This window comes from Notolepis coatsorum (genome assembly GCF_963971535.1).
Source record: "Notolepis coatsorum genome assembly, chromosome: 18".
Classification (NCBI taxonomy): domain Eukaryota; kingdom Metazoa; phylum Chordata; class Actinopteri; order Aulopiformes; family Paralepididae; genus Notolepis; species Notolepis coatsorum.
This window is the reverse complement of record NC_140182.1, coordinates 87,014,357-87,158,535: the sequence shown is the minus strand read 5'-3', so window position 1 is coordinate 87,158,535 and position 144,179 is coordinate 87,014,357. Positions and strand designations below refer to the sequence as shown.

The following is a 144,179-nucleotide window of genomic DNA, read 5'->3' as shown; positions in this document are numbered from 1 at the left end:
TTGCAAAAAAAAAAAAACTTTTTTTTATGACAGTATTTATATATTTGTATATACTGTAACTGTATAACTGTAACACTGTATATTATAAGTTTATCCTGCTCAAAGCACGTCACCATTTTAATATTGTGTGTATTGAGCCGTACTGTATTGTAGCCATTCTCCAATCTGTTAAATAAAGTTTTCATTCATTCATTACACTACTGTATGTACACAAGCATACGTGTAAAACCGAGTAGATTTTCGAGTGATGACAGACTGTCACAGACTGATTGAATGACAGGTGAAACAACTAATTGTATTCACCTCCCGTCTCCCGCCCTTCCCACGCGCCACGAACCACTGAGCTACTGTGATACAGTGCTTGCGCAGTCAGTCGATTTGAGCTAGTAGTCAGACTTTGCTAGCACAGAATGTCTCACTCGCAGAAAAGAAAAATATCAGATTTATTTTCTAAACGTCCCGCCGGTCCCAGTGACAGTCCCACTAAATCTGATAAACGTCAGAGAGAGACAGAGACGACAGGTTCAGCCTCAGCATCAGGTATTGAAGAGTTAACTGAGTCTGTTCCCCTATACCCCCCCTCGGGCGCCAGGGGCTTCCTCTGAGGGGTGATGCAAATAGGGATGGGGTGTTATGGCAGCTAATGATGGAAAGAGTGCGCACCGAGTCTGATCCCGAGTTGAAGAATTGGCTCCAAAAGAGAGACAACTGGATGTCCAACAACATCCAAAACGAAATCTTACAGCTGCTTGCCCATGATATTCAGCGACAATTTTTTTTGTTACAAAGACTTAATTTCCTGCATTCTGGTGCAGGCATTTTTTTTATTTGTACCCTTTAAATGCCAGTGTTTGTGATGGCATCACAACTTATTGTTAAAAAACAGGCTAGCATATATATGATTAGCAACAACACAGATTTTTATGGATTTTCAGTTTTTTGTAATTGATAAATACAATATTTTATTCAACTTCAGCCCTGATCATAACACCACATATTCATTTTATAATTCTAACCCTTTAAATGCCAGTGTGTGTGATGGCATATATTTGCAATATATCAAATGCAAAGTACATTTTTCTGGGGGGGATTATTACAGGCTAGCATGTGTCAATGATTAGCAGTTTTTCGTAAGGATCCCGCCTCCACCAATCACATGCGGCTCCCTTTGTGTGTGTGTGAGAGCAAGAGAGAGAGAGAGAGATAGTTCTCCAACTTGTGTGAGTTGCAGTGATCTCCTGGTTGTTCCCCACCTAGGTTATCTAACTATTGCGCTGGTGCAAATAGAAACACTGGCCTGGCCTGCTTCTAAGTTCAGTGGCCTGACCGCAAAAAAGAAAAAAAAAAAAAAAAAAATCATCTGGCGACCCCCCAGCACCCCCTGCCGTTTTATAGTTCCCGCGTGCCTGGCGGAGATGGAGCAATAAATACATGTAGTGAGCATATTATGCATACATGGTGACAGTAGAATCATAGTATATAAGAAAATTGTGAAATAGAGTAATAGATAGAACTACTGCAAGCGTATGGATACAGGATGAGATACAAGACAATAGCTCAGGGCCGTATGCCCCATGGGGGCAGGAGGAGTCACTCAGAAGGTTCAGCACTGCAGGCCAGACAGAAGACGGTATGAAGCTGTTCCATGGGACCGGTTGAGACAGAGACAGAGGTTAAATAGACATCCTAACTAAACTAGACAGATCACCTGGTCCCCGACCAGGTGAGATCAGGGTAGGTTGAAGGAGAGAGAGAAAAGATGGGTCGTAAGCAGGGATTTAAAAGCTTCGACAGAGCAGGCGCCCCTGACGACGGCAGGTCATTTGTTACACAGGTAGGGAGCACGGTAGACAAAGGCTCTGTGGCCGGCGGATTTCTTTTTAACCCTAGGAATCGATAGAAGCCCCGCATTTTGTGAGCGCAGAGCACGAGCGGGCAAGTATCGAGAGATGAGATCGGATAGATAGAGCGGTGCAAGCCCATTTAAAGTAGTAGGAGTAGCACTTTGAAGTCAGATCGGGCTTGAATAGGAAGCCAGTGTAGGGCGGACAAAACTGGTGTGATGTGATCAAATTTTCTAGTTTTAGTTAGTATCCGTGCAGCCGCATTTTGCACAAGTTGAAGATTTTTGATGCTTGAATTAGGTAGGCCTGAAAAAAGTGCATTACAATAGTCTAGACGTGATGAGACAAAAGCATGAATTAGGGTTTCAGCATCAGCCAGAGTAAAAATGGGGTGAATTTTTGCGATATTACGAAGATGGAAGAAGGCAATTTTGGTAAAAAATAATTATATGTGCATTAAATGAGAGGGAGGAATAAAAAATTACTCCGAGGTTTTTTATGGTGGAGCTCTGGGATACATCACAAGTATCAAAGTTGAGGGAGATGTCCTGAAACAGGCCTCTGTGGTTTGGGGGGCCAACAATTAACATCTCAGTTTTATCTGCATTAAGGAGTAGAACATCCACTTTTTCCACTTTGTACATATATTCTCTCATTCAGGTAACTTATAGTGAATGAAATAGTCAAATTAAACTGTTCACCATTTTTCTGGGGATCCCCTGGAACCTCCCATGGACCCCTTGTTGAGAACCACTAAAGTACAACTTAAGTTTGGTAAACATCTCACTTTTTATTGTATTTATTTATTTATGTATTTATTTATTCATTATTATGATTATTATTATTATTTATCTTTTTAAGTGTTCTTAGATTACACTAAACATACTAAACATGTGCTTTGAATTAGCACATAAAGCACATAAGAAGTACCAAAAAATACATTGCTAGTATACTCACAGAAGAGTAGGCTACATTATGGGTAGAAATACACTTTTTAACACACTACATACCAAAAATATACTTTCATACAGAAAGATTTTAGTTTTTCTAATCTCTAACTAATCTTTGACTTGGGGTGTCATTTAGTGTAGAAACGTTCCATGTCATCGTTGGTTTGGAAGTGATGGCATGCAGCATCATTGATGGGATGTAATTTGACGTACACAGTGGTCAGCGTGTTGTAAGATGTTTTGCGACCGCTGGGAATTGTTGCCACATACAGTTCTGCGAATGCTGCCAGATGTTGCATCATATGGAAATATTTTGCATCATATCGAATTTTACGTCACACACCACCACACCCATGTTGCCGAATTCTAAATGAAAAATCTCTTCAAGGAACTTGAATTTGGTTACATTACACATAGCTTGTAGTGCGCAATATTTGTTATTTGATGACATTATACATGTTTGATCCCTGGAGGGATTTTTTTCTTATGCAGATGAAGACACACATATACACACAATCTGCCTTTCTTATCATGTATCTATCTGTATGGTCTTCTCTTGATCCAGTTTTATCAGTCATGGCCCCAAGCAGGAACCAAGCACTCACTACAAACTGCCCTACACTACACTATGTCTTTTTGGTATATTTTATATATATATATATATATTGAACTTTTAAAAATGTTCTCTTTTGATCTCTTCTTGTATCTCTTGCTGTGCTGTTCTGTGTCAACTAAGTAATTTCCCCTCAGAAATAAAGTCCTTCTTATCGTATCTTATATCTGCTCAACCCCACACTACAGTATGGTAATTATCTGTCCACCACAGCATTACAGTACGGTAAGTATCTGTCCACCACAGCATTACAGTACGGTAAGTATCTGTCCACCACAGCATTACAGTACGGTAAGTATCTGTCCACCACAGCATTACAGTACGGTAAGTATCTGTCCACCACAGCATTACAGTACGGTAAGTATCTGTCCACCACAGCATTACAGTACGGTAAGTATCTGTCCACCACAGCATTACAGTACGGTAAGTATCTGTCCACCACATCATTACAGTACGGTAAGTATCTGTCCACCAAAGTACTACAGTATGGTAAATGGGTCTCATTCACCAACGGACTTAAGACAAAAGATCAAACAAGATTTTTTCCTAGCTCCACTTAAGACATTTTCGGGCCGATTTTGGGATTCACCAACGGTCCCTTCTCCTGGATTTGGTCTTAACTAAGAGCAGGATTTAGGAGCGCTGAAGAGCAGTGGTAAGTGGGACAGACCGGTGTGCGCCATGTTCTTAAGGGCTCTATTTGGGAGGAATCATGGTGATTGCGTTCATGTCAACTCTAGACATCCATGGAATTAAATAATCATAATAATAATAATAATAATAAATATGACAATATTTGTATGATAAAACATTTAGTTTTACATTTACAGTCATGCCTCAAGAGGCATCGTGATGTCCGAAAATAAATAAAAACACTACACCAACACGGCAAATGACAATGGATAAATAAATAAGAAAGCTAATCACGTGGATATAGCTAGTGGAATAGATGTTCTTGCGCGCTCCTGGCCACCTGTTCAGTGCACGCACGCACACACACACACACACACGCGCACACACACACACACACACACACACACACACGCACACGCGCACACACACACACACACACACACACACACACACACACACACGTGTGTAATGAATGAACAGTAGGCTTATATTATTCGAATTACTTGTTTCATTAGGAGATAGTAGATACTGTATGCGCTGCCCTATAGTAGTAAGTACAGTATTTACAGTACACATCTTAGCGTGACATCTTAAGGCCGCCACAGAGTCGGGCGTACTGTGAGCGAACCGGACTCTCCGCGGCATGTCCGCAATCGTTTGAGGTTTCATAGTCAAGTGTACCACCGCTTACCAATTTCCTACATTGCTCATGCCAGTTTACTACATTTAATGCAGGTCGATGTCAACCAACACGCTGAGCCGCCTTTTGTGTGACACCAGTCCGCTCACGCCCGACTTTAAGATGTCAGGCTAAGATGTGTACTGTACTGTACTGTACTGTACTGTACTGTACTGTACTGTAATATAACTACAGTATGACTACTATAGGGCAGCTCAGTATCTGTGATCTCCTAATAAAACAAGTCATTAGAATAATATAAGCCTACTGTTCATTCATTACGCACGTAGACTATACAGTATGCGCGCACACGTGATTCGTTGGATAGGGCACACCATACGTATGCCTGACCACCGCCTGCCCCGCCAAGTCCTCTATGGCCAACTGAGAGGAGCAAAGCGGGCTGCTGGAGGCCAAAAGAGACGCTTTAAGGACTACACCAGGGACCTCCTAAAGTGTGCAAACATCACGCAGCTTGAAACTCTGGCACTCGACAGATCAGCCTGGCAAGTCACTTGTGCCACTGCAGTTTCCCCAAATACACCAAACGAACCAAGACCGAAGATCTGAGAGGCGCACGCAACGACACCAGCGGGCGGCTGGCATCCCCCAGGTATCTGGCTTCCCTTGCGCCATCTGTGGACGGGTGTGCGGCTCAAGGATCGGACTCAACGCCCACGAGAAGTGGCACCAGCGGCAGCGTCGCTAACGATCATTTGGGGGTTCGCAGCTGTGATCATTTGGCACGTTAGGACAACCTCTCCACAAGTTTGTGAATCCGGAGGTAATTGTCATCGGCTTTCTCTTACGACCTTCCAAGGAGATTGTCGTAAGAGAAATCTTAAGACAATGTTGGTGAATGAGGTCCAATATCTGTCCAACACAGTACTACAGTATGGTAGTTCAGTACTTTAAAACCACCTCCATTGTGTCTGTGCTGAAATAGGACCCGCGCCTGCAGGGGTCCTACTAATCACCCCAAAGTATCAGAAAATACCCCAAAATACCCCAAAATACCCCAAAGTATACCCCAAAATACCAGAAAATACCCCAAAATACCCCAAAGTATACCCCAAAATACCCCCAAAGTACCAGAAAATACCCCAAAATACCCCAAAATACCAGAAAATACCCCAAAGTATACCCCAAAATACCAGAAAATACCCCAAAATACCCCAAAGTATACCCCAAAATACCAGAAAATACCCCAAAGTATACCCCAAAATACCAGAAAATACCCCAAAATATACCCCAAAATACCAGGAAATACCCCAAAGTATACCCCAAAATACCAGAAAATACCCCAAAATACCCCCAAAGTACCAGAAAATACCCCAAAATACCCCAATATCCCAGAAAATACCAGAAAATACCCCAAAATACCCCAAAGTACCCCAAATTACCGCAAAGTATACCCCAAAGTACCAGAAAATACCCCAAAGTATACCCCAAAGTACCAGAAAATACCCCAAAGTACCCCAAAATACCCCAAAATACCCCAAAGTATACCCCAAAGTACCAGAAAATACCAGAAAATACCCCAAAATAGCCCAAAGTATACCCCAAAGTACCAGAAAATACCCCCAAATACCCCCAAAGTACCCTAAAATACCCCAAAGTATACCCCAAAATACCCCAAAGTACCCCACAGTACCCCAAAATACCCCAAAGTACCCCAACATATCCCAAAATACCCCAAAGTGCCTGGAAATAATACCACAAAGTACCACAAAATACCTAAAATGAAAAACTAAAATGTGCACATTTTGTGTAATAGTGTGTAATAGTGTAATAGTGTAATAGTGTGTAATAGTGTAATAGTGTGCTAGTGTAATAGTGTAATAGTGTGTAATAGTGTAATAGTATAATAGTGTGCTAGTGTGTAATAGTGTAATGGTGTAATAGTGTAATAGTGTGTAATAGTGTAATAGTGTGTAATAGTGTAATAGTGTAATAGTGTAATAGTGTGCTAGTGTAATAGTGTGTAATAGTGTGTAATAGTGTGCTAGTGTGCTAGTGTAATAGTGTAATAGTGTGTAATAGTGTGTAATAGTGTAATAGTGTAGTGTGTAATAGTGTAATAGTGTGCTAGTGTAATAGTGTGTAATAGTGTATAATAGTGTAATAGTGTAATAGTGTGTAATAGTGTAATAGTGTGCTAGTGTAATAGTGTGTAATAGTGTGTAATAGTGTGCTAGTGTAATAGTGTGCTATTGTAATAGTGTAATAGTGTGTAATAGTGTAATAGTGTGCTACTGTAATAGTGTGTAATAGTGTAATAGTGTGTAATAGTGCAATAGTGTGTAATAGTGTAATAGTGTGTAATAGTGTAATTTTGTGTAATAGTGTGTAATAGTGTGTAATAGTGTAATAGTGTGTAATAGTGTAATAGTGTAATAGTGTGTAATAGTGTAATAGACACTATTACACACTATTACACACTATTACACTATTACACACTATTACACTATTATACTAGCACACTATTACACTATTACACACTATTACACTATTACACTAACACACTATTACACTATTACACACTATTACACTATTACACTAGCACACTATTACACTATTACAAGTTTCTTTAATAGTTGTCATACAGAAGTACAGAATACTTTCATACAAAATGCTTCTTACTGTTACGCTCCAGAGACTGTGCTAGACAAGATAGTATCAAATAACATAGTATAGCATGTAATTTTAGAAGAAAAAAATGAGGTCACAGTGTTCGGTATAGACATATGTACAATGTTCTGAGTTACCATATAATATACAATACTATGCAGTGTACTAATGTACAGTACTATATAGTGCAAAGCAGAAATGGGATGAGGTACAATTTAGGTACAATTTACAGTAAGGTGTACGAGTTGTAGTGCAATCCTTTATCAATAAATATAAAGTGTGGGGAGTGGGTGCTACAGTGTGTTTGTTTAAAGTGGGTGTGTGCTATAAAGTGTGTGGAGTGGGTGCTACAGTGTGTTTGTTTAAAGTGAGTGTGTGCGTGTGGATGTGTGTGCTATGTGCGTTTGGTGGTTGTTGTTGTGTAGTGTTCATTCATTGTTCGTTTAGCAGCCTGATGGCCTGGGGATAGAAGCTTCTTCTGAGTCTTTCTGTGCTCGCCTTGAGACTCCGGTATCGCTTGCCTGACCGCAGCAGTTCAAAGAGGCAGTTGTTCGGGTGACTGGAGTCTTTAATGATTCTCTTCGCCTTGCCCTTGCAACGCTTGTTGTAAATGTTCTGGAGGGTGGGGAGCCCCCCTCCAATTGTGCGTTCGGCTGAACGTGTCACTCTTTGTAGTCTGCTTCGGTCTTGTGCAGTGCTATTCCCAAACCAGGAGGTGATGTTGCCGGTCAAGATGCTCTCTATTGTACATGAGTAGAAGTTCTTAAGGATCTTCTGACTGACTTGGAACTTCCTTAGGCGCCTGAGGAAGTAGAGGCGTTGTCGTGCCTTCTTCACAACACTGTCAATGTGTGTGGTCCATGTCAAATCCTCGGATATGTAGGCTCCGAGGTACTTAAAGCTGTTGACTCTCTCAACCGGTGCCCCGTCGATGCTGAGGGGGCTGTAGTCCTTGACCCCCGACCTCCTGAAGTCCACAATCATCTCCTTTGTTTTGCTGACGTTCAGGGAGAGGCTGTTTTCCTGGCACCATCCCGCCAGGACCTTGACCTCTTCCAGGTAGGCCCTCTCGTCGTTGGCAGAGATCAGGCCCACCACCACTGTGTCGTCAGCAAATTTGATGATTGTATTGCTACTCCGCTGAGCCACACAGTCGTGTGTGTACAGGGAGTAGAGGAGGGGACTCAGAACACAGCCCTGGGGGGCCCCTATGTTGAGGGTGATGGATGAGGAGGTGCAGTTGCCTGCTCTCACCACCTGGGGTCTGCCAGTCAGGAAGTCCAAGACCCACTGGCAGAGGTCATAGTTCAAGCCCAGGTCCCTGAGCTTGGCTATGAGTATGGAGGGGACTATGGTATTGAATGCCGAGCTGTAGTCGATGAATAGCATTCTCACATAGTTCCCCTGCCTCTTGTCCAGGTGTGATGCTGCTGTGTGCAGCACATGGGCTATGGCGTCCTCCGTGGACCTGTTGGGGCGGTATGCAAATTGCAGGGGGTCCATGTTGATGGGGAGGGAGGAGCAGATGTAGCCCTTTACTAGCTTCTCAAAGCACTTCATGGCTATGGAGGTGAGAGCTACAGGGCGGTAGTCGTTGAGGCAAGCAGGCTTGGATTTTTACACTATTACACACTATTACACTATTACACACTATTTTGGGGTACTTTGGGGTACTTTGGGGTATTTTCTGGTATTTTGGGGTATTTTGGAGTATTTTCTGGTATTTTGGGGTATACTTTGGGGTATTTTGGGGTATTTACACTATTATACTATTACACACTATTACACTATTACACTATTACACACTATTACACTATTACACACTATTACACTATTACACTATTACACTAGCACACTATTACACTATTACACACTATTACACACTAATACACACAATTACACTATTACACACTATTACACTATTACACTTACACACTATTACACTATTACACTAGCACACTATTACACTATTACACACTATTACACTATTACACTATTACACACTATTACACACTATTACACTATTACACACTAGTACACTATTACAGTGGTTCCCAAAGTCGGGGTCGCGACCCAAAGGTGGGCCGCGAGCAGCCACTGGTGGGCCGCGAGACGATTTAAAAAAAAATACAAAAAAATAAAAAAAATAAAAAAAAATATTTTTTTTATTTTTTATTTTTTTATTTTTTATTTTTTTATTTTTATTTTTTTTTCAGGCCACTGAACTTAGAAGCAGGCCAGGACAGTGTTTCTAGTTGTATTCTAAAATTCTATTATATTGTATTCTAAAATGTGACTATATGGTTTTATATTAACTTAATAAATAAACAAAAACGAAAAATCTACTTATTTCAACGAACATTTCAAACTAAATAACAGATTATGCACATAAAACGCTGAAAACAACCAAAGCAACAATAGTATTTTAATGAGGCTATTAATATCATTATTATTTTGCAACAAGTTAGCCCTTTCATAAATAGCACATATAAATGAATAACTAACTTGAACTAACTTAATAGGATTGAAGTGATATTTGGCTTAAAAAATCGGTCGCCTGGCAAAAAAAAAAAAAAAAAAAGCCAGACGATGTGCATTGGGCCGCGGCTCTCTGACGCCTTATTTTCTGGGCCCTGGCCTGAAAAGTTTGGGAACCCCTGCACTATTACACTATTACACACTAGCACACTATTACACTATTACACTAGCACACTATTACACACTATTACACTATTACACTAGCACACTATTACACTATTACACACTATTACACTATTACACACTATTACACTATTACACTATTACACACTATTACATGGGACATGTTCCAAGGCAGCGCCAGTGACGTCAGCGAGCTCGCAGACACAGTGGTGAGCTATATAACAACAATAGCTGATAGTATCGTCCTCACGAAAAAGGTGCAGGTTTTCCCAAACCAGAAACCGTGGGTGGACAGTACTATTAGAGCAGCTCTGAACTCTCGCACCACCGCTTACAACCTGGGTAGAGAGTCAGGAAACATGGAGGAGTATAAGGCTTCAGTCTATACTCTACGCAAGGCTGTTAAACTTGCTAAGAGGACATATGCTGACAAACTGGAGACACAAATGGCACAAAACGACACAAGAGGATTATGGCAGGGACTGAAGACAATAACTGACTACAAAGTCAGCGCCCCCTCAATGGGGAGCGACGCCGCCTCCCTCGCGGACAAGCTCAACTCTTTCTACGCCCGGTTTGTGTAGACAATGGCGCTGCTGGCTCTCCGGCTAGTGACGTCACTGGCGCGCCGGCTGTTGTGGAGGGGGGGGGGGGCAACCGCGGGGGGGCGGGGACGCTCTCTCGTTGTCGGAACACAGTGTGAGAAGAGCATTTATGCAGGTGAACACCAGGAAGGCTGCTGGCCCAGATGGTATAACAGGACGCATACTTAAGTCCTGTGCCAACCAGCTGGCCCCGGTGTTCACTGCCATATTTAATCAATCCCTGGCGGAGTCAGTGGTCCCTGCCTGCTTCAAGATGTCTACCATCATCCCTGTACCGAAGAAACCCTCCCCAACATGTCCAAATGACTACAGACCGGTGGCACTCACCTCTGTGGTCATGAAATGTTTCGAGAGGCTGGTCAAGGACCACATTTGTGCCTCCCTCCCCAGTGATATGGACCCTATGCAATTTGCATACAGGACAAACAGGTCCACTGACGACGCGGTCTCCCAGGTACTGCACAGCACCCTCTCTCACCTTGACCGTCAGAAGGGGGGCTTGTTCATTGACTACAGCTCAGCGTTCAACACCATAGTCCCCACCAGACTGGTGGACAAGCTGATCGAGCTGGGTCTGAGCTCTGCCCTGAGCGCCTGGGTATTGGACTTTCTGAGTGAAAGACCCCAGGCGGTCAGGGTGGGGGGTCAGACCTCCAACACCATCACCCTGAGCATCGGGTCCCCCCAGGGCTGTGTTCTGAGCCCCCTGCTGTACTCACTCTACACACACGATTGTGTGGCCAAGTTCAGCTCCAACTCCATAGTGAAGTTCGCAGACGACACGGTGGTGGTGGGGCTGATCTCGGACAACGACGAGAAGGCCTACCGGGAGGAGGTCGAGGTACTGGAACGCTGGTGCCAGGACAACAGCCTGCTCCTGAACATTGGTAAAACCAAGGAGCTGATCGTGGATTATAGGAGAGGACAGCAGGAGACACACACACCACTGAGGATAAACGGGGCTACCGTGGACAGGGTGAGCAGCTTTAAGTACCTGGGGGTCCACATCTCAGAGGATCTGACATTGTCAACACACATAGACACAGTAGTAAAGAAGGCGAAACAGCGCCTCTACCACCTGAGACAGTTAAGGAAGTTCAGAGTATCGGGGAAGATACTCCAGTCCTTCTACTTAGGAGCTGTAGAGAGCATCTTGACCGGAAACATCACTGCCTGGTATGGAAACAGCACGGCACAGGACAAGAAGGCCCTACAGAGAGTGGTGCGCTCAGCCGAGCGTACCACGGGTATTGCACTACCTCCCCTGCAGGTTCTTTACAACAAGAGGTGCAAATCCAGAGCCTGCAGAATAATGAAAGACCCCCACCACCCCAATAACAGCCTGTTTCAGCTGCTGAGGTCAGGCAGACGCCTGCGAACCCCAGCTACTAGGACAGAGATGCTTAGGCTCAGCTTCTTCCCCCAGGCCATCAGAGTCTTGAACAATGAACATTGAGTACCACAGAACACTGAACTATCCACACATAAGCACACATGAGCACACACACGACACGCACGCTGTGCACGCTCACACACTAGCAGCCACTTTGCCACTTTAACATGAGCGGGCACACACCCATGCTGCACACACCCACACTTATTGCCAAAAGGAAAGGCCACTTTAAACTAGTATTAGCAACAGTAACAGTGTATTGCACTACCAAAGCTACCTAGCATGTCCTATATACTCTGTAAATAACTATGTACAAATGCCGAGATGTCACACCATGTTGCCTGTTACCTGTTATTGCACAATGTTTTTTGTATTGGATTCTATTATATGTTGTACCACTGTATTGCACATCGTTGCGGGCAAGACCACCCGCATTTCATTGTATACTCGTATGCCGTGACAAATAAAACTCTTGACTTGACTTGACTATTACACTATTACACACTATTACACTATTACACTATTACACACTAGCACACTATTACACTATTACACACTATTACACACTATTACACTATTACACTAGCACACTATTACACTATTACACACTTACACTATTACACACTAGCACACTATTACACTAGCACACTATTACACACTATTACACTATTACACTATTACACACTATTACACTATTACACACTATTACACACTATTACAGTATTACAGTATTACACTATTACACACTATTACACTATTACACTAGCATAATAGTGTTCAAGTTCAAGTTAAAGAACTTGAACTTGAACTTGAACACTATTACACTATTACACACTCAGGGCTCAGGGGTAGAGCGGGTCGTCCAATGATCGAAGGGTTGGTGGTTCGAATCCCGCTCAAGCCCATGTCCATCCCACTGCCGTTGTGTCCTTGGGCAAGACACTTAACCTACTTGCCTCGTATGAATGTGTATGCATGTGAATGAATGTTGGTGGTGGTCGGAGGGGCCGTAGGCGTTGATTATTCGCCACGCTTCCGTGAGTCTGCCTCAGGGCAGCTCTGGCTGCAATTGTAGCTTACCACCACCGGTATGACTGTGTATGAACGAATAATGGACTCTGTGAAGCGCTCTGGGTCAGTGAAGAGCGCTATATAAATCCAAGTCATTATTATTATTATTATTACACTATTACACACTATTACACTATTACATTAGCACACTATTACACTATTACACACTATTACACTATTACACTAGCACACCATTACACTATTACACACTATTACACTATTACACACTATTACACTAGCACACTAATACACTATTACACACTATTACACACTATTACACTATTACACAATATTACACTATTACACACTATTACACTATTACACTAGCACACTATTACACTATTACACACTATTACACACTATTACACTATTACACACTAGTACACTATTACACTATTACACACTAGCACACTATTACACTATTACACTATTACACTAGCACACTATTACACACTATTACACACTATTACACTATTACACTAGCACACTATTACACTATTACACACTATTACACACTATTACACACTATTACACTATTACACACTAGCACACTATTACACTATTACACTATTACACTATTACACTATTACACACTATTACACTATTACACACTATTACACTAGCACACTATTACACTATTACACACTATTACACTATTACACACTATTACACTATTACACTATTACACTAGCACACTATTACACACTATTACACACTATTACACACTATTACACTATTACACACTATTACACACTATTACACACTATTACAGTATTACACTATTACACAATATTACACTATTACACTATTACACACTATTACACTATTACACAAAATGTGCACATTTTAGTTTTTCATTTTAGGTACTTTGTGGTATATTTCCAGGCACTTTGGGGTATTTTGGGATATGTTGGGGTACTTTGTGGTATTTTGGGGTACTGTGGGGTATTTTGGGGTATACTTTGGGGTACTTTGGGGTATTTTGGGGTACTTTGGGGTATTTTGGGGTATTTTGGGGTATTTTGTGGTATTTTCTGGTATTTTCTGGTACTTTGGGGTATACTTTGGGGTATTTTAGGGTATTTTGGGGTATTTTCTGGTACTTTGGGGTATACTTTGCGGTATTTTTGGGGTATTTTCTGGTATTTTGGGGTATACTTTGGGGTATTTTGGGGGTATTTTGGGGTATTTTCTGGTACTTTGGGGTATACTTTGGGGTATTTTAGGGTATTTTGGGGTATTTTCTGGTACTTTGGGTAATACTTTGCGGTATCTTGGGGTACTTTGGGGTATTTTGGGGTATTTTCTGGTATTTTGGGGTATTTTCTGGTATTTTGGGGTATACTTTGGGGTATTTTGGGGTATTTTCTGGTACTTTGGGGTGATTAGTAGGACCCCTCTGGGGTCAGCCTTAATGACTTCCGCCCCGTTGCACACACCCCCATCGTCATGAAGTGCTTCAAGAGGCTGGTCCTGGCTCATCTCAAATCTGGCCTCTCACCCTCACTGGATACCAATTTGCCTATGGTGAGAACAGGACCACAGAGGAACCCCATCTCCTCAGCACTACACTCTGCCCTCTCCCACCTGGATGACAGCAACATGAGAGAATCCTGAATACTTTAGCTCAGCATTCAACACCATCATCCCCTCCAAATTTGGTGAATCTCATGTAAACCAAGGACCTCGATATCAACCCCTCTGTCTGCAGCTGGATACTTGACTTCCTAACCAATAGACCCCAGTATATTAGGTATATTAGGTCTAACCTCCTCCATCCTCACGCTGAACACCGGTGTCCCACAGGGCTGTGTACTGAGCCCTCTCCTCTACCCACAACTGCACTCCTGTACATCAGGATCGAATACCATTATCAGGTTTGCAGTTGACATAACGGTGGTGGATCTCATCAAAAACAATGATGAATCGGCCTACAGCACCTGGCGGCATGGTGCATCAACAAGAACCTGGCCCTCAATACCAAGGAAACCAAGGAGCTCATTGTGGACTTCAGAAAGACCAAAGCAGGCATGCTGCACGCCTTCATCCGTATCAATGGGACAGAGGTTGAGTGCGTCTCGACTTCAAAATCCTAGGTTTCCACATCTCCAAGGACCTCTCTTGAGCCCTCAACACCTCGACACTGGTCAAGAAAGCTCACTAGTGTCTCTTCTTCCTAAGGAGACTGACGAAAGCCCATCTGTCTCCTTAGATTTTGGTGAACTTCCACCCACCACCATCACTACCACCACCAAGTATCTGTCCACCACAGTACGGTATGGTGTGTCTATCTGCTCCAAACAGATGTTGCCGATTGAGGCCCTGCATCTATTTCTCAGCCAAACACATGTGAATTAGGCATTCCTGGCTAGATTAGCCCAGGTACCACCGACTGGTCACAAGACAAGAAAGAGAAAAAGGAGAGGGAGAGGGAGAGGGAGAGGGAGAGGGAGAGGGAGAGGGAAAGGGAGAGAGAGAGAGAGAGAGAGAGAGAGAGAGAGAGAGAGAGAGAGAGAGAGAGAGAGAGAGAGAGAGAGAGAGAGAAGAGAGAGAGAGAGAGAGAGAGAGAGAGAGAGAGAGAGAGAGAGAGAGAGTGCACAGCCCACTTGTTTTTACATCTCACACTGCGTGCTTGAGCAGATTTGCCTTGATAAAAGATAAAGGCCCTTTGATAGGCTGCAGGTGCACTCTTTAATGAGCATTACTATCCTCCTCCGCCTGCCCCCCCCCTCCTGTCAAAAACCAAACGCACATCTGCACATCTGTCATTTGATGCTCTGCAGCATCTCTATAACCGCTCCTCCCCCTCCTTCCTTCCTACCACTCATCCCTAGACACACACACACACTTCACACGCACTAGCCCCGCATTGTGTCAGCAGTCACAGCTAGATCAATATATTTACTATCCGATCAAATACTTTTCAACAAAACGTGACTGGTTGAACTGAAATCAAGCTGTCCCCAAAATGTGCAAACCCCACCCGTGTAGGCACTCCAGTCAGGCTGCAACAAAATGCTGACAGAAATGGGGAGTCCAGTTGCATTTTGACCTATGTTAGGAGCAGAAGAGGGAGAGAGAGAGAGAGAGAGAGAGAGAGAGAGAGAGAGCGAGAGAGAGAGAGAGAGAGAGAGAGAGAGAGAGAGAGAGAGAGAGAGAGAGAGAGAGAGAGAGAGAGAGAGAGAGAGAGAGAGAGAGAGAGAGAGAGAGAGAGAGAGAGAGAGAGAGAGAGAGAGAGAGAGAGAGAGAGAGAGAGAGAGAGAGCGAGAGAGAGAGAGAGAGAGCTGATGCTGGGTGTTTGTTTGTGGGCACTCGCTCTCCCCTCGTCCAGGGCTCAGGGTGCCAGGGGAATAGCCTGGTGACGTGGGTTGTGGCCAGGGCAGGAAACATGGGGAGGAACTTGTGGCTTTATATTAAGTGCAGGGGGCGGTTAACAGGAAAAGATAACCTGTTTCTGTTGATATAGCAAGGAAGTGTGAGTTCAGACCGTCTTGGCACGCCGCACGCTCGCAGACAGAGAAGAACGGAGCAACGACGCATTCCACATTTCTGATTGACTGGCTTACTGGAATTTCCTTGGGGTTCATGGCACTCTTGTTTGGTGGTTGTGATGGAGTTATGATTAAAGAAAACAAGCAAAGAGAACTGCTATTAGAGCCAATCCTGTAGTAACAGAAAAGGTGTTTGTGTTGCAGTGCAAGTCAAGAAACTATTGCATCATATTGTTCAGTGTTGTCTTATCTATGTGACTTCTGGAAAGACCGACTTATTATTTATGGTCAGTTTGAAGATAATTATAGCCAGGTGATTGTACACATTAGTTGTAACGAGTCACTGTTGATAATAGTAGTGAGAGCTACAACTGTGACCTTGTGACCTTTCATGATGAGGATGAGCAACTTGAGGGGAAATGACGTCAAGGCATTGTGAAAATAGTCTGTTTCTAAACCGGGACCGTCTTGTCGTAAGAGGGTGACTGGTCATGAGTCAGAGGTGTGGCTCCACACGGGTTCTGTCTCTCACAACCTCAAAAGCATATTTTTAATTGATCTGTTGCATTGAGCCGATTCTTTCCAGGTCATTGTTGCATGTTATGTTGTGTAATTATTACCAAGTGGTGGAAGCTGCATAACTGTCCTATGCACAAGGAAATAGCTAAATCCCCCATTGCACTTATGACTAAAGGTAGGCTATAGTTTTATATTATAATTTGTTTATACCATAAGCAGTGTATGAAGAATAATAATTCAAGATATTGTGTTATTTTTTAAAAAATGTTCACATTATTGGCAAACTTCTGGTAACCCTGTCATTATTGTTGGACATGTGAAACCAAATATGGCACAAATCTAGACATTTTGTCATTTGTAAAAATAAATAAATAAATATATATATATAATAAAATAAAGATAAAAACGTGCAGTACTTTTAAAGAAATATTTTTTATTTACTGTCATTTATTTATTTATGTTTCTTTATTTATTTATTTTACAATGTAACAAAATATAATAATATTTGTATATAGAAATACAAGACAATTTTCAATTAATAAAATACACACTATTGAGAGCTACTTTAGTAGTAACCATTAATGTACATGAATAAGACTGAAAGCCCCAGTTTACTACACCTCCTACATCCATCCAATCATCCAGCCAGCCAGCCAGTTAACCATCCAGCCAGCCATCCAGCCAGACAGCCAGTCAACCATCCACCCAGCCAGCAGCCATCTATCCAGACAGACAGACAGACATACAGCTGGTCAACCATCAGGCCAGACAGCCGGTCAACCATCCAGCCAGACAAACAGTAGCAAGCAAGCCACCCAGTCAACAGCCAGCCAGTCAACCAACCAGCCAGTGAGCCTGTCAGTCAGTCAATCAATCAATCAGTCAGTTAGTTAACCAGCCAGGCTAGCCAGTCAACCAGCCATTCAGTCAGTTAGTCGCTGAGTCAACCAGTCAGACACCCAGTTAGTCAGTCAGTCAGCCAGTCCAGTGTTTGGACAGGGGTGGAGGCTCCTAGACGGGCCCTTTGTCTGAGCCGAGAAGCCCCAGACACAACAGTAGCCGGCCCTGGCCCCTCACAATGGCCCTACATACAAAGGCCCACACACTGGACAATGGGCCGGGCTCCAAGTGAGGGTGGACAGCAGAGCTGAGGTTACCCACCTGCACACTTCACGACCCCCCACCCCTTTAAAGAGCTACTGCAGGTGGCTTCCTGTTGTCGAGGTCGGCTGGGGAGGGAGTGATGAGGTGCCATGCAGTGTGAATATTAGTTGGAGAATTAGCATGGATGACATGGTATAAAAGCCCTCAGAATGGTGCACTTGGTCAAATCTGTCATAAATTCGAAGGTCATATGAGCAGGGATTAGGGCAGAATTCTGCAGTGTATATATATATATATTTTTTTTTATATAAGAAAACTTGTATGGAGAAATTACTAAATGATACAGATTATTCAAAGAAAATTACATTGTAAATTTCTTTAAAAATTACATTCAAACATAGCTTAGTTTTACAGCCCCAAATCCACATTTGGACTTTTTATTTTATTGTTATTTTTAAACAAAAGTGGGCTTGAGCACACACACACACACACACACACACACACACACACACACACACACACACACACAGGATCAAATCAATACAATTTGACATGTATGAAATTGGATAACTATAGCATTATTTCAAATCATTTCCAGAAATCATACATTTCTTAAGGATAAGGACAGAGAAATGTAGAAACATACAATGGTAAATACTCTGCCTATATCCTGTCATTATCAAATACACTAAGCCTGGATAAATGTTTTTGGAAATACATTTATGTAATTTAGAGTGAAATTTTATTAAATACATGTAAATCTAAATACCTGATTGTTGCTGTGAATATTCATAATATGGGGGGGGGGGTACGAAACACTCTCTCCCTCACCCACACACACAAATTAAGTCAAATATAAGAAAAGTTCTAATATTTTACCTTTGAGAGTATTTTGTGCTCGCTACTTTCTCCTGTGAAAACTATGTGCATGATAACCCAATTTCAAAAGTGCAGCCATACGAATGTTACTGGCTGCAACAAGTGGTCTGCTTTCAGCACTCAATCTGATTGGATAGACGAAATGTCAATCATCAGCCGGCTCAAAAATGCATATCGTCTCACTGCACTGCCCCTATGACAGCGAGGAAAAAGTTTTTCATTCAAAACAAATAAGAGGCTGATGCAATTGAAAGGATTAAATGGAAGTATCCATGTGTATGTCATGGTAAGGTTTTTGTAATACAATTCATTCTAAAAGTGTCAGTCAGATGTATAATGAAGGAAATGCTGTAGTACATGTGTATAGGTGTGCTGAGGTGAGAGTGGGTATTCATTCCACACCAAGTCCAAACATGATCCACAAATCAGATTTAGATTTAATTTTCTTTTTTAATTGATTGCAACATATTTTATAACCACACATTACAAAAATGCACATCAAATTATTTTATTTTTTTTATCAGGCTCAGTTTGCAATCTTATTGATAAGGAAAAAAAACTACCAAAAATATGCTTTTACAAAATAAGACAATTATAATAATGTAAATGCCACTTTGGATAACCATGATCAAAACCCATTTTATTCTACATAAAAAAAAACTTGACATAAATAAGTTAGTATAATTTCTCAGTGTTTTTACAGAGTTATGTACATAGGTACATTTCAAAGATTTACACAAATACACAGGCAGGGTGTGACTGCTGCTCCAAGATGAGCTGTCCTTTTCTTCATGCATGTTGCTGTCTTTGCATATAGCCCATATCTAATGCAAATTAACGGGACGCTTTTGGATGCGCATTTGCATCCTCAGCAGGCTAAGAACATATTGATTAATAAAAAATAAAAAAGGAGAAATTATATATATATATACTATATATATATAGTTTATCACAAAGGAACACAATGTGAAGTCAAAAAAGGCGCAGACAGTGCTGACAACCATTCTGAAGCAACCATGTATTTGGCATTGTAGGACATTCAACCCATTATAGGAAAGCCTCCTCTTGAAAAGCACAAGGCTCGCCCAGACATCTGAGATAACAGTCGAGAAAGAGGATGACTTATAAAACGCTACCTGTGCAGTTTGTATGATCTTTGTCCTTCAGTGAGTACCTCCCAACTCGAAAGGGAACAAACACACCGTTTTAAACGTGGCTGAGGTGTGTGGGAGAACTTAGAGAGAAAACCAGAATATCTAAATTGACGCCAATGCGTCTTTCTGGGAAAATAAATATTGGGCAAATTTAGAAATACTTTTTTTTTTTACGATCAACATATTTATTTTATTGTTGTTGTTGTTGCACCAATTTCCTGGGGTGAAAGAAACCTCAACACAAGAACCCACACTTTGTGACACTGAAATGACAAAAATTATAATAAAATAATAATATAATAAAAGTAAGCTACATCTGTACCGTTCTTCACCACAGAGCTGTGAGGGTGACCTTGTGAAGATACAACTTTGAGGAACTGGATAAGTCGTGATTTTTTTTTCTTTTCTTTTTAAATGTAGCAGATTCTAATAGGAATATGCTTAAAGTCACAATTCCTTAATTAAAAAAAACAAAAAACAAAAAGAAAACAGCATTTTGGAAACATTTATCAAACTACAATGCAATTCTTCAAGTCAAATCAAATTCACGTTTTTTTTTTCTTTTTTTTTTTAAACATAAAAGATTTGTTTTCAAATCAATGTTTTTATGTGCTACATATGGAGAGAAAATATAATATATTATACACAGGTAGTAAAAAAAAATGAGCAAAAAAGGAAATCCAACCTAATTGCACACTGCTACATGGACTGCTTTTAGAGGCAGTAACTTTAATTGAGTGCCACAACTTAGTGTTTCTATTCAGTGCTTGAACAGAGTCCCCTCTCAAAGACTCAGGGGAGTTGATATGTTTCTGATGCTGCGTAGTTCCTCTTCAAAATCACCCAACACTGAGGTTTCCCCATGAAAACGGGAAATAGATCTTCGGCTCTGTAAAACAAACCAGATGGAATAGATTATGAGATTACATTTTGGACATTGTGCAAGTTGACTTAAAAAAAATATATAATAATTAAGTCACACAACTTAAAAAAAAACGTTTGCTTGAGAATGTACCGAATGGTGAAGGCAATTCAGTATACATGGAAAGAAAAAAACAAAGTTCTCTATAGCCTAGAATATCGATTCCCTATAGTTCTCCAATGCATCTGCAAAAAGGCAAGCTGGACTAACTCACAACAGCCAAACTGCAGGCCTTAAGGCTACCCAGTTTAAGCCGTTTCCAAACTAATATTCACCAAGCATAACACTACTTTATTTCAAGAATAAAACACGTATTGACAGGGTTTCTCGGCTGCTACTATACTATAGTAACTATAGTCCTATTGAGCAGAATAGACAGATGTTCAGACAGGGCCTTCTCTGCAGTGTGCAGGCAGCATTAGACCAGCCCCTTCTCCCTCGCGTGAGGGCAGTGGCTGCTGACGTGTTACTATAGTGTTGTTCAGAGGACTTGTTTACAGTTTCGTCGGAAACTCAACCTCGCCGTGGCAGAGAGGTTGTAGTAAAATGTCGCATATGTGTAAAACCTCTCAACTTTAACCCCTTCGGCCACCGTGCACTGTGCGTAAAAAAAAAATAAAACCAATTGATTATGTATGCATTTCTTGCACAATATTGATCGATTATGTTCTCTCGAATATGCATTTCTAAAAGCGCGGAGATCATATTATCCGCGCTTATAGAAATGCATATTCGTGAGAGAACATAAATCAACATTGTGCAAGAAATGCATAAAGAGAGAACATAAATCAATCGATATGCGCTCTTCGACTAGTATGGAAAGTAGACCGCTCCGTAACATAGTCGTACCCATATAAAGTGCATTGTCTGTCGAAGCCTCGCATTTAGTTTTAACACGTCCATTCAAACTATGCACCGTTCTATTTGACATGGAGATCCTATTTAAATATTACTCACAAATGGCTCTATAGAGAGACAGACAATATCGACTGTGTTGAGTGTGCATGCAAATTGTCATTATTATGCCCGACTTTACAGGCAACAGCTGGAAGGAAAATAACTAAACCGATTTTGGGTCATGATGTCCCGTTTCCTTCCATGTGAAAAAAAAATCATATAAACCGTAAGTTTCGAATGGTATAGAACGAACATACACAAACATAAAAACGAACACATAAAAAAAAAACACCGTTTGGGGCTTTGTAGCCTCAGGTTTTTAACCCTTACCTCGCTGCTCCTCACGTCTGCCGCCGGGGACTGGACTTTCGGGGGGTTCGCTCCGCGGAGTGTGTGGTGCTCGAGCTGGTCGGGCAGCGACCCTCCTCCGAACTGGAGGTGTGTGACCTCTTGTGTTGTTGGGCCGAGGGGGGCTCTGCGGGGAGAGGGCACAGCAGCGGGCAGTTAGACATAAAGAGAAGAAAACAAGAAATAAAGTGGGACCGTCAAAAAACAAACCGTGCGAGTCTCTACGGAGAGAGAGTCGTGTTTCATGTCTTAATAATAGTTTCATAAGCAGGCATGCAAAAAAAAATATATAAAAAAAAAAAAAATGTACCGCAGCCTATAGTGACAACAACAACAAACAACGCCACTCTTGGACGGTGGATTTGTGGCATGATGTGTCCGACTTTCTACAAATAATAATCGTCGACTCGCGTACACAATAATAATATCTAATATGATAATATCCAGAAAGGGCTTGGTGTAGTACCGTGGCACGCAGGTCTCTTCCTCGGCCCGGTGCACTGCTCCCGGCACGTCTCCACGGGAGTCGGCTCTTCGCCGCCGCTGCTCACCACGACACAACTATGATTCCCGTTTAGATCCACATTGTTGTTGTTGTTATTCCCAGACGACGGGCAGACGCCCTTCTTGCCCTCCCGCTCCCGCTGCTGCCGGCTGTAGAAATCGGGAACGTCTCTACAATCCACCAGCTCCCACTGCAGCCTCCCGGTCAGCGGCGAGTGGTTGTGGAAGTCGAAGTTCCACCTCTGGGACGCGCTCCCGTCCATCTGCAGCAGATGTCCCTTTAACTCCCTCCTTAACTCTTCGTGGTCCACGGAGCCGAACAGCGCCCTGCAGGCGGACGGCTTCGGGGGCAGCAGCTCCGACACCCGGGCGGCGTCCCCCGGCCCCCCGCCCCGCTCCAGCGTCGGACTCCCACTCGACAGGCGAACGTTTGACATTTTCCAAAAGAATCAAAAGAGAAAAAGAGCTCAGAAAGAACGCGTATCTCCTCCTCCTCCTCGCTCGGCGAGATGATCGGAAACCAGCTCAACACGAACTGCTCCTCAACACGAATGCGTGCATGCCGCCCTGCATGGGTCTGCAGAGGAACGGTACGCGACGAAATGGCAATGAGAGTCAAAGTAGTAGTGTCCGCGGATCATCGAAACAAAACAACGCGGTAACTGTGAGGCCACTCGTGTCAATTATTTCGTCCCGTAGTAGGCGAGGGGAGAAATTGCAGACAAACCGTTTTCAGGACCCAATATGGCGATTGAGAGATGTACTCGGGTTTGAGCAAAACGGAGGCTGACTGGGGTAAAAATGATTGACACGGAAAGCTATTTAACAGAGAAGGGCACTCATTGGTTAAAGAGCGTAGGCCCGCCTACTTTTCTTAAGGTGATCTCGCTACATTGTAACAGTTTTGAGATTTTGCAACATCGCAGCAGTCGGAAATGACACATTGTTGAACATTTACTGTAACAAACTTTGATGAAACCAAAAGTAACTTCACTGCTTTAGAGTGTACAGTAAAACAAAAAAAATCATTATTATGAGGCTGTTGCTTTTGCTCCGAATTAAAGGCTTGTTTTGCGAAGACATAGCCCACTAAAATAAAGGCCCACTATACAGAACTGTAACCTGAGATACTGGTTTAAAAAAAATGCATAGCTTGTTATTCCGATCTTAACAGAAAGTGTACATAATAACATGCAATTGTTTTCAAACATTTAAAAGAAAACTCCAAAAGTATGAAAATGTGCTCAAATATACCACCTTAAAGGGTTTGACACTTCTGAAATGCATAAGCTAACCTAAGGTGTGGGCCATCTGCTTGAGTAGGTACAACCGCTTAGTCAAAACTATTTAACCGTTAAAAAAAAGAAAATAAATGGCAACAAAATAAAATTACATTTGGGTAAATATGTTATCAATATTTCGGTGGCTGTATTTCGACCCATTCTATAGCCTAGATTAACTAAATAGGGGTAAGTCAAGGTCACCACCTCACACACTAATAGGGTAAACTAAGACATATGTAATTAAAGTATAAATATAACCCACAATCTATAAGTCTTAGATTACATAAATATAATGTATATAAAATGTGGTCACAGTTATGTCTCACTCACTCTCATATATATATATATATGTGTGTGTGTGTGTGTGTGTGTGTATAGCTCAAATACATTCATTCCTTATTTTCTGGTTAATTTTTCCCAACTTTGTGGGAGAACATGACCATTTTCAGACAGATGTTGTGCTGCACTGCTCATCACATTTCAACCAAACACCTACCTGTTAGCAAAGGATAAATAATGCAATTTCATTTGAATGTGAGTGACTATTAAACTCCTGGCTGTAGCCATGTCTTCACACCAGCAGCTTTCTGTTCCACCCTTGTGATGAAAAGGACAAGACTGACCCCTAATGGTTACTTTGGAAAACTGCAGTTTCACTAAAACATTACCATGGCACTAAAACCACTGGAGGTAGTACAAAACCAGTGAACCATATTCATTCCATCACATATATTTTTAATACCATACCTTCAGATCACAGTGAGTAATAACATCCATACACCAGTATCTGAATATATATATATATATACATATACACACACACAACATCCACAGGTCAAGGATGCAGACTATACCAATAATCCATTATGTCCCAAGATGTCCCGTGTCCATCAGTGTCCCCTCACTGGTCGCGACAGGGTGGAGCTGCCCTTCCTTCACCAGTAAACCAGCCCCTCGTTCTCCAGGAGGTGCAGCCTGGTTCTCCAGGAGGTGCAGCCTCATTCTCCGGGAGGTGCAGCCTCAGAGTCGGAGCCACTTGATGATGTGGAAGTTCTTCTTGCCGACCCTGAGCAGCGTCAGGCCGTTGGAGAGGATATGGAGTCCTGGCGTCAGCACCTGCTCCGGCGTGTCCATCTGAGTGTGGTTGACCCACAGCGCTCCCTCAGACACCATGCGATACCTGCACAGACACGGTGACACGACAAGGATGACGTGTTGCAGGCTGGGAATAGATTCCCTCTACTTAATCAGACATAAGACGTATCATCATGTTCTGTGTCTTGAGAGGTCAGCCCTGAACCCCCCCCCCCCCCCCCCCCGGATAAGGTTACCTGGAGAGCAGACGTCTAGTCAACTGCAGACGCTGTTTCCTCATCTATTTCAACAACTTTCCTTGAGATGGGCCTCTACTACAGTTGAGAATAGTTGAAGAAATAGCGTCTGCAGTTCACTAGAGGTTTGCTCTCCCGCTGAGCTCTTGAGACACAGAACAGCCGAGCTCTACGAGACACAGAACAGCCGAGCTCTACGAGACACAGAACAGCAGAGCTCTACGAGACACAGAACAGCCGAGCTCTACGAGACACAGAACAGCCGAGCTCTACGAGACACAGAACAGCCGAGCTCTACGAGACACAGAACAGCCGAGCTCTACGAGACAGAACAGCAGAGCTCTACGAGACACAGAACAGCAGAGCTCTACGAGACACAGAACAGCAGAGCTCTACGAGACACAGAACAGCAGAGCTCTACGAGACACAGACAGCAGAGCTCTACGAGACACAGAACAGCCGAGCTCTACGAGACACAGAACAGCAGAGCTCTACGAGACACAGAACAGCAGAGCTCTACGAGACACAGAACAGCAGAGCTCTACGAGACAGACAGCAGAGCTCTACGAGACACAGAACAGCAGAGCTCTACGAGACACAGAACAGCAGAGCTCTACGAGACACAGAACAGCAGAGCTCTACGAGACACAGACAGCAGAGCTCTACGAGACACAGAACAGCAGAGGTCTACGAGACACAGAACAGCAGAGCTCTACGAGACACAGAACAGCAGAGCTCTACGAGACACAGACAGCAGAGCTCTACGAGACACAGAACAGCAGAGCTCTACGAGACACAGACAGCAGAGCTCTACGAGACACAGAACAGCAGAGCTCTACGAGACACAGACAGCAGAGCTCTACGAGACACAGAACAGCAGAGTTATGTCTGATTATCACATGTCCTTCTCACAACAGAATGACAGGATTCAGGTTCAAAATCAGCTAAATGTCCCTTTAACCCTTTAATCGCCAAGGACGCCGTAACACGTCATTCCCCGCCATGCTTAATCTGCCAATGACGCCGTAACACATCATTGAGATCAATATTTCAAAAATCTGTGATGGCAATCATATTTCTCCCGCGGAGACTTGAGATCTACTGTTGATCCCCTCTCAACTCTCCAACGGTTCAAGAGTGCCAGCTGGTGGCCCATCGGCGGATCGCCCAAACAGCAAACCGGAAACGGAAACTGGTGCTCATCCAAATTCGGTCCGACCACTCGCTATAGCTCCCGGGACTCGAGCTCGACACAATGGATAGCGATCGGTTACCAATAACTCGATAAACAACATGATTTGGACGTATATACTATTATACAACCAGGAGATGTATCGCATATTTCAACATCCCATAATAGCAATCTTTTTGCTCCACGCTCATCGCCCAACGGCCCGAGGAGACTGGGGTAAGTTTCAGCGTTTATTTTTACCGTGTTCGATACAAACTGCTCTGATGATCATATCACCCACACTACATGAATCATCTAACGTTGGCCACGGAATTATAAACGACCCCCCCCACCCCATCCGGTCAACATCAGATGATAAGTAGTAACTTCTAGAAGCACGTACATTTGAAATTTTTTATCAGGCGCCGATCGCTATCAAACTGTATTTGATCATCAATATAATGCATTTAGGGCTATAAATCACGTTCTGCAGAATGCTGCAGAAAACGATAAAAACATATTTATACTTTAGACCGTATTTTAGTATGAATATGTGAATGAAAAAGTCGAACGTTGCTACATCCTAAACGATAAATAATTGACGTTGAATGGGCCATAGTAATGTCAATTTAGCAATACAATTTAAAAAGTTATAGCCCTGCAAAGAAGGGGAACTTCTCCATAGACAAATAGAGCTGGCAGAGGATGGTATAAGGATGTACATAAGCGTGGCAGAGAAAGGGTTAAAAGAGAAATTCTGGCATTAATGGAGTTTTTATTTATTCATCTCCAGTAGCTACAAATTACTTTCAGTCTATCTGACACCTTTAGTTCCATGACTTCCATCCAGTGCCACGTCAGAAGTTTTGAATTTAAAGTTTATCGACCTAAAAGCTCCCAGTGCTCCCAAAATGTAACTACTAACAAACACCAGAGACACACCATTTATCATTGTGACAACCGTGTCATCCATCTCGTGTTTAACACTCCCTCAGGATCATTTTCAAAAAAAGAAAGAAAAGAAACGGACATAGGGTGTCAGAAAACTCACTTCCCGCTTCCTCTGTCCACACTAACAACTTCCTTGTGAGCGAGGAGGGACAACATGATATAAATTATTTCCTTAAAAAAAACTATGGCATATCTATTATCTATGGTTAGCGCTTGATTTCTTTTCCACTCAAGATCTGTCGATGAAATCAACTAATGGATTAATGGATAAATCCTACGACTATTAGTTGACTAAGAATTTCTTTAGTCGAGGACCGCACTGGTAAAAACAAACTGAAGTCACCAAACGCCATTTTCTATTGGATTTCTAGAAATGCAGTACTTTTTTTTTTTTATTGTTTTGCCATCAAAAGGAGTAGCAACATATGCACAAAAACTCTTGACAAATACATGTCTGAAAGGGCTAAAAATGCTAATGAGGTGAGGAAAAGACCATCACTCTGGCATTTTGTTCTCCTCTTTCCAACAGTGTATACAAATTCTAAATACATCTGTGGGTTAATGCTACTGCAAAGATAAGACCTGCATACATGTCTTTCATTTGAGGAATTCTATTCTTCATAATGCTTGTACCTTGGGCCTGTAATAGCGGTGGATCTTTTAACCCTTTCACTGCCACACGACAGAAGGTTAAATGCGGAGCTAATGATGCTAATGATGGAGCATCGCCGTCGGTTGTGTGATAGTAAAGGGCTAACCTTCTGTATTGTCGCAGTGAAAGGGTTATCCGGCTGTCGTGTGGCAGTGAAAGGGTTAAAGGTTGATATAATAATGATAGTTTGGATCAGGAAACGGCAGATAGCCTAATTTCTTTCGACACCGACTGGTTTGGGTCTGATTCTGCATGTGACTATAAACCAGCCAGGCTGTAAAGAGGGGTCTGGTGTGGTTCTATTGAGCCCATTTTCATTCAAATATCTTGAGGTGAGAAGTCAAGGGACCCCTTTCAAAATGGCCACACCCATGGCATTTCCCTCCCCATCGAATCTAAACTAGCTTAGAATAGATAGTAAACTAGCATGACATGGCTGGTTGTACCTTTGGATTGGTGCTCTTCAAAGATGAATAAATCAAACGGCAGGATATCACCAACATAAACGGACGACATTGATCGTTTTTAAAAACGTCCTATCGGCATAGATCTGAACGCGTGATTGATTGATTGATTGAAAACTTTATTAACAGATTGCAGAATGGGTACAGTACAGCTCAATACACACAATTGTTAAGGGGTGCAGACCAGAGAAAGACTTTCGTCTTGTTTACATCAGGGTCCCCCATTTTCAATTCATCAGGAATGTCAGCAATGAGAAAGTGAGGCTCCCATTGTTTGCCGTGGTCACTCAGAAGTAGGAATGGAGGGGTGAAGAAGTGTCTCTAGCCTCACCCTTTGGGCCCCTGGGGGATGGCGTTGGCCATGCGGCAGGCGTCCAGCAGGGTGGTCCCTGGCTCCAGCAGCAGCTCGTTGAAGGGAGCCTCTCTGAAGAGCTCCTGCAGCTCCTCGTCACTCATCTGCTCCAAGGCCTGCACGTTACTGTGGTACAGTGCATTGGTGCATCTATAGAAACACAAACAATCACATTATCAGTTGAATATGTGTGGCAATTCTAGGTGTAGGGGTGGCAGAATAAAACAGACCGACGAGTGGCGTTTCCCAAAATAATACTTTTCCTTTATTTTCCAATCAAACATTTCATGGTTCGCCTCACGCTCTCTCCGACTTCAATTTAGACCGTCTGCCGGGCGGCTTTTCCGCTTGCCGGTCTGTCTCCTTGCCCCTGATATGAGAGAGTGAGAGGGTGTCCTTGGGCCCTATTTTGTTCACCCTCCTCAACACGCGCACCGCGTCGTGATGTGCCAATTGGTCTTGATGGCCTTCTAGTGACAGGTGCGTCTGGAAGCGGACGGCCAAATATGGGCAGCGCCTAGCCATTGGGCCGTTACATAGCGTCCTTCAATCACCAAGCCCAGTGGTGGCTTGGGGTTGCCACATATTGCATAAGCAAATCTCTCTCTTCCTACCCCTCTCTATCTACCCCTCTACCTCTCTACCTCCCTCTACCTCCCTCTCTCTCCACCTACCTACCTACCTTTTGGCACTCTCCAGGCCCTCCTTGCCATGGACCAGTTTAGTGACTTCAGCCGCCAGGCGTTTCTGGGCATGTCGTTTGCCTGGCTCCTCCTTCTGCTGCTCCATCACCTTCTTCACCTCCTCCAGAGGCAGGAAGGTGAACAGCTTCAGGTACCTGCAGCACCACAGCACACACACCACATCAACCTCCAACCACAGAACAGCCAGAGCCTAGGATAACAGCATTTAGAAGGGCTGGGAGGTGTCCAGAATATTAAACAACCAGTACAATGATGTTAATTCAGTCAGGAAATGCTTATTGTGGAATCATGTGAATGTCAGGAGTGTCATTCTTTCAGCTCCAGATGCATCGTTTGATCTGTTATAACAGTTTCAGTAGTGCACCCTCTGAGCACAGCCAACTCTCAGTATGTTGAGGGGGCGTGGCCTTCTGTTCATTGAAGGGAGGTGTCAAGTTAGTATCATAATACATGAAGCTTTCAAATGTAAACACATTCGTGAGCCCATGTGGTTGCTATGAGAGTTTAACATTGCTGTGCTAGCAGGTGATATATAAATGGGTCAGTTGCTGTGGATGTTTTTGAACCACTAAAATTAACTAAATTGTAGCAAACTAAGTTTCATTACTTTGTTTGTGGACTAGCTAGCTGATATAATTTTACAACTACTGACAATTTACAGTCCGACTGATTGGTTGGTAACCAGAGTATATTACGCAATGTTTTCAGGGAAGTAGATAGGATATCTGACATGGTTTGATACTGTTGATATCCAGGGGGATGGAGATCAAAGGGCTTTAGTCATAATTTTTACAACAACATGTTGGTCAATTTTACAACATACCTTCTGTTAAAAAAATGCAATGAGATTGAAAAACACGATTTACATTGTACTGAATTTTACGTTATGCCATCATGAAATTAATAAAAAAAATTGTACTTTGCAGCAGTATTATAAAGATTCTGGAAAACTCTCTTCTTAAATATACCACATTGAATGAAAAAGCACCATGACAACTGTATTATAAAAGAAAATCAAAAATGTAATTTGCACTAGCAAACCAATACTGTCACATTTGACCCACATTAGATGATTGGTATAACGCTGCCCACGGAATTATAAACGCCCCCTAGCCCATCCGGTCAACATCAGATGACGTGTAGTAACTTCTAGAAGTACGTCTAGTTGGAATTTTTTATATCGCGCTGATTGCCATAAAACTGTATTGCATCATCAATATAATGTATTTGGGGCTATAGATCACGTTCTGGAGAAAGCTGCAGAAAGAGATGAAAACATACTTATACATTAGACCATACTTTACTATGAATATGTGAATGAAAAAGTTTAACGTTGCTACACAATGAACAATACATATAGGACTTTGAATGGGCCCTAATAATGGCAATGTAGCAATAGAATTTAAAAAGTTATAGCCCTGCAAAGAAGGGGACTTTCTCTATAGACAAATAGAGCCGGCAACCGACGGTTGATAATGAATTTAACCCATGGCAGCCAAAGTGTTAAAAAAGGGAAAATAAAAAACATTTGTCCATGTAATTTATTATCATGTCTCATGTCTCAGCCTGTATTTATCTCAGCATGTCTGTTTCTACTGAGGTGGCCAAACTGAGGTGGCCAAATCTATTTGTGACCGGAAGGGTCAGTGCAGCTGTTGCTAAGAACCACAAGCCCCACGGGCCCAAGAACTGATGAGGTGACGATTTTGGCTGACCAGGCAGCATTATCAGGATCTACAATAATGTATAATATCTATGAATCAATCCATTCATCATTTGTAAGAATGTATAGACAAATATCTACAAATATGTGTACCATTAAAATGTGTTATTATTATATGGTATCAAAACAAGCAAATGCCTAGGTGTTACCATGACTCCTTCTGAAACCACCAGGAGACAGACGTAATTCTAGATCCTTGCCATTTCAACTGTTTACCTTATATAGGCATTTGTTAAAGCCCTGAACCTTGCTGCTAATTTTGAAGAAAGCCACCTCATTCGCTCAGAACACCAACCAGAAAACTATAAAATGACAATGTGATGGGGGCCACGGGACACACTTCTGCTGTACCCCAAAAGTTAAGTTTGTTTGTGTTTGTGTAAATACTCTGTAATATTGAATATTCACTCTAATAAATATTTGATTGCTAACACCCTCTCCTCATCTTTCAAGGTCAATAAAAGAACGCTTTAACAATATCACATGCCAAATGACACTAGTTATTTGGTAATGCTTTTACTAGCTAGCTACTAGGGTACATTTGAAAGTAAGAAATGTAACGTAATTCTAAAGAAACGTCCTTGTAAATTCGCTCAATGCTGGTTGATTTTAGCAGCAGGACATGAGATGAGACTCATAGGCTTCTGTGTCAAGTAGTCAGCTTAGGCTACTTAACCTATGGGTCGGGACAGTAAGTCATGGGCCCGATTCTAGTGGGTCCCCCATACCGAGTATCAGTATGCCGTAATGAGCCTGTGTCCCACTAGATTTGGTCAGTTAGGGTCCTGGGCTGCTTAGGTGATGTGCCTTCAGAACCCATATTTAGAGTGTGTGTACTGATCGTGTGCCGTTAGCTAGCGTCAAGCTCAACCCACCACTCCACATGGCTGTCAAGCTGCCTGAGGAAGAACTGGTACAGCTCAAATGGAGAAGTCTTGTCTCTGTTGAGCCACACCGCATTGCCCGCCGTCTTCCCCAGCTTGTCCCCCATGGAGCTGGTCACCAAGGGGATGGTTAGGCCATACACCTCCTCTCCACTCATTCTGTTAGAAGGGGAAAAATGTATTAGTGATATTATGTGTTAGACTAAAATGGTAAATGGTGCCATTTTTATCCAAAGCGCTTTACAATTTGTTCCTCACATTTTTACACATTCACACACCAACTGCGGAGGCAACGATGCAAGGTGCCAACCTGCTCATCGGGAGCAGTTAGGGGTTAAGTGTCATGCTCAAGGACACTTCGACACCCTGCCCGGGAGGAGCGGGAATCGAACCGGGAACCTCCAGGTTACCAGGCGACTGCTTTACCTCCCTTTTCAAAGGTACTCACAGTTGCACGAGGGTTTTGGACAGAGAAACGCAATGGTTTCAAAGCTCGGTGTTGCTAATAAACATTTAAAATAATTTGTATAAACTGGTCAACAATGCTCAAAACAGCTTTAGATAGATAGATATCACAGCGCAGGCGCATCAGGCACCCAATGCTAGAAATAAAGCTGTGTTGACCAGTTTATAAAAATAATTTAAAATGTGTATGAGCAACGCCGAGCTTTCAAACCATTGCGTTTCTCTGTCCAAAACCCCTGCGATGTCTGCGATACTTGTACAACAAGCGTTTCGCGGAGGACCAGTTCTTCAGAGTTAATTATAGGATTTTCCTATGGAGGAATAAGGGACTGTGTATTCACCCGCCCAACCCTGTTGAATGAATGAATGAAAACTTTATTTAACAGATTGCAGAATGAATGGGTACAATACAGTACGGCTCAATACATACAATTGTTAAGGGGATGCAGACCAGAGAAAGACTTTCGTCTTGTTTACATCAGGGTCCCCCATTTTCAATTCATAGTGACATTTATGACATACAACATATACGACATGACATTTATGGCATAGGGACATACACATTGGCGTGCATCAGTCACGAAAGGGGCTATGCAGCATTGGTCTGCAATATACAATAGATCTACGCTATTTCCTGATTGAGCAAATAGCATGTGTTAATCAACTGCAACAAACTGGATATACATTGCTGTCAAGTTTGTTAAGTATCTATTTCACAATATTGCATGCCAGTGCACAAGGTGGGTCTTATTATATGGAGAGAGGCATTTACTTGTGAATGAAGTCATGGCCAGACATCAAGTTGCCTAGCTGGTCAGTGCCTCCAAGCTGAATCTTGCAGCCATAGATTTGGTTTAAGTGGTAGAAGTCATACGCTTGGAAGACTTGGTAGCAGAACTCTGTCAAGCTCATGCCATCTGAGCTCTTCATCCTGGACTGAACACTGTGCCTGCTGAGCATGGTGCCCATCCTGAAGTGCCTGCCAGCCTCGGACAGAAACGCCACCACATTCCGGTCCTTGTACCAAGACAGATTGTTCAGTACACTCAGACCGCCGAGCTTTTTTGAACCGTCGTGAAAGTTCAATTCGTGGTTGGTGAAAATCCGTTGGATACTCTCCCTGATGCCGTTTGTATTTTCCACAATAATGTCTTTGGAGAGCCTTTCCCTCTCGCTCGTTTTCCCACTGGGGTCGCCGATCTGCGCCGTCGCCCCTCCGAGCACAGCGAGGACGTCGTGCCCCGCACCTCGGAAGTGCAGAAGGCCGATGATAGCGAGCAGGTTCCCCACGTGAAGGCTGTCCGCCGTGGGGTCGAACCCACAGTAGACCGTCTGACAGCCGGCCTGCAACAACCGAGGGAGTTGGTCTTGTGCTGCTTTTTCGGGGAAGGCGTCCTTCAGAATGCCTCGTTTGTTCAGAGAGAATAGCAGCCCGCTGTGTGTAATAGCAGGAGAGCAATGGAATCGAGATCTAAAGGTAAACCAATTGTGTGGTTTATTTCGAAGAACGCATGATCCATGCCGCGATGCATAACTGCAATTCCTTGCCATGGACGCCGCCATGTTGGACAATGTGACAAGACAAGAGGGAGGAGCATACTGCAGCATTGTGGAGGAGGAAAAAGAAAAGACGGCAGCGTGCATAACTTAAAGGAGTACAGCACCATCTAGTGGTGTATACCATATAGCATGGTAGAAAATGAGAATGTGGAATGAATGAATGAATGAATGAATGAATGAATGAATGAATGAATGAATGAATGAATGAATGATGAATGAAAACTTTATTTAACCGATTGCAGAATGGGTACAATACAGTACGGCTCAATACACACAATTGTTAAGGGGATGCAGACCAGAGAAAGACGTTTGTCTTGTTTACATCAGGGTCCCCCATTTTCAATTCATATTGACATTTATGACATACTCAACATACATGACATTTATGGCATAGGGACATATAGGTATTTAGTACTGATACATTTGTGACGGTATTCAAATATACAGTACTGTTACTCATAGATCCTGACAGAGTATATACATATGATGGGGAGGGGACTGTACATTAGGAGGGGGTGGGTGGGTGGGAGAGAAATATACATATATACGGCGGGGAGGGAATATATACATGCGGTGGGGAGGAGACTGTCTATTAGGAGGGGGTGGGGGGTTTGGACATTTACGGTGGCCAGTTTAGAATTGCAGCCTCCCGTAGGTGCTCTTTAAGAGCGGTTTTGAATGTGGGTAGGGATTCACATTCCTTTACAGCTTTGGGTAGGGCGTTCCACATTGATGTGGCATAATTGCGAAACGTGTTTAGTCCCTTGTTTGAGCCGAATCTGGGTTTAACATGATTTGTTGAGCTTCCTCTGGTGTTGTGGTCGTGGTATTCACTGACCTTTGGGAAGTATTTTGACATGTACATGGGTACCTTTATTCGTGTAGTGTATCTTGTAGACCAGGCCCATTGCAAGTTGCTGTACTCTGTCGTCTACTCTAAGCCATCCTAGGTTGTCAAAGTGTGCAGGGGTGAGGTGGGTTCTAGGGGTAAGGTCAAGTAGTAGTCTGACTAGTTTGTTTTGTGATGTTTGTAATCTTGTTTTTAGCGCCTTTGAGGTGCTTTGGTACCATGAGCGAGGTGCAAGCATAGTCGTAGTACCCTTGAATGAGTGCTCCTGCCAGAGTCTTCAGGGTGTTCTTGTTTACCAGAGAGGAGATCCGGTACAAGAATCTAGTTCGTTGGTTGACTTTTTTTTATTACATTGGATGCCATTTTGTCACAGGAAAGATTTGTCTCTAGGATGGAACCCAGGTAGGTAATTTCATCTTTCCTTGTGACAATATTGTCACCCACTGTAACTGAGAAGCCGTCGGTCTTGCTGAGTTTGTTATTTGAACCGAAGAGAATGGACTCTGTTTTGCCCATGTGTAATGATAGTTTGTTATCAGCGAGCCATATGCAGATTTTGCCTAGTTCCGAGCTGAGGTTTTTTTCAACCTGCAACTTGTTCTTGTCAGAGACCAGCAGGGCTAAGTCGTCCGCAAACAGGAACAAGTTGACGACATGTCATTTGCATAAATTAGGAACAGTAGCGGTCCTAGTATGCTTCCTTGTGGAACACCACAGCTCACTGTGAGGGGGGGGATAGAGTACCGTTTACCTCCACCATCTGTTCTCTCCCCTCCAGGTAGGATTGCATCCAGCTCACTGATAAACTATCAAAACCAATTGCTTTTAGCTTGTCAATCAGAATAGAGTGATTGACAGTGTCGATCATTGCGCCGCCCCTCTTTGCGCCGCCCCTCTTTGCGCCGCCCCTGTGCCTCAAATAGATTCACTATCAGCTCTATCTTCAATCTTTCAAAATGTTCAGTTGCCAATGCTATCGCTATCAGCTCTATTTTTAATCTTTCAAAATGTTCAGTTGCTATTGCATGCACTCATCTGTGTTTCACTACACACTTGAGTGCATGCTTACCAACTGTTAGTCTGCAACACTACTATCACCGACATCTAAGAAGGGAGATCCCCCCTTGAATGGCCCTTCTAAGGTTTCTCTCCTCCACACTGCCTGTGGAGCATTTTTCCCTATTGTTAGGTTTTAGTGAGTTTTTCCTTACCTTCGCGTGGGGTATGTCTGGGAGTGCTTGCATTCTTTCATTTATTTGCATTTATTTTAAATTTGTTGGACCTTATGGTGTTCTTGTTCTGTTCTTGACTTATTGTTATGTTTTCTTCTTGACTTCCGATGATTTGATTTGATTTGAAGGCCTTTTGTAGGTCCAGCATGACCATGCCGCAGTATTTGCCCGCGTCCACCTGTACCCATGTTTTATTCATCTTGTGCATTCTTCATCCAAATCTGTTTTTCGGTCTAGTTAGTAGAAATTAAAATGTACTTTATACTTGGCATGACAATTGTGACTTATACATATGTATTTCCCCTTATGAATATGAATACATATAGGAGAACTACATGCATTTTTTGAGAGTGGAATAGTGCCTATGTATATGGTCAAATATAATAAAAGATAATGTGTGGAAATTAAATTGAAATCATCATATAACTCAATGTCTGAAATGTTGTGAAACTGTTGCACAAGAATACAGTTGATTGATTGAAAACTTTATTAACAGATTGCAGAATGGGTACAATACAGTACGGCTCAATACACACAATTGTTAAGGGGATGCAGACCAAAGAAAGCCTTTCGTCTGGTTTACATCAGGGTCCCCCATTTTCAATTCATCATAACATATATGACATACACGACATACAGATAGACAGTAGTACTGCTACACCTACATCCATACATTTATGACATACCAGATTTACAAATACAGTACTGTTTGTGATACAAAAAAGAGTCTAAAAAAGAGAGTATATACATTTGACGTAGAAACTGTACATTGGAGGTGGGTTGGGTAGGCGGGGTGGGGGAAACTGTACAACTGTGCAAGCAAAACTGTACATTGGAATATCGACAAAACCTTACTTGGTCCCAAGAAGAGGGTCTCGTGTATTATTGGGTTAGAAGAACATTTACTGTACATTTACAGGGGCCAGTTCACAGTTGTAATTTGCCTGAAGACCAGTAGATGGCGATCACCAGCTAAACATGTAGACTGAATGAATGAATGAAAACTTTATTTAACAGATTGCAGAATGGGTATAATACAGTACGGCTCAATACACACAATTGTTAAGGGGATGCAGACCAGAGAAAGACGTTTGTCTTGTTTACATCAGGGTCCCCCATTTTCAATTCATAGTTACATTTATGACATACACAACATACATGACATTTATGGCATAGGGACATACATGACATACAGGTATATAGTACTGTTACATTTGTGACATGATATGCAAATATACAGTACTGTTACCCATAGACCCTGACAGAGAGTATATACACTGCATGGTACCTACTCGACTCTACTCTACTCTTTTCGGTTTCCATTGCCGAAATTTGCATTTGGTACCTGGTACCGGGTACTTTTTTAGTACCTGCTTTCTCGAGGTTCCAAGCGGGTAGAAGTGGTACCAAAAAAGTGACGTGAAACACTAAAGACTACTGATTGGTCAGAAGAGAGAAGCGTCACACGTTGGAGCGTCTGCACAAAACACAAACACCGCCATCTTTATCCTCGCGTAGCATTCATTTGTTTGCAGCAGGTACAAGTGCAATAAACAAAAAATTATACATTGATTCACTGTGTTTTCTGCCTCATTTATTGATGAAACAAAACCAACATCAACACAATTTACCACCAAGAGCGGAGAGTTTAGTCTCACAAAAATATCGCTGATTTGTTAGCTTACGTGCTAATGTGATTGCGTTTTACCATTATAATAGTTAGCATTGTGGCTAGCGTACATAGCGTGCAAAGATCAATATAACTCGCTATTGATTTTTTGTACTAGTAACGTTAATGCTAGTAGAATAGACAACGTGAGGTAATCATCATCATCCATTTTAAACCGGCTATTACCTAATGCTAACGTTAGTAGAATAGACACGAGAGGTAATGCTAACGTTAGTAGAATAGACACGAGAAGTAACATTTAACGCTAGTAGAATAGACACAAGAGGTAATGCTAACGTTAGTAGAATAGACACGAGAGGTAACGTTAACGTTAGTAGAATAGACACGAGAGGTAACGTTAACGCTAGTAGAATAGACACAAGAGGTAACGTTAACGTTAGTAGAATAGACATGAGAGGTAATGCTAACGTTAGTAGAATAGACACGAGAGGTAACGTTAACGCTAGTAGAATAGACACAAGAGGTAACGTTAACGTTAGTAGAATAGACACGAGAGGTAATGTTAACATTAGTAGAATAGACACGAGAGGTAACGTTAACGCTAGTAGAATAGACACAAGAGGTAACGTTAGCGTTAGCAGAATAGCCACAACGAGAGTCTGGTTAATGTTGTTATTGATTGATTGATTGAAAACTGTGTTTACTCTGGCTTGCTCCAAACCCTCACAGACATAGCTATATGCTCACGGAGCTCTCATGCTGTACGCCAGCGGCCCCGCCTCCCCACACGGAGACAAACTGAGTACTACCTGCAGTGGAAAACGAACAAAGTACCAGATACCTAAAGCGAGTAGAGTACAGTAGGGTAGAGTCGAGTAGGTACTATGCAATGGAAAATAATTAAGCTATTAGATATTTTTTAGCCTGGGTCACACAACAAGAGTAGTAATAATAGTTTGTGATATATTTAAATTAGCCTGGGTCACATCACAAGAGTATAGTAATGTTTGTGATGTATTTAAATTAGCCTCGGTCACAGACAACTAAGAGTATAGTAATATGTTTGTGATATATTTCAATTAGCCTGGGTCACATGACAAGAGCATAGTACTATGTGTATGATGTATTTAAATTAGCCTGGGTCACATGACAAGAGTATAGTAATATATTTGTTATATATTTAAATTAGCCCGGGTCACATGACAAGAGTATAGAAATATGTGTGTGATATATTTCAATTAGCCTGGGTCATATGACAAGAGTATAGTAATATGTTTGTGATATATTTCAATTAGCCTGGGTCACATGACAAGAGCATAGTAATATATTTATGATGTATTTCAATTAGCCTGGGTCACATGACAAGAGTATAGTAATATGTTTGTGATATATTTCAATTAGCCTGGGTCACATGACAAGAGTATAGTAATATGTTTGTGATATATTTCAATTAGCCTGGGTCATATGACAAGAGTATAGTAATATGTTTGTGATATATTTCAATTAGCCTGGGTCATATGACAAGAGTATAGTAATATGTTTATGATGTAATTTCAATTAGCCTGGGTCACATGGTGACAGTAGTATATATGTTTAGGATATACTGTATTTCAATAAGCTTGGATCCGGAGTTCCGGTTCCGGGTCGAGGATGTGAAGTCGCACTCTGCTACGCTGCTACTCCCCTTTTTTTATATTTAACTTTAAAAGCCTCTTTTTATACTCTCAACTCGGTTAAACCTTTATGTATACATCACCTTAGGTTTCCTACTAACTATATTGACTGAAAGAACCACAATGAAGAAAACAACGAGAAGTGAATCAAAGAAAGACGACATTCCCACTGATATGATCGCCATTGCTAAGCTAATTGAAGAGCTCAGGCAATCCTTATCAGACGGTGTACAATCCTTAACCAACCAGGCAAACGACTTGACCAAAGAATTCAGAGTGTCAGCTACCTCTATCGAAACCAAACTCGACAGCCTCTGGGCTGCGGTTGGTGAACATGCCGGGCGTCTGACCTCTGTGGAAGCCGGCTTGAATACAGATACGTTCTGCTAACCACACAGACGGCATACGTCATCATCTGAGGTTCATATGCTGTTGACCTACTAGGTCGATAAAAAAAAATAAGACGCACTGTTGTACAGCGCCTCTTACGTTTAGACGTTAGTTGTTCAAAACATTACCCGTCTATATAATTTGTTCCTCAACGTTATATAGACAGGTCATGTTTTGTAAACTAACGTTATGTTTAGAATGGAATGAATACATGGGTCGGGAAAGATAGTTAGCTCAAAGCTATTCCGGCCAGTTTATCAACTTCCTGTCATTTAGAAATATGATTTTATAGTGAAAATCATTACCAAAACGTCCGGAAAAACCTCACAGGAGCATTATAGACCGTCATACAAATGTACAAATGCTATAAGGTGGCAAGAAATGCACTATAAACAATACTTTATGCATCGGCAAAGATAGTTAGCTCAAAGCTATTAAGGCTAATGCTGGCTAACAACAGAGGCTAGCGCAAGAAACGACGCCGCAAAGTATTGTTTATAGTGCATTTCTTGCCACCTTATAGCATCTGTACATTTGTATGACAGTCTATAATGCTCCCGTTAGGTTTTTCCGGACGTTTTGGTAATGATTTTCACTATAAAATCATATTTCTAAATGCCAGGAAGTTGATAAACAGGCCGGAATAGCTTTGAGCTAACGGATCTTTGCCGATGCATTCCATTCTAAACGTAACGTTAGTTGTTCAAAACATTACCCGTCTATATAATTTGTTCCTCAACGTTATATAGACGGGTCATGTTTTGTAAACTAACGTTATGTTTAGAATGGAATGAATACATAGGTCGGGAAAGATAGTTAGCTCAAAGCTAATCCGGCCTGTTTAACCACTAGCCTCTGTTAGCTAATGCTGGCTGAGCAAGGAAACTAACAGTAAACATTTTTACATGAAATACAGCCCAAAAACCCTGCTGACAAACGTTTGCTTATTAAATACATTCTATACTATAATAATACAAACGTTTCATTGCCTCTCTGTGACGACAAATAAGGGGAGAAAAGTAGCTAAAACCAATGTATTTGGATGGGACAGGAAGTGCCATTGGCAACCGGAAGTCAGCCGGAAGTGGCTACATTCAGATTGTGCAAGTGGAGAATTACACTAATATTCTGTAACCTCTACTCTATGTGAATCATAGGAAACAACAGACTTCACAGCGGAACATCGCCCTCCTCCGGCCTGGTGGACGCACTGCACACGTATTATAACCCCCCCCCTTCTTTTGCAATAATTCCAATTCTAGGCCTTTTTTTTCTTCTTCTTGTTTAAACTTAGCCATGCTCTTAAGTGAATTTACTCAACTTTTTGAGGCATTTTATCTCTTTTTTTTTCTTTTTTTAAGGGAGTGTGGCAAGCAGCCACTGAGAGAATAATCTACTTATGGTAGGTTTGAGAGTTTTAGACCCTATGGTAATATGCATAGGGTTGTTATGGTTGATATGCTCGATATGGGGATACTGGATAAGTATTTTGAAGGGGGGGAGGGGGGTGGGAATGGGGGATTGTGTTTTTTTGTTTTTTATGTTTGTTTTTATGCTCACGCTCGGATCTCAACAGGACCTTAACAGTTGGATATATATCTATTATGAAGTGCTACTCCAGACGAATTACACACCTGTTTAGACTATGGCTAATTTAAATATCTTGATTTGGAATACAGGGGGTCTTTATATTCATCATAAACGTACAAGCGTATTAACATGAAAAGACAACAGGTTGATGTGGCTCTTTTAAGTGAAACGCATCTTTTAATGGCTGACAATGCAAAGCTGGCGGATAAAGTCTATCAAAACATAAGCTCCTCCTCCTTTGGCACCAAGGCCTGTGGTGTAGCTATAGTAGCTAAACGGAAGTTGAATATTAAATTATTAGACATATGGTCTGATGCAGATGGTCGAGTTACTATTGCCAAGATAGATTACTTTAACAGGAAAATTGCTTTGGTAGCGGCTTAGGCCCCTAATGTTTATGACGCTAACTTCTATGCTTCACTCACTAGAGCGATGCTAGATCTCCATGAGTATTCATTTATAATTGGTACAGATTTTAATGCCATCTGGGATCCCTTGATTGATAAATCTAGTCACACCACAACCTATGACCAGAGACAGGCCTCTACGGCACTACAGGCCTGGTCCAAGGACACAGGAGTAATTGATTTGTGGCGATCGCTCAATCCAACGGCGTGAGATTTTTCCTTTTTCTCAGCAAGACACAAAACCTTTTCTAGAATAGATAATGTTTTTGCATCCCCTAGTGTTGTGAAGGATCAGATTAAACCGAATATATATATTTATTTATGGATATATATTTAATAGTATTTGTATATCGTTTGATATCCCTTGTATATTCCTTGTACATATACACTGAATATCCCTTTAGTCTACTAACAGCCCATAATAGTTTCATTCTCTCATTGGACAAGAACTTGGCGCCAGCAGCCAAGCCCCTTGGTTCAAGTTCAATCGTGCCGACGAACATGTCGTTACTAGCCCCGGTTCCGCGTAGGAATACGTCTGCCGAAATACGAATGGTACTATTTGTTCACAGCGCATATATATATGGCGCAAGTAAAGTAGAACTTTCTTTTAGTCCCTTAGCCCTTAGTTCTTTACCCTCCAACCTAGTGGCAAGACGTTAAGCCTCACCCACGATACACGTGTGGTGCAGTATGGTCAACTTGGCCTCAGAATGGCATTGAGACATCGTGTGGATTAATAGTTGAATTGTCATAGTTTGGCACTATACCGTCGAGTGGGACGTATTTCTATTAAGTTAATAATAGTCTATTATGTATGGTGCATCGTTCGGTTAGAGTTATAAAGTGAGCAGTACCCCCATCGTTTCCTCGCGTTATCTAGAGTCTTAACCAGGCTGGGCAGACCACGTGTGGTGCTTTCATCCGAGGAGTTCTGGGCCAGGACGAGTGGACCTGCACATTGGATTACCTTACCCGGACGACGGCGAGCCCTACACGGCTTGGATTATCTACTTGCTTTGGGTGCTTTGATTATGCCATGGATAACAGCCAACACTGGTAAGTGTTGGAACTACCCCCGAGAGGAGTCCAGGTGAGACGGCGCTCTAACCCGAGTGAGGTCGCCTCACGTCTCTTCGTTGTGGACCGGCAGCTACCGTCTACAAGAGGGCCCAACTGTATTCATCTGTGGACCAAGGTTCTGTGGGCACCGTGTTCAGCACTCTGAATTCTCCCAAGAAATCGTTGGCCAGATGGGATATCGCCGGCGGCTCTCCTAACCCCCCCCCCCCCCCTACTGACTTACAACCAGCAGGACCCCCCTTTAGTATATCCAGCTATAATCATTTAAGTACCATCGCTATAGTTCCCTAAAGAACCAGGTTGTATACTTGCTTCCTGCGTAACCAGAGATTGGACATTCAATGTTGATTTGCCTACGAATACTCATTTGCCTTACAAGTGCATTCAAATCATAAATGTCATTAAGTGAACGTTGTATATACCCTTTGCTATATATTAAATATTCGACTTATACATTTGTGTGGACTTGGTTTCATGGTGGGAAAGTGTTCATCATATCTATATCATGTACTGTGTGGCCAGTAGTTAAAGTACATAAAGCGGTAGTGGTTTAATGATACCATACTTATCAATACAGTCAGGGAATTGTACCCCTCAGTTACACCTAGACTATTTGATAGCTTTGTCGTTGAATTGGGGCCCATTACATTGTCAGACCACAAGTATTTACTTCTAAAGGGTTCACTCAGTAGAATGACATCCCGAGCCCCAAGATGGCGCTTTAACTCGACACTGCTGAAGAACAATGAATTCAACCTGCAATTTAAAGATAAACTCATTGAATACCTGCCGTTTAATGCGGGATCGGTACAAGACCCCAGAATTCTATGGAACTCGGTTAAGGGTTTTATCAGGAGTAACACTACTATCTTTGCCTCCAACCTCCGCAAGAAACGTCTCTCCAAATTGGTAGAACTGGAAGGGCTTCACTCCTCGTTGTTCTCCTCTTTACAACGCAACTACTCGTGTCGACTGGAGTTTCAAATTAAAATGTTGAAAAATGAGATTAACTCCATTTTAAGACAACAATCTGAATTTCAAATACACAGAATGGTATTTGATGGTTACCACCGACCCCAAAAAAATCAACAAGACTTTTCGTACGTTTTATTCTATCCTGTACGAGTCAGAAATGATCTTCGATCATAATAAGCTGGAGGAATTCCTTGATCAAATTAACTTACCACAACTCTCAGAGGAAGACGCTAAACGGTTAGATGCACCTATTACACTAGAGGAACTTAGGGAGGCTATTTCTGACTTGCAAAGTGGTAAGGCCCCTGGCTGGGACGGTATTCCGCCCGAACTGTACCTCTCATGCTGGGATGTAATTGGACCCCTATTACTTGATATGATTTTACACTCAGTCAAAGAGGGAAACTTTTCCAGGGATGTCAATATGGCACTCATATCTGTCCTACTTAAGAAAGATAAGGACCCCACCGAATGTGGCAGTTATAGACCCTTAATCCTCCTTGGAACCGATCTCAAGCTGTATGCTAAGGTCCTAGCCATCCGACTTCAAAAGCATATGACATCTCTAGTTCACCCTGATCAGACAGGCTTCATAAGAGGCCGCCTGATCACGGATAATATTAGACGGTTACTGCATGTGATAGATGCCAGCAAGGATGCCGCGCCCCCTATGGCTGTCTTATCCTTAGACGCGATGAAGGCCTTTGACAGATTGGAATGGTCTTATTTATGGGCAGTACTTAGAAGGATGGGGTTAGGTGAAGGGTTCATTCATATGATCAAAGTACTATATACAGGTCCATCGGCCATGATTTTAACAGGTCAACTCTGCTCTCCACTCTTCCCTGTGTCGCGCTCGTCTAGACATGGTTGTCCTCTTAGTCCCGGACTATTTGATCTATCCCTTGAACCTTTAGCACAGTACATAAGACAATCCCAGTCCATAGCACCGATCTCAATTAAGGGCACACAGCATCACATCAGCTTATATGCAGATGATGTAATCTTGTTCATGCAAAACCCCGCCACCTCCCTACCCCATCTTCTCAAAGTAATAGATGATTTTGGCAATCTATCGGGATAGATAGATTTAAGATAAACTGGCCAAAATCTGCCTTCCTTCCACTTAATGTGACTGCAAAGGCTACCATCCTCCCAGCAAATATACCGATGGTAGAACACTTTAAATGTCTTGGAATTGAAATATTCCCCACTATAAGCCAAACGGTGAAGTATAATTATTCCGGATTGTGAGACAGGATCACAGATGACTTCAGCAGGTGGTCAAAATAAAAAAAACTAATTACAGGCCAGAGCGTCAATAGTTAAGATGAATGTTTTGCCCAGAATTAACTTAATCAGCTCCATGTTGCCGTTACCCCCCCTGCTGGTTACTGGCAAAAACTACAGTCTGCTGCATATCAATTTATTTGGAACAGCAAACGCCCACGATTAAAAAGATCCACTGCACAGAGAAATAAAACTGATGGGGGTTTAGCCTTTCCAGACTTAAATATTACTTTAAAGCATTCTCTTTAAGACCACTGATCACCTGGTTTGATTCTCAAGCAGCGGTATCCTGGATACCATTAGAGGAGAACATAGTGGCACCACATAGACTGCAGGATATAGTGTACACCAACATATCAATTAAGCAATGCAACTTAAGATTTGGCCCTCTTATTACACATGTGATCCGGATATGGCGTGACACACAGAAAACGTGTACTAACCACCATAAATGGCACAGGCATTCCCCCCTATTTAATAACAATTTACTCCTTATTGAACAACATACCCTGATTGGGAAAAGAAAGGCATACACACATTGGGGGATATCTTCGATGACTATGGTCTCCGCAGTTTTCGAGATATATCCAACAAATTTGACCTCACCAGTTCCACTTTTTTCTTCTATTTACAAATAAGAGCAGCTTTGAAGGCTCACGGAGTCCCATTAGATGTTCCACTTGAGCACCACAGGTTTCACAAATTCCTTTATGACAAGGAGACGTCGTCCACTTACTTACGTCCTCATATAAGGTCCTTCTCCTAGACTCGGTTTGGGGGAAGGATATCCCAAACCTGGAAGTAGATTTTGATTGGGATGCAGTCTGGGAAAATGTTCGGCTATCATCACGCAACCCAGATCACCAACAGATTAATCTTAACTTTGTTCATAGGACTTACCTGACCCCTAGACGATTGTACCTAATGGGTCTCAGACCTGACTCTCGATGCTCCTTGTGTTCAAACGATGCTATTGGTACATATATGCATATGTATTGGGAATGCCCTCCTGTTAAGACTTTCTGGGAAAATATCACCACTCAATTATCAGAATTCTTATCTCTGACCATACCGACATTGCCTTCTGTACTGTTGTTGAATGATGTTTCTGTTATGTTGTACGTACATAGTATTTTGTATGTAAGTAGAGGTGTAGTAATAAGACTCAGGAAGCAGGATTACTCTTTAGCCTTTTAGTTAAGCATAGCAAGGTACGAGCATGGTACAGCAGGGTATCATCATACAGCATTGTGTACTCTTCTTCTGCACTTCCTGTAGGCATAACATCATTCTATTAACTACGCCCCATGTGGAGACTCTTGGGAAGTACAGCTTCAACCTGTAATGTGAGGACACAACAGTTTCTCAGTTATCGACCTCTATACATGTAAAGAGACTCATTTTGGCGGGTCTTACGGCTGCTAAAAAGTTGATAGCGTCACGCTGGATTCAACCGGATAAAATGTGCCGGAAGGTATGGATTCTCACCTATCTCGATGTGATTTATCTAGAGATATCTACTTCACGAATTTTAGGTGTTAATGAAGCCAGCATAGCAGTCTGGGTAGCTGTGGTGGATAAGATAAAGGAACGCATATACATTTGGAATTTTCTGATGTTGAATGAAGTAGTGGATGTATAGCCCAAGTGGGGGTCCTGTGGGGGGGAGGGGTGGGGGGAAGAGCGAGCAAGAGCCCATGTATTGTATTTATTATTTGTATGTCTTTTAGTCTACTTTCATTTATTTTTATTTTTTTTTAAATCTTTTTCCCCCTCCATTTTCCTCAGATTTTCTCCCATCCCAATGTTAGTCGTATGCCAATTCCCAATCCCTTCCTGGTCGCTGCGCACTTACCCCCCACAGTCAGATCATCTGGGAGAGTGGAGGCTATCACGTGCTTCCTCCGACACACGTCCAGCCAATCAACCGCTTCTTTTCACCTGGCAGCGCGGATCCTCCCTGAGAGGGCGTAGCGTGTGGAAGGATCACACTATCCCACTCAGGTCCTATCCGCGCTTAGCAGGCGCCCGACCGAACTGTAGGAGTCGCTGTTTACAACGACCCGGACCCACCCCGCTAGCTTCTCCCACCCTCTAATACAGCCAATTGTATTAGTGTGAACGGCCAGCCAAGCTGGTGACAGGCGAATCCAGCTCACAAATCCAGCTCACAGCTTCGGGGTTGGTGACGAACGCAATCTCCGCTACGCCACCTAACCGCAGTCTACTTTCATTCTGATTTAATTACTGGACTGTCATTATTGTTATTATTATTTCTGTTATTGTCCTGTGATTTATCGTTGATTATTACTGTTACTGTATTGTTTGTCTTGTTTCATGTAAAAAAAGGGAAAATAAAAAACATTTGTTAAAAAAAAAAAAAAAAAGATTGGATCCCCACAACAGTAGATTCAAGATGTACGATTCTTTATTTTAGCCATATGTAAAAAGTACCGGTAGAATTGAATGCTTACTCTCCATTCACTCCCACAGCAGACAAGTTGTTGCCTAATATGTTTGTGATATATTTCAATGGGCCACATGACAACAATAGTTATGTTTCTAATATAGCAAAGTTTAAGAAACCATGACTTACATTGCAAGGTAGGACAGTATGCATCACATTTTCCCAGTCAGAAAGCCGGTAGCCTATTGCTAGTGTTTTGTATACCCAGTGTTTGAAATATCTTTATAGCTTGCTATCAGCAAGGAATTTAAAATGAGAGATTAATCTTTCATTTTATCTACAGCCTACTTTTGTTTCATTACTTGGGGGCAGTTGGGGCATTATGTATATAAAGGTATAAATGGTAGATCACACTTACTCTATTCTCAGTTGTATATTTCAATAAAGATAACATGAGGGCCAATAATCCTTGAGAGGACAATAAACCAGTGATGTCATCGAGGACATTGAATCCTTGTATTGTGTTTATTACAGCACCATTAAATGCTGATTTACATTTTGTACATGAAAAAAATAGCAATACCTTGTCTTATAGAGACAGCTACCATATCATATCATTGAGCTGTAATTAAAGGAACATGCCAACATTATGAGAAATGCGCTTTACCGTCTTCTCCAGAGTCAGACAAGAAGATAGATGCCAATTGACCTGTCTCAAAACCCTGCCCCTTTTCTTGATCCTCCAATCACAACTGTCGCTTACCTCGGACAAACCAAGTTTGTCCGAGGTAAGCGACAGTTGTGATTGGAGGATCAAGAAAAGGGGCAGGGTTTTGAGACAGGTCCATTTCCTCTCTGTGTGTTCAGTATAAAACACAAATGAATGGAAGTGGATGCGGAACAGCTAGCCTAGCTGTTTGCCCAAAACACCTCTCCTGGAGTTTTAAGCTCGGCTAGTGGTCATAATCTGCCTCCATTCATGTGTGCTAAACGATAGGTTATGACTATAACCAAGTTCTGTGAGTAATGGTGACGCTCGGCGTCAGTCTCTGCACTGTACCTGGCCTGTGCACGCGCACTGAATAAAAATTCCACAATGTACCTTTACATCCCAATATTCGTCTGACCATACCTTCATAAGCAGGTGTGTGGCCACCTACTCGCCTCCTTCCCAAGCTTTCACCACAAGGTGAGATCAAGGGCTGCAGCGGCGTCGGACGCCGAGCGTCACCATTACTCACAGAACTTGGTTATAGTCATAACCTATCGTTCTGTGTCGTATGGCTCTCGCTCGGCGTCACTCTCTGCACAAGGGAGGCCGAGCGAGAGCCATCGGCCGACAAATACACCCCGCTGAGGCCCCCCACAACCATCAGATCAGGGAGGACCGAGCCCCCCCGACCCCCCCTAATGGAGGGCACCCCCCCTATTGGAGGTTCCCGGGAGGGCGACGGACCCGACCGTGCGAAGAGGCACTCAAGCAACTCAACGCACAGGGTGAGCAGACCGTGGCCTGACCCCACGACTACACACACGCACAACACGCATGCCACCCGGGAACGAACGGAAGGAACAACCTCGTTACTGCCCCCAGAAATCACGGGGTCAAGAGCAAACCCAACCCCCGTGGCAAGGCCGTAGCAGCGGAGCGCGAAGGAAGACCCAGACCCACCAAAGGGACTGGATCCCCTGGAAAACGGGGGCCCGGAGAGGTCAATGACGCCAGGCATCAAGACCCCACCAGGTGGTCACTTAGTGACACCGCCCCCCACATCGCCAGCGTATTCGGATAAGGCCCCTCTCAAGAGCGGGCCCTTTCCCCCCAATAGCACACCGCCTGGCACACTGACCCTGCAGCACAGGCAGTCAGCATGGCCGTAAGCACAAAAAGGTTTACCAACGGAAGCAGGCAGCGCACCAGGGAAACCAGGCAACAGGCTGTAACCTGAGCCTGGAGCACTGCGGACGAGACAGGCGCCAGAGGGGTCAGCTGAAAACAGCCGCCCCGGCGGAAGGGGCGTATGACACGATTGGCAGACGTCATGAACGTGCAGGGGCACACTCAACCGGGTAACCCGGGAGTTGACTCTGCTCCAACACACCAGAGAACCAACCACCCTGTCGTTACCCTATGCAGTGGTTGGTCCTATAACCCCTCAAGAAAAAACTCCAAAACATACCTGCGGACATACTACCGCAGGACAAGTGTTTCAGTTTCCAACAGGGTTATCCCAGGCCTACGGGTCGACGAAACATTACGGCGATACGGGAAGCACAGGGTCACCCGAGGAGGTCAAAGACCACCCCAACAGGCCCCTCTTCGCCATGCGTGAGAGAAGAGCGAAAATAATGGAGAACCAGCCCCAAGCACACCGTACTTGGTATTCCCAGGCGGTCTCCCAACCAAGTACTAACCAGGACCCACCTGCGTAGCGGCCGAGATCTGACGAGATCGGGCGTGTACAGGTTGGCATGGCCGTAAGCCATTACGACAGTGCGGAGTACAAAATGTACCCAACAAGGGTCTCCATAGCGCCTAACCCTGTGACACCCGGACCGACCTGGCATTTTTTCCCCCTGAAAAAAACCCAAGTCCCTCAGGGTACCAGAACAGCAGATCTGCATCCCCGGCGGACAACGGGTTTAACTGATCCGGACCAGCGTGACCAGAACCAGTCCCGTGCCCTAACCACGCCGACATGCCTACTCCAGGAGAAGGGGCAGATATGCGTGTTGATCTTAAAACATGAAAAGAAGGCGCCACCCAGCCGTTCGGTGCGAACCGCGCCCGGTGGCCCACCCCCAGGGCGTGAGACCCCTCTACATATGTTCAGATCCATTCCGTCATCATCCCCCAGATATGAACGAGAATCCGTCGACAACCAACACAGGTCGTCGGAAGAGGAAAAACCTCCATCCCAGTTGCTTTATAAAAACGCTGTTTTAACCCCAAGCAACCAAAGCGCGCCAGTCAGTCGCCTGATGTTCAACAGAACACCCCGAGCTAGCACTATGCGTGCGTCGGGACACAACCACATCAATAAACAGGCTAGTTAGACCTGTCATTGAATCCCCAAGGCACCCAGGGGAACAACAAGAGGGGTGTGATGCTTCCTAACCCCAACTCTTTTTAATAAAAAAGAAGGAAGCACCCACAGCATGAATCCCAGTCTGCACAGCCGGGAGTAAAAACTATTTATATTTTTACATCCAGTCACCCCTTACTTAGAGGGTTTAGACCGAAATTCCCCAGAAAGCCTTCCCACATGAGTCGTAGCATGAAAAAGACATGGCAACTGCGAGTCACGTGACCAACTGACTCAAGTTACACATAAATCGAGCGTAGCAGACCCGTAAGCCCTACGCTCTAACCCGACACTTTGACACCACAGACCTTACGTAAAGATCTAACTCACGGAAGCCGTCGTCATAGCAACGTACTCGTATGCTATGACGGGGGGAAACCCGGCACACAACTCCTGTTTGTAATAGTAGCCGCGTCAGGACAACCCTTCCCCCCCCCCCCTCCCCAGCCAAGGCATTGAACGGCTTGGCCCTGACTGGACCAACAGGAGATGAGAAAACCCCCTTGACCAATCAAGTGGGAAGGAGGGGTTTATTCGGCACCCCCTCACAAAAACCCTTCCCCCTACACACAATAACAACTGTAGCATATGAGACCTTTGGTAGAATGCTAATGCATAGCGCAAGCTAATACAATGCACGCTACCCACAGACTGTGAACAGGGTTTTACAACAAAACCAAGTCGTATGTGTGTGTGAATCCTACACCCGCATCCCATGTTGTTGATTGATTGATTGATTGAAAAGTTTATTAACAGATTGCAGAATGGGTACAGTACAGTACAGCTCAATACATACAATTGTTAAGAGGATGCAGACCTGAGAAAGACTTTCGTCTTGTTTCCATCAGGGTCCCCCATTTTCAATTCATCATATGACACACACGACATACAGATAGACAGTACTGCTACATCTATACATTTATGACATACCAGATTTTCAAATACAGTACTGTTTGTGATACTAAAAAAATACAGAAAAAGAGTGTATATACATTTGACATAGAAACTGTGCATTGGGGGAGGTTGGGTAGGTGGGGTGGGGCTGTACATTGGAGGTGGGGGGGGGGGACACTGTACATTGGAATACTGACATACATTTGACATAGAAACTGTACATTGGAGGAGGTTGGGTAGGTGGGGTGGGGTTGGGTGGGGCTGTACATTGGAATACTGACAAAGCCATGCTTGGTCTTTATTGTACAACTGGGTTAGGACATTTGTAGGGGCCAGTTTTGAATTGCAGTCTCCCGTAGGTGTTCTTTGAGAGTGTTTTTGAAGGTGGGTAGTGATTCACATTCCTTTACAGCTTTGGGTAGGGCGTTCCACATTGTTGTGGCATAATTGCGAAACGTGTTTAGTCCCTTGTTTGAGCCGAATCTGGGTTTTACATGATTTGTGGAGCTCCCTCTGGTGTTGTGATCGTGGTATTCACTGACCTTTGGGAAGTATTTTGACATGTACATGGGTACCTTGGTCGTGTAGTGTATCTTGTAGACCAGGCCCATTGCAAGTTGCTGTACTCTGTCGTCTACTCTAAGCCATCCTAGGTTGGCAAAGTGTGCAGGGGTGAGGTGGGTTCTAGGAGTCAGGTCAAGCAGTAGTCTGACTAGTTTGTTTTGAGATGTTTGTAATTTGGTTTTTAGTGCCTTTGAGGTGCTTTGGTACCATGAGGTGCAAGCATAGTCGTAGTACCCTTGAATGAGTGCTCCTGCCAGAGTCTTCAGGGTATTCTTGTTTACCAGGGAGGAGATCCGGTACAAGAATCGAGTTTGTTGATTGACTTTTTTTATTACATTGGATGCCATTTTGTCACAGGAAAGATTAGCCTCTAGGATGGAACCCAGGTAGGTAATTTCATCTTTCCTCGTGACAATATTGTCACCCACTGTAACTGAGAAGCCGTCGGTTTTGCTGAGTTTGTTATTTGAACCGAAGAGAATGGACTCTGTTTTGCCCATGTGTAATGATAGTTTGTTGTCGGCGAGCCATATGCAGATTTTGCCTAGTTCCGAGCTGAGGGTTTTTTCAACCTGTAACTTGTTCTTGTCAGAGACCAGCAGGACTGAGTCGTCCGCAAACAGGAACAAGTTGCAGTCACAAGCTGACGACATGTCATTTGCATAAATTAGGAACAGTAGTGGTCCTAGTATGCTTCCTTGTGGAACACCACAGTTCACTGTGAGGGGGGGGGGGGGTAGGGTACCGTTTACCTCCACCATCTGTTCTCTCCCCTCCAGGTAGGATTGTATCCAGCTCACTGATAAACTATCAAAACCAATTGCTTTTAGCTTGTCAATCAGAATGGAGTGATTGACAGTGTCGAAGGCCTTTTGTAGGTCTAGCACAGGGGTCAGGAACCTTTTTGACTGGGAGAGCCATAAAAGCCAAATATTTCTAAATATATTTCATTGAGAGCCATATAGTATTTTTAACGTATAATAAATTAAATATGTCTTACTTTTAATGCGACTTCTGGTGCTGCATGGTTTTGCTGATGGCCTTGTAATCTGGTTCATACGTGGTGAGGTTGAGCTTCATGCAGGCGTTGAGGCTTCCATCAGTTAAACGTGAGCGTAGGTTGGTCTTAATGTTCCTCATATGCGAGAATGACTGCCCACATGCATATGTAGAGCCAAACATGGTCAATACGGCAATACTCACGCTGCATTGTGTGGTATGTCACAGGAAGCTCGTTCCAAGTTTTAAGAATCAGCTGGTCTTGGGCAGCTACGTGGCGTAGTGGGCAAGGCGCTCGCCACGAATGACGGAGACGCTGGGCTTGCCTGTTCGAGCCCAGCGCTCCACATTGCTTTCAGTTTAGCTGGTCGTTCATACTAATACACATTGGCCGTATTACGGGGTGGGAAACTGATGGGTGGGGATCGGGCGTTGTGGACAGCGACTCCGACAGGTCGGTTGGTGCGCCTGCGCAGTAGAATCAGGAAGTGTCGGGGGCAGCGTGAGCCTCCCACGCGTTACTCCTCGCCACAGAGATCGAGCTGCGCAGGTGAAAAGATGCGACTGCTGTTACCTCAAGTACCGGAGGGGACTTGTGCTATGTATGACTTAGTCCACATTGCAGCCGGCTTGTGGGAGGCAAGAAACAGCGTTCGTGACAGGGGAGGGTTGAATTGGATGATACGAAATTGGGATGGGAGAAAATATAGAAAATGGGAGAAAAAGTGGATAAAAAAAAAAGAATCAGCTGGTCTTCAAGTTGAAGATTTTTTATTTCTGTCCACTTGTGTTCCCTCGCCAGCTCTGCTCGCTATATCTTCAGCTACAGATACTATTAGCTGTATCTTCAAAACTAATTTCTGTTTACTTTAAAATGACACAGTATTATTAAGAAATATCACAAGTATTTAAAAAAAATAAATAAATTTTTTTTTTTTTTTTTTTTTTTTTTTTTACTCAAAGATTTCTGGGAGCCATATGCTGTCACCAGAAGAGCCATATATGGCTCGCGAGCCATAGGTTCCCGACCCCTGGTCTAGCATGACCATGCCGCAGTATTTGCCCGCGTCCACCTCTTGTTTGATGTGGTCGTTCAAATAGAGAAGGCATGTGTCAGTGGAGTAGGATGTTCTGAAGCCAGATTGGAATTCGTAGATTAGATTTTTATCCGTAAGGTACTTTTCGACCTGTTCGTATACTATTTTTTCCATGACTTTCGAGATGGATGTAAGGATAGAAACAGGGCGGTAGTTGCCTGGGTCTAATTTGCTGCCCTTTTTGTGCAGGGGTGTTACTCTCGCTATTTTGAAGTCCTTGGGGAAGTGTCCCTGTTTTATGGAGAGGTTTATTATGTGTGTGATGACTGGGGTGATGGCGGCTGCTGAGTCTCTGAGGAATTTGGAGGGGATGTTGTCATGGCCAGTGGCCTTGTTCGGTTGGAGGGTGCTCAGTTTATTGAGTACCTCATCTGTAGTTACCATTTCCAGTTTGAAATCGTCTTTGTGGACGCCTAGGTTCTTGTAGTATGCTACTATGTGTTCTACCCCATACTGCCTTGAGTGGGAGGGTAGTTTGTTTACCAGTGTTGTGGCTATGTTTGTGAAGAAAGTGTTTAAGTAATTGGCTACATCCAGTTTGTCTGTGATGAGCGTGTTGTCCGTCTTTATGTTTATGTTTGAGAACCTGGTTTTAAGTTTTTTACTGCAGCCTAGTTGATTATTGAGTAATTTCCAAAGTTCACATGGTTTATTTTTGTTTTCCTCAGTTTTGTCATTGATGAAATTTTTTTTTGCAGTTTTTATCATGGAGTTTACGTCATTTCTTAGTCTGTTTCTTTCTAGTTTGAGTTCAGTCACGTGGGCTTGGAGTTCACTGCTCGTGCTTTTGGTAAGCTTTGACTGACTTTTATGAAATTCAGAGCATTTTTTGTCTCTGGCTTTCATAGCGGTCAGTATTTCAGTGTGCATCCACGGCTCAGCGCGATTTTTTACCCTGGTGGTTCTTAGGGGGGCCATGTTGTTTAGTATTGTTGAGAATTTGGTTTTGAAGCCAAGCCAGGTTTCTTCAGCCAGTGTACCATTGAGTTCATCTGACCAGTCCAGGCTCTTCAGTTCAAGGTTAAAGGCCTCGCTAGAGTAGGTTTTGAGGTCTCTAGATGTGACCGTTTTGTGACAGCCAGCCTTTTGCTTTAGCTTTTTGCGGGAACAGAATATCATATAATAATCACTTAACCCGCATGCTATAACCCCTTTATTGGAGATCATGGACTTGTCAGAGGTCAGGATGAGGTCAATGGTAGTCTGGGTTGATTCACACACCCTTGTGGGTTGGGTGATTAGCTGGCTGAGTCCGTGCAGATCACAAAGCCTACTGAAGGCCTTGAAGACGGGTGCTGCTTTACGTAGCATGTCCGTGTTCCAGTCCCCAATAAGGATTTTTTCTACGCCCTCCACCCCAGTTAAGCACCCATCAAGTGTGTCATAAAAGCCACTCTGTTCTGGTGGTCTATAGATTGTGCCTATTAGTACTGATTTTGCCCTTTCAAATAAGATTTCAATCCATACAGTTTCAATCTCGTCATGGTTAAGGTCAGTACGGTTGCTGAATTTGGTATCTTTGTGTATATACACACAGACACCACCTCCATACTGGTTCCTATCCCTCCTGACAATTGAATAGTCCTCGATTTCTATCTCTGGATCCTGAACAGATGAGTCAAGTTTTGTTTCTGTGAAACATAATATATTAGCCTTACCGTTTAAAAACAAATGTCTGATTTCAGCCAGTTTGGGTTTCAAGCTGTTTATGTTTAAGTGAAATATGTGAAGTCCATTTGAGTTTGTTATTTCATTAATGTCGTCTAGTTCAAATTGTTTTTCCACTGTGGTGTGTGGTTGATCTTGTGGCGGTAGGTGGGGAGGGGGGGATGGGGTCCTGTGTTCATTGATGTTAGGAGGGGGGGTGGGGATGATCCTTTGTCCTCTGCTGGTGTATTTGGTCGGTGTGAAAGCCCGCGACGTGGGGGGGGGGGGGGGGGCTGGTTGCTGTCCTCAGATGTGTCTGGAGGCCCTCCGTTGTGGGGGAGGGGGGGTGGGTCGGTTAGTCTAGCTGTCCTGGCGGGGCTAGCCGAGTCAACCGGCGGGTCCCTGGTGCTCACGTCCCGCGCTGATATGAGTCCCCTGATTGCAAGCTCTCTCCCTCTTGCATCTCGGCTCCTCTGCTTGGGCTTCGGTGAGGGGATGTCGCCGCCTGCTGGTCGGTTGGTGCATCCGCTGGCCGTTGTGTCCTGGGCCGGCGACGGTGTGGAGATGCATGCTATTGACGGTGTGAGGATGAGCCGTTGATTCTTCGCCTGTTGGCGCGTTAAAACAGGTCCTGGGTTCTGATGAATGTCTCCAGACAGGAGCAAATACAATAAAAACATCGATTTTCTATCAAACTTGCCTGTCGGGGGTAGTCTCTTTCTTTCGGGATTCGCCGTCAACAGTCTGTGAATAGTTGCCGCTCCAATAGCCGGATGTTTACTCTCCGAGCCATTCAACAGGTAAAAGTCACAATGGGACTGTAGATTTCCGCGTTTGTTGCCTTCCACCGCCGTTGTTGGTTTCCATGGGAACAGCAAGAGCTGGATATTCTGCGACCGTTCATGTCTGAGGGGTTGAGCAATGTGAAAACATAAACACTGACAGAGAGTATAACGGCTAGGCCGTGGAACGTGTGTATACGAGTATTACTGCAACTAACACAACAGTGTTGTGGATCAACATTACTTTGCGTGTAAGCAACAGATCATACAACCAGCTTCTACCTGCATGTGGAGCATCAGGCCAAGATAGAAACCTTTCTATAACTGAGTGTATGCTGCAGACCTTGCTTAATCTCATAACACGAACGTAACTCATCCCTCAATGTATACAATGCAGATTCACATTTCGCAACCTCATCATATGTTTTGGTGAAGAAACACACAGTTTGTTTAGCCAAAAAATACAGTCCCCCTTTTAGGGGACTTTTTATTTAGGCAACACATTTATATGAGAGGGCCGGGGAGGGGTACAGAGGGGACCACAGGGGAAAAAGTCACTGTATTTTAGCGGCGTCTGCTGCCTCGAGCCGCTCAGGCTTTGCCACCCCGAGAAGCCCCAGAGGGACGGTAGGCAATCGGTTGCTGGTCTCGTCGATCCCTACCGTCTCCTCCGGTCGTAGATGGGCCGGCTGCAGCAGTAGCACCGTCTCTCCTCCTCGTGGAAGCTTTCTGACTCCACCGGCGAGGACGGGAGGCGGAAAATGGGGTTGGAGAACGGATCTCTCCTCTGCCATCTCTCTGCATGTTGAGGTCATCAGCTGCAGGGCCTTCCCGAACAGTCCAGCATCGGAGAGGGGTGCCATCAAAAGAGGGGCTCTCTTCTTCTCTGGCACACGGGCCTGCTCCAGCCAAAGGTGGCGCTGGATCAGAGTAGCCAGGGCGCGCGCTTTCCCAGCAGCTATGGCCTGCACCTGAGTCAGATGCAGGACAGCTCCTGCCGCCTGGGTGAGCTGATCATGTTGTACCGCGGTCAGCTCCGCGCCGCCCGTCATTATCCCAGATACAAATCTAGCCAGCTGTGCGACATTAGACGCAGCAGCCAGCGACTGTGTACCCGCGACGAACGACTGGTCACTCCAATACGCCAATCGCCTAGCCGATTTTCCTTGGAGAACCGGCTTGCATAATGGTTCCCACACCACATCCGGACAGAGGAGAGCGGCCATCGGCCTATCAAGCCGTGGCACACCCTCTCTCATACCTTCAACCAACCCCGCCACCCGCGTAACTGGTACGTAGGCGGGAGTAAGGCCCATGATGTGAGACACCACCTGGCCCCGACGAACATAGGCCCCCATTGAGGGGAAAAATGGGTAGACAACGTCCACCCCTCTCACCGGGCGACGCTGCCAGAAATGACCTATGAGATCATCGGGGGCAGGAGCAGGCAATGGCTGCGGCAGCGGCACAGCGTTTGCAGCGGCCGCTACTGCCATGAGCTCGGGGAACAAAGCCCGCAGTTCCCCCTGCAGACCTTCCTCCACCGAACCCGCATCCCTCACATGCAGCAGGCTTCGACCGGTTGAGGAGCCACAGTCTGATGTGGCTGATAGCAGGGCATCCTGCCGATGAGGCCGAGGTGGTTCCCCGACATCCTCGAACAAGGCGCCCCAAGGAGACATTTCACCCCCCTCCAGTGTTACCTGGACGGGTGGGATACTCGCCTCCACTGGGCCTTCAAACAAAAATCCGTCCGACTCTACCATGTAATCCTCAGTTTCCATAGGGCATGCAGAGACCGACGCATACTCGCTGGTCTCCAGCAATTCCCCAAACCCAGGCCGTTCACGTCTGCAGGACACCATCTTGCGACGTGAACGAGCAGACGCGAAAAGTTTGTGTCGCAAATCCTCCGGGACCAAAGGAACCGGCCGCTCAAGAACGGACGATTCCCCGGAAGCAGAGGAACCAGAGTCGGGACCAGGCCATCGCCGGGGCGACGGCACCGGTGCACCGGCTCCTCGGAGAGGCAAACTACCCATCGGCTGTCTCCCGGGCTTGGCTGGCAACCACGAAAGTGGCAACAGCCCCGCACCAGAACGCACGACGGAGGCGGGAATGGAGAACCGCTGGTGAAGAGTGGGTCTACGACTCTCCGAGGTAGACATTATGACTTAAAAATAAGCACAATGTAAACACGTCTCAACTTTCTTCAACTAGCAACCTCGTCATGTGGGGATCTACCAAAGGCACTTCCTTGTGGTGAAAGCGAAGAAGGAGGCGAGTAGGTGGCCACACACCTGCTTATGAAGGTAAGCTGATAGGGGTGTGGTCAGACGAATATTGGGATGTAAAGGTACATTGTGGAATTTTTATTCAGTGCGCGTGCACAGGCGAGGTACAGTGCAGAGAGTGACGCCGAGCGAGAGCCATACGACACAGAACTAGGCTAGCTTGCAGTCGGATAGCTTTCTACTGAACGCACAGAGAGGAAATTGATATCCACCTTCTTCTCTGACTCTGAAGAATTTTCCATAATGCTGGCGTGTTCCTTTAACACAACACAAGGATTCAATGTCCCTGATGACATCACTGGTGGCTAGGGGTGTAACGGTACACAAAAACCACGGTTCGGTATGTACCTTGGTTTTGAAGTCACGGTTCGGTACGGGTTTTAGGTACAGTGGGGGAAAGTTTGGCTTTCAATGTTCCACTCAGGGGTGATGTAGTGTGCAGTAACTAATTGTACTTGTATGGCTGTCAACGAATATTCTATATTGAAATTAATAATCGAGTTTTTAATTCAATTCTGCACGCAAAAATAAGTTCTGCATGTGCATTTGTTAGTGGTTAACGTACCGTTGTATTCGTTCGGTACACAGCCGTACTGAACCTTAGGTCCAGTAATGAAACGGTTCGGTACGGATATGTGTACACCCCTACTGGTGGCCATATTCAAACTCAATTACTCTCAATAACTCAATCAATAAATGAATGTGTGCAAAACTGTTTAGTTTTTTTGGATGTGTGTGAGATTATGGGTAAAATAAATCAGCAGTTCTTTTGGTGAAGTGTACCTTTAAGGCTACTATAAGTCTCAGACACGCACAACGTCAAAATGTCACACAACTCATGGAATTCACACGTCAATCTTGGATTTTTAAATAATTTTATTTTGAAATTCATTCAATGTCAACTTGTATGTTTTTATTTATTTATTGTTTAAATGACTAGATATACATTCGTCAAACATTTTTTACAGTATTGTTATCAAGCCACAGTACACATTTACAACACGTCCAAAGACTTCTCTGTCCCATCTCTTTGCAGCAGGACACTAGCCAACAAAACCACTGCATCAACTCCATGACATCCAGGAAATTAAAAATCAAATATCTAAATTCCTACGACTGCTGCCCCTGGTTAACCTCACTGACAGTTGAAACGTAATCAAAACAGTAGTCTGCATCCTAGTCCTACCGGTTGTGCTGTCATGTGCTGTAAGGCAGAGTACTATCTTGCTTGACAGGAAAGAATAAAAGAAAAAAGGTAAGGATAGTAGTAACGTACTATGTCCTGAGCTAGTTTCAACTAAGGAAGACTATAGGTTTCCCTGATACATGTAAAAAGTCCCTTCTCAAAAATAATAATAATCCCTACGAGTAAGCAGACATCATCAGTTGACTCAAATGACCTCTCCTCTGGGTTTTGGCTCTATAGTGTTTCAACCATTGTGTTGCGTTTTTTATTTGTGTGTGTGTTTGTTTTCGGTTCTGTAACTCTGTTCTATAAAGTGTGTCCTTCATTGTTGTCACTGTTCTGTACGGACAAAGTATGCTCCAAAATAGATTCACAGGTTGTATAGCGATCCTGAAGCATCGCTTACGTTTTACTGTATATTAATGCCACGACTTCCCCATCTCTGTCATGACATCATATTCCGTGTGTGTGTCTATATTTCTTTATGGCATGGACACAAGCTAAGGCACAGATTGTTTATGGAAATCCCCAAAGTAGGGCTGTTCGATATGACGAGATACTGTATTATCGTGGGATGAAAGAAAAATGCCTATTAGTTGATATTTTCCTCTATTGTTTCTATCGCTATTGTGTCAAAAAAAGCAGCAGAATTGCTTTACGGCAGTGTTTTCCTTCATTCCTGACCCCCACGCACACATTTGCTGAAATAACAAACAAACATGGAGGGGTGTGACACAGAATGCAACACCCCGCATTCCCGCAACACTCTTGATACAGAACAGACCTCAGCCCAACCAAGAAAAGATGAGGAACTTTGTACCTAAAAAGGGGGGTACTTCTGTCATTTTGGTCGTGGTTTGGATTATAAAAAAATCGGACACTGACCCAGAAAACTGTACTTTGCAAAGTACACCGCAGGCCGGTTCCCACGTCAAACCTCTTCTACCACCTACAGAAGACCCGTGAGAGGCAGTACAGAGAGAGCCAAAACGATGAGCTACATGGAAGGCAAGCGTTGAAAGCAAAAGTAACCTCAAACCACGTTGAAAGAGTATTTTGCAAGAGGCACTCCCTATCATAAAACGTGACGGGACCAAAGTACTGTATACCCAGGAACTCCAAGTCCAAAGAAGTCTATGGGTAAAAAGAAGGAGCTGCACTGAATTCATTCTGTAGAGGCTTCACATTCTGGAAGAACTACAAGTACAGGCAGCTTTGAGTGATATTCATATTTTCGGTTTCGTGCTGCACCTCAGCCGTTGGGTTTCCTCCCACCGGTCAGAGCCAACGCACCGACCAACCCGGTCAGAGCCACGCACGACCAACCCGGTCAGAGCCACGCACGACCAACCCGGTCAGAGCCACGCACGACCAACCCGGTCAGAGCCAACGCACCGACCAACCCGGTCAGAGCCACGCACGACCAACCCGGTCAGAGCCAACGCACCGACCAACCCGGTCAGAGCCACGCACGACCAACCCGGTCAGAGCCAACGCACCGACCAACCCGGTCAGAGCCAACGCACGACCAACCCGGTCAGAGCCAACGCACCGACCAACCCGGTCAGAGCCAACGCACGACCAACCCGGTCAGAGCCAACGCACCGACCAACCCGGTCAGAGCCACGCACGACCAACCCGGTCAGAGCCACGCACGACCAACCCGGTCAGAGCCAACGCACCAACCAACCCGGTCAGAGCCAACGCACGACCAACCCGGTCAGAGCCACGCACGACCAACCCGGTCAGAGCCACGCACGACCAACCCGGTCAGAGCCAACGCACGACCAACCCGGTCAGAGCCAACGCACCGACCAACCCGGTCAGAGCCAACGCACCGACCAACCCGGTCAGAGCCACGCACCAACCAACCCGGTCAGAGCCAACGCACGACCAACCCGGTCAGAGCCACGCCGACCAACCCGGTCAGAGCCAACGCACCAACCAACCCGGTCAGAGCCAACGCACGACCAACCCGGTCAGAGCCAACGCACGACCAACCCGGTCAGAGCCAACGCACCGACCAACCCGGTCAGAGCCAACGCACCGACCAACCCGGTCAGAGCCAACGCACCGACCAACCCGGTCAGAGCCAACGCACGACCAACCCGGTCAGAGCCAACGCAGCGACCAACCCGGTCAGAGCCAACGCACCGACCAACCCGGTCAGAGCCAACGCACCAACCAACCCGGTCAGAGCCAACGCACGACCAACCCGGTCAGAGCCAACGCACGACCAACCCGGTCAGAGCCAACGCACCGACCAACCCGGTCAGAGCCAACGCACCGACCAACCCGGTCAGAGCCAACGCACCGACCAACCCGGTCAGAGCCAACGCACCGACCAACCCGGTCAGAGCCACGCACGACCAACCCGGTCAGAGCCACGCACGACCAACCCGGTCAGAGCCAACGCACGACCAACCCGGTCAGAGCCAACGCACCGACCAACCCGGTCAGAGCCAACGCACCAACCAACCCGGTCAGAGCCACGCACCAACCAACCCGGTCAGAGCCAACGCACGACCAACCCGGTCAGAGCCACGCCGACCAACCCGGTCAGAGCCAACGCACCGACCAACCCGGTCAGAGCCAACGCAGCGACCAACCCGGTCAGAGCCAACGCACCGACCAACCCGGTCAGAGCCAACGCAGCGACCAACCCGGCACTCAACTTGCTGCTTGTTGCTCAGAAGTTCAGATTAATCGAACTTAGAACCCCCTGCATGCCGACCTTTCAAACGCGTGGCATCATGTAGTCATGATGGTTCCACATTACATATCACAGTGGTGTTTTTCGTATCAGTTTTGAGATGTAGTGTTTATTATTTAATTTTTTTTAAGATTTATTTTTTGGCGTTTTATCGCTTTATTTCTACTGGGCAGTCCAGTAGAGAGAGATAGAGGAGGAATGGGAGATGGAGTGGGGGGAAGACATTCGGCAAATAACGACGGGTTCGGGAATCGAACCCGGGTCGGCCGTCGGCTGTGTCACGGCTGAGCACGCTATGTGGTTCGCCACTGGGGCACCCTAGATGTAGTGTTTATTTTTACAATTCTTTTCTTTTTTCATTTTGCGCTCGAGCATTGCACTATACAAAGCGATGAGAAAAGCCCCCCCCCCCCCCCCCCCCCCACTGCTGAAATGTGAACGTTGCGTTAGATTCTGTGATCTAGTCATTGCATTATAATGTTTGGTGAATCAGTACAATAATAGCAGCGAATGAGGAGTTGAGCCAACGATAAGCGACACAAAATGGAAGTGGGATATTGTCCTGTATACTGCATTTCAGTTACTGCATCTTCTTCGCTGCGATGGTGCGTTATACGATCGCTGTTATGAGAAACGACCTCTACGGATCAAAATGAACGAGAAGTGATAGTTTCACACACAAAAAAACTCAAACCGTTTTGGCTTGTACAACATGAGCAGGCAACAATGGACCATTTCTGATAACGACGGTGAGATGATACAACATACATACATCCCCTTTATTACTTAAAGCCCTACGTGTAGAATACTAGAAACAATATATCACATGTCATTGTCAGATTAGTTGTGATACCTTGGCAGAACTACTGCAAACCAATGGGACCAGTGCAGAGACGGTGGATAGCGTACTTCTTACGCTAAGACCACATTTCCCATAAACCCTGTTGTTTTGAAGCAAGGAGAGGGTTACAGTTGTTTGAAGCAAGTTTTGTTTGGAAAGGCTTCCTTCTTACCATAATGCAGTTCAGCAGAGCTCCTGTGGACTGGATCCAGTGACACGCAATACAAATACAATACAGGTGCTACAGTCTCGTCAACTCCCATCTCATCATGTTTTCGCAGTAATCCCGCCAAGGTATGGACATTGAATTGACACTGATATATTGACGTCGAAATCCTACATGCGGGTGCTTTAACCTGCAACCTGAGACCACAGCATAGAAAGAGGGGACCAAGTTGATATGATCTGTGCTGAACTGTAGCTTTACTAATCCATATAATCTCTATGCAAAGGAAATAAAGACACTGAAGATAATGTGGCTTTCTGTGATGGGATTTGTGATATCCCAAAGTAGGCGGCGTTCAAGTTTTAGTTATCTGTAAATAGTTGAGTTGTAATACAGCCAAGCCCAGCACACACACATACTGCCATATTATGATCACCCTCCCTCTCTATTGAGTGGGAATTAACTAAAGGAATGTCCCCAATGGGATTCAAATCTATGGATATTCAGATAAACAATTATCAGACCTACTCATACATATATACTTATAGCTTTAGTATAAAAATATCATCCAACTCAATTATAACACAATTATGCGGCGCATAAGCAAAGGAACACATACCTACAGTTACTGTACAACTCTTTCAAATGTTAAGTACACGACGACGACGATGACATTCCCTCACAGATTCAAATACATCTTTATCAAAAACTTTCCCACATGCATGTTTCATGATTCCGTGTCAACATTCCCGAGAGCTCTTCCGTGGAAGGTGGCTGGTTTCTGTGAGGCAGTTTTAGTACAAAAGAACGGGCACTGCCTTTTTTAAATGATTATTATTTTCTTTCTTCTTTTTATATATATATACATGCACATTTATCACAGCACAGATGGAAAAGGAAGCCATGAGTCCAAAAATTCCATTTCGGAATTGTCCGAAAAAGTTTGAGAAACGATATCTCATCTCTTGCTGATATAAGAGGAGTTTATGTTGAGACCCATGAGGCATCATCTATACAGGAGGTCAGAGGTCAGAGGGCTGGAGGGAACAAGGCCAATGAAGGCACTGCGGTAGGCAGAGTGAGTGTGTGAGTGAGAGTCGGAAGAGAGAGAGAGAGCGCATGGGGGAGAGAGAGAGCATGGAGAGTGAGAGAGAGCATGGGGGAGAGTGAGAGAGAGCATGGGGGAGAGAGAGAGCATGGGGGAGAGTGAGAGAGAGCATGGGGGAGAGAGAGAGCATGGGGGAGAGAGAGAGCATGGAGAGTGAGAGAGAGCATGGGGGAGAGTGAGAGAGCATGGAGAGTGAGAGAGAGAGCATGGGGAGAGTGAGAGAGAGCATGGAGAGTGAGAGAGAGCATGGGGGAGAGAGAGAGAGAGCATGGAGAGTGAGAGAGCATGGGGGAGAGAGAGAGCATGGAGAGCATGGGGGAGAGAGAGAGCATGGGGGAGAGAGAGCATGGAGAGCATGGGGGAGAGAGAGAGCATGGAGAGTGAGAGAGAGAGCATGGGGGAGAGAGAGAGCATGGAGAGCATGGGGGAGAGAGAGAGCATGGAGAGTGAGAGAGAGAGCATGGGGGAAAGTGAGAGAGAGAGCATGGGGGAGAGAGAGAGCATGGAGAGTGAGAGAGAGCATGGGGGAGAGTGAGAGAGAGCATGGGAGAAAGTGAGAGAGAGAGCATGGGGGAGAGAGAGAGCATGGAGAGTGAGAGAGAGCATGGGGGAGAGTGAGAGAGAGCATGGGAGAAAGTGAGAGAGAGCATGGGGGAAAGTGAGAGAGAGCATGGGAGAAAGTGAGAGAGAGCATGGGAGAAAGTGAGAGAGAGCATGGAGGAGAGTGAGAGAGAGAGAGCATAGAGGAGAATGAGAGAGTATGGGGAGAGTGAGAGAGCATGGTGGAGAGTGAGTGAGAGAGAAAGAGAGAGATCATGGGGGAAAGTGAGAGAGAGAGCATGGATGAGAGAGAGAGCATGGGGGAGAGTGAGAGAGAGAGCATGGGGGAAAGTGAGAGAGAGAGCATGGGGGAGAGAGAGAGCATGGAGAGTGAGAGAGCATGGGGGAGAGTGAGAGAGAGCATGGGAGAAAGTGAGAGAGAGAGCATGGGGGAGAGAGAGAGCATGGAGAGTGAGAGAGAGCATGGGGGAGAGTGAGAGAGAGCATGGGAGAAAGTGAGAGAGAGCATGGAGGAGAGTGAGAGAGAGCATGGGAGAAAGTGAGAGAGAGCATGGGAGGAAGTGAGAGAGAGCATGGAGGAGAGTGAGAGAGAGAGAGAGCATAGAGGAGAATGAGAGAGTATGGGGAGAGTGAGAGAGCATGGTGGAGAGTGAGTGAGAGAGAAAGAGAGAGATCATGGGGGAAAGTGAGAGAGAGCATGGATGAGAGAGAGAGCATGGGGGAGAGTGAGAGAGAGAGCATGGGGGAGAGTGAGAGAGAACAGTATGTAAATTTGAGGACCAGGAGTACAACGGGTGTGACAATAAGAAGTAGTCCAACCAAATCTGCCTGTGATAAGGTTGTGATATATACATGATATATACTGTGTATATGCCCACGGTGTCGTTAGCCCTTGGGTACAAAACAGGATGGAGTGCCAAATATCTGTGCATGTGTTTTCTGACAAAAGGCTTGGTAACGGAAGTATTAAAATAGTCTTGTGTCACATCTCATAAGCACAAATGTGCTTCAGTGTTGCATTGTGATGCATTCGCACAGTGAATCTGCATGCCACCATATCAGTCTTCAATGGCATCAAATCTCATAATGAGGTTCCAGCCGTGTGTGTGTATGTGTGCATGTGCGTGTATATGTGTATGTGTTTGGGAAGGGGGGGGGGGGGGGGGGGGGCAAATGCCATGATAGTTTGCCTTGATCAAGTTGAAAGTTTATTAAACCTGGTTGATTCACAAGTGAGGATGATCCACACCAAGCCTCCATGTTGAACTATGGTCTTGGTGCAAATCTCAACGTTGATAGTGTGCAATATTGTGCAGCATCACACACGACAGCTTAAGAACAGTAGGATTTACAGTATTTAGTTCAGAAGCTTGTTCTCTGGGCGGGAACAAAAGGAAGCAATGTCTGATAAAGAAATAAACGATTTACCACCACCGCACTCATGGGGGCCTAAAGGTAGACTGGGGTTTGATGACATCATCGATAGGGCACACCCAGTAAGGGAGAAGCTGCCTGGTTTCTAAATAGCATTGCTATCGTTTGAAATCTGTCGTCGGCACTGAAGTCACTTGGGTGTCATTAACTGCAAAAGTAGGTAGGTGTATATTGCTCTCTGCTTTCAACCTTGAATTCAGTATAAAAGTATAGCTTAAAATGTACTACTGGAGTGGCGAGTCTATTATAACAAGTTCATATTTCTTCCTCATTTTAGGGTATTGATAAGGGTTAGGGCAGGGATAGCACAGGTGTATAACCAAGGACACCTCATCAAACACTTATTCAACGTTGCACTATGCTTGTCCAGAGAGCTCTCGATCCAGTCCGTCCTACTGGTCAATGCGCTGTACATCACGGCCTCGTTTGTTACTTACACGACTTGTCCTGATCAGTCAGGTCCATGTAATGGGAGTGGAGAGCATTTAGTCAAGCACAGAGAAGCATTGTCATGTGCATTCGGAACCGTGTAGAACTCTAGTTCTGAACGGGAGCCAAAGCTACTGTACCACTTCCTGTTGCACCGGGGGGCGTCAGTGGTTCATCCCAAGCTTATAAGGGACTCCTTTGATCCAGACGCCTTGTGACAAAGGGGAGATTGGTTTGCAGGAGTGCCTCTCCTCACGCCTCCCATCTCCTGCTCCTCCTCCTCTACTTCCCTGAGCATCTCAGTACATGTCTCTGTAGATCTCCTGTAGAAGAGGGTGTAGTGAGGTGTCCTCCGTCTTCTTGATCTCCTGGACCAGCTGGGCATGCTCCGTGACCAGCTGCCGCAGGTCGGCCAGTTTCTGCAGCAGCTTGGGGAAGAGGAAGGTGTCATCGGGATGGTTGGCCAGCAGGTGGAGCCGTAGGACCTGGACGATGCTCTCCTGCATGCGCTCGATGTGCAGCACGTTCACAAGCCCTGGGCGGTCTGATGAGAGAGAGAGAGAGAGAGAGAGAGAGAGAGAGAGAGAGAGAGAGAGAGAGAGAGAGAGAGAGAGAGAGAGAGAGAGAGAGAGAGAGAGAGAGAGAGAGAGAGAGAGAGAGAGAGAGAGAGAGAGAGAGAGAGAGTGGAGTTGAGGTGTTTTGTTCATTCATAGTTAAACATGGGCTATCCAAATAAAACGTCTCATTCCATAAGAAAGCAAACGGATGAGACCTTGCTCCTAAGCCCTCACCTCCACAGCAGATGATAGCTGCCACGAACAGAGCCAGGTCGCTGTCGTCCAGCTCCAGGGCGTTGAACCTCATGGCAAACTGGAACTTGGGCTCCATCATGTCGCTGAAGGGCCGCCGCAGGCTCTTGAGGAACTCCCTGGTGATGAAGCCCGATCCGTACGCCACCAGGAGCCCGTCCTTGTTCATGCAGGAGGCCAGCATGGCGAAGAGCGCCTCATACACGCCGTACTTCAACAGAGTCACCTGGTCGTTGAGGTCCAGCTCCGAGAAGCCGGGGACGGACTTGGCAAACTCTGTGAGCTCTGTGACTGTCTCCACCGAGGTGCACTGGCAACAGTGGAAGATGCGGACCTCAGCCTCCCTGTCCTTGAGCATCCCCACCGTGCCCACCATCTTGGCCACCAGCGTCTGTTCTGCCAGTTGAAGGGTCTCCATGTCATGGATGACAAAGGGCTGGGTGAAAGGGGAGAAGAAGAAATGTGAGAATGAGGATAATTATGTGCCAACTGTGGTTCCCCCAAGTGGGGTCTGGGGTTCCAAAGGGTCTGCAGCAAGAAGAGGAAGTGTTTATTTTCACAATTTAATTAGCTAGTTAGCACAATGGCAGTGTTTACTATATACATTACCATTGTGATCATAGGTTTCACTTTAATAATAATAATAATAATAATAGTGGCGGCTGGGTGGCGCAACGGTCTAAGCGCTCGTCACCAACGCGAGAGACACCGGTATCGAATCCGGCTGTCAGCGTTGCCTCCGGCTTGGGCCGGCCGTCATACTGACTCAATTGGCAGAGTCAGCGGGAGGGAAGTCGATGGGTGGTAATCTGGTCGTTGTAAACAGAGACTCCTACAGGTTGGTCATGGCGCCTGCTCAGCAAGGACAGGAGATGGTGAGGGTAGTGTGAGCCTCCCACATGTTACACCTCGCCAATGAGAGTCCGCGCTGGCAGGTGAAAAAGAAGTGGCTGGCTGACTCTGCATGTATCGGAGGGAACATGCGATAGATTCTTCAACCCTCCCTACGACCGACCAGTGGGGGGCACATGCAAGCAACGATCAAGACAGGGGAGGGGGGAATTGGCACGACTAAATTGGGATGGGAGAAAAACAGAAAAAGAAGGAGAAAAAGTGGATACATTTTTTTTTAATAATAATAATAATAATAAATTGTATTTATAAAGCGCTTTTCAGGAACGCAAAGACTCTGACAATGGGCAAAACAAATGAACAGAGAAACAAAGAACCACAGGGAATAAGCAACAGTATGAAAATGCAGGACATACAACCACGGGTAACAAGTAACAGATACAGAGTCCAGTAGGGGAACAGTCAGGGAAGTAAGGAAACCAAGGGGAGGGGGGGGGGGGGGCAGGAGAGGGAGAGAACGTAGGGAAGGGGAAAGGAAGGTGGTAGGTTGGAGGAGGGTGGTTATGGGTAGGGAAGGTCGTATGCTTGAGAGAACAGGTAGGTTTTTAGTCGGGATTTGAAGGTGGAGAGTGAGGGAGAGTCTCGGACAGTCTGAGGGAGGGTGTTCCACAGTCTGGGTGCAGCTCGTGAAAAAGCCCGGTCACCAACACTTTTAAGTTTGGAAGACGGGACAGTGAGGGAAACAGTGGAAGAGGAACGGGTGGGGTGGTAGGGGAGAAGGAGGTCAGTCAGTTAGGGGGGGGCCAGGCTATGGAGGGCTTTGAAGGCGAGGAGTAGTGTTTTGAAGTTGATGCGTTCCTTGATCGGGAGCCAGTGGAGGGAGTGGAGGACAGGAGTGATGTGTTCACGAGACTTTGTCCACTGCTATCTCCCCACCTATAGTAAACAGTTCTGGAATTCTGGACTAAAAATAAAAGATGAAATAAAAAATGTAATAAAAATGAAGAGAACAAAATCTTAACAAACGGGATCTATTTGGGAATCCATTAAACAGTCTGGGAACCGCTGCTCTAAGAAACCCTTAGATCTTATATCTTGGAAAGGGTTTCATGTTGAAATGTAATGGAGATGGGAACCACGTGTGCACTACATAAATATGGAAAAGTACTGCATCGTCGGTACTGCCTGCATATACCCACGAAAGCAAGTGTGCCAAAAGAATTGTTTACACACCAAATGTATTGTCAAGATGAGTGTTTATTGACACTTGTAAATCTCCATGATGTAATACTACAGTACCTGCACTTTCTTTGACCCTCGAGCTAGTTACATAACAATACCTGAAAGTGTGAAAAACACCTTACACTCAGAAGAGGCTGGAGGCCAAATAATTTCCCTCTAATTATTAGCTAAGATACACTGACAGCAGAGCTGGGGGCAAATTGAGGCTAGATCGGTTAGCTGATGTTAAAAGCTTGGCAAAGCAAATTGGATCTATTTAATCTAATCCGTTGTGTATCCTTAGGCACAGAGACTGTCTTGTGAAAACACTGTACTTCCTCTACCACCAGGACACTCGCAACTGCTACCCGGCTTGTTAGTAAGTGAGCAAGCCAGCTATTGGATAGCTTTGTTTTTCAATGTGTTATTTGTTTAGCCTCAGTCTCTATCATGCTCATATGGAATTGTGTGGATCTAGGTTATAGTAAATTCTCCACAGCAAGGTCAATAATACAAATCAAAAGATTTTTTTTTGTAATCATTTGTACTAAAGCTGAACTGACAATTATACGTACGTACCAGCTCTTTGATCCAGCAATCTCCTTTGATCAGTGCGCATGTCAAGCCATATTTAATTTTAAACAATAGATATCGGATGAAGTGATGTGATAAAAAGAGATACAATTATTTAATTATCTACTAAGTAAAACATAAAAAAAAATGTAGTGCCCCTTGAAAATGTCTAGTTTAGTAATAGGTGAGATCTCCTAAATGTTCCCTTTCAGGGCAGTCTCTATCTGGGAGGAAATATGGACCATAATGATCTCAACTTTAAAACAAGATAAGATAAGAAGAACTTTATTATCTCCACCGGGAAATTACTTTGTTGCAACACAACATCACGGCAAGGGATAAAAGAAGAGATAAAATATTAAATAATAATAAATAAAAAAGATGAAAAGAATGAAAGAAAATTCTGTTTGTTGTTTTGATAATGATGATGGTAACATTATACTCTAAGCTATGCAGCTGTCGCTCGAGACTGGTCTTGAAATGTACAATGGAAATGGTTGTTTTTGTGTGTTTGGCACCATTAGGTACACAGTCTTTTATCCATGGCTTTATTCCTAAATGAATAAGTGGAACTGTATAAACTCAGCTACCTGGAGAAAATCCCAATAGTAGAGGGAGCAGAGGTAAAACTCTAAAACTCTTATAATCATCTTGTGACTCCCCAGGTCTACAAGGGTGATCTATTTATCTTTTTAAGCTGCTTGGCTCGATAAAACAGACATTAGGTCAATCATTTGTTATCACAGGTTAATAATCTAATCATTAACCCGTCAATATATTGAACACTCTACCAGAGTACTGGTGGAATCAGGCCACAGCTCAAACCCAACATTGTCAGTGTTTTATAAAAAGTGAATAAATCTGAAGTAATATGGTCCAGAATATGAGACTCAAACCGTAAAAGAAAAAAGAAAATCCCATGTTTTTTTTGTTGTTGTTGTTGTTGCTGATACCGAACACGGGTGTTAACAGAATATTCTCTATTATTCATCAGATTATTTATCAAAGATGTATCATCCTTTGGTAATGTTAGAAGTTCTACTACAATAACCTTTTCATTTAAATCCAATACTAATGAGAAAGGACTACCGGGGGAACATGTCCTTGCCGGTGGACCACGGCTCACTCAACACATGACACACGATACAGTCATAATCTCAGAGGGAAAATAATGTCACATGTCAGCATTCTGACAGGGGGAGCCATAACGAACGGTGAAGAATGACTTTCACACTGCATACAATGCCTTTGTAGGGGATTGTAGGAAGCAACAAAAACACGGCACTGACTGGCCAACAGCATAACTGTCAGATAATAATCCATAGAGAGCCCGCTTTTTCCCCTGGAAAAGTTTGAAGTCGAAATAAAATGAGATGTAATACCTAGATGTTGAAATCTTCTCTGGGGGAGGATCAGTAACTTTACATATGGTGAGGTTTGTTCACAGCTATTTACAATCACAACCAGGAACTCATATAATAATGTATTCACTTCCAACAGAGTTGCTTTTCCGGCGGCACGTCGAGCCAAGAACGCACAGTGGTGAACCCCGCGTGGACGCAAGGAGGCGAGAGAGACGCTCGGAACTCACAGGAAGCAAACAGGAGAGTCTTGTGTTTGAACGTGGACTGACCTGTTCCCCTTTGCACCTCTCTCACACCTACACATCCAGCGCGGAATCCACCAGAACCCTTAACCCCCAACCCCTCCCCGAACATGAAAGGAAAAGGGAGATAGAGGATTCAGAGGGGACGTTTCTTTTTCTTTGAGATAGGAGAGAGAGAGAGGGAGGGATGGATAGGGGTCGAGGGAACGGAGGGAGGGGAGAGAGTCAGAGGGAGGAGTAAGTGGCTCATACAGTGGGTCTTTATATCACCGCTTCAGCTCTCACAGATGTTTCCTTGTTGGCCTGGACCCCTGATTGAGAAAGTTATTTCTGTCACTGGTTGGCTGCACTGCTCTCTCAAGAGTCCCGGCTGCCAGGTCATCTTGAGACATGAGGGTAAGATTGGTTGCGCATTTCATCGCACTCCCACCAATCAAAGTGGGGCCAAATCTCTCCTGTGGGAATAGCCTAATTGAAAGTTGCATGAAAAATGGCCTACGACCTATTAGGAAATCCTTGAAATGGTACAAACATACCATACACACATGCGCGCGTGTACGCGACTGCACGCACACAGACACGCTCACGCACGCATCACACACTCTTCGTTTCCTCAACACCTCCCCCTGACACTGCTACTCCTTCCTCTATATACGTACAGGGGTGCTGGTCTTGCCGGTGAGGATGGTGCGGGCCTTGACCTTGTTCATGTTGAAGTTCTTGAGGTAGGCGTCATAGATCTGCCTGGCCAGGGTCTTCTGGTCGGCCAGGTGGGGATCCTCCACCTCCCGCTCCCCCGTCACCATCTCGGCCTTCAGCTTCAGTTTCTCCGACTGGGGCATCCGACCGAAGCGGATGGCTGTGAGGAGGATCACAGAGAGGACATCATGTGACTTTGTAGACGGAGACACAGTGATACCGAAGACACTCTGACCAAGGAAGGTAATGCATTGAAATCTGTGCCAATGGGATGGAAATAGAACAGTTGTGGGCAGGACTTTTACAGGTACTATTGTTTGTGAACACTGAGATGGCTGGACAGGTCTCAAACAAACTTGCTTTTTGCTGGATCTATAGGTCAGAAAAATTTCAATTTAGTGTTCAGAACACTGAACTTTTCTTTTTCAAGATTGGACCAACGAGGCTCAGCATCTCCTCAGTTTTTTGCAAATTAGGGGTAATATACCTTTTACTGTTACATTTGCATTCTGGTTGGATGCCAAACTTATTTTCGTTGCACTGTACTTGTGCTGTATGATGACAATACATTTGAATCTAATCTAATCTAAAAACCTGTAAGATATGGCCTGATATTTACCTCGATTTCTATGGTAAAGAAAAATATTGGGGCAAAACAGGGGGTGGGAGGGGTCAGTAAGCCAGCCAAGGCTGCACCTTGTGTGTAGCTCACATCACCTAACCTTCACAACATCCAAGCAGTCCATCTTTACCAGCGTTAGGAAGTGATGAACGGACGCACAATACAATACAATACAATAGAAGGTGAATTGTGAGTGACAGTGTAATGGCTGGCGTGTGTTTGTACACGGTGAGGTGTTGTTGTTGTTGTTGTTGTTGTACAGAAGAACTCTGCTGAGATCTCTCAGACGGCCTGAGCCTGAGAAACTAATGAGATTAAGACCTGAACCATTTGGACCCCTCCCCTGCTTGGTGGGCACATGCAGACATACGCCTGCGCACACTACACAGGTGTGGCTACTACTTGTATCTATGGGGGACGGTAAAAAGCATAAAGGAGGCTCCGATTTCACTGCTCTCCAACCAGTGATTAAACAAGTGCATGGCCAGTGCATGGCCAGCGTGAGGTGCCCATTAGGTGACTGTGTTCACAGTGGATGGTAAAGCCCTGTGGTAGACCTCTGCCTAGGAGCCACGTCTAATTAAGAACCTAGGAAGTGCTGGTGCTGAGCTCCGGATAAGTGCACTTACTAAGACCCAGGGTGAGGGGATGAGTCTTTGACCCCCTTTGGGGGGAGAGAGCCGTAGTGGTGGTGGTTTTGGTGGTGGTGGGGTGGAGGTTAGGGGGCAGTTTATCATCTCCCTGATCCCTAGCCAGGAAAGTCTGTTGCTGAAACAACAACAACACCAGCAGCAAGGGTCTCGCTGAGGTGATAGTGTTTCACTTTAGGGGACAAGCAGCTACTGGTGAAGTATGTAGGAACTAAGTGTATCAACTATTAGTTACTTGATAGTGGTGCTGCTGCTGCAGGACCAAACCAAAGACTACCTAACCCTAAGTAACAAGATAATGAAAGTTCCTGATTAACCCCCGCTTGGCATGTGATCTCTCTTTTTGGTGGCCTATTTGATATGTTTCATCATTTCATGCCATGGTCGAGGTGGATAGTATAGTTGATGGATCATGTTGGAACATGATCAGGTAGGTATAGGACCTTGCCTTTATGTCACAACAGGAAACAAGAAAGCTTCTACTGACCTTCTCAATGACATGAAGCCATAAAAAACGACCCATTCTACCTTCAAATCAACATGTGATTACCTCAAATTCTAAAAGTGAACTACTGGTTAATTATGCAATTACCTATGACAGGCCATGGTATATGGAAATAATCAGAGGGCTGGAACAGGCCTCAGCTCAGAACTCGGCAGAATCTGCACCTGGCTCGCTGATAACAAACTATCATTACACCTGGGTAAAACAGAGTCCATTCTCTTCGGATCAAGTAACAAACTCAGCAAGACCGACGGCTTCTCACAGTGGGTGACAATATTGTCACAAGGAAAGACGAAATTACATACCTAGGTTCCATCCTAGAGGCAAATCTTTCCTGTGACAAAATGGCATCCAATGTAATAAAAAAAAGTCAACCAACGAACTAGATTCTTGTACCGGATCTCCTCTCTGGTAAACAAGAATACCCTGAAGACTCTGGCAGGAGCACTCATTCAAGGGTACTACGACTATGCTTGCACCTCATGGTACCAAAGTACCTCAAAGGCGCTAAAAACAAGATTACAAACATCACAAAACAAACTGGTCAGACTACTGCTTGACCTTACTCCTAGAACCCACCTCACCCCTGCCCACTTTGACAACCTAGGATGGCTTAGAGTAGAAGACAGAATACAGCAACTTGCAATGGGCCTGGTCTACAAGATACACTACACGACTAAGATACCCATGTACATGTCAAAATACATCCCAAAGGTCAGTGAATACCACAACCACAACACCAGAGGGAGCTCCACAAATCATGTTAAACCCAGATTCGGCTCAAACAAGGGACTAAACACTTTTCGCAATTATGCAAAATGATGCATCAATGTGGAACGCCCTACCCAAAGCTGTAAAGGAATGTGAATCACTACCCACTTTCAAAACCACTCTCAAAGAACACCTACGTGAGACTGCAATTCGAAACTGGCCCCTGTAAATGTCCTAACCCAACCCCCTCCAATGTACAGTTTTGCTTGTACAGTTGTACAGTTTCCCCCACCCCGCCTACATATATGTTATGATGAATTGAAAATGGGGGACCCTGATGTAAACAAGACGAAAGTCTTTCTCTGGTCTGCATCCCCTTAACAATTGTATGTATTGAGCTGTACTGTATTGTACCCATTCTGCAATCTGTTAATAAAGTTTTCAATCAATCAATCAAAACAGATAAAGCTTTCAACTGAATTCCGATCTGTACAATTACTGAACCGTTTCAGTAAGAAACTTCCTGTATTCTCAGATCTAGCCATGAAATCAATGGCTATTCGACCCAAACATAGAAACGTCCAGTATTAGCTGTGATCTCTTTGCCCACCAGGCCTGACAGGATCGGTTTTCGCTTCCCTCTCCTATGTCCTTCCCGTCTCAAGTTACATTCAGACCTATGCAACTCAATACACATGCATCCAAAGAGGAAGCACAGTTGACAGAAATACTACTGTTGTATCGTCATCCACATCAAGGCGATATAGGTGTACCTCAAGGATCCATTGTGGGGCCTTTCTGAATCCCCCCTGTGGGGACACGTAGACTGTTTGTATAGGTTATTGATGTAGAGGCTTGTACAGTTCTGTCCTGTATTTGCAAGTTCACTGCCACCAGTTCCCAATCGGTACACCATGTCTGTGTACACTGTCCATCTGTAAACCTACCAACTACATTAACCTTTTTGACCCCCCCCCCCCCCCCCATTAGACAATATCTCTCTCTCAACAATGGCAACGTCATACCCGAATTCTATTTTGGTCTACTGCAGCTATCAGGACATTCACATTGGTCAAGGGTCAGCCTGCCATGTCGTAGTGTTGTGGACACAGCACACAAGCGGACAACAATCACAGGAATCTAAGACTTTGACCTCAACGCTCTCCAATACGAAGATAACACTCCACTCAATAAAAATCTGATGCTGTGCTTTGAAGCAAGATAATTGTGTTTATGATGTTAACAGCTGCACATTCCTCTGTCTGCCTATTCGACCTGTGAGCAGCCACGGTCTCTATAGCTGGAGTGAAAGTGCCCATCATCGACCTCTGCTGGGGGTCAGTTCAGTTGATCGATCGGAGAGCGTGGGTTACTGGACACCCTAACCTTGTGAAAACACAGCTTGGAAATCACATGGTCTGGACATAAAGGTCCAGAATCCAACTGCTCACCTCCATGTTCACACAACTGCACCTCGAGGGGTGAACACTGGGGATGGACCGGTTCCTTTCTTTCACTGCCGATACTGAAACCTTCAGTATCAGCCAATACGAAGTACTGATCTGATCCATTAGATTTACTGAACAGTATAGACTTGGACCATCAGAGTCATTGGACAAAACGTATTGAGATATGCAGGATAATCACTTTTCAATTATTTAATTAACATGCTTCTATGTGTAGAAATGCAGCAAATCAAGTCACTTTGCTTTGATTTCTGACATCTAGAACATGTTTCTTGGTATCGGATTTTAGTACCTGGGAAAATTCTCCAAATACCATATTTTAGCCTGATATCAGACCGACAACCGATACCATCCCTACACAACACAACCCCAGCCAGGGAACTGTAGGACCTCTGTGTAAGACCTCTGTATAGGTTACAGGACGTTCCAACAGATCCAGGAGATGCTTCTGTTGTAGATCTGTCGATCTATATAAATAACTCTGATTCAAAATTATATCTTAACAAATAAATATATTATCTTATGTAAACATAACAAGTTCATTTAAAATGTGTAAATATGCCTACCATGTTTTATTCAATGTGTTATGTGTATTACTGGTAGCCTACATTCTGGTCAGAGAAGCTATACTTTCTTTATAAAAACAAGATTTGATCTTCAAAAATAGTCTTGAGGGGGGGGGGGGTTATCTTATAATCAGTGTCGTCTTATATTTGGACCAGTATAGTATAACTCTCAGCTGTATGATGATAGGCTGTCATTGGGTTACCGACTCGCCTTAACATGAAACTTCACACCCAAGCGTGGTGTTGGATTGCACATGTGTGTGTGCATGCGTGCGTGCATGTGTGTGTGTGTGTGTCAACAGAGCCCGGCCTGTGCCCTCCCCTCACCGTTGTGGGACATGCCCACTGACAGGCACTTCTGGAAGCGGCAGTATTGGCACTTGTTCCGGTTCTTCTTCAGGATCTTGCAGCGCCGCCCACACTTGTCGTACTCAAGCTTCAGACGGATGGTCCTCCGGAAAAACCCCTGGAGGTAACAAGACCCAGAAGGCACTGTTGAGAAGCCAAATGCTAGACACACACATGCACACACACTCGAACACGCTACAGCAAAATATATACACACGATTCCGAGGACATTGTGTTGTTTATTATTGCACCAGAAAAAGTGCAGTCATCTTATAATTGCGGACAAGAAATTGATAGGTGTCGGCAAAGAGCTTTTATATTTGGAGCAATATTTAGGTGTCATGTTATAATCAGGGCCGTCTTATATTCAGACCAATACGGTATACAGGTGCAGCTCAATAAAGTAGAATATCGTGGAAAAGTCTATATATTTAGCTGTATTGATGCAGTCATTTGTGCAAAAGGAGCCCCAACCAAGTACTGAGTGAACATACATGTACATACTTTTCAGAAGGCCGACATTTCTACATACAAAAGAAAAATACATCTACTTTTTATTGGTGATACAGAATTTTGGGCTTTCATGAGCTGTAAGACATAATCATCAAAATTAAAACAAATAAAGGCTTGAAATATTTCACTTTGAATGAATCTATAATCTACAAGAGTTTCGCTTTTTGAATTGAATTACTGAAATAAAATAACTTTTCCACGATATTCTAATTTATCGAGCTGCACCTGTATAGTCAGTATTCCAACAGTGTGTTTTAGAGTGTGGGGATAATTATATGGCTACAATGGATGTCATATGATCATCAAGAACATAATCTGTTGATCTGGCAATATATGAATAGATAGAATTTCTGTTGTTCTTGTGTTTTTATCTTGATCAGTTATTACTACTATTTTATAATAAATATTTAATATATAATAAACAGCTTCATACGGTACTTGTTGGTTTGTTGATGTTTGTGTATTTGTGTATCACTACAGCTGACAATGCCCCAGTTTCCCCTCGGATTAAAAAGGTCCATCAAAAAATCATCACTTAGACATTGAGAATTGCCTGTCCCAGAAAAACACAAGCTAATCAATCATAGCATCCTGCAAACCAACCATGCAATCTATTGACCAATAAACTATCATTTCACCATTGATTTCACTCAGTTTACACAACCTGAACAAACAGCAACATCGGACTATTAGTAGCATGAAGGAGTGGTGTGTTTGTGTTTGGTAGCAGGGGAATTGACCAACTACAGGAACATTTAGCCTAACCGGAACATTTAGCCTAACCGGAACACTGAGCCTAACTGGAACATTTAGCCTAAACTAAAAGCATTTTTAAAACAAAGGTAAAGACTCAACTATGGGAAGAGCAAATGGCTCAGCAGCCTAGCCATCGAGGACCACCTTGAAAATAAGTTTTAATTCATGCTTTTAGGTGATATCCTAATACAAATTGGTCATGATAATATTGTTTGTAATGTGTTTGTAATATGTGTTGTGTTTGTAATTTCCAAATAAAAATCTAATCAAATAAAACCAAGGAACATTTAGCCTAACAGGAACATTTTATTTTCTCAGAAATATATAACGTGGACGCGCACACAAACACACACCAGACAATGCCCAGACACAACAAGCACATGAAGAGGAACACAAAGACACACCAGACAATGCCCAGACACAACAAGCACATGAAGAGGAACACAAAGACACACCAGACAATGCCCAGACACAACAAGCACATGAAGAGGAACACAAAGACACACCAGACAATGCCCAGACACAACAAGCACATGAAGAGGAACACAAAGACACACCAGACAATGCCCAGACACTACAAGCACATGAAGAGGAACACAAAGACACACCAGACAATGCCCAGACACAACAAGCACATGAAGAGGAACACAAAGACACACCAGACAATGCCCAGACACAACAAGCACATGAAGAGGAACACAAAGACACACCAGACAATGCCCAGACACAACAAGCACATGAAGAGGAACACAAAGACACACCAGACAATGCCCAGACACTACAAGCACATGAAGAGGAACACAAAGACACACCAGACAATGCCCAGACACAACAAGCACATGAAGAGGAACACAAAGACACACCAGACAATGTCCAGACACAACAAGCACATGAAGAGGAACACAAAGACACACCAGACAATGCCCAGACACAACAAGCACATGAAGAGGAACACAAAGACACACCAGACAATGCCCAGACACGTGAATATTAAAGGCAACCAACTTGTGTTCAGCTTTTCTCTGATTGGCCACGACCCCATGCCGCTAGCCCGCCCCCTTTTGCCTTCAAGTTCCCTGGTGCAAAATAAATCTGGTAGTTCGTTTATGACGTTAATTAATAATAAACACTGTTAGGACTCTTAATAATAAACACTGTTAGGACTATCTGACTCTTAATAATAAACACTGTTAGGACTATCTGACTCTTACTAATAAACACTTTTAGGACTATCTGACTCTTAATAATAAACACTGTTAGGACTATCTGACTCTTACTAATAAACACTGTTAGGACTATCTGACTCTTAATAATAAACACTGTTAGGACTATCTCGATTCACGTGTCACTACTGTAACTAGAAACTGTACATTGTAACGTTATATGTTATTTCGCGTTTTTAACGTCAGTCACTGTACATCAGTGTGGAGGCTGGTAGTTCGTTTATGACGTTAATTAACACTTTAATCGCCGTTGACGCTGGAACACGTCATTCCCCGCCATGCTAATTCTGCCGAAGACGCTGGACAGCGTCTTTGATATCAATATTTCAAAAATCTGTGATCGAAATCATATTTCTCCCCCGGAGACATGAGATGTACTGGTGAGCCCCTATCAACTCTCTAACGGTTCAAGAGCGCCATCTGGTGGCCGATCGGCGGATCGCCCAGGGAAGAAACAGGAAGTGGAAGCTGGTGCTCATTTCAATTTGGTCCGATCACTCGGTAATAGTCCCAGGACTCGAGCTGATCACGACGGATAGTGATCCGTTACCAATAACTCGATAAACAACATGATTTGGACGTATATACTATTATACAACCTGGAAATGGATTGCATATTTCGACATCCCATAATAGGAAAAATTCTGTTCCACGCTCATCTCCCAACGGCGAGAGGAAGCTACGGTGAGTTTCAGCGTTATTTTGTAATGTCTTCTATACTAACTGCTCTAATGATCATATCACCCACACTAGATGAATGATATAATGTTGCCCACGGAATTATAAACGACCCCCCCCCCCATCCGGTCATCATCAGATCATACGTAGTAACTTCTAGAAGTACGTCCATTTGAATTTTTTTATCTCGCACAGATTCCTACCAAACTGTATTTGATCATCAATATAATGCATTTAGGGCTATAAATCAAGTTCTGGAGAAAGCTGCAGAAAACGATAAAAACATACTTATACTTTAGACCGTATTTTAGTATGAATATGTGAATGAAAAAGTATAACGTCGCTACACCCTGAACAATAGATATAAGACGTTGAATGGGCCATAGTAATGTCAATTTAGCAATAAAATTTAAAAAGTTATAGCCCTGCAAAGAAGGGGAACTTCTCCATGTTAAATAGGGCTGGCGAGGGATGGTAAATTATGAATTTAACCCCGGCGATCAAAGTGTTAATAATAAACACTGTTAGGACTCTTAATAATAAACACTGTTAGGACTATCTGACTCTTAATAATAAACACTGTTAGGACTATCTGACTCTTACTAATAAACACTGTTAGGACTATCTGACTCTTAATAATAAACACTGTTAGGACTATCTCGATTCACGCGTCACTACTGTAACTAGAAACTGTACATTGTAACGTTATATGTTATTTCGCGTTTTTAACGTCAGTCACTGTACATCAGTGTGGAGGCTGGTAGTTAGTTTATGACGTATTGCTGGCTCTCATATTTGCGAATACAACAGCGTTCACCCTGATGTAAACAAAACAAGTCACGTGGCCAATCAGAGAAACGCTGAACGCAACGCTGAACACAAGTTGGTTGCCTTTAATATTCACGCTGCCCAGACACAACAAGCACATGAAGAGGAACACAAAGACACACCAGACAATGCCCAGACACAACAAGCACATGAAGAGGAACACAAAGACACACCAGACAATGCCCAGACACAACAAGCACATGAAGAGGAACACAAAGACACACCAGACAATGCCCAGACACAACAAGCACATGAAGAGGAACACAAAGACACACCTGCACCACATAGCATACAGTGTTTCTGAACAGGCCTACATTAGCAAGCAAGTGTGCATACAGACAGACAGACAGACAGACAGACAGACAGACAGACAGACAGACAGACAGACAGACAGACAGACAGACAGACAGACAGACAGACAGACAGACAGACAGACAGACAGACAGACAGACAGACAGACAGACAGACAGACAGACCACACACCCACACACACACACACACACACACACACACACACACACACACACACACACACACACACACACACACACACACACACACACACACACACACACACACACACACACACACACACACACACACACACACACACACACACACACACACACACACACACACACACACACACACACACACACACACACACACACACACACACACACACACACACACACACACACACACACACACACACACACACACACACACACACACACACACACAGGTGAAATGAGGCCATGGCAGAATTCCCGTTGAGTCATGAGGAAGGGCTGGCAGGTCTAGTTTGACATTAGACCCTCTACTTGTGAATGTGTTTCACTGTAATGAGTTTTACTGTATTAAGGATTCATGTTTACTATATATAAAAATGAAGTGATATCAATGATATAATCTTCAGATTTTAGAATTTGCAGGCTACTACTGAAGTTAAGTTGTGAAAGTATGTTGAATGATGTAATTTTTAATTGAGGATTTTTTTTAGTACTGTGGCTAAATATATATGTATTAGGATAACTTGGATGGGAATGAAAACGATGGCATTGATATACCTACTCTGCTTTTAATCAACTTTGGGTCCACCCCTCCTATCACCAGGTAGGGCTGATTTTCCATGTGTGTGTGTGTGTGTGTGTGTGTGTGTGTGTGTGTGTGTGTGTGTGTGTGTGTGTGTGTGTGTGTGTGTGTGTGTGTGTGTGTGTGTGTGTGTGTGCGCATGTGTGTGTGCGTGTGTGCGCATTTGTGTGTGTGTGTGTGTGTGTGTGTGTGTGTGTGTGTGTGTGTGTGTGTGTGGGGGGGGTATATACTATATATAGGCACTTGTTAACATGTCTTTATAACCTGACAAATCTGATTCGGACAGAAATGTTATACATTCAAATAAACTATTCTTGGAGCGTTAAGTTGAGAAGTCCTTCATGACTTGAATCTGGCTCGACACCAAAGAAAGGGGGATGTGTGTAAAATCTATCACGGAATTCCAGTCTCGGCCAGACAGGCGTCCTGCCACAGGGCCGCTTATATCCTGTCATCTAGAGGTCACCGTGTTGAGATCACAGAGGTCAGCCTTCTCCCCTGTCACTGAACAAGGCAACGTGCACGTGAGCGCACGTGTGTGTCTCTGTGTATGTTTGTGCGGTTCAGCGCTGCCGCTCGGCATGCCAGGCATAGTCCGTGTCTAAGACGGGTCCAGCGGGCCCCTTAACAGCCCTCTCTGATTGGAGGCTGCAGAGTTGACTCAGTTTACCTTGACCTGTGAGATGACCTGTGATTTAATAGCCCCATGCCTTGGCCCAGCGGAGCCATACGTACGCCCCCTAGCTGGGACTCTGCTCCAGGGACACATAGGCCTGACTAGGCCTCTAGCCAATGGAGATAGTTATAATGTACATTTATGCATGGATGCAGGACCGCGCACGTGCATGGAGAGACACACACACACACACACACACACACACACACACACACACACACACACACACACACACACACACACACACACACACACACACACACACACACACACACACATATATATCAACCAGTAAATATCTCAATATTAGCCTTTTACTAGATATATTGTTATCGTTATCAGCAGTAGTACCATAACACACTGATAATTCTTTACAACAGCAAATAAATGTCGAAGCCAGTGGCATGTTGAAACAGTGGTCAGTGTTTTTCTTCTCATAGAACATGTCTGATTAGTATCTTGACATGTCAATATAACACTGTTCTTATTTTAAGCACAAGGCTATTCAACGATTAAAGCAATACTTTTGCTTTTAGTTCAATCTTAACCAATCTTTTCCAAACAAATTATGAAATGAAAGATATTTGCAAGGAAACATGCATTTGTCACACTATCTTAAAAAAGCCTATTGGCAGATATAGCATACTGGTTATCGGAAATGTAAGCTCCCGAATTTCGCAAATCGGTATCGGAGCCAAATATTTCATATCAGTCTAGCCCTAATGATTCACACAAGCACGCACACACGCGCACACACACACACACACACACACACACACACACACACACACACACACACACACACACACACACACACACACACACACACACACACACACACACACACCTTAAGATCCCTTTGTCCTTAGGTGTGTCTTGAAAAACACAGCCTTGGGTTGTTCTTCAACATGACTGGTGAACAATTAACTGAGAGGAGATTGCACAGCACACCAGCAATCTGACTCCAGGGCGCTGAGATCTTTGATTTATTTCTGTACAGAATCGTTGCAGGTCACAAGACACACAGCCTCTGTACTGCTGACCTGGTTGTACAGTTATATATAGACACAGTCCACTTAGGCTGCATTCTGAGCATTCAGAGCAATTACTTTCTTTGTATTTTATTTGTCTGAGCTTGTACGTCTCTGTGTGTCTCTGAGATAGGTGTGATTGATAGGGGGACAGATGGAGAGAGAGAAGGAGTGAAAGAGAGAGACAGAGTGGAGACAGAGAGAAAAAATAAACAAAGCATATTAGAACATATACTGTAGCTGTGTGTGTGTGTGCGTGCGTGCGTTTGTGTGCGCGTGTCCTGATAACACACTGATAACCTGGCCTCACCTTACAGCCCTCGCAGGCGTGGACTCCGTAGTGGTAGCCGGAGGCCCGGTCGGCGCACACTCTGCACTCCAGGTTGAGGGAGGAGGTGGAGGAGGAGAAGTCCTCCTGGCCGGCTGCCAAGCCATACACACCTGAGGAGGGGCTGGACGCTGGGGTCAGGGCATCTGGTGAACACACACACACACACACACACACACACACACACACACACACACACACACACACACACACACACACACACACACAGGCACACACACACACACACACACACACACACACACAGGCACATACATACACATAGGCACATACACGTACACACACACACAAACACACACAAAAACAAATTTAAATTCTTTATTGATCATTACAATCTCTAGCCAGAGACATCCCATATATGCAGATCTACTGTGTTATACCAGAAGAAGAAAATTGAAGTTGTGTGTTGAATCAGACACGAGATATTAAGAGGGACATGGATACGTTTCTCTCAACTGTTAGCGGGGAAGAAAGATGTCCTTGAGCGAGACACTGAACCCATAACTGCTCCTTGAGCGAGACACTGAACCCCTAACTGCTCCTTGACTGAGACACTGAACCCCTAACTGCTCCTTGACTGAGACACTGAACCCCTAACTGCTCCTTGAGCGAGACACTGAACCCCTAACTGCTCCTTGACTGAGACACTGAACCCCTAACTGCTCCTTGAGCGAGACACTGAACCCCTAACTGCTCCTTGACTGAGACACTGAACCCCTAACTGCTCCTTGAGCGAGACACTGAACCCCTAACTGCTCCTTGAGCGAGACACTGAACCCCTAACTGCTCCTTGACTGAGACACTGAACCCCTAACTGCTCCTTGAGCGAGACACTGAACCCCTAACTGCTCCTTGAGCGAGACACTGAACCCCTAACTGCTCCTTGACTGAGACACTGAACCCATAACTGCTCCTTGAGCGAGACACTGAACCCCTAACTGCTCCTTGACTGAGACACTGAACCCCTAACTGCTCCTTGAGCGAGACACTGAACCCCTAACTGCTCCTTGAGCAAGACACTGAACCCCTAACTGCTCCTTGACTGAGACACTGAACCCCTAACTGCTCCTTGAGCAAGACACTGAACCCCTAACTGCTCCCAAATAGCTGCATGGAAACTTGCACGGCTGCCTTCACCATCAGTGTGTGTCTGTGTGTGAATGGGTGAATATGAGGCATGCGTTGTGACGGGCTGGGCGATATAACAATAACGATAATTATCGCGATATATTTTAATAATCGATATCGGGGAAAAAAACCTGCAACAGGGCAGTTTTAAAACCAGAGACAGTGGACAGACTTGTCTTTCTTGCCTGCAACTTAAAGTAATGGCTTTGCTTGTCCAAATGACAATACTGACCAAATTGAGATAAATTGTTCTCTTTTATTTTGTTTGCTTTCTCATTTAAAATACAGTTTGAAACTGTCTGTACACAGTAGGCTATGTGTGCTAGCAGAGCTAGTCTCCAGTCATGAGTCACGGTCCACCAAAAAAGTACCAAAAGATAGAAAAGAAACTAGCAGAGCCAGAACTGTTCAACTCCCCTGGAGCCACAGCCAGCAGAGAAGCCTGTTTACTTTCGCATTCAAACCAGCTGCAGCCTGAGAACTGGAGTGTGAGGGGATGTAACACTAAAGATGGCGGCAACGACAAAGAATTGCTGCAAAATAAACATACATCTGTTGTTTAAAAAAAATAAAAAAAAAATAAAAAAAAGTATTGTTTTCTTTTTATTGTTATCTATATCGTTATCGCAATATAATTTTTGGCCATATCGCCCAGCCCTACGTTGTGTGCTTTGTGTGGTGTCGGGAAACTTAAAAAAGCTATAAATAAATACAGTCCATTCACCCTTTTCCATGAGAAGCTATGAAAGTGTCTTAGCTGTGAGGCCTCCTCACCCCCTGGCAGATAACGAGCGGAAACTGAACAGTGTCTGACCTCGTTGGCCCGAACTGCGTAGAGTCAGATGCAATTTAAGTTCCACCTCACCAACTATTAATACAGGGATATTATTGTCCCCAAAGCCAGAGTGCTGCCCATCACATGCACAACAAAGTTGGAATGGGAGTGGTGATATCACTTGATGAGTCTTCCGTGGGCCACCTATTCTGGATGCAACCTATCGTTTGCCTGTGCGCACATAGAACGTACGAAATGATACAACACACAACACAACACAGTGGTGCTGAGTCAGGTCATGTGAGCTGGGGTGCTTGGGGAGCTGGTTCTAACCTCGTCTCCTTGTGCTTCCACCAAGGTCCTGCAGGGGCGTGTCCCGCGTGTCTTCTTGTCTGTCTCTGTACTACACAACAATTCGTTATCTGTCATCACCCCCAGCTGTTGTCTATTAGTCATCACCCCCTTGTGTATTTTATGTTCCGCCCCCCACCCACCCCCCCCCACACACTCAGTTGTCTATTCCTGCATAAAATATACCCTCTGTTGTGTTTTTCTAACGTCATCCGTCTCCTGTCTGCACTTGGGTCCAGATTCCTGCCTGGTCATTACATGCCAGAGATAGTTATTTGACTGTAGCTACCGTAGCTTGGCTGTGTGCTGGCGCGGGTCACATACTGCACGACGTGCTTGAACCCAGTGTGGCCGGTGTGGAAAAGCATGTAAGCGGCACAGCAGCACATATATCTGTTTCTTCCTATTCTGCCTCTCTCTCTCTCTCTCTCTCTCTCTCCCCTGGTGCTCCATAAACACTCATAAAACAAGGAGGCGATTCTCGATTCTTAACGTCCTCTCAATGACTTTTCCATGACATCATCACCCAGTTTCCATGATCCTCCCCCTCCCCCTCTCAAATCCCCTCGCCCCTCTGCCTCTTCCCATTCAGACGCACACACACCCCTCCGTTCTCTGTGCAAGTGTTTACCTTGCCGAGCCATTCACAACTTCAACTGCCTGAGTTGCATAACACGGTAGTAACATAATTCACAGAGACTTCCGCGCGGAGGCGAACAGAGCCCCTTGAATGGATGTTTCCTGAGAGGTGGTGCCTTGTGGCTGAGGAATGTGCGAGAATACCTCTTTGGGTACGGGGGCGAGGATAGAGAGAGAGAGAGAGAGATGGAGAAGGAGGGAGGGAGGGAGAGATAGGTGGAGAGAGAGAGGGGTAGAGTGTGGGGAAGAGAGATGGAGAGAGAGAGATGGAGAGAGGGACATGGAGGTGGACCGAGAGAGGTGCAGGAAGAGAGAGGGAAAGACAGAGACAGATAGAGAGAGGACAGGAGACTGGGAAGAGAAGGGGATAACAGACCACAGCCTACAGGAGTGAAGAAGAACTGGGTCAGCCAGTGGTTCTGAGGACAGGACGACAGTTAAAGCCAGGCCCGTGAAGAACTTTGTTTCTACGGGCTGTCGGCTGGGGTCAGAGGTCACACAAACCACGGCGCTAGTCTTCTCTATGAACACTGAGTCGGAGCAAATGAGGGATTAAAAGGGGGTGAGGGAGGGCCGCACAGGGACTCCCTAGCTCAGACGACAACAACAACAAGCCGGGGATGTTTTGAAATGAAGAGACGGGGCGCTCGCTTGAGACAGATTTTTCCAACCAACTCGCTTGAGACTTTTTTTTACAACCAACATTGAGATCCCGTCAGCCGTTATATGGCTTGTGACAACTACCGTAAATAACTGTTACATCGTTTAATGTGCCTGTAGAGACTCTTTATCTGTGATCCAAAGACAACATTTTTCTAATGTAAAACTTGTACTTTTCAGCTGTATCTTGAAATATTGAGCAGTGACATTTTCACATCTAGTAGTGCAAAACAAATTGTACCCACTCAAATTAAAAGGTTCACAAATCGAAAAAATCTGTAGAGCTATATAATTATATGAATAACTCATTAAATGAATAATCATCTTTTTTTTTTTATCCACTTTTTCTCCCATTTTCTATATTTTTCTCCCATCCCAATTTCGTATCATCCAATTCAACCCTCCCCTGTCACGAACGCTGTTTCTTGCCTCCCACAAGCCGGCTGCAATGTGGACTAAGTCATACATAGCACAAGTCCCCTCCGGTACTTGAGGTAACAGCAGTCGCATCTTTTCACCTGCGCAGCTCGATCTCTCAGTGGCGAGGAGTAACGCGTGGGAGGCTCACGCTGCCCCCGACACTTCCTGATTCTACTGCGCAGGCGCACCAACCGACCTGTAGGAGTCGCTGTCCACAACGCCCGATCCCCACCCATCAGTTTCCCACCCCCTAATACGGCCAATGTGTATTAGTACGAACGACCAGCTAAACTGAAAGCAATGTGGAGCGCTGAGCTCGAACAGGCGAGCCCAGCATCTCCGCATTCGTGGCGAGCGCCTTGCCCACTACGCCACGTAGCCACCCCTATGAATAATCATCTTTAACCCAAATGGTATAATTCCAAGGTCATGTTATTCACATCATAATGTGCCCTCCGGCCCCTCCTACCTAGGACAGTGGAACCTTCAGAGCCGGAGCCGTTGCTGGAGGACTGGTACCCGGGGACGTCGAAGGAGCTGAGGGCGTCGTCGTCGATGGACTGCGAGATATCCTGCAGCTCCTCCATGCCGCCCATGAAGTCATCATCGGCACACAGCGGGCTGCCCAGCACAGAGTCCTCCAGCGGCGAGGGGGGGCGGTAGTGGCTCTCCATGTCGACCATGGCGGTGGAGGAGAGGGCCACCGGCACAATCACTCATCAGACTGGAGAGAGAGATAGGGAGAGAGAGAGAGAGAGAGAGAGAGAGAGAGAGAGAGAGAGAGAGAGAGAGAGAGAGAGAGAGAGAGAGAGAGAGAGAAAGAAAATAGTAATGCTCAATTAGTAATGACATCAGAAATGTACCATTCGGGGCGACAGAGAGGATAATGTGATGATACAATAATTGGTGCCAATGCAATAATTCTTATGTCTTTCATCAACAAAGGGCTATTCATAGCATGAGAGATATAATTGGGTGTTGTAATAGGTGGTGATTAAGTGTGGCAGTCCGCTCTTGCAGATGTGGTGCATGTTAATATGGTGGGATAGCGGGCTAGGGGAGGGAGAGAGAGAGATAGAGCGAGAGAACAGGAATATAGGACATAGCTAAATAATAGCTAAAATAGGATAGCATGGGCTGGGGAACCTAAGGATTAGGTTAGATTGAACTGGGTCGGACTGGTTTTGGACTTAGCTAGGCTAGGCAGACCAGGTCATAGATTGGGTTGGGTTTGGCTGAATTACACATGGGCACCAACGAGGATTGGATTGAGGTGCTAAACTAGAAAGTGTAATAAGAAGTGGCCTGGCTTAGCTTAGATTGGCTAATCACCTTCTATGGCGACTCCCCCTATTCTAACCCCCATATCCACAAACTAGGCCAATCTTCGTTAAACCCCCTCACCAGGCCCTGCTAAAGCCACTGAATGAATGGATGGAATGGCTATAAGCTAATAGCTGTTAGCTAGTACGCAATGCTGTAGCCTATAGACCACTGCACTTCAGTGTGACATGGAGCGCCTGCAGAGTTTGGGGAGTAGGTGCAGAAAAGTGACTATAGCTTGGCGGTGAAAGTTCCGATCGTATTAGTCTCTCCGTGTTCAGGAGACTCAGGCGTATACAAAAGTATATTGGATCATGGGGATCATCCCTATGTTCCCTGGGTCCTATGTTCCCCGGGTTCTATGTTCCCCGCTTTGATTGATTAATAGATTGAACATTTTATAAATTTTTATTATTTTATTAATTATTAATGTCCGCCTTGTTTCGAACGGTTAAGCTTAGGCCCTCGTTCGAACTGGTTAAGGTTAGAGTTTGGAATCAGGGCTGGTGGTCTAACATTTTCAATCTATCAATCAATCAAAGCGGGGAACATAGAACCCGGGGAACATAGGACCCGGGGAACATAGACATGCTCCCGGATCATGTCTCCAGCACCCCCACAGCCGTAGCTACAACCACTTATGTCAAGGCTCTTATCAACATTAATTCATTCCCCCTGTGCTCTCCGATGAACTGAAAATACTGGAAGTGTTTGTGGCCAAAAGACCAGCTCTTAAGTTAGCAGACTACTTAAGCCACTGTCTTGTGAATGAAGTGTTTGCATGTTCATGGAGGAATAAAGCAAACTCTACCTGCTACATGTGCCTGGAGGAATAAAGCTAGCTTAGTTAGCATGCAGCCTCCTCCTTCCTCGGGTCTTCATTTAGAGGACATCCTGTTTCATACATTCACTTCACTCAACAGTCTCATTAGAATACTGCCACTAGGGAACATAGGAGAGTTACTGGACTACTTAAGAATCTTGGATACAACTGATACCAGCTATGCCGTCAGTCCGGATGATACTCAATTGGCTGTTATCCCATAATATGATAGAGAAGAATAGAGGAATCTTTATTATCTCCGCTGGCCTGGGGCCATTATTCTCGCCGCAAGCAGTTATCTTTTTTTTTATGGTCAATATAAGCATCTGGGCCTACAGTATATACTACATAGGTGGCGTAGTGCCAGCTAGAGAAATTGCATAGCGAGTGTCAGTGACTGATTGAGACGAGAGGGAGAGAGGTGAGGCGTTGTGTAAACAGACACTCTGAGCTCATATAGCCTTTTCTACTTAAATAACATACATGTCCCTCACTGACCGCATGACCTCTTCCAGCAGCTATCAAGTGCTGGACAAAACTAACCCCGGTTGTTGTCACCAACAACAAGAGAGTACTATGTAAACACACACCCGCTTATCCAAAGGCATTCACAAGGCCTTAAGTATTATTCCCAGGCCTTATGTATTAGGCCCAGGAGGATGAACGAAAGAATGAGAGAGACAGAAGGAGCAAGGAGCGACTTGGCTTATAGGGTCTCTAACAGCCATGTGTTCGAGAGAGAGAGAGCGAGAGTGAGAGCGAGAGAGAGAGAGAGACAAAGAGGGAGAACACGGCAGTTCCTACGGTAACAGCAGAGCTTTGTCCCATAGGTCAGGACCCCTCTTGTGCTCTCTCAACCAAGCCTGCTGAGGAGGGTACTGAGTACACTGAGCAGAGGACGAGCAAGGTCATACGGGTTTGTGTGCACTAGGGGTTAGGGTCCAAAGGGGGGAGAGGAGGGGAGGGGAGGGCTCCACCCCCCCCCCCCAAGGGACTGACAAAGGACCTCTGAGGTCGCCATGACAATGCCATGACAATTCCGACACACTGATCATGTTCAAAATAAGTGGTGGGCGGGTAGCTGCCATGTGAAGACAACAACAATCCACTTCCACTGGAATTCAATCTATCAGATCAATCAACCCCATTAAGGCTTTCTTCAAAAGTAGGTTAAATATTACTATAACAGTGGTCATACAGGCATGTCTGAAGGAAGCATAAATAATCCATACAGTCTGATGAATCTCTTACAGGGGCTTAGCCTCCCAACCCCCCATATACACTCAGCCACTCCAGAGAGAGGAGGGAGCCACATTAGACAGCCCATAAAGCAGCTACAGTATAGCCCAGTTGATGCGCTGATATATTATAGACATGTTCTACACCCAGGCATATAGTATAGCTAGTAACGTATACTATAGCCAACTAGATCTTAATATCATAGTTATTGTGGTCCCGCTAGCAATATCCATGGCTCTTGGGAGTAGTGTTCTTAACGGGGTCATGGTCATTTCAAATGCTATAATCACTATGTGTGTATTAACTATAATCTATGTCTCTCTCTACGAGCCGTCTAAAAGAGCTCCACACTCCCCAACCCCAGAAGGAGGAAGTCAACAGAGACCAATGTGTGTGATAGCAAGAACATATCTAACACTGGCAGTGGACCAAGAAGACAAAGGTGTGTCTGGACCAGGCACGTCAACAAAAAAAAGAAGAAAAGATTGAGCAAGTTGCCAAACCAAGCAGAACAATTTACCTAACCGAAAGAAAAAAGAAATCACTGGATGGAAGGCAATCACTCATGTTGTAATATTTTGCCTACGGTTTGTTCCATTATGATAGTCAGCATATTCAACACCGTCAACAATCAAGGCTCGTAACCTTTGAGAGATTAGTCTTGGAGAGTTTAGTTCACAGGTTGTGAAAACCAGGTAACAGCTCATGTAAACAACAGTCTCTAACCCCTACCTTCCTGATCCAAAAACTTAAAAGGTCTCCCTCGTCTCGACCTTGGTCTTTAGGCTAGGCTACACATGGCATCCAAGCCGTTCGTTGAGCACGCCTGAATATAACCTACAGTATCGTGTCTGTCTTTCGGAGCTCACCATAGGTTAATGGTTAATCCCTCCATCCCATGGTCTGAGTGCTGACAGGCCTGTAAGAAGAGGGGCCCCGAGGTGCCTCACAGTGGTCTCAGACGGGGGTATATGGGCCGCGTGAATATTAAAGGCAACCAACTTGTGTTCGGCATATGGGCCGATGGGGCTGTCCGTGGGTTCCGCCTGTCCATTTGTTTGAAGAGTTATGTTTATGACCCAGCCAAGTACTCGGACCGTGCCCGCAGAGTAAACACCAGAGTGGTCCTTATCAGTGTGGTCTGATAGGCTGGCTAGGCACCCTCTCAGCGCTAGGGGAGATGGGCCAAAGTACAGGTTGGTGGGTAATGGAGAGGCTTAGGTTGGAGTTTATGATCAAGGGTCCATGTGATAGAACTAAGGTTCAAACCTGCTATTATTAGTTCCTTTACTGCTGTTTGTGACAATGTTTGGCGGTTATATTTAGACTTTGAATAAAGAAAAAGTCTAATACCTTAATTGACATACAATAGACCCTCCCCACCAATGCAGGCCGAGCTGTTTCACAGTTCAGACAAAGGAGGTGAACTGCCCTCTTATGGTAATATCAACATCAGCAATAATCTTTTTTAGGAGAAATACAGCCACAAGTTAGTGTTCTCCTCAACTAAGTCTTACTAGGACGAGACTATCTCCCATCAAAGTCACTTCACTCAATTTACCTCACAATTCAATCTGCTGGAATCTGCCACTCCACTCACTGGGGTAATCGCTTTCCCAACTATTGCATTTCCCAATGGGCCGGACGTGTGATTTTCTTGAGACGGAGCCATTGCATCACTGAGCGAGTTTTAGGGTCAGGTTAGTACAGAGGGCATGTTACGTAATACGTCCCACTGCCTTGCCTGCGGGGGAAATTCGGCACCCACTGGTGCATTAAGTTGAGAAATAAAACATTAAATCTAAATGTTACATAACCCCCCCCCCCCCCCCCCCCAATGGACTTTGTCTTGTGACATGACAGCAAGTCAGCAACTTCTGTGTCAAAATGAAAATGGAACATCAGCACGTTCAGTACACAGGGATTGATTGATTGATTGATTGATTGATTGATTGATTGATTGATTGATTGAAAGCTTTATTAACAGATTGCAGAATGGGTACAGTACAGTACAGCTCAATACATACAATTGTTAAAGGGATGCAGACCAGAGAAAGACTTTCGTCTTGTTTACATCAGGGTCTCCCATTTTCAATTCATCATAACATATATGACATACATGACATACAGATAGATAGTACTGCTACATCTATACATTTATGACATACCAGCTCTACAAATACAGTACTGTTTGTGATACAAAAAGTGTCCAGAAAAGAGTGTATACATTTGACGTAAAAACTGTACATTGGAGGAGGTTGGGTGCAGTGGCGTCGTTAGCCCTGGGCTTCCGGGGCTTTAGCCCCGGATGTTTTTCTCCTAGTTAACTTTTTTTTTATGTCAGCATCCCCATTGTCTGTGCTGAATGTTTGTTAGTGTTTGGTATTTTTTGTTGGTTTTTAGTACTTTTAAACATCCATTTTTAGTAAGTAGTTTTCATTTGATCCTATAATTTTTTCATTCACCAATTTGTGGACTTTTTTTTTAGTGTCCTGAAAGGCGCCTTATAAATCCAATGCACTATTATTATTATTATTATTATTATTATTATTATTATTATTATTATTATTATTATTATTATTATTATTATTATTATTATTATTATTATTATTATTATTATTATTATTATTATTATTATCATCCAGGAGGGAAAAGACACGTTGGATAGTAGGGACTGCCTGTCCTGACCAGGAAACACTTTGCAACTGTGATCTCCTCTGGCAATAGTTTGATATTGTAATGTGTGGCGAGGGGTTGCAGCAATTCCACTGAGAGAAACTGGTCTGAGGCTGGATAACATGCCTGTATGCCTCTCATACGTTGTTATCCAACTCATGAGAACCTGCTCTCAAGCTCTTGCAGCATTCTGTCGACGACTGGATAGAACAGTCTCTGTCTCAGCTGATCTCCTGAGCTGAGGTCTGAGCTTGTGCCACAAGATGACTCAACTACATACTCGTCCATCCTTTTCTGCTTCCTCCTTTGGCTGGTAGTATGTTCCTCAATCCAAAGGCCATTACATATGGCCTTTGTCCTGTCATACATGTCCACTGCCATCTCTGAGGTGCGATAACCTTTGAGTGTGTCCTGCACTGTGCTTTTAGATGTGCACTTTAACGCAGCAGCACCTGGAGCCATCCATACCCATGTCCAGTGTCCACTGACAAAGACATGCTCATGATACTGTGATAAACTATAATAAGCTTTAATCATTATTACTAAATATGATCTTATACTCAGTCAAGGAGGGGAACTTCCATAAGAATGACAATATTGCACTCATAACAGTCCTCCTTAAAAAAGACAAAGACCCCAACGAGTGCGGTAGTTATAGACCTTTAAGCCTCCTCGGAACAGATATCAAACTGTACTCTAAGGTATTAGCCATCAGATTACAAAAGCATATGACGTCTTTAGTTCACCCGGACCAAACTGGCTTCATAGGAGGCCGCCTGATCACTGAGAACATAAGACGAATACTGCACGTACTTGATGCCGACAAGGAGGACACCATACCTAAGGCGATGCTGTCCCTGGATGCTATGAAGGCCTTTGACAGGCTGGAATGGTCGTATCTGTGGGCAGTGCTAGAAAGGATGGGGTTAGGAAAAGGATTCATCGATATGATTAAAGTATTATACAAAGACCCATCGGCCATGATTACAACAGGCACAATCATCTCCCAAATATTTCCGGTATCACGCTCTGCCAGACAGGGTTGTCCTCTTAGTCCCGGACTGTTCAATCTATCATTAGAGCCTTTAGCACAATATATAAGACAACAAAAAATGTGTTTATATGCGGACGATGTAATATTGTTCATGCAAAACCCCAACACCACATTGCCTCATCTGCTCAAGTTGATTGAGGACTTTGGTGATTTATCGGGATTTAAGATAAATTGGCCGAAGTCGGCTTTCCTTCCACTTAACACCCCTGCAAAAAAAGACACAACCCTCCCAGGACAGATACCGATGGTAAAACATTTCAGATGCTTGGGAGTGGAAATATTCCCTACCATAAGACAAACGGTGAAGCACAACTACACAAAAATCCAAAACAAAATCAAAGACGACCTTGATAGATGGGCAAAACTTAAAAACACAGTACAAGCACGGATATCAATAGTTAAGATGGATGTACTACCTAAAATCAACTTCTTCAGTTCAATGCTACCGTTACCCCCTCCAGAGGGTTACTGGAAAAGATTACACTCCTCCACATACAAATTTATTTGGAATAACAAACCACCACGTATAAAAAGATCCACCGCACAGAGAAATAAAGCAGATGGTGGCATGGCATTTCCAGATTTTTTCCTATATTTTAAGGCGTACACATTAAGTCCATTGACAACATGGTTTGACTCCCAAGCATTAGCATCCTGGAGAAAAATAGAAGAAAACATAGTAGCCCCACATAGACTGAAGGACATAGCATACACTAAACTACCAATCAAGCACTGTGAACGAAAATTTGGCCCCATAATTACTCATGCGATCCGGATATGGCGTGAATCACAAAAAAAAAATCCTAACCCACAAAAATGGCACAATCATACTCCCTTATTCAATAACAATGCACTCTTAATTGGAAAACGACCTATAAGATTCCCTATATGGGAAGAGCAAGGCATACACTCATTAGGGTGTATATGAATTGAAAATGGGGGACCCTGATGGAAACAAGACAAACGTCTTTCTCAGGTCTGCATCCCCTTAACAATTGTATGTATTGAGCCGTACTGTATTGTACCCATTCTGCAATCTGTTAAATAAAGTTTTCATTCATTCATTCATTCATTCATTCATTCATTCATTCATTCAGGGGATGTTTTTAACAAACAGGGTTTTTGTAGTGATAAAGAAATACGCAAAAAATTTAATCTCACCAAGTCCACATGGCTTTTTCACAAACAGTTAGAGCTTTGTTTGAAATCTCACGGTGTTCCATTAGACAGACCAATTGAACACCACAGATACCACAAATTATTCTACGCAAGAGAGACATCGAGAGGTTTTGTTTCAGAATTTTATCATCAATTACTAACGTCCTCGTATGAAACCCTCCAACTTGACTCTGTCTGGAGGAGGGATATACCAGACCTGGAAAATGACTTTGATTGGCAAGGAGCCTGGGCAAATGTCCGACTTACATCAAGGAACCCGGATCATCAACAAATCAATCTTAACTATATTCACAGGACATACTTGACTCCTATAAGACTGTGCCGAATGGGGCTTAAACAAGATTCCAAATGCACCCAATGTGCAAATGGGGACGAAGGGACATTTATGCACATGTATTGGGACTGCTCACCAGTTAAGGCATTCTGGAAAGATCATGTGACCCAACAAATATCAAAACTCGTATCTTGGAATATACCTGTACACCCCTCGGTATTACTATTGAATGATGTTTTTGAGTTTGCAGTGAATCCACAGCTAAAGAGATTGGTTTTATCGGGTATCACAGTAGCCAAAAAGCTGATCGCATCACGCTGGTTTCAACCGGAAAAAATGTGCCGTAAAGTTTGGTTTCTTACATATCTCGATGTAATTTACCATGAAATATCTACAGCAAGAATTCTGGGTCTCAATGAATCCAAAATGTCAATGTGGTTAGAAGTGGTGGAGAGAATAAAAGCTAGCTTATAATGGTAGTGTCTGGTTAGGTGCGAGGGATAGTGGAGGTACTTCTCAAGGTGGGGTCCGGGAGGGGGGGGTTCGAGCTGAGCATATGTGTGTAGGGTTTTTTAGATAACAGGTATTAGGGGTATATCTTATATAAGACAACTAACTAAAATGTGATCTCATTGGATGTGCCCTGACAATTAATGCTTGTATATCTTATCGTGTGTTGTCATGTTTGTTTATATGTTTGTTTAAAAAATAATAAAAAAAGAAAATACAAAAGAAAATAAGCTTTAATCAAACCCTGGTTCATTTCCTCGGATAGTCCGGTTGGTTTCGGGTGGTGTGAAAGCTCATTCACTCTTGCAAGTGAACCCTGCTGCGGTTCATTTGAGATGTGAATGCAAAGCGAACCAAAGGCAGGAAAAGACCCAAAAATCGAATTTTTTTTTATGAGAAGACTGAAACATATGTATATAATGAAACACACAATACAGTTTTTTTTTCGATTGCTTAAGCATGATTTTGAAAACGGGGCCCGCTGTTTCAAAACACACAATTAGCACAACCACACACACAATTATCAGAACACCTCAGATCCTTTGCTAAATTAAACACTTGTCAAAACCATACACTAATTTATAAAAACTACATTTTGTTACCATATGAAACACACGTTTCATATGACTTAATTCAGTTTGAACCAGTTACACACTGCTGTGCTTAACCTAAAACACATTTAGCAATTCTACTTCTCAGTGATTAGAGTACTGTAAGTGAAGTACGCAGAGAATGTGCACATATACAATAAATTCACCAAACACTACACAAGACCAATGCTGTATGAAAATATAATTTATTTATCTACATATACCCAAATCAATGATGCAGACTGATGAAAAAAAAACATTTTCTCTCCATATACCCAAATCTATGATGCAGACTGATGAAAATATAAATGTTCTCTCCATATAACCAAATCAGTCAACATTTCAACATGGAGAATCACAACAAAACATGTCCCAGTTTTCATGCTACTATGTGCATAACACTGTAAGCTCAGCAAATATCAGACAAACATAAAATACTGTATCCAGTACAGGTTAAAATTACAGTAAAACAAAAACTATTTTGAAAAAATTTAAATAGAGTACAGAAAATACTAGACATTATCTCTTTGCCTATAGCTGGATCTGGCAAGAATTTTTTTTTTTGTGATTCTCCATGTTGACATGTTGACTGATTTGGGAAAATTTATATTTTCATCAGTCTGCATCATTGGTTGTGTTGTGTAGTGTTTGGTGAATGTATTGTATATTTTCACGTTCTCTGTGTACAGTACTTCACTCTCCTTCCATTTTGGTTGAAGACAGGTAAACTCACCTGCTGCATTTGTATAGTGCTTAAACCTGATTGGTGTATCTAAAATTAAGCAATGGTGTGTTTGTGCATCTGATGGCTGTGTTTAACCAATTGGCTCATATGTGTGGTAATTTGACATTCTGTGTCTAATGTAATGCAAGTGTGTTTAGTGTTTTGCAAATCACTGTGTGTATTGTTTTGCAAAAAGTGTGAGGCTGACATTGTGCTTATAGTGGTGCAAATCTGGGCCTATGTTTTGCTCCTTGAGTGTAAGGTTTAGATAATTGTGTAATACTTTTGATTTGAGTGTTTAGGCCCCCTCCCCCCCCCCGGGCTGAAGCCCCCAATGTTTTCTAACCCTAAAAACGCTCCTGGTTGGGTGGGTGGGTGGGAGGGGCTGTACATTGGAGGTGGGGGGAGGGGGGGGGGGGGCGACGACACTGTACACTGTACACTGGAATACTGACAAAGCCATACTTAGTCATTTACTGTACAACTGGGTTAGGCCATTTGTAGGGGCCAGTTTCAAATTGCAGTCTCCCGTAGGTGTTCTTTGAGAGTGTTTTTGAAAGTGGGTAGTGATTCACATTCCTTTACAGCTTTGGGTAGGGCGTTCCACATTGGTGTGGCATAATTGCTAAACGTGTTTAGTCCCTTGTTTGAGCCGAATCTGGGTTTAACATGATTTGTGGAGCTCCCTCTGGTGTTGTGGTCGTGGTATTCACTGACCTTTGGGAAGTATTTTGACATGTACATGGGTACCTTGGTCGTGTAGTGTATCTTGTAGACCAGGCCCATTGCAAGTTGCTGTACTCTGTCGTCTACTCTAAGCCAAGGAGAGGTGCACTTCACCGGGCTACATGAAATACAGTAAAAAGGTGCAGGTCTGACATGGTGGATCGCGTTAACCCGGAGGTTTACGGTGACTTGAACTGTCCTTCACTGTGATTGTGAACAGTGAAGAACAGCATTTGACAGTGAAGAAGAAAGAGGGGAATGCAAGGGTTAAAAACAACTCCCCCGAAATGCATCATGGACATTTTAGAACAGAAGGTGGTGTGAAGACAGAGTCTCTACAAGCTGATTGAAGCTCATTGAAATGTACCCCACACAGTGCAGTAGATTTCAGTGAGTCATGATGTACTTTATATGTAGCGTCGAGAAATTGGTACAGTAATGATTAAGCCGATTTCACAAGGCCCATGGGTTGGCTGGCTTGAATGATCTTTGATATGCTAGTAAATAGTGGCGAAATAACAAGTTAAACTACTTTTTCTGCCTTTTGTGGGCCTATAGGTTTTGTGTCCGAGTCAGTGGGGGCATATGGAGGGAAAACACAGCTGCTCTGTAACCTTGACCTGCCACAACACATCGACAGGACACAGGCCCAGCATGCACGTCAGATGATAACTCTAGCTAACCCCAGCATGCCAGTCGTGTTTACAGCTGAACCAACGGCAGCCTCACTCTCTTCCCTCCGGTTCTTGCTGTTCCAAGTACAAAGTCCAAAAAACAATGCTGATTTATTTGACACATACATCTCATATACACATCCAAAGACTCTAGTCAGTTTTGCGCACATTCATTTAGTTGAACAATAATTCTGAGTAAAAGAGTTGGAATATGGGCACCAGTGATGTCATTGAGGGCACTTGAATGTGTTGTGTTAATTACAGCACAATGAAATGATGTAGATGAAAAAACAGCAAGACCTCGTCTTATATGGACTGCTATCTTGTCATTTCACTGAGCTGTAATTAACACAACACAAGGATTCAATGTCCCTGATGACATCTCTGGTGGCCATATTCAAATGAATTTACTCTTAGTAAATTAATGTGTGCAAAACTGAGTTTTTGAATGTGTGTGACTGAGGATATGTACAAAATAAATCAGCATTGTTTTGGTGTCCCTTGGTGCTATACCTCCATTCTGTGCCAGACACTGTCTGCTGTGTCTGCTGCATAAAACTTATTTCCACATCAGTCAAGCGGATCAGATGCAGACGGCCATTACAAGACCTCCTTGCACGGCATGTAAACTGTGTATTTCAGAGTAGGGGAAAGACAGCTATTTCACCTCAGGCCAACAACAAAACAAATATATCCTATATTGCCTGCATGAGTCACCTTAACTAAAATGATATAGGGGTGAAATGATTGCAATTTTCTTGGCTGATTCCAATTTCCGATTTATCTTTAAAAGTCTAACCTGCCGACTCGGCTTTTGGCCAAATACGATTTTCTTTCTTGTTCATAATAAAACATTGACTATTAAATAACTATTACATTTTCTCCAAACTGCAACAAATTACAGGACCTTCTCTCACTCAAACTCAAAAATAAATTGCTCCAGGTTATTGTTTCAAAACATTAGGATGTTTCATTAATTTTCAATACACAGTACATAACAGCCAATACTTATTATGTAACCAGGTGTATGGCATCTGTGGTGCATCAAGCCTGGCCAGTTCAAGAGATTAGTCCCGCCCCAAATACTGTGATTGACAGCCTATTGTTTGATTGATACACTAGACCAGGGGTCACCAACCTTTTTGAAACTGAGAGCTACTTCATGGGTACTGAGTCATACGAAGGGCTACCAGTTTGATACGCTCTTCTGAAATAACAAATTTGCTCAGTTTGTGATATATTATTATCAATGATAAATGATTAGGGCTGTACAGAATGTCATTTTTTAACATTTGAAGCTTCGATTGAAGTATTCAAACGAAGCTTCGAATGGCTATAAAAAAATTACAAAAAAAACATTTAAAATTTTAACTGAATCCTCAATTTGAATAAAGTGATTAATCTGATTAAATTTGTCTTTTTCTCAAGTCAGTCAAGTTTCAAGTTTCAAGTTTCTTTAATAGTTGTCATACAGAAGTACAGAATACTTTCATACAAAATGCTTCTTACTGTTACGCTCCAGAGACTGTGCTTCAGTCATCAGTTTCGTCAACATAAATAATCCAATAAGGGCACGGTTGGTATGAAAGTGATGGTGACGTCTTATAGTATAATATTAGTGTAGCCTAATCTTTAACTGCAACTGTGAAGAAAACCCCCATTGGTTTAAACAGATTGAATAGACACAACAACAAAAAAGATAAAAAAAAATAAAAATGATAAAAAATATAAAATTCAAATGTTGATTTAGAATTTGAATGTCAACATTATGATCTAAGCTTCGAAGCTTCGAACATTCGGTACAGCCCTATAAATGATACTCATCTTTGTGAAGACACTGATCACCTTAATGATTTTAATTATCAACAATGACTGAACAAGGTGGGAAACAGATAATTCAATATTCAACACTTTATTGCTATTTATCTCAGCAATTGTTTACATTTTGAGATGATCACTTCTACAACATTTTGTAGGAAAGATTTCCCATTTTCACAAGCCACTGACAAACAATTTTAACAAATCATGAACTATGCTGCACCAATGCACCATGTGCAATGTTATAATGTTATAATTGTGTAATGTTTAAGAAAAATCTACTTTCATATTTTTTTATAAATCGTATCACATTTTGAACTAATGACCAAAACTGCTGCATTTTAAACAAAATTATATCTGTTACATTTCATGAACACACTTTTGAATTGAACACAATTTTTGAATATTGTATTCAACTTTGCCATGGCACTGCCATGTTGCCACTGACATCTGGTGTATTTGTTAGACTGGCATTGCATATGCTGTTCACCAGTGTATTGTAATCTGGTGTGTAACCTCAAATTAAACTTTCCAAGAATGTATTGGTTGATCGGCGAAAATCCGCGACATGCACGACGTGGAAACATTTGGGTGATTTTGCACGCGCCCGTGCGCCGATCGACGCAAGACTTCTCCCAGTGGTAGCTCTCGTTGGGGGGCACAACTTCCCAATGCACTTCCATCAGCGAAAAGGTCGGGAAAAGGTCGGGCGCGATGTGGAAAAATCTCTGGGATTTTGCGCGAGCTCCCACGCGCACGCCTGTATTCCGATCCGCGCAATAATATTCACGGGGTACATCTCGTTGTGGGACACAAGTTTTCAATGCATTGTCCCGTGGGATTATGCCCCCCCGACTCATGTGGTCCTTGGGGGCTACCTGGTGCGCAGGCACCGTGTTGGTGACCCCTGCACTAGACCCATTCTGCCATGCTGCCTTTCCTGCACGTAATGTTTACTGGACTAATCAAGGTGAAAATGGATCTATAATAGCTCCTGGAGAAGTTTTAGTCGAAGAGCCACAATGGTACAGTAGGTCTATTTTATGTCCAACTATTAGCTTTGTTTGATAACAAGCTAACAAGCAAATGTTTTTTGCAACTCAAGAGACGCAGCTCAGCTCACAGACACAGGAGCAAGAGGGGAGAGAGAGCGACTGCCTATTTTGGCCTTACAGGTATTACCAATTGTGAGAATGTTCCTCAGACTTCACTGGCTGTGGCATATACCTGGATGAACTCATATGAATGCACTGTATGCTATAAGATCTGCACAAAGGCAAATACCATACTACACTGCTCAGTGGAGAAAGACACTTTTACATTCTTCCGGACCCCCTGACCCCAAGCTGCTTTGCGATCTCTGCCAAGGCTGTGCCGAACTATTATGTCCTCATTGCCCTGGCAGCAGAGTGACAAAGGGACAGCGGACAATACCGTGAGTCTGAGTCCATGCGTACCTTGTATGACCATCTTCAGGCCTCAGCTGTGCACAGTACTGCCAGTTAAAACACTGCTGGCTGCTGCCGTACCTTGAATGAGGAGGAAGGCACATCTGATGTAACATCAGAAAGAGGATTTCTGAAGAGGATGAAGAGCGATGGTAGGCCACTGAGATAAGTCCTGATGAAGGTCCACAGGGACTAAATCGTTGACCTGTGAATGCTTTGATGAAGACTTTGTGTGGCTGTCCTGCACCTGTCTGTCCTGCACCTGTTACAGCCAGATGTGATCTGTTTTACTGACTTGTTATTGGACATGCTAATTGAACGTGCGGCACGGTGGTGTAGTGGTTAACACTGTCGCCTCACAGCTAGAAGGTCCAGGGTTCGATTCCCGCTTGGGGACCAGGTTTCCGCGTTGCCAGGTACCCAGGTGGGGTATCTCCCAGGCCTTTCTGTGTGGAGTTTGCATGTTCTCCCCGTGCTCGCAAGGGTTTACCCCCCCCGATAAGAGAAACCCAATGGAAAAACATGCACAACGAATCGCTGTCGCGTCCCTGACGAAGACGGACAGGAGCACTTGGATTGGTCCCCGCGGCGCGGCCCCCGTCTGCTCCCGGCTGCCCTTGGGGGGAAGGACGACGGGATGGGTCAAATGCAGAGACTCAATCACATCGGCGACCCAACTAATTGCATGTGTGTGTTCCTGTGTGTGCCGCCCATCGCATGTGTGTCTGCCTGCATAATAAATAAAGACTTCTCCAAAGTCCAGTTATTATATTACAGTTATAAGAAAGGGTAGCCCCCATACCCTCAAAGCTCCCATATGATCTTGTAAGAAGCTTTGATGTAGTCACTATGGAAGGATGTTTTTTTTTACATTATTATTATTATTGTTATTAATTTAGTTTTTATTATTAAAAGAAATTCACTTACCGTCTTTTCCGGAGTGAGACAAGAAGATACCGGTTCCTCTCATTCGGCTATCCGACTGCATGTTAGCCTAGCTTAGCACAATGAATGGAAGCAGACAGTACTGGTTAGCCTACTCATTGGCCAAGTAATACCCCTACCGGAGTTTAAGCTAGGCTACCGATCCTTTCCACTTCCATTCATTGTGCTCAGCAAGGATAACGTGCAGCCGGATAGTCTTCTACTGAACGCACAGAGAAATCTCTGGCACTGATATCTATCTTCTTGTCTGACTCTGGAGAAGATGGTAAGCTGTGTTCCTTTATGCTTTTCTGCTTTATTTGGACATCCCAGTAGAGTGGATAATGACAGAACATAGGGGTAAAGCGAAATGTATACTCAAACATCAGATTTATAGCGATGCTTGGCCAAGGGTATGCACAAAGCCAAGAAGCCTACCGGCGAGGCCTACGTACAGCTGGCCAAACATGTAACTGTGCGTTGGGCAACGCCACCAACGTGTAGGTATGATGGTCAGAGAAAGGAGCCCATGAAGAAGTCTCATTTGGCCTTTAGAGACAGAGAATAACATGTGACATATTTAATGACCCAGAATGAACCCACAACACATGTACATGGTGGTATGGGCGTTAGTTCACCGGTCCATGGTGTGCCCCTGCCGACTCACTACTAGGCCTAATACATAACATTATGGTTTTTTTTATCCACTTTTTTCCTCCTATTTTTTTTGTATTTTTCTCCCATCCCAATTTAGTCGTTATGCCAATCTCCCCCCCCCCCCCCCCCCCCCCCCCCCCCCTTCCTGGTCGTTGCACGCATGTTCCCCCCACTGGTCGGTCTAGGGAGCCCTGATGTCTATCACATGCTTCCTCCGATACATAGGAGACAGCAGCCTTTTTTCACCTGGCAGCGAGGACTCTCATTGGTGAAGTGTAACGCGTGGGAGGGCACACTACCTCACCCAGATCCCTCCCTCGCTGTGCAGGCGCCCTGACCGACCTGTAGGAGTCGCTGTTTACAACGACCAGATTACCACCCACCGGCTTCCCTCCCGCTGACTCTGCCAATTGTGCCAGGATGACGACCGGCCAAGCCGGAGGCACCGATGACAGCCGGATTCGATACCAGTGTCTCTGCGGTGGTAGACATACGCTTATTCCGCTGTGCTACCAGGCCGCCTATAACATAACATTATGTATACAACAATGAGCTTTTCTTCCACCAGGATTACCTTGAATGTCATGCAGCAAAATAAAAATAAAAACATGCTAACAAAGCCTGAAACCCTTGAGGACATGATTCCCATGACGTTTTGGATATTTTCTGAGGTAAAAAAGGACTCAAACTCAGAGGAGGAGCTACAGTTGGGAACTCTTCTATCTGCTCAGACAGCTGTGTAGATCTGGTTACATTTTCCAGCATGACACTGGAGTCCTGAACACTCCCCTTTCTGGCTGCCAAATAAGCCTACATGTTAGTACAGAAGCATGCAGCAGACCAGCCTGACAACAGCACTGCACTAGGCCAGCTAGCTACTGTACAGACCCACCCAATACAGCAAAAGACCAAAGCGATGATGTTGGCATTGTCATCTCCAAAGCCCTTACAATACAGATCCCACCACTCCATTGGGCCATTGGAAAACTCCCCCACTGGCTCATGTTTAAATTTTTAGGCATTTAGCATATGTTTTTTACCCAGAGTGTCTTACAACAAGTGTTACAGTTAGAAGGAGCTCACATTCTTGTACCACCACCAAGTAGCCCACTGGGGGCAAATCAGGAGCAGCCAGAACACATTTCTATCAGCCAAGAGCCTAATGAGCTGCAAAGCTATTTTGATCACTTAGACTAAAACTATGTCTGTCTCTCTTCACAAGAGGGTATGTTGTGTATGCAGCTTATCCACAAAGAACTACTATGTGAGTCAGTAAAACATAGTAGCTACAGTGATGAATACCTGATGAATTGAAAATGGGGGACCCTGGTGGAAACAAGACGAAAGTCTTTCTCTGGTCTGCATCCCCTTAACAATTGTGTGTATTGAGCTGTACTGTATTGTACCCATTCTGCAATCTGTTAATAAAGTTTTCAATCAATCAATCAATCAATGATGGAAGACACCAGTGCTCCCATGACATCTTCCTAATAAACGGGCAGAATAGAGGCATGGCCACCTGTTTGATAATCACTTTCAAAAGAAAGTGCCTAATTTATTTGCAGTAAAATAGTGGGAAAGCATGATGATGTTACTGTTTTAGTCTGACTTGTTCACAAGATCCAGTAGTAAGACACCACATTATTGATTCTTTGTTGATATATGCTCAGATGAATCTAGGCTTTAATGAAATAGCTTCCAGGCCACCGATGTTCTGAGTTGCCCACATGCAACAGTCACAGATCTAGATGTGTTCCCACTACCGACTAGGGTTCTGGCTAATCAATAATTATATAATTTATTGCTCATATTTCAATGGGGTTGTATCCTGATGCAATTATGATATCTAGAGTGGTAAACAACTCTGTTGTCTAAAAAGATAACATGCTTATTATATATATACACTAAACTGCGACATAAAATTGGTTTCCTGTAAAGAAACAGACCCAATTTTCCTCTATTTAGTAGAAGAATTATTGTTGAATCAGTCTTCTTATCAGTTTTGGAATATGGTGATGTAATTTATAGGCATGCATCAACTCTTAAACCTCTGGATTCTGCATATCACTCAGCTCTTAGATTTATTACTGGTGACAGATATGATACTCACCATTGTGTCCTGTATGCAGTGGCGATTTTACCACTGGGGCACCAGGGGCACGTGCCCCCCCTGAAATCTCAGGTGCCCCCGAGGTGCCACCCCAGAATAAAAAATAAATAATTTTCTTTTTTATATAAAAATAAAAATAATCTAGTTTTGCTTACAGGTGTCTAATGTGACTTACATCCATGCTTATATATTTCACATTAGACTCCTCACTATGCCTGCGACAGGCAGCGTGATGCGTGCGTCATCTATCTGAAGCGGTGCGCATATAAAAAGCTGCCTTTAAGCGCTGGCACGTGGACTGGTGGCAGTGGTGGTCACTCACTCACAGGTGTGTAGAGTAAGGTGGATGACTGAGTCAGAGTGGTGCTCAGAGAGAACGCGATAAAGGGTGGAAATTTGGCTCCGGGAATTTACAACGAAAGAAGGCAAAGAAAAGTGTTCAATAACTCAATGAGAGGTTCGTTGGATACATTTATCACAAAAAACAGCGACCCGACTGAAGCAGCCACAGCCACAGCAGGGCCTCGTGGGGGGAAGAAGCTAGCAGCACCAGGGCTGCCCCCAGCCCCATGGAATACTTAGTTATTGCGACGCTGAATTCAGTATGCAGTAAAGGAATATAGCATCAGCCAATGGACATATCGATCTACCAGATGGCGATCAATAACTAGGACATCCTTTTTGGAATCAACGTTATACCGGACGGGCACCGCCAGGACGGACGTTTCCATATGGAACCATAGAGAAGTGCCCGTGTGGCGTGGTTGATTCAACGTCAAGGTGAGACCGAGGCGGAGGGACATACACACATCAGGAGGATGCGGACAGTCAACTCAAGGAAAGTGCAATTTGTGCAATTTAAACGCTAATGTTTTCTGAGTGGAATCGCCAAATTACACTGGTGCTAATGTTGCTAGTTTGAGCTAACTGGCTAAGTGGCTCTGCTTCTGTGTGGAATCGCCAAATTACACTGGTGCTAATGTTGGTAGTTTGAGCTAACTGGCTAAGTGGCTCTGCTTCTGTGTGGAATCGCCGAATTACACTGGTGCTAATGCTTTGTTAGCAGTAGCCTAGCCTAGCTGGCTCTGTTAGCAATTAGCCAAGAGCTGGAAGACCTGCAGTAGCCTAGCTGGCTATACTAGCCCTGCTATCAATCCAGTCCAGAGTATAAGCTGACGTTATGATACAGAAGGCTAACGCTATGATACAGAAAGCTAACGTTATGATACAGAAAGCTAACGTTATGATACAGAAAGCTAACGTTATGATGCAGAAAGCTAACGTTATGATACAGAAGGCTAACGTTATGATACAGAAAGCTAACGTTATGATACAGAAAGCTAACGTTATGATGCAGAAAGCTAACGTTATGATACAGAAAGCTAACGTTATGATGCAGAAAGTTATGATGCAGAAAGCTAACGTTATGATGCAGAAAGCTAACGAGGTTGTCATTCGAGAGGTAGTCTTAGGTTAGGTTAGGTTTAGGTTTTAGGTTTAGGTTTACTTTATTTGATCAAGGGGGACAGTGTACATTAATAAAACATTTTACAAATGTAAATGCACCCAATTTTAGCCAAAAGGCTCATTTCCATTGGCAGTCCCCCTGCCAGAAGGTACAGGCTAAAAACCTGTGAAAAAAGGGTTAGCAATTAAAACAGAATAAAATCAAGATAAATAACATTAGAATAAAAACACAACAAAAGCACATAGACATACGATAGGGATACAGGTCCAGGGCTGTACGCTAAGCTTTTTCACTAGGGGCACACTTGCCCCTAAATGAGAAATTTAGGTGCAAAGAATATTTTTTAGGGGCAAATTTTTAAATAACTATTTTACCATTATAGTAGGGCTGGGCGATATGGCCTCTAAATGATATCGCGATATTTTTTGGCCATATCACGATACACGATATATATCGCAATATTTTGACATTTCCTCTAAAGCACTTAAAAATGCTTGATTTAACCCTTTGATGCATACAGTCACGCCAATATGATGATTATAATAAGTCCCTGCAACATATGTTTGCATTATTAAACCATGAAGATGCTTTAAAAAATAATTTAATGAAAATGTACTAAGAGTAGTCTACTGACACACTAATACAACATTTATTTACATCTAAGACCATTTATATAAAAACTTTTGGGTGCCTTTTTTTTTGCACAGTACTGTGTTTTCTATCCACTTTAGCCAAACACACACACACACACATATATATATATATATATATACACACACACTACTGTGAGAAAATAATAATCACACACACAAAGGGATAATGGCTTATAGCAGACTTAATGATTTTAGAATATTTCAGATAATGAAATTAAATGTTTATATCATCAACTATCCAGTTAGTATTTATACTGTCTGTAACGTTTGGCTACTTTAAATCATTGAATGTAGAGAGAGCTGTACTGTATTGTACCCATTCTGCAATCTGTTAATAAAGTTTTCAATCAATCAGAGCGAGAGAGAGAGAGAGAGGGGGCGAGAACGAATGAGAGAGCCAGCCCCCCCCCCCCCCCCCGGGTTTTGTTCTAGGTTCGCGTTTGATCGTCTAAGCTGCCGTAGGTGATGACGTCACACTTGAATGTAAACAGGAAGCGTTTAACAGACGGAGATGGAAAGTGGATGATATACAGTAACAGAAACGAATAACCAATAAATATGAAGTTATGTTTAAACTTCTGTTGTCAAGCGTTGTCAATATAACCCACCCCCTTTCCTCCCGAATGGAACTAGTGTTGTGGAGTCCGCTTTGACTGGTGTCCAGGGTTAGCAGCAGCTAACGCTAGTTAGCTTAGCATAATCCTAATGGTACCGTGGATAGCAGCTAACGTTAGCCCATTGCTCGTGTCAATCAAATTGCATGTTATTAAAGGTCCGCGCTGGTCTGTCTAATGAAATTACAACCGCAACATTATGCCCTGGTTGTAGGCTAATGTTTTATCCAATTTGTATGGATTAATTTAGGAGTGAAATGCGAATGAAGGGTTGCAATCACTACTCGCAAGCTTGCCCCCAGATGATATTTTCCACTCGCACCGGCCAGATTAGGGGGCAATTTGCGACGAGATGCTCGCAGTGTACAGCCCTGAGGTCACAATACAGTCATGGACACAAGGACAGAGCACATCATGACATATTAACACAATGGCGCCCGACCACGGAGATCTCCGTGTTTCGATTCCACCCGTTGTGGACAGAAGCACGGATATATCCGTGGCAAGTTGTTTTGGCTTTTATTCCATTTTAATAACCTATTCAAGGTCGCCGAAATGCACTGCAATGTACCCTACTCTTTGAATTCGAGAAAGTGCAATACCGGCCAGATCCTCTTAGGGGCGTTATCGCGATAATAGAGTGTTCCCTGTGGCAGAAGTTGTCTTTTTTTTGGATCTCTAATGTCGTTTTCTACTCATCTGAAGCGATAGCTATTGTCTGTTGCACGGGATACGTTTTTAATTGCGGATTTCACTATGCAATAAGGGGATTTATCATTAGCCAATAGTGTTGTCACGATACTGGAATTTCGACTTCGATACGATACCTTGAAAAATATCGATACTTCGATACCATTTCGATACCAAAACAATTATAATAATAATAATTATTATTTTTTTTGTTTTTGTTTTTGTTTTTTTTAAACAAATTTAGCTTTTGTTGCTGGTTGATTCTCCTCAGCTTCTCTCTGGTACTCTAAGAGAAGATAAATATAACACTTTTAAAACCCTTTGTTTATCTTTAGATCACACATTTAAAAATAACTGTTCATCTCACTTCAATCATTTTTATTGCAGATGCAGAACATGGTATTTTCTCAAGCAGACAGATGTAAACACTGTAATCTGTGTTGCATGTACCTGACAAACTGAACTGTTTGTATTACAGTTAGTAACAGTTTAGATTTTTATTTAAAGATAACAAGAAAGAGAGAGAGAGAGAGAGAGAGAGAGAGAGAGAGAGAGAGAGAGAGAGAGAGAGAGAGAGAGAGAGAGAGAGAGCATTTAGTAACGTTACATTTTCAACAAGATTGCTGCTATTTAAACACTTCATGGAAACGGGGTAACGTTAACCTTATGTCGACAGTAGTATTGTATGACCTCGACATAACGTTTAAACGTTAACGTTACTCCGTTTCCATGCAGTAATTATAAAGGTGGCCAGCTAAGCTAACGGAGCTAACGGAGGAACGACTAGCAGTAGCTAACGTTAGCTAATAGCTGTAACGTTACTAACAACGAATCAGCTGTTGATATTATGCGCCATCAGTAGACAACGTATCATGTATTAAACTAGAGTTAATGGTTTAATGCTTCAGTCACAGTGACGTTGAAAGAGCAGCTGTCACGAACCTCTTTCATTTCTTTATGGAGATCCGCGTTGGCACTGCTCTGTAACACCGCTTGCAAATGGGCATCGTGGCATCTTTAGCTTGTCCTTCGTTGTTTACTTCAAACCCGAAGTACCTCCAAACAGCACTTCTGCTGTTTTCTGGTGTAGTGTGGGTGGGCTCGGCTTGACGTTACTCAGTTTCCATGAAGTAATTATAAAGGTGGCCAGCTAGCTAGCATAAGCTAACGGAGATAACGGACGGAGCTAACGGACTAGCTAACGTTAGCTAATAGCTTTGTTTACAAACTGAAGACAGGTCTGACGCGTCTGTGAGGGGGAGGAGGCTGCAGCAGCTTGTGTCTGTTGGTCTCTGAGGAGGAGGAGGACAGCAGCGTGTCTGTCTGTCAACAACTTGCGGTATCGATACTGCAGAAAGTATCGGTACTTCGGGAAATGAGTATCGAAACCGCTTTAAATATTCAGTATCGGTATGTATTGATACTTCGATATTTTTGACAACACTATTAGCCAATGGACATATCGATCTACCAGATGGCGATCGATAACGGGGAAATGCTCGGGGGGATCCAACCGGCTCATCTTTTTCACGTAAAGTACAACCCGGTCGGGCATTGTTTTGATAGCCATCCAGGCGATCGGCCTATGTGGCTAGTTAGACGAACACGGTTATTGGTAATCAATAATAAGAAACAACATCCCTCGCCCCCCCCCCCCCTTTCATGCATACATGCTTGAGGATCGTGCCGATCATATGCAGTTTGAGTTTTAACTGTAGCATCTGTATAACGGAAATGCCATTGGATATAACCTTAGCAGCTATTAGCCCTTTATCTAGCCTTCCAGAAAATATACTAGACCAAATCCTGTATAACGCTTATATTCACGGCGCTATAAAATGAGAATGTATTGATGACGTTTTTTTTTCTTTAAGCCATTTTGAAGGGACGGTTTATGGACTCAATTGACAATGAGAATGGACAGATAGCAATACTATAAAATATAGATTTAGCTCTACAAACAGCCCCACGTCTGTTTACATTTGCCGGTCCTCTAGAGATTTATTAGACGCATCCCAATGGCCCCGAATGTGTTAAGAGACCCAGACATAGACAGACGTACCATATCCACACACACACACATACACACACACAGACACCTCAGTGTTGAAAATGCTGGTTTTCAATTAACCCCAATGGCTGAAAAGAGTTGTCTGATCTGCTATTGGTAAAATAATGTAACCTAATATACTTACCTTTAGTGATGCACCGATGTGAAAATTGTGGCCGATACCGATAACCGATATTAATATTGCTGTTCTGGCCGATACCGATATTTACCGATGTCGATATCTCTGTATAGAAAACACTTTTTTATGATAATCAAATAAAGAGCTATTTTCCAAAACGCATAATTTTTTTACTTTTGTAACTTATTTTCAGAAATGACTGATATTTTGAAACTATTTAAGGCCAAAACATGTAAAAATTAAAAAAAAAAATTAAAAAAAAAAGAAACATTTTTTTTTTTTTTTTTTTTTTAATATCGGCCCTATCTTGATATCGGTCCGATACCGATGTGTAAAAAAACTGCCATATCGGCCGATATTATATCGGCGGCCGATATATCGTGCATCACTACTTACCTTTATACCTTACCTGCTACACTTAGGCTACCTGTCTAGATAACCCCAACTTCCTTTATACTTACCGGTCATACGTAGCACTAGCTATATAAAAAAAATGCATGTTAAATTTTTTTTTTTTACTTCTGTTTATTTTTTTATTTAAAAGAAAATGTGGTGCCCCCCCCATGCCCCCCTGCTAAAAAATTCCTAGAATCGCCACTGCCTGTATGATAGGGTGGGTTGGCCTTCTCTTACAGAAACAAACAAACACTGGTATTTATTTATTTTTAAAGCCCTTATTGGTAAACAACCTGTTTATATCTCGTCACTGTTAGATTGAAATATTGGAACCTATTCAACTCGATCGAATGACTGGATGGTTCTTAGGGTTCCTTTTTTTTCTCAACTTTTTCTATTTTTCTCCCATCCCAATTCCATTGTGCCAATTCTTCCCTCCCCTGTCTTGAACGTTGCTCGCATATGCCCCCCACTGGCCGGTTGTAGGGAGGATAGAAGCCTTGCATCACGTGTCCCCTCCGGTACACGAGGAGGCAGCCTGTCACATCTTTTCACCTGCCAGCGCGGACTCTCATTGGCGAGGTGTAACGTGTGGGAGGCTCAGACTACCCCCGCTATTTCCTGTCTCTGCTGTGCAGGCGTCCCCAACCGACCTGTAGGAGTCGCTGTCCACAATGTCCAGATTACCACCCATCGACTTCCACCCTCTAACTCTGCCGTTAGTATGACGGCTGGCCCAAGCCGGAGACAACGCCGACAGCAGGAGTCGAACCCGATGTCTCTTGCGTTGGTGACGAGCGCAATGTCCGCTGCGCCACCCAGCCGCGGTTCTTAGGGTTCCTCAAGTTTGTTCTGATCTAGGGAAGTCAGACTTTTCCTTTGATGCCTCTAAATCATGGAATGTCCTTCAACTCTCTCTGAAGTTGTAGGTTCTCCCTTCCCTTGGAATGTTTAAACGAATGATTTCAGACCATTGTGTGACTACCTGTAACTGTTTTAGCTGATCTTTTAAAATAATTGTAAACGTTTTTTTATTTTTACTCTGGTGTTTAAATTACTGTGAATATTGTTTGTATTATGTACCGTTTACATTTTGTACAATCGTTGTTTCTGTAAATGAGGGAAACCTCAGATGCTTACGATTTTAAATAAAGGTTGAAATGAAGAAAATATATATATATTGACTCTCACCTAATTAAATCTGAAATATTTATGGAATTTGAATATAATTCTAAAACTACTGGGTTAATAATAATAATAATAATAATGGATTGGATTTATATAGCGCTCTTCGTGACACCCCAGAGACCCCAGAGCGCTTACAGAGTCCATTATTCGTTCATATACACAGTCATACCGGTGGTGGTAAGCTACAATTGCAGCCAGAGCTGCCCTGAGGCAGACTCACGGAAGCGTGGCGAATAATCATCGCCTACGGCCCCTCCGACCACCACCAACATTCATTCACATGCATTACACATTCATACGAGGCAAGTAGGTTAAGTGTCTTGCCCAAGGACACAACGGCAGTGGGATGGACATGGGCTTGAGCGGGATTCGAACCACCAACCCTTTGATCATTGGACGACCCGCTCTACCCCTGAGCCACGCCCCATTTTGGATAATAATATAACATTTACATTACCATGCAGTTCAATCAACTTGATTATTTATTTATATGATTTTTGCATTCACCTGATGTTGTGATATAAGGTATATCAATATTGGGTGGAGGGGGGGAATCCTAAGATTACAGTGATATTAACTTATCCTATGTTGCCCAGCCCCACTGACAACTGACAGTGAGCTTAATGTCGGTGGACAGACGTTGATTCAACATTTCCGTCTGAGCTCGTCAGTGGAGCTGTGAGAGAGTGGGCTTTAGCCAGTAATGGAATTAGACTGGAGGAGCAGATAAGTCCAGAGATAGGTAATTGATGAGGATTTCTATAGACGTCGGCTCACGTGGCAAGATGAGACACACACACAAAAAACAACCACTGTGTCCACACATCAGGTACATAAGGAGACTCCCAATTCTTGGAATGTCTTGTCTCATTGACGATAAAGCAGAATACCAAGGAGTTGACCAACTAGTAGAGACACAGCTCTCATCTAGGACTGACAGAAAGACAAGTCTGGGAAAGATAGGGGGTGAGGGAAAGTGAGAGACTGAGAGAGAGAGAGAGAGAGAGAGAGAGAGAGAGAGAGAGATGAGAGAGAGAGAGAGAGAGAGAGAGAGATGAGAGAGAGAGAGAGAGAAAGGGGACAAGGGAAAGTGAGAGACAGAGAGAGAGAAAGACAGAAAGAGGGAGAGAGAAAGAAAGGTAATGCATACATGCAGACATAAAGCAAGATATTCGCAGATTGACTCCATCCCCATCACAAAGCAAGTTAAATCCTAATGTGAAGTATTTAAGCCTCCTTTACATCCAAAGCACACATTCAGCTGACATGGGCCATGGTGGTGGCCCTTTCGGATCATTCGCTCAGACAATCCACTGTCCAGAGCTGCTTACTCTAAGTCTGGCTGGATGACCCAATCCTGTCCTGCCCCGAGAGACTTTACCATGAGAAAGGCTCAATGGGCCTGGAGCTGGGCTCAGGTGAAGGACAATGCTGGGGAGATAGAGGGACACAAGTAGGACGATTTAGACCACAGAAGTGACCACAAACAAACAGCAAAGCCTTCCACCGAGCACAGGTAGCACCTGAGACGCTGTTGTTTCCCATAACCTGTTTTGGTGCAGGCTTTGGTGCACTTAGGTCAGAAAATCCCTGTGACCACAACATTTACGAGTAAGTAACTATGAAGTAACTACATGAGCAAGTAAGTGTGTCTTTTACATTACAATAATTCATTGGACATACATAAACCAGGCTGTTGGTCAATCACATCAATGTGTGATCCAAAAGTGAAATAATATTTTATATTATTACAGTGTAATTTCAGTTTGATTGTGATTTTTGCGTAGGAACCCCCGATTTAGCATCAAGGGACCCCATATGGACTCCTGGACTCTCTCTAACCTGTGCTTATAAGCCCTTAGATGAGAATCCATGGGCCAAAGAGGCTAGTTCCTCCGGACCTGTTCTCACAGGTCACCAGTTTGTCTACACAAGCTTGAGAAATACCAGAGGTGCTATCTCGCCCTGCAGAGTTGATAGCAACGCAGCGGTGTTATTGATCCAAGTCAGCTATGCGTCAAAGAGAAGTGGATGGAGAAGAGGAACACACTCTGCGTAAGTCATACAGAGACATTCCTATCTCGAGCCTGATGTCACGATGCCAGTTCTGGAATGGATTTTTACTATTTAAGTTTTGAGGGTGACTTAATGCTATTTTTAATGCGAGGTGAGGGGTATACAATGTGTGTTAAGTGCTTTCAGTGTAGGAAATGCAGTAGCCTGTGGTTGCTTCTCTTTTACCTGCTATTGACAGTTCTGACACCAGGAGAACTAGGTCACATGAGAGGTATTCTTGCTGCTAGCTCACTGCGAAAACAACTCCTTTAGGGACTAACAACAGAGGTGGATTATAAACTCTTAAAACTTCAGTTAGAGAAGAGAACTTGAAAGTCCTGTTTGAGGAGAGAGGGGGAAACATTCCCGCGCGCTCTCTCTCCCTCTGTCTGCGTCTGTCTCTCCAGGCTTAGAATGCAACCGGGCAGAAGTTGATTATAGGTCTCGGGTTCCTAGATGACAAGACTGTCTCACAGCACAGCCAGGCAGAACCTAGTAGTTCTACCAAAGACAAGAGCAGGACAGGTCTGCCATGACACTGAAAGACACTGTCCGTGGGTTATGTTGTGTCGTGCTGTGCTGTATTTATGTATTTATTGTGTCATGTTGTGCTGTATTATTATCCATTGCTGGGAAGGGGGGGGGGGGGGGGGGGGGGGGGGGGGGGGGTAATGTCTATGTTCCAGTTTTATGTACTGTAGAGCTTAATACACTCTGTAATAATCATGAATACCACCAACCTGGTTGTGTGGCAATAAAGGAATCTTGTATCTTGTAAAGAGGCAAAGACAAATCTGTCTGGAAAAGGACAAAGTTCAGCGAATTTGTGTTCACTGACATATTCCATGCATTGACAGGATAAGGATTCAGAGTACAATAGTAGATGTCATGTTGAATGAAAGTTACCAAGTCTTGATATACCCTTTAAAAAAACAAGATGATGGACGTTTGTTTCTTGACGCAAAGGCGGAGGAGGTGTCAACACGTCCCACTGGAGCAGGAGGCTTAGCATGCACATTAATGTTGTCTCTTCTTTCATAATGTCTTCAGCCTGTGAAGTGATTCATTCTTCGACCCCCAGGAAAAATAAATCAACATCCAAGGCCATGGATGAAAAAAACGCCTTTACTCTGTCATTATGATGGAAGAAGTGGCACTTTGGGCTACGGCAATCACAACATCACTGATGGATCTTTAACCACGTTCTCCCCCGAATGATAAGCCACGGACAATTAGCACTGAAGGAAGACCTTTGCTCCCGAGGTAAAAATCTGTGTCAATGTGGAGACTGACTTGGAGCAAACAAAGGGGGGGATTACGTAAACACCTGGTGTACAGCAGACAGAGCAGACTGAATACTATGTCCAAGTTATCGAATATCAATCTACATAATAGGAACTAACCATTATCAGAGCACCTTGAAAGGTGAGTGAGTAGAGAACAATAACACATTCGCTGCACTTGGGAAAAGCCGAGCCACATTCCTGTACAGGCCTCGTGTACTAAGACAGGTACAGCTGGATTTGGGTCAAATTTCACATTAAAATAGAAGGTGTGTGTGTGTGTGTGTGTGTGTGTGTGTGTGTGTGTGTGTGTGTGTGTGTACGGATGTAGGTGGCTGATTTCCTTCAAGTGAGACCAAGTGATTGGATGGCGTGCAAACAAAGCTACCTTCAGCTCATACAGCCATATATTTTCACAAAATAATCTCAAAGTAATGAGCTATGATACAAACACACGTTTCTGCTGTACATGACAAAACTGATGTCAATTAGGCCCACTTTTACATCTGACAGAGAGAGAGAGAGAGAGAGAGAGAGAGAGAGAGAGCTCTACTCACGGCCATTCCACAGCACTTGACCATTCCAACTATCAATCCTTCCGACACCAACAGATGAATAAGGAAATTCCTGCACAATTTGAAGCAAAGTATAATGCATTAGGCTATTACATAATAGTATAGCCTATACGCATGGCCCTAACCTAGCTGCCTCAAGCTTATACCGTACAACAGTAGTAGCAGGGTGACATTCTAATAGAGTGGCATTCTTTCACTGAAACATTGCCAGCAGTCACTTTCACTTGGGCATGAAGCATGCGTGAGTGGAAGCCTCAATAAGAGACCGTTTGGTAACAAAGTAACGAACGATGCATGGTTTCCCTTTAGCCCTAATGGAAAACGCTTTAAAAAAAAGTGTAGAGGCTAAAAAGCCAACAAATAATTTACTATTTGCTCAAAGAGTCAATGAGCAGTCTTAGAATAGAGAGTTTACATCCCAGGGAAACGTTGTAGCTTAACGATGGGCCATTACGCGCAGGCGTGCTCGAAAACGAAATCAGATTAGGCTATAACCACCTTTACAATAACAATGGCCCTATATTCCAGGATCGGTTGATTCATTTTTCAACAAAAGCCAATATGCAAATTAGAGAAAAATAAAGGCACATTCTAAAAATGGCATGTGGAGATGAACATGCCTGTATCCAGGCTACCATCATTTCTATGCAGTATCAAAATGCTTCAGATTCCAGTCGCGCAGGTTCTGCAGAGTGTGAATAAATAATAATAATAAGCACAATAAAAGACATCTACCTTACAATTGACAGCCCAATCCCAAGCTGCCATATCGTCAGAAATGTTGGTGGGTTGAGACGCTGTCAGTGCAGATCAAGGAGGGGGGGAAATAGTCCCCGACCACCACACGTCCTTGTTTGTCTCCAAAACAGCGCTGCTGCCGCTGTCAGAAACCCCCCACCGCCGTCCTCAGCTCAGCCACGGAGCGCAGCCCGCTCGCCGGAAGTGACCTCATGACTGACAGCTGGTGAAAACAAGGCACTGACACACCCCCTGACACACCTATGGTTTCAGCGAATAGGAAGAGCGCAGCGTTTCCCTGGAGAAGGACGCCCCCTAACCACGGAGAATGGAAAAGAAAGGGCGACTCTCTCAGTCATAACTCTTGTTTGAGGCTTAGTGCTGAAACAAGCAGACACACACAGGACGCAGAAGCAGCATAAAGTTCATAGTTGCTGTAATAATAGGGATTTCACTAGATTTTCATTACAGTGGCTCAGGAGGTAGAGCAGTCGTCTGGCAATCCGGAGGTTCCCGGTTCGATTCCCCCTCCCCTCCTCCCGGGCAGCGTCCTTGAGCAAGACACTTAACCAGGTTCAGGTTGGCACCTTGCATGGTTGCCTCCGCCGCCCGTCGGTGAGTGAATGTGTGAGTGAATGGGTCAAATGTGAGTAACAAATTGTAAAGCGCTTTGGATAAAAGCGCTATATAAAAAAGCAGCCATTTACCATTTATAGTGTCGTAAATAAGCTAAGTGAATGAGGCTTGGGAGAATTATATGCGTACCTACAGGCAGGGGCGTAGCTTGGGGGGGGGGGGGGGGGTAGCTTAGGATGATTCCAAGGGCCCAGCACTGGGGGGGGGGCCCAGTTTTTTTTACTAGACATCACTCAGGTGTATTATTGATGCTCTCATTGATACTATGTTTGTTTCTGAAGTGTGTGTGTGTGTGTGTGTGTGTGTGTGTGAGATATATAGAGAGAGAGGGGGGGCTTTGGTAGACTATTGCATTGGTCCATTCATTGAAGATGAACGCAATGCGACATCCTTTACTAGGCTCACCCACCAACAGTGCAGGTGCTGAACTGCTGATCCGAATGTATAGGTAAAAACCATATTATGCGTTTTCATCAATAAAAAAATGGCAAAAAAAATCCGCTTGTGCGCTTACGCGCGCTCGCATTCACTGGGGGCCTACAAATACATTCTTTCATGGGGCCCAGAATCTGGAGCTACACCCCTGCCTACAGGAATTAATCATATTATCCCCAGATGACCCCTCCAAAGCTCTCTCTCTCTCTCTCTCTCTCTCTCTCTCTCTCTCTCTCTCTCTCTCTCTCTCCTGCACAGTGTAACACAGACACACAATTATCAATCACAAGCTCAGTTAGTACAAAGAGCCATGGCGTTAAAATTAAAATGCAGAACCAGGGTATACCATGACATGATGGTGTTATGTTGCCTAAGTTCTGCTAATTCTGCACACACAAAAAAAACACTCTTGAGGAGAATCTGATGACAGATGGAGAATACGTTGACTGTGCTTGTCGTGCTGACACCAGGCCAAGACACGAAGATTTCCAGTTAACTTGTTGCAATAAGCTGCCCATTAATGGAGCGTTTCTGTTTGTCAAGCCCGTGTGCCAGATGCTGACTGTGCAACTCCTCTGCTGATAGCCCATGTCCTCATCTCTGTTCTGTCCCAACGCTACTTCATACGGTGTTCTTACCATTGGCAGAGAATAGGGCATGCTGTCCCTCCTGTCTGGGCCCGATGGTACTCCTGAGACACACGCAGACACACACACACACACACACACACACACACACACACACACGCGCACACACTGAGAACTATCACACACCACACACAGACAAGACGCACATAATCAGCACAGACTCAAACATGCACACGCACACGTTCACACACACACACACACACACACACACACACACACACACACACACACACACACACACACACACACACACACACACACTGAGAACTATCACACACCACACACAGACACAACACACATAATCAGCACACAGACTTAAACATGCACACGTTCACACACACACACACACACACACACACACACACACACACTAAGAACTATCACACACCACACACAGACAAGACGCACATAATCAGCACACAGACTCAAACATGCACACGTTCACACACACACACACACACACACACACACACACACACACACACACACACACACACACACACACACACACACACACACACACACTAAGAACTATCACACACCACACACAGACAAGACGCACATAATCAGCACACAGACTCAAACATGCACACGTTCACACACACCACAGTCTTATCCATTCTGCCACCTGATGAGGATCCATTTCAGGTGACGAAGTGGAGATATCTAACTTAGCAGTGAGTTTACACCAAGGGGCTACAGCACCATGTTACACTCACCCCTCTAAACTCACTCCACGGCCACCCCAGCTGGATTGCCGGGCTCAACCATATTATCCAAATTCACGGCGCCATTTGTAACGGTGGTCACTAGTTGCTAGCAGGCACTTTGCACTCTGCACATGTCCTCAGGCAGCCTCGGACCATGAACCCTCCGCTCACCAGCACCATGTGACCACGTATGTGAAATACCACAGTCTTATCCATTCCACTACCTGAGAAGGATCCAATTCAGGTGGCAAGGTGGGGGTATTTAACCTAGGAGTGAGTTTACACCAAGGGCCTCGTTACACACAGACACTACATTTACATTTTGTCATTTAGCTGACGCTTTTATCCAAAGCGACTTACAAGTTTTGTACAACAAGTCAGCAGGAAGGGTACAACTCTACCAGTTGACACTACAAGCACACACACACACACACAACCGCACACACACTTGCTACAAAGCACACACACACAATGTACATGCACACACACACACACACACACAATGTACATGCACACACACAGTACATGCACACACACACACACACACATGCTACAAAGCACACACACAATGTACATGCACACACACACAATGTACATGCACATTGCAGTGCACACACACATTCTCTAAGGCCCCAGCCACAGATGGTGATTTCTCCATATGAGGGGAACATTATAGCAAGATATGTCTCGTTGCAATACTTTCCCAAGAGGACCAGACTAAAATACTGCCAAACATTATGAGCTACAGTCACTTGAGACATTCTGTCTGTGCAAGACACACAGTTGGTTTCACAATTAGAGGCAGGCCTAGATTGCTTTTCACATCTAGATAACTTAGTGAGGGACTCCCTGTTTGTTTGCTGATTAGAACCTCTGTACAAAAAGGAACATAATGTAGGAGGAGGTGCGAAGCAAAAACCTGACCTGAATGTGTGATTCTGAAATCTCACCCTCACAGTCACAGTTGTTATAGTATTATCCTATATACCATAATTATATCTGATCATGGTGGACACAATCACCTGATGTCATACACCCATATTGTGGACTCTTTCCATGAAAGGAATGCTGAAAAGCGTTGTCCCGCGTTTAGTATCCATTTCGTTTTGCATAGGCCTAGAGGCACAGTGACACACATAAGTAGGTCAGCCTGGGACTCGTCACTTGGTGGGGAAATGGTCCTCTATCACCCCCTGCTGTTGAAGAAATGGGATTGTAGATCGATACAATCACCTTTGTTACGTCAGATTTTCATCATGACTGAAATACAATTTTCCTTTTAGATTTATATGCAAAGGTTTGAATAATGTCATAGCTATAGTTAAAATATGTATTTTTTCTTTTTAAATTAGGTGCTAAAGAAGTTGTGTGTGTTCATGAACAGCCATGGGGTGGCGCTCTAATCGTATTCATGAGTGAGCGTGTGTGTGTGCGTGCGTGTATGCGTGCGTGTGGGCCAGCTCATTATTAGGACTATGGGTGCAAATGCTGTTCCTAATGGGTTATCATTATCATTATAGTAAGACTGATTATGTTGTGTAAGACATTGTATTGACTGATGACAATATTGATGTTTGTAATAAAAATACCATTAAGTTAATATTTCATTTCCCGGCCCTAATTTGCATGCAGAAATTGTTTTTATTTGTATTTCTTTTTCCATTGTGGCACAGATGAATGCGGTGGAATGAAACACCTGGGTAGTTAGACACAGGCTCACCTTGTGTTCATAAGATGCACTGCGCATATTGGCTTGTTTGTGAGTTCAGCCCACACAAAGCCGTCACTCATATCCAATTACATTCAATCAATAACACTGTTCCATTTATAATGCTATGACATCATGTGGAGGCTTGGAAAAACACGTCGATGCCTCTCATTTCAGGCTGAACCTCCGAAACCTTTTCATTTATCCCTCGTCTGTCGTCTCATAGGGGAAGACAGTCTCAAACCTTCTCCTATGTTGTGGAAGATTCAAGATTCAAGTTTCAAGATATTTATTTGTCATATGCACAGTTAAACAGACCAGTTACACCATACAATGAGTTTTACTTTGCTATAGTCCCCCCCTTCACACAGAATCACAAAATAGACTTAAACTAGAATATAATATAAAAAAATATCAAGAAAAAGTTTAATGCTAAAATAAAGAAACTTAAAAAAGATAAATAAAGTAGAAAAATAAGGCACAAGTGACAGAGTAACAGTTTTGCACATTCAGTTCACAGTGTAGTGGTAGAAGGATATAAAGTGCACTATGCATTGTTGCAAATAATGCTAGTGGAGGTGACTGTGGAGGTGAGTGTCCGTGTAGCGTTTGCAATCCAATCAGTCTAGAATCAGGGTGCAATGAGAGAGAGAGAGAGGAGAGGAGGGATTCAGGATAGCCTTTAGAGATGCAACCCCAAAAGGCAGGATGAACACAGAGCCATTGTCCCATCCGTCTTAGTATTCAGCTCACTCTCCACTGTCACCATGCAGGGCCAAGGCTCACATCAATTCAATATGGTGGCTGGCAGGGGCCTTCTCACTGGGTGCAACATACATACTAATATATCCAGCGCTGGTCCACAGACACCCTATACATTAGTACCTCTTTCAAGCTGCAGTGCTACATTATCCTCTTCTCTTATTAACCACCCTTATTAACCACTCCCCATTTATATTATACTATTATTCTCACATTTATCCTGGGTGTGTACTGTAACTGCCACAGTCTAGTTCAATTGGTTTAACTTTGGGTTAATTCATTGGGCTGTGTGAGAAACCTAACATACAGAGATGTAAATCACAGCAGTTCTAAATAAATATTTATCGATATGAATATCTATAAAGAAAACTAGCCGTTACCCAGGCCTGTGACAGTGGTTTTCAACCTCGTTCAGGTCGAGGACCCCCCGAAACCTGGTCTCAGGGGCCACCTGAGAACTCCATACTGTTGTCTATATAGGGGAGAACGGGGACGTTGTCACATGGGTAGGTTGTCACATTCATTATATTTCACCACCAGAGGGTCCTGTCTCCCATACTTTGGTATTTAAATGTCCAGAATTGGGGTCAGAGTTCACCTACATTGTCATCTTTGGAGTGAAACAGCTGAATTTGAGGTGAGAGGGCTTTTTGTGTTTTTCATGTCCATTTGTAAATATTCCGCTCCTCAGTATTTTTCTTCTAGGCTTTTACACAATTGGTTTATAATGAAACAATTATTAACCTTAAAAAGTGTGAAGGGATAGCTATAGTTTAGATTGTTGTTAGCTAGCTAACTAGTTGTTAGATGGCTGTTAGCCTTGATGCTATCAAGACATTGCAGTTGGGGTTGGTCGTCACATTTTCTTTGGGGTTGGTTGTCACATGGAGTGCCCAGACCCTACATTTGCCATCACTGTAACAAGTGAATGAGTGTTCTTATTTATTTATTTTTTTATATAGGATGGCCTAAAGATGTGTTCCTGTTTATGTTCATGTTAAGATGCATTAAGTTATGTATTTGTCAACTTGTCAATGCAATTAAACTAAAAAATTTAGTTCTGCCTTCTTTTTAAGATTTTTTCCCATTAAAACACATGGTGACAACCAACCCCATGATGGGGTTGGTTGTCACAATGTGCCAGAGTGTCTTTGATATGTGATTAACTCTTTGTTACAATACGTTGGAAAATGAGAGGGATACACATTTCAAGCCAACATCTTAAGCTTCAATTTAATGTAGGAATGACTATTGAAAGATGTTTTGATGAGCAATTCACACTAGAGTAAAAAGTGTGACAACGTCCCCCGTTCTCCCCTACTGTGGGTGGAGAGATGATCGAGGTGATGTAGTGGTTAACACTGTAGCCTCACAGCAAGAAGGTTCTGTGGGAGAGATGAGGTGATGTAGTGGTTAACACTGTAGCCTCACAGCAAGAAGGTTCTGTGGGAGAGATGAGGTGATGTAGTGGTTAACACTGTAGCCTCACAGCAAGAAGGTTCTGTGGGAGAGATGAGGTGATGTAGTGGTTAACACTGTAGCCTCACAGCAAGAAGGTTCTGTGGGAGAGATGAGGTGATGTAGTGGTTAACACTGTAGCCTCACAGCAAGAAGGTCCTGGGTTAGATTCTCGCTTGGGGACCAGGTTCCCAGGTACCCCGGGCCGAGGTTGCATGTTCTCCCCGTGCTTGCAAGAGTTTCCCCCCCAAAAACAGATAAACCCAATGGAAAAACATGCAGAACAGAACATGCAGCTAATGCTGTCGCGTCCCTGACGAAAAGACGGACAGGAGCACTTGGATTGGTCCCCGGGCACGTGCCCTGGGGGGAAGGAGGACGGGATGGATCAAGCACAGAAAGGCATTTCATCGGACGGTGACCCAATGCCTGTGTGTTCATCTGCATGACAAATTAAGACTTCTTCTTCTTCAGTGGAGAGAGTGCAAGAACAGTCAGTCTCATACCTTCCCTCATGGGGCTGACGTTGATGAAATAATGGTGAAATTAAACTGTTCCCCATCTCTCTGGAGACCCCCTGGAATCCTCCCAAGGACCCCTGACCTGTAACACTGCCCCACAGTTGACCATTAGCTCTGAGTGCGACCATTATAGGGGACAAAGGCCTCTGAGTGAAGGACAGCTGAGATGCTTGCTGACAGGAGACACAACGGACTGGTCTCAAGTTTGCTACTCATGTCGGCCTGATATTGACTGGCACTCTCCTTCCCGCCTCTTCATCTCTTTCTGAGCGTGTGCGAGACCAGGCACATGCACACTCATGTGTGTGTAGTACACTGATTAGTTCATTAATCAATCGGTTTGGTCTTGGTTGACCAATAATTGTTGGTTGATGATTAGTAGACCATGTTGATGAGTTATCCTGAACACAATTTACAAGAAGTCCCTTTGCATTATTACATTATGGGAAGTAACATTTTTACAATTAAATTGGTTGATTAAATCAATTTATCAATTAGTTGGCAAAATCCACGTAGTTGGATTTTCGTTGACTAAGAATGTCTTTAGTCGAGGACAGCCCGAATAGAGTGTGTACTGTGTGTGTTGTTGGCCGGGGAGAGGCAGATTACACATGAATCACGCTGCAGCCCAGGCTCCGAGGCGGTGCCGTGACACTTCTCTCTCCATCTGTCTGCTCTCTCAGGCTTCAGGACGTGACTGGGCGGCCAGCTGCTCCCGGAGCTGCACCGGGGAGAGCGACGGAGGTCCAAGCACCAGAACAATACCACTAATGTCTTCTATCAAAGAGTTTGTATGTTGTATGCGTGAGTACTAAATTAAGGAAAAGTGATAACTTTTCAGTGAATCATCATGTAATAGTAGGTCGTGTACGTTTTAATGGTATCGTCTCTACACCGACAATTTTTTTTTTTTATCGCTGGAAATTCACTGTATTATTTTACAGATTACTTTAGTTTTTCTACTTTAAGTGTAAATGCCATAAAAATACAGTAAATTACTTTTTAACATATTAACCATTAAATAAAGATTGTAATCTGTAAATGTATTTGATTTTACTGTAATTTGACAGTAAGTATTTGGCAACCGTTGCTGCCAGACATTTCGGTTTTTTACAGTCTTCTTTTTTACAGTGTACAGAATGCACTGTGACTGTTGTAATGCATATTACATATAAATAAATAAATAAAAAGGTCAGAGGCAAAGCAATTTAGGATATTCTTTTTTATTATTAAGATTTCAAACTGAAAATTCAAGCACACAAACACACTTAAATAGTAAAGAGACTCAGTCAGTCAGCAGACCTTTTACCTGCAGGCTCACTCTGTTCTCTCTCTCTGTTCTCTCTGTTCTCTCTGATCTTCAGTCAGAGCCGCCGTTGATGTTCAAAGCCAGACAGCTGACCTGGTTTGGTTGGTTGACCCTGGGAGGTTGACGAGTCCGGTGAACACGGCGCCCCCTGCTGTCTGTCTGGTGTAGCATTGCTGCCCATCGGGGAAGGCAGTAGGTTGTATAGTTATCTCCTGATGGGGCAAAATCACTACCCTGAAACCACACAACCTACTACCTCACCCCGGACGAACATCAGAGAAGGCGGGGGTTGCATTTTCACCTTCTGGCTTGTGTGATTGGCTGCTCTTGGTTGTCAGTGTTTGGACTGATTTGTACAGAAAGCTACCCTAAAGCTACTAAAAGTATCATGGTATTTTGATGGTAATTTCAGGTTTTACAATAGAAGTACTAGCAATTGTATGAATAATTTAACATGGTACTGCCATGGTAAATGGCATGTATCACCATGGTACCACAAGTAATACCGCAATATAACCTTTTTGGAAATAGCATAATACATTTTTCTCCTGACACCACAGAAATGAGTTGTTCCTCTTCACATTTTACTGTACACGTCTACTTTTAACATCCTGAGAAGACCTTAAGACACCGTTATCTCACTACTTAAGACACCGTTATCTCACTGCTCATCTGAAGACAACACACATCTGAAGACAATACACACAAAAAACTGAACATTTCAAATGCAATGTAAATCTCAACTTTATTGAACACCCATCATACTGGGGTAACCAGGAATAATTAATGAAATGCTCTTATCAGAAGAAAATAAGATAAGCTGATAGATTCCTTTATTGATCCCCTTGGGGGTGTCATAGCAGCATGGGGGGGGGGGGGGGGGTATGGGCATGGAAATAGTAGAATACATAAATATAGGCAATACAATTATAATAAAGATAAAATAAGCAGTGTAAACAATAATTAACTACACATGTGCAGTATAGTGAGTATACTTACTCATAGTATATATTCAGATTCATAAGTGTTATTGACCATATTTATTGTAACGTATAATATAACTGATAGGGCATACAGACCCTCGTCTGCACCTTTGATTATACTGTTTTTATCTTTACTATAATTGTATTGCCTATATTTATGTATACTATATACTATTACCATGCCCATGGCAGTACCTCCCCTCCCCCCTCTCCCATGCTGCTATGACACCTGAACACAAACACAAACAAAGTCGATCAAACAACAGCACAATTATCTTCTCAACAAGGTCAATGGAGAAAAGACGCAAATCCAGATCCCCAGAGTTCCCTCACGAAGAAATCCGACGATATTACAGCCACTTCAGGAAAGACAGTAAGTTGTATAGTTATCTGACAGGAAGGGTATGACCCTAAAACTATACAACCTACTACCTCACCCCAAAGGACAGTCTTTTTGGCCTGAGATCCTCTCCGGTCCCCCGCTCACGCAGGTAATCCGCTCCTGACACACCTCGGTGAAGATGAAACAGCAAAGTTATGATTAATCAAACAGGAAGATACATGTCACAGACTCCCCTCACCGCGCTGTGTCATCAGTAGGTCGTGTTCTACTGTGGGGCTGCCATCTGCGTGCGCTTGGAACACTATGTGACTGTGTCACCGGGTTCATAGTTGTCTCTGCAAAGAGAAATTCAAATGAGCCGCCTGAGAAAGTGCTCACGCGTCAAACAAATTATATAAACTTTGGCTGTTCCATATTCAAATGCTACCATGTCGTTAACATAGTGTAACATGCTAAATTGTGATTCTAGCGTAGAGTGAAGTTCAAGTTTGAAACCATTCCATTGTCACTGGAAATTCGCTGGATCCAAGTCTGTCTGATCCAAGCTGACTTTCTGGGTAATTTCCCTCCACACTAACATTCTCGCATGCGCTGCTCACGAGGTTCCAGAGAGAGGTGAGAGTGGTGACATTAGCATTCACAAATAGTTTTAACATGTATTAAACAACCGCGGGATCCAAATGGGTCTCGCCCAGACTACATAACTCTCTTAGGTTCCTTCCCTCCACGTGTCCAAAATGTTCCCTCCAGCCCGGTGTCTCTGCGGTTCAGAGAGGAGAGTGTTAACATTAGCGACTGGTGCGGAGAGAGAGAGAGCGGACGAGCTTGAGCTCATATCCTGGCCCACATGTGCTGCAGCTGCTGCCGCCGTTAATGCTTCTCACCTGCTCTGTAACACGCAGCGAGGGGGGGGCAGTGGCCTATCGCCTCTTCCCTCCTTCGCGGTTTTAGCGGACTGACAGGTAGCCTCCGTCTGAAAAGACCAGAGAGAGGAAAAATCTGTTACTTCTGCACAAAGCTCAGAGAGAAGTACTTCAACCCAATGGCTTTTTAGATTCGCCTCTGTGGGTCCCAGAACGCAAGAGCCCCAAATGATGAAAGCCTGTGAAAGAGCGTTTTCCATCACTGTGCCTATTGAAGTAGAGTAGTTACATGCTATGGGGCCAGATGGGTTTGTGACTTTGCAGGATTGAAAGGTTTGTGTGACTGTGTGCACATGAATGCCTGTATGACATTGTGTGTTCTAATGACTGGCTGGTCCTTAAGGTCCCTCGAGTTTGCTCGGAACAGGGTGAATCTGCATTTTACTATGATGCCGCTAGCTCATGGAATGAACTCCTTCTCCCTTCTGTTGCAGGGTTTCACACCTTGACCTCCAACCATTGTCAATCAATGGTTTGTTTTAATTGATTTGTTATCCTTGCTTTTTGCCTCGCTTTTTGTCTCATTGTTATGATTTTATATGCTGGACGTGACTGTAAGTAAGGGAAACCTCGGTTGCCTTTCAAGTTTAAATAAAGGTTTCAAATTAAATGAACAAATAAAAGAAAAAGTGTCTGTAATATGTGACACAAGTGTGCGCACACACACATACAAGCACGGACGAACACAAAAACACACACACACACACACACACACACACACACACACACACACACACACACACCTCTAACTGTCCCAGTGTTTGCTGGAAAGTCATCAATCCAATCTGTGTAGGCAGGGCATGCATCTCCACAGTCACATCACTCTATCTATAATGTGCTGGGGGCAGGAGAGGTCACCACGGTGCTGCTGGGGGCAGGAGAGGTCACCACGGTGCTGCTGGGGGCAGGAGAGGTCACCACGGTGCTGCTGGGGGCAGGAGAGGTCACCACGGTGCTGCTGGGGGCAGGAGAGGTCACCACGGTGCAGCAGCACAACACAGGGTCTAGAGCTGAGAGGCCTCATTGTGTCTGTGCTCAGTGGTGAGTCTGAGCCTGTCTGCAGTACTCAACACTGCCTTACTTACAACTATAGGAGCGCAGCACTGGATGACACACACACACACACACACACACACACACACACACACACACACACACACACACACACACACACACACACACACACACACACACACACACACACACACACACACACACACACACACACACACAATGACAAGCTAACAGCACACAGGCACACATCGATGGCTGAAGAACAAAACCTCTATCTGCATAAAGAAAAGTGGGGAACTGTAGTAATACCTGGTCGGTATTGTTTAACATATAATATAGTCCAAAAACAGTGTAGTGTATTGGGTATCCTTAAAAAATTGCATTATGCTGATGGTTTGTTCTTCGGCCATCGACATGGATAAAGGCAGAGAGAGAGAGAGAGAGAGAGAGAGAAATAGAGAGAGCGAGAGGGAGAGAGAGAGAGAGAGAAAGAGAGAGGCTGTTGAACAGAAACACAGAAAGACACACATGTAAACACAGACAGATACAGACACACATGTGGACATGTGGAGATACACACATGTATGCAAACACACACACACACACACACACACACACACACACACACACACACACACACACACACACACACACACACACACACACACACACACACACACACACACACACACACACACACACACACACACACACACACACACACACACACACACACACACACACACACACACACACACACACACACAGGCAAGATACTTTCCGCCATAGCACTTTCATTAAGAGTCCTTCTCACTAAGAGCCGAGTGGCCTGCGGACGAGACGTGGTGAGGTCAAGGAGTGCATGCAGACCTGACACCCTGCTTTCTAATATAGCCAATACAGCAGACGGCACGTAGCAGGCGGCACGTACCACCAAAGCTGCTGCTTTAAAGTCAAGCCAATGGATGTCATCGAGTGCCAGGGAGATATTCACACTCGCGTCTACGCACTCATGCGTGCATACTGTGAAAGAGAGGTTCGGCGGAACGCGCACACAAACTGAAAATACATAACCCTCTGACAGTGCTATACAATACAATCTAAAAACACCTCCTTTAGTGGGAGTCTGTCCAGGTGAATATTCAGGCTTCTCAGAAGCAACAACTGCTTCTTCTCTGTTTGAACCGGAGCATTAGTAACTGATACTGCCCTCCAGCCTCTGAGCTCCATTAGCTGTTTAGAGAGGCTGGGTGCAAAGACCTGCTCTCCACACCTCATAATGTCTCACACACACACACACACACACACACACACACACACACACACACACACACACACACAAGCGCACGTGTGCATATTTAGGCATGATGTACACGCACACACAAATGAATGTAGGTACCCATGCATGTACACACAGATGTTGCACTCGCATACTTGTGCTCGCCTTCTCCACGCATGGGCACACGCACGCACACGCACGCACACACACACACACACACACACACACACACACACACACAGAGAACTACTGTTTAGAGGAAACAAAGCTAACCACTATAGCCATTTTGCGTATCATATATTCACACACACACAGCAGAGGGCAGTGTTTAAAGAGCCGCCATAATCCAATCACACCTCAGTCCAAACGCTTTGCTATCTATCAATCGATAATGAAGCCGCATTTCACTGGAGTGCCGGTGGAGACGGAGCAAAGTGCTGTAACTTGATCTCAGAGTCTCTTGGCGGGGAGAGAGAGAGAGAGAGAGAGAGAGAGAGAGAGAGAGAGAGAGAGAGAGAGAGAGAGAGAGAGAGACTGTGGTCAGCAGCGTGGAGGGCAGCTCGGTTCAGCCGCCCCGCTGGACATTTCCACTGCGCGTGCCTCTTTCCTATAAGCGTATGTCCACTTGTCCATCATCAATTCGTAAACAGGGGGATTGGCGTGCGCACGCATGTGCACTTAAGACCATCCGATGGTTTTAGATCTATGCCGCAAGGTATAATAAGGGGGGGGTGGGGGGTTGAGAACTGGGACGAACACATGCTGAGATAGCTGGATGCAACATGTGCAGTACGACACCCCCCGCCCCTGACCCCCGGAGAGCTCCAGTTCCCCCCCCTCAATCTCTGTCTGCGGCCCACCCTCCAGGGAGGCCCGCGGTCGCCCCCCGTGTGCGTGTGTTGCACTTGCTTGTTGTGAGCTTTATCCGTGTGTGTCTTGAGTTTACGTGTGCACGCATAAGTGTGAGATCTTTTATGCGTGTATGTATGTGTGTGCGCGTGTGCGTGTGCATGTACATGTGCATACTGTGACGGTGTGAGCTCCAGAGCAAAGGGGTGTCTGGGTGCAGACGGGAGGAATCCAGACAGACACGTCGGAGCGTTTAAAAAGGGAAACACGGCTTCTGTGATCCCCCCCCCTCCCCCTCTCAGCCCCTGGGGTGAGCGGAGCAGGCATGGCCCATCTATTTATACCAGGCCAGGGGAGGCAGAAGGAGTAGGCGTAGCACGAGAGGGGAGGCTGCATGTAGGTCCTGTTACACATGCCAGGGGGTGGGGTGCGGGGGGTGGCTGGGGGGCGAGCCGCGGGGGGGAATCTGCTCAAAGTCAGACGGACTGACCTCCTCGTCACCTCTGCGTGGGGCAGATACGGTGCGCGCAAACTCCGGCGCGAGGGCCGCGCACAGGCCTCTGCGTGTGTACATGTACACACACAAGTGCGTGGGTATGTGTACTGTACATGTGCGTTTGATCATGCACGCGCCTAACGTATGTCTATGTTTTGTGTGTGTAGCATAGCGCGGTGTCTAGCGGACCCTCCCCCCCAGCCGGCCCCTGTCCAGACAGCCAGTCAACATGCCAGGTGAGGTTAGCTGATCCCACCGCAGCCCCCGCGGCCCCATCTTTAGAGGTAACAAATGACCCCAGTCATTGTACTGACAGGGCACGCAGCGGGGGTCGCCCCGATCACTCGGACCAACCCTGCCAGCTGCTTCTCATCACACACACACACACACACACACACACACACACACACACACACACACACACACACACACACACACACACACACACACACACACCGATAGTGGACTATACACTGTAGGATATAGTACATGGTTTATAGAACTACTTCACAATGACGAGAGTCAAGAAGAGTGTCTGTTAATACGTGCTATGGAACCTTGTAGACGTCACACCTAAGTTACTGTGTTGTTTTTAACTACAGTGTGAGCAGCACCTCAGTGCAACCAAGCAGTCTCGCGCAGCGCGTCTGCGTTCGAGCGTATTGTCCTCCGCGCCTAAGAGCCGCGGGTTTAGCCCGTTAGCTTACCCTGCTAATGGAGGCCGCTGGGGCTAGGAGTGCCATGTGGCTGCGGGTGACCCGGAGAGCCCTGTGTCCATTAAGACGAGTCAACAGTCCCGACACGTCTGCCTGCCCAGCTCTGCCCTGGCTCTAGGCCCCCTTCGGCTTCTACTGTGCCCCACCGAGCTGCATCTGTTGCTGGCTATATTTAGAGGGCGGGACACATACTTCTCTCTCTATGCCTATGAACTTCAGCTGACAGACAGAGGGGCAACATTGTCTCTGTACAGTAGCTACATAACCTTGAGGAGACTGTTAGCCCCTGGCTAGCGTGTTGGCTCTGGTCAAGCCGCTGTTGGCCATAGTGGTTACAGAGGACGGCTACCGTACATACAGTCCAATTAGCCGTAGTTATCTACAGAAAGCTTAATTTAACAGAGGTTATTAGCTCCAGCGCAGGCGGCTGTAAGCCTTCTGCAGGGATGAATTGGAACATGTTGTATGCTGATAAAGAGATTATAATATTACGACTCTCCTCTGGGAATCGTATCGGAATAATAAATGAAAATCTGCAGATTTGAGTCACCCTAAATACCTATGCGCATTTGCGTAATTTTCCCTTGAGGAAAATAAAGGTCTTCATATGTGTATCCGAGTGTACGGAAGTGTGTGTCTGTGTGTGTGTGTGTGTGTGTGTGTGTGTGTATATGTGTGTGTGTGTGTGTCAGTGCCAGCAAGGCAGCAAGTGTGTGATATGTGACCATGTGACGCGTGGCCATCTGCTCTATATAACCATAAACAAACGCAGGCGGGCCCGTGAGAGGCCAGTTTCGCAGTATCACTTCCAAGCGGTCCCGGGAAATGTATTCATGCTTTAGTCTCTGGGTAGATGCTATAGAGATATGCCCCAGAAAACAGGCATGGTTATGCAACAGCATTCATAATTAATTTCACAAACACAATATGGAGGCTGTTCTGTGCTGTACGCAAACACATGGCCAGATCAGATGCAGTGGAGAGAGCCAAGAGAGAGTGTAGACTGAACTGCGGGTGAGGTCTGCCTCGGTGCCACCCCACGGCCTTAATATAGGCAACCTGTCTGGCTGCCGGACACATCTATGCAGACTCCTGCACGTAAAGCACACAGCTACAGTATGTAGTTACATAACTAGCAAGGTTAAAGACAGACAGCTAGACATTTTGCATAGCATCACTGGAGGGCCATGTAGCCATGTCGTCTAAACAGTCTCCCACATTGCTAAATAGAGCTGGGGCAGGGATGGGGCAGGGAGCCTGATAGTCCTGGTCTTAGGGCCGGGGCGACAGGGGATCTATACGCCATATGCCTGTGTAATCGAATGCCTGTCGCACGCAGAATTCCAGAGCCGTTGGCAGCCGGCTAGAGGTGCAGGGGTAACTAGTGCCAAGGCTGGGGCTGGGGCTGGGGTTACTGGGGGCACGGCTCCAGAGAGGCTAGTGGTGCAGGGCTAAGTAGTGCCAGGGCCGGGGTTACTGGGGGCACGGCTCCAGAGAGGCTCAGGGCTACAGCTGACAGTGGGTTGTGGTGGGGGCAGAGCCAGGTACATAAGCAGGACTTAAATCTTTCCGCCATGATCTCCGCCACTGGTGCTCTGTAAGCAGGCAGGTTGTGTTACTACGGGGGCGAGGCTACTGGTGGAGTCTGGGCGGAGTGAAGGAGAGAGGGAGGAGGATGGAAGGTTGGGGGGGTGGGGGCCCTGCCAGCACATTTTGCGCCAATGGAAAATAACAGTTTATGGCGTCCACCCAAGGTCATCTCTCGGAGAAGAGGAGCCGGGGAGGGTCCAGAGGGTCCAGAGGCGCTGCAAGGCTGCTTGTTTGTATGCAGTCATTCGGCAACAATTAAAAACCTCTTCCCATAAGAAGGCGAGTTCCTATCATTGCTTATTTTGGGCTCACTCTTTCAATCTCCATTTCTCCAGACCTCCTCTGCTCTCCCCTATCCTCCCACGTTCAGTCTCCTTCTCTCCAGACCTCCTCTGCTCTCCCCTATCCTCCCACGTTCAGTCTCCTTCTCTCCAGACCTCCTCTGCTCTCCCCTATCCTCCCACGTTCAGTCTCCTTCTCTCTAGACCTCCTCTGCTCTCCCCTATCCTCCCACGTTCAGTCTCCTTCTCTCCAGACCTCCTCTGCTCTCCCCTATCCTCCCACGTTCAGTCTCCTTCTCTCCAGACCTCCTCTGCTCTCCCCTATCCTCCCACGTTCAGTCTCCTTCTCTCCAGACCTCCTCTGCTCTCCCCTATCCTCCCACGTTCAGTCTCCTTCTCTCCAGACCTCCTCTGCTCTCCCCTATCCTCCCACGTTCAGTCTCCTTCTCTCCAGACCTCCTCTGCTCTCCCCTATCCTCCCACGTTCAGTCTCCTTCTCTCCAGACCTCCTCTGCTCTCCCCTATCCTCCCACGTTCAGTCTCCTTCTCTCCAGACCTCCTCTGCTCTCCCCTATCCTCCCACGTTCAGTCTCCTTCTCTCCAGACCTCCTCTGCTCTCCCCTATCCTCCCACGTTCAGTCTCCTTCTCTCCAGACCTCCTCTGCTCTCCCCTATCCTCCCACGTTCAGTCTCCTTCTCTCCAGACCTCCTCTGCTCTCCCCTATCCTCCCACGTTCAGTCTCCTTCTCTCCAGATCTCCTCTGCTCTCCCCTATCATCCCACGTTCAGTCTCCTTCTCTCCAGACCTCCTCTGCTCTCCCCTATCCTCCCACGTTCAGTCTCCTTCTCTCCAGACCTCCTCTGCTCTCCCCTATCCTCCCACGTTCAGTCTCCTTCTCTCCAGACCTCCTCTGCTCTCCCCTATCCTCCCACGTTCAGTCTCCTTCTCTCCAGACCTCCTCTGCTCTCCCCTATCCTCCCACGTTCAGTCTCCTTCTCTCCAGACCTCCTCTGCTCTCCCCTATCCTCCCACGTTCAGTCTCCTTCTCTCCAGACCTCCTCTGCTCTCCCCTATCCTCCCACGTTCAGTCTCCTTCTCTCCAGACCTCCTCTGCTCTCCCCTATCCTCCCACGTTCAGTCTCCTTCTCTCCAGACCTCCTCTGCTCTCCCCTATCCTCCCACGTTCAGTCTCCAGGCTCCAGTTAGTGAACTTGAGCAATCAGGGAAACCTGGACCTCATCATGATTTTCACCTAAAGAGTCATATATAAACCTAACTTATGTTAACCCTCTAACCTCAGTGGAGACATCACATCCCACCCTAGCCTGAAATAGAGATTTTATTTTATTTTATGATGATCGACTTTAAGTTTTCCCTCAACTAGAGTGTGGAAAAATAAAAGGCGCCTCCTTCTCTCTCCCTCTCATCCAGCTACCTGACTATTTTGGCAGAGACACATAAAATGGCAACTAGGAGCAGAGAGCTAGGAATCAGAGTCAAAGCCATTTTCAGACAGCTCCAGGCCAAGGCATGGAGAGAGGGAGCGAGAGAGAGAGAGAGAGAGAGAGAGGGAGAGAGAGAGAGAGAGAGGGATAGAAAGAGAGAGAGAGAGAGAGAGAGACAGAGAGAGAGAGAGAGAGAGGGAGGGGGGAAGAGAGAAAGAGGGGGTTCGAAAGAGAGAGAGAGGGATAGAAAGAGAGAGAGAGAGAGAGAGAGAGGGGGGGAGGGAGAGAGAGAAAGAGGGGGTTAGAAAGAGAGAGAGAGATAGAGAAAGAAAGAGTGGTGGGCTGGAGTCAAGACCTTTTATGCCCAGTAGATAACAGAAGATAACACTCAGAGCGACTGTATATGAGTGCATGAATAGTATATATACTGTATGCATTTTTTTCTAATCTACTGTACTACATTGTGGAGCCATTGGGAGCACTTTCCCTTTCAAACACGCTGAAGGCACATAACCCAACCAACTTGATTTATTCTAATGAGGGCATTTTATATGGTGAGGCTCATATTCATAACAGAGTCTAATAATGAGGATACCGAGCACTGTGGTAGTTCTTTAGTGGAAATCTATACCACTGAAGATGGCTGCAACAACTAAAGTACTTGGTACAAAACAAACATATTAAGAGGAAATAGTTAAATGTGATCTGATTTTATGTTGAAGAATTCTAAGAGGTGAAATGTGAGTTTTAAAGATGTTTAAAATGAATCACGATCTTGGCTAAAAGGCTGGGAATTGTGCAGTGAGTGGTTGCCATGGTAACTAAAGATGCATGGATGGCGCATGCATAGAAGCTTTTTTTGTCTAAGTGGACAAAAGGGATTCTTTCTATCACAAAATTGGCCTTTCTGACCAAATTAATTCAGTACTTTTCCGGTGACTTCAAATATGAACGAAATATTATGATATGTATGGAATATTCTTAAATATGGATGGCTCCCCATTCAGAAAGATAGGGGACAGGTCTTGTTAGTCCCTGTTATCAAGATGGCGTCAGAGTGAACAGACCTATCTAAACAGAATTTGTTTATAACATTACGATAAGACTCAAAATAAAGAAACATACAAATTAATGAAAGAATAGGCAGCATGCCAGTCCCATACATTATGACAAATTAAGTTTATACAACATCTCATTATAGGCTACACATAATATAATTAAATTAAATGCAAGACAATACAATTGTATTATCATACCAAATTAAATAACAACATATTACATTTGTGATACCTTATGGCACTTACAATATTGCAGAGATCGTCCATCTTTCTGTCCGTTATTTTTTTTCTTCTGATTAGCCAAATGGTCTGGGCCATACTCTGAGGCTGAGTACTGCCTCACTGCCTACAGAGAGAGACAGAGAGAGACAGAGATAGAGAGACAGAGAGAGAGAGACAGAGAGAGACAGAGAGGCAGAGACACACAGAGAGACAGAGACAGAGAGAGACAGAGACAGACAGAGAGAGAGAGAGAGAGAGAGAGAGAGAGAGAGAGAGAGAGAGAGAGAGAGAGAGAGAGAGAGAGAGAGAGAGAGAGAGACAGAGACAGACAGAGAGAGACAGAGAGACAAACAGGTAAGGACACAGAATATACAGACACAGATGTAGAGCAATAGAGACGGAAAGAGAGGGAAATGGAGAGAGAGAAGGATAAGTCAAACCGGTAGAGGACCTGGGAGGGTTTGGGGGGGTATTGTGGTGGGACTCCTCTGCGTGGCCTGTTTACTAATAAGCTGGCCCTACGGTCTGGCCTGGCCGAGGAAGCTCATTAGTGGAGCAGGTAACACACTCTCTCCCACTGCCGCATGCTCAAGCGACACCAGCACCACTGTGTGTCCTCAGCCCTGCCTCCGCACCGGCGCCCACTCAATGCATATGTGCTGCACACACACTTTAAAGTTCCCCTACAGATACATTTTAAACCCTTAAGATGTTTTAGATTTTGAATAACAATTAGTAGAAATATGTAGAAATATTTCCCCACCAAATTGTTCAATAAACGACTGAAAATGGCTTACACCTTTACCCTCATTAAGAATTCAAGTATCTATAAATATGCAAATTGGCAACAACCACTCATTGATATTCACCAGAAATGAGCTTATATTATTTTAAGAGATGTCAACACCTGCTCAGCTTTCTGTGTCTGCTGCAACTAAATGTGAGAAGTGACCACATATTGGACATGAGAGGACATGAGAGGTTCAACCTATTAGTGACATCACACATGCCACTCCCATTAGTGACATCACACATGCCACTCCCATTTCAGGGAGGTACAGAGAAGCTCTCCCTCTCCAGTGGAAGAATGTGAAAAAGGTGCCCAGTTGGCAAGTTCTGCACGAATCACAATCTTGCATGTACTTGTGAACATAATAATAAGAATAACCGTTTTGTACACATGTGTATATGTTAGGGAACATGTGGGAAATGTTAACTTTGCACATTTCCCGGGATACAGTATATGCACAATCCTCATCAGGTTGGCAAATGTGAGATTTCTGAGGCCAATATTCTGTTAATAAGGCTCTAATACATTGAACACTAGATGGTTTATGTCCTAATCTGATTAAATTCCCCACATCTTTTTCATACACGTTTGTTCAGAAACCTTACCTTAACACTTTCTGCACCAACAACGAGTTTACTCGTTATTGGCCGCCATCCGTTGAGCGCCAATAACGAGTGAACTCGTTTTTTAGATCGTTTTTTCTTTTATTCGATCTTAATATCACCATTACACTCACGGACCTATATATGTTACGAGTGAAAGCCATCTAGAGACCCAAAAAGTGCAGTACCGGCCAAAACCTGCTAGGCGGCAGTATCGAGAACACTTGAAACCCTGTTCCAGACCAGGTGTTACATCTAAAACCCTCCGGGTGCATCATTTCTGTTCAGGCAAGTCTAGCGGTTCACACGATCACTTGGAAACGCGTCCAATGCCGCTCAATGGATAAGTTGTGCCGCATTATGTCCGGGACCAGATGGACATCAATACTGGAAATCACAATCAGACAGTTGGAATATTCTTTTTGGAATAAGCCCGATCTAAGGTAAGGAACATCTGACGTCAATTCCAGCTTGATCCTGCAATGATTTCATACCGATCAGCCCGATCAGCGTGTGGTGTTCAAAACGAAAGCCGTTATTGGCGATCAAAGAATCAAAAAACGAACCCCCCCTTTGATGCATTCATGATGAAACATAATACCTATTATTTTTTTTTTATCCACTTTTTCTCCCATTTTCTATATTTTCTCCCATCCCAATTTCGTATCATCCAATTCAACCCTCCCCTGTCACGAACGCTGTTTCTTGCCTCCTACAAGCCGGCTGCAATGTGGACTAAGTCATACATAGCACAAGTCCCCTCCGGTACTTGAGGTAACAGCAGTCGCATCTTTTCACCTGCGCAGCTCGATCTCTCAGTGGCGAGGAGTAACGCGTGGGAGGCTCATGCTGCCCCAGACACTTCCTGATTCTACTGTGCAGGCGCACCAACCGACCTGTAGGAGTCGCTGTCCACAACGCCCGATCCCCACCCATCAGTTTCCCACCCCTAATACGGCCAATGTGTATTAGTATGAACGACCAGCTAAACTGAAAGCAATGTGGAGCGCTGGGCTCGAACAGGCGAGCCCAGCGTCTCCAGCATTCGTGGTGAGCGCCTTGCCCACTACGCCACGTAGCCGCCCTAACATAATACCTATTATATACATTTGATTTGGGAATAGTAGCGTGTCCAGGCGAAAAACGCCAACTACTTTAATAGAATTCACATAGCGCCCCATTACGCAGCTTTCTGGAATTAGCCGGGATCATTCTGAAACTATACAATATTCACCACGAGATAACGCGCAAATGTATTCATGAAAAGATTTATAATTCTTTGCATCTTGGACAGAAGATAGTTACTGTCAAATGACCATAGTATAGTAGTATACTACTAGTATCAGGCCTAACCCTAACCTAAAATAAAGATCACAAGCTGAAATTCAGTGAACATTTGACATATCTTAATTTGTTTAAATTATTCATCAAAAGTAAATGCACATTCACCCTGCCATAGCCACGCGTGTGGAAGGCAATTAATGCATCCTGGCACAGCTGCGTTGCATTCTCCTCACATTCACATTCACTGACCTGACAGGAACGTATATAATATCCCAGGAAATGTGCAAAAATCACATTTTTACCCCACATTCACTATGACATATATACCTGTATTGTGTGGACTTGTTTGAATGTACAATGCAGGCTCCGATGTGCACCTCAGTTGGTGTGTGTGTGCGTGTGTGCTGTGCGTGTGTGTGCTGTGCGTGTGTGTGCGCGCGCTGTGCATGTCATGCGAATGGGGAGAGAATGTACAGTAGAGGTGAAAGGGGGCGAAGGACGACAGGGGTAGTTAGTCATCATTAGTCAACTTTCAATTGCAGAGAGGGAGAGGGAGAGAGAGAGAGAGAAGCCAGTTGTTACTGAGAGAGAGAGAGAGAGAGAGAGAGAGAGAGAGAGAGAGAGAGAGAGAGAGAGAGAGAGAGAGAGAGAGAGAGAGAGAGAGAGAGAGAGAGAGAGAGAGAGAGAGAGAGAGAGAGAGAGAGAGAGAGAGAGAGAGAGAGAGAGACGTGAAGGGCTGTCCTTTTCGGACCGAGGAGGACAGCGCCAATTACGGGCCTCCTCTCAGCACTGCTGCTGAAGGGTGATAATTCTGTACAAGGACGCTAATTGCAGCGCGGGACGTGGCCTTGCAGAGGCAGGGTCCTTTATATATTGTTTCCAACGTTTGTAATTACAGTGCAGCGCCTTGGCCCGCCGCCAGCCTGTGTTTATGGGCCCATGCGTAACCCAACTCCTCCGATCCATGGAGGGAGATTCATATCCGAGCGGTGCACTCAATGCACTCTGTGCGTGCGTGCGTGCATGTGTGCACAGACACATGTGTGTTGATGACTCATGGGGCCGGGGCGAGTACTGTATGTGCAGAGGACAGAGGGTATATATACCACACGGATGGATACAAGTATCGAGTGAAGAAGACACAATGTGACGTCCATTTAAACCGTTAGTGGTTGCAAACCGATAGTGGTTGCATCAATTACAAGCTGAACGGCAACGCAGGCTGTCGTAGCTCGGTTACTGTTGGCGCGAGATAGATTGACTTGTACCTTGTCTCTCAGGTTGTGACACAGACAAGCAGCTGCTGTCCTATAATTGCTGCCTCACACGGTACCATTAGATTAGAGCACAAGACACACAAGGAGGGAGAAAAAGGGGAGCCTGAACTTGACCTTGATATATGAACGTGCATTTGACTTTGAGACCGCACGAAACAGCAGCCACTGTGTTATCATGGCAGTCAGGATCGTTAAAAGATTCATTCAGACAGTGAAAGGCCTTCGGAAAAGCACTAAATCTATACTCCATTTTATAGTCAAACGCACAAAGAAAGGCACACACATGATGTTCAGGTGCTGAACTGAGAGAAGATTGTGACTTCTTTTGAGCTGTGTAGCTCTTCCTCAGACATTGTTCACACAGACATTATTCACACAAGGTGATAATACATTTCTCAGTTTCTCAGTGTGCAGACTATACTTTTTTTTTTACTGTAAAGTCTGCACACTGAGAATTTTCAATCTGAATTTTTTATTATTATAATTTTCTTTTGTATAGCCACAATTTACATATAATAAGGAAAGTGATTTGCTTTTGCCACCAAAACTAATAATTGAGCTAATCCTGAACTGGAGGTAAGGAAAGCGGAGGGATATACTCTGAAGGAGTTAGCTGAGATGGAAGGGCGGGCGGGGAGCGGGCGGGGGGCAGGAGGGGGCTCTGGTGAAGCCTTTCATCACTTTCAACACTACCTCCGACTGGAACAATTCTGCGGAGTCTGCAGTTTT

The 144,179-nt window shown here is 44.3% G+C and overlaps 3 protein-coding genes across 5 annotated transcripts; all 3 read right to left on the bottom strand.

Annotated features, from left to right (window-relative positions):
* Nucleotides 1-19,277: 19,277 nt before the first annotated feature.
* On the bottom strand, nucleotides 19,278-23,673 carry cdkn1bb (cyclin dependent kinase inhibitor 1Bb). The gene is made up of 3 exons (XM_084335010.1): nucleotides 22,861-23,673; nucleotides 22,377-22,521; nucleotides 19,278-21,116 (listed from the first exon to the last, which is right to left on the bottom strand). Exons 1-2 carry the CDS (start codon nucleotides 23,333-23,335, stop codon nucleotides 22,388-22,390), a joined length of 609 nt encoding a protein of 202 aa, XP_084191136.1. The 5' UTR covers nucleotides 23,336-23,673; the 3' UTR covers nucleotides 19,278-21,116; nucleotides 22,377-22,387.
* A 1,344-nt stretch (nucleotides 23,674-25,017) lies between these two features.
* Nucleotides 25,018-34,434, bottom strand: yars2 (tyrosyl-tRNA synthetase 2, mitochondrial). Its single transcript, XM_084335006.1, has 5 exons — nucleotides 33,651-34,434; nucleotides 32,405-32,572; nucleotides 29,785-29,940; nucleotides 29,082-29,252; nucleotides 25,018-25,361 (listed from the first exon to the last, which is right to left on the bottom strand). The coding sequence occupies exons 1-5, from the start codon at nucleotides 34,427-34,429 to the stop codon at nucleotides 25,202-25,204; spliced, it is 1,434 nt and encodes a 477-aa protein (XP_084191132.1). The 5' UTR covers nucleotides 34,430-34,434; the 3' UTR covers nucleotides 25,018-25,201.
* Nucleotides 34,435-66,299: 31,865 nt separating this feature from the next.
* pparab (peroxisome proliferator-activated receptor alpha b) lies at nucleotides 66,300-120,292 on the bottom strand. Of its 3 annotated transcripts, XM_084335008.1 has the most exons (8): nucleotides 120,109-120,292; nucleotides 119,356-119,425; nucleotides 89,983-90,237; nucleotides 85,505-85,668; nucleotides 78,374-78,512; nucleotides 73,487-73,686; nucleotides 68,558-69,011; nucleotides 66,300-68,310 (listed from the first exon to the last, which is right to left on the bottom strand). In XM_084335008.1, exons 3-8 carry the CDS (start codon nucleotides 90,194-90,196, stop codon nucleotides 68,066-68,068), a joined length of 1,416 nt encoding a protein of 471 aa, XP_084191134.1. In that variant the 5' UTR covers nucleotides 90,197-90,237; nucleotides 119,356-119,425; nucleotides 120,109-120,292; the 3' UTR covers nucleotides 66,300-68,065. The 3 variants fall into 3 exon arrangements, with proteins under 3 accessions (XP_084191134.1, XP_084191133.1, XP_084191135.1); XM_084335007.1 differs by lacking the exon at nucleotides 119,356-119,425; XM_084335009.1 differs by lacking the exon at nucleotides 119,356-119,425 and having other exon boundaries at nucleotides 120,114-120,292.
* Nucleotides 120,293-144,179: the final 23,887 nt, after the last annotated feature.

Excerpts from the sequence above, each read along its gene's own strand:
- cdkn1bb (XM_084335010.1), bottom strand. The coding sequence starts at position 23,335 with ATGTCAAACGTTCGCCTGTCGAGTGGGAGTCCGACGCTGGAGCGGGGC. Across the intron at positions 22,522-22,860 it reads GAAGAGACCTGCGTGCCACG|AGCCCCCCTCGGCCCAACAA; the intron begins GTACTACACCAA and ends CTCTCCCCGCAG.
- yars2 (XM_084335006.1), bottom strand. The coding sequence starts at position 34,429 with ATGGCAAGGAATTGCAGTTATGCATCGCGGCATGGATCATGCGTTCTT. Across the intron at positions 32,573-33,650 it reads GGCCATGACTTCATTCACAA|AATGAGTGGAGAGGAGGTGT; the intron begins GTAAATGCCTCT and ends CCCTTCTAACAG. Across the intron at positions 29,941-32,404 it reads CTTGACAGCCATGTGGAGTG|GTACCTGAAGCTGTTCACCT; the intron begins GTGGGTTGAGCT and ends GTGGTGCTGCAG.
- pparab (XM_084335008.1), bottom strand. The coding sequence starts at position 90,196 with ATGGTCGACATGGAGAGCCACTACCGCCCCCCCTCGCCGCTGGAGGAC. Across the intron at positions 69,012-73,486 it reads CCGGCAAGACCAGCACCCCT|CCCTTTGTCATCCATGACAT; the intron begins GTACGTATATAG and ends CCTTTCACCCAG. Across the intron at positions 68,311-68,557 it reads AGCTATCATCTGCTGTGGAG|ACCGCCCAGGGCTTGTGAAC; the intron begins GTGAGGGCTTAG and ends CTCTCTCATCAG.